At 39.8% G+C, this 144179-nt stretch overlaps 1 protein-coding gene across 3 annotated transcripts; it reads left to right on the top strand.

Moving 5' to 3' along the window:
* The first annotated feature begins 23496 nt into the window (after positions 1–23496).
* Positions 23497–125384, top strand: LOC128690521 (tRNA (guanine(37)-N1)-methyltransferase). Of its 3 annotated transcripts, XM_053779196.2 has the most exons (4): positions 23513–23605; positions 53464–53630; positions 58437–58477; positions 123543–125384. In XM_053779196.2, exons 3-4 carry the CDS (start codon positions 58470–58472, stop codon positions 125155–125157), a joined length of 1623 nt encoding a protein of 540 aa, XP_053635171.1. In that variant the 5' UTR covers positions 23513–23605; positions 53464–53630; positions 58437–58469; the 3' UTR covers positions 125158–125384. The 3 variants fall into 3 exon arrangements, with proteins under 3 accessions (XP_053635170.1, XP_053635171.1, XP_053635173.1); XM_053779195.2 differs by lacking the exon at positions 53464–53630 and having other exon boundaries at positions 23497–23605; XM_053779198.1 differs by lacking the exons at positions 53464–53630; positions 58437–58477 and having other exon boundaries at positions 23542–23605.
* Positions 125385–144179: the final 18795 nt, after the last annotated feature.

Here is a 144179-nt window from a genome sequence, read left to right as displayed (position 1 = left end):
ATCTTTGTTTTAGAGGAAGATATTATGAGGCCTAGTCGATTACAAATTGCTTGAACTTCATTAAGAATGGTATTCATCTTCTTATGCCCTGTTGTATGGATCATAATATCATCAGCATAGCTTATAGCTATATGTTTAGGTGAGGCAGGTAGAGCATTTAGGAGAGCATTAATCAGAATATTAAATAGCATGGGACTAAGAACTCCTCCCTGCGGTGTACCTAAAGACATTTCTTTAGAATCACTTCTGAAGCCTTGGTAAAGGACAGAGGATACTCTATTTGACAGGTATCCTATTATCCAGCAGAGTAAGCTACCACCAATATTCATTTTGGCTAGTTCAAGTAGTATAACGGTTCTGTTCGCAATATCAAATGCAGATTTTAGATCAAGAAAAGTGGTAAAACTAGTAGAGGTGTGTGCAGTGAGAAAGGTGGAAATACAGTTCTGCACACTTTTACCTTTCATGAACCCATAGAGGTAGGGGGAAAGTTGGTGTCTGATTCTGTAGTACAGTCTGTTAAGCATCATTCTTTCAAAAGTTTTACAAAGACAACTAGTTAAGGAGATCGGCCTAAATGTATCAGGCTGTTGGGGCTTAGGGATAGGCACAATGAGACTATTGGTCCAGGAAGTAGGAAGAACGCCCTCAATGTAACTGAGATTATACAGTGCCAACAAAGGGTTATCAGGCACGTGCCTTAGAGTTCTGAGAATATCATAGGTTATACCATCCTCTCCAGGAGCAGTTGATCGACCTTTGGTTAATGCATTATCTAATTCATACTCGGTAAAGAGGCAATCACTCTCATCAATATTTTGGCTCATAAAATTAATCAGTTTCAACATTTCTTCAGAAGTACTCTCTAAATTTTTTCTAATATGAGATGGAAGGCTTTCATGCCTGGATGTTTTGGACCAGTCATTTATGAGGTCATTTGCTTTCTTAAGAGGAAAGGGATGAGCAACATTGCCAGTCTTTTTCCTGGTTATTTTATTTATACCTTTCCAAACCAAACTCAAAGGGGTGGACCTATTTAATCCACTAACAAACTGTTCCCATTCCTGTTGCCTAAGTTCTTCCTTTCTATTCCTTGCATTTGTTAGTGTAGCTTGGAACGTTCTGAGCAGGTCTGGGGTTCTACATTCACGGTATGCTTTCCCAATCCTCCTAGCTGCATGTGTTAGATTGCGTAGCTGTGGATCATTATAGTATTTACATTGGTTTTTATTGTTATTTATAGTGGAGGGTCTTTGTTTCCTATTTCTGCCCACTTGATCTGTGAGAACACTCTCAATAGTGGTAATTAAATCATCATTAAATTTTTGTGTGCCAATGGGCTCGTAATTCTTATACCATTGATCCAAGTGGTTAATAAAGTTGTCTCTGTGTTCTGGTTTGAGAATAAGTTTCCTCCTTCTGTATTTAGCTCCTTGATTGCTGGAGATGTGATCAAGATTGACAGTTGTTAGTCTTGGGAAGTGATCAGATAGAAGATCATCAACTATGACAGAGTCATGCATCGTATATGATGTATTAAATCCAAGACATAGATCTAGTATTTATTTATTTATTTATTTAGAAATTTTACCATACAAACAGAGGTACAAAAAAATACAGGTAAGAGCAGCATGCCAAAGCCACTTATATGCACAGCATTACGGGCTGGCTTAACATTAACTTAAGATTAACTAAGCAATGATGAAATCAGTGATAAGACATTATTGTAAACAGATAACTATAAAATACAAATGAGTATTACAAAGACAGGTCCTATGGTTGCATGCATTGCTGTTCATTCAGTAGAATGGAGTATTCTGTTATGTAGTGTATTTAAAAAAAATAACAAAGTTAGGTTTAACATTTGTGTGATATAATTGTGAGTAACATTTAGGATATACAATTTATATGGTTCAGTTATTCAGTATTTATTTGGTTTTGAGTGAGTAAGTGAACTTTGAGAAGAGACTTGAATTTATAAACAGGTTTACCTGGAGTTTACCTGGAGAGAGTTCCGGGGGTCAACGCCCCCGCGGCCCGGTCTGAGACCAGGCCTCCTGGTGGATCAGAGCCTGATCAACCAGGCTGTTGCTGCTGGCTGCACGCAAACCAACATACGAGCCACAGCCCGGCTGATCCGGAACTGACTTTAGGTGCTTGTCCAGTGCCAGCTTGAAGACTGCCAGGGGTCTGTTGGTAATCCCCCTTATGTGTGCTGGGAGGCAGTTGAACAGTCTCGGGCCCCTGACACTTATTGTATGGTCTCTTAACGTGCTAGTGACACCCCTGCTTTTCATTGGGGGGATGGTGCATCGTCTGCCAAGTCTTTTGCTTTCGTAGTGGGTGATTTTCGTGTGCAAGTTCGGTACTAGTCCCTCTAGGATTTTCCAGGTGTATATAATCATGTATCTCTCCCTCCTGCGTTCCAGGGAATACAGGTTTAGGAACCTCAAGCGCTCCCAATAATTGAGGTGTTTTATCTCCGTTATGCGCGCCGTGAAAGTTCTCTGTACATTTTCTAGGTCGGCAATTTCACCTGCCTTGAAAGGTGCTGTTAGTGTGCAGCAATATTCCAGCCTAGATAGAACAAGTGACCTGAAGAGTGTCATCATGGGCTTGGCCTCCCTAGTTTTGAAGGTTCTCATTATCCATCCTGTCATTTTTCTAGCAGATGCGATTGATACAATGTTATGGTCCTTGAAGGTGAGATCCTCCGACATGATCACTCCCAGGTCTTTGACGTTGGTGTTTCGCTCTATTTTGTGGCCAGAATTTGTTTTGTACTCTGATGAAGATTTAATTTCCTCATGTTTACCATATCTGAGTAATTGAAATTTCTCATCGTTGAACTTCATATTGTTTTCTGCAGCCCACTGAAAGATTTGGTTGATGTCTGCCTGGAGCTTTGCAGTGTCTGCAATGGAAGACACTGTCATGCAGATTCGGGTGTCATCTGCAAAGGAAGACACGGTGCTGTGGCTGACATCCTTGTCTATGTCGGATATAAGGATGAGGAACAAGATGGGAGCGAGTACTGTGCCTTGTGGAACAGAGCTTTTCTTTTATATTTAAAGGTAATGAATTCCAGATTTTAGGGCCTTTTATGTGCATTGAGTTTCTGCATAGCGTGAGATGGACACGAGGAACATCAAAGAGTGATCTGTGCCTTGTATTATGGCCATGTGTTCTGTTGAGGTTGGCAAGGAGATGTTTGAGGGGAGGGTTAATATCAGACTTAAGTGTTCTATGTATGTAATAAGTGCAATAATAAGTATGGATGTTTTGTATGGTGAGTAGGTTGAGTGTTTTGAATATTGGTGGAGTGTGCTGCCTGTAGTGAGAATTTGTTATCATTCTAACTGCAGCCTTTTGTTGGGTAATTAGTGGCCTGAGATGGTTAGTTGTTGTTGAGCCCCATGCACAAATTCCATAGGTGAGATAGGGGTAAATAAGAGAGTGATAAAGGGCCAGGAGGGCTGACTGTGGAACATAGTACCGTATCTTCGATAGTATGCCTACAGTCTTGGAAATTTTCTTAGAAATTTGTTGTATATGTGTATGAAATTTGAGTCTATTATCGAGGTGGATTCCTAAGAATTTTCCCTCTGTTAGCTTTGTGATAGATGATCCGTTTATCGTTATGTTAAGAGGTACATCTGTAGCTCTGCTACCAAACTGAATGAAGTAGGTTTTGTCAATGTTTAGTGTAGGTTTGTTAGTCCTCATCCAGGTAGATATTTTCTGTAATTCGGTGTTTACAGTATTGGCTAGCGTGACTGGGCTCGGGTGAGAGAAGACGTATGTGGTGTCATCTGCAAAAAGTGTGGGTTTGAGTAATTGCGAAGCATTTGGTAGGTCATTTATGTATAGGAGAAAGAGAAGAGGGCCAAGGACACTTCCCTGTGGGACACCAACTGTAATTGGTTGTGCGGAAGAGCTTGCCCCATTTGCGTACACATATTGGCTTCTGTTGCTAAGGTAAGACTTGAGGTAGTTGAGGGAGTGCCCTCTAATACCATAGTGTGACAATTTTACGTGGAGCAAGTCATGGTCAACTGTATCAAAAGCTTTACGTAAGTCAATGAAGATCCCCAGTGGGACTTCTTTTTTCTCTATTGCAGTGTATATATGTTCTAGCATGTGTATAATAGCATCATTAGTATTTTTATTAGGCCTGAATCCAAATTGGCAGGGGTTGAGAATGTTTTGGGAGATGAGGTAGGAGTAGATTCGTTTATGAATTAATTTTTCGAAGATTTTTGAGAGAGGGTGTAAATTGGATACCTGGAGTTACCTGGAGAGAGTTTCGGGGGTCAACGCCCCCGCGGCCCGGTCTGTGACCAGGCCTCCTGGTGGATCAGCGCCTGATCAACCAGGCTGTTGCTGCTGGCTGCACGCAAACCAACGTACGAGCCACAGCCCGGCTGATCAGGAACTGACTTTAGGTGCTTGTCCAGTGCCAGCTTGAAGACTGCCAGGGGTCTGTTGGTAATCCCCCTTATGTGTGCTGGGAGGCAGTTGAACAGTCTCGGGCCCCTGACACTTATTGTATGGTCTCTTAACGTGCTAGTGACACCCCTGCTTTTCATTGGGGGGATGGTGCATCGTCTGCCAAGTCTTTTGCTTTCGTAGTGAGTGATTTTCGTGTGCAAGTTCGGTACTAGTCCCTCTAGGATTTTCCAGGTGTATATAATCATGTATCTCTCCCTCCTGCGTTCCAGGGAATACAGGTTTAGAAACCTCAAGCGCTCCCAGTAATTGAGGTGTTTTATCTCCGTTATGCGCACCATGAAAGTTCTCTGTACATTTTCTAGGTCGGCAATTTCACCTGCCTTGAAAGGTGCTGTTAGAGTGCAGCAATATTCCAGCCTAGATAGAACAAGTGACCTGAAGAGTGTCATCATGGGCTTGGCCTCCCTAGTTTTGAAGGTTCTCATTATCCATCCTGTCATTTTTCTAGCAGATGCGATTGATACAATGTTATGGTCCTTGAAGGTGAGATCCTCCGACATAATCACTCCCAGGTCTTTGACGTTGGTGTTTCGCTCTATTTTGTGGCCAGAATTTGTTTTGTACTCTGATGAAGATTTAATTTCCTCATGTTTACCATATCTGAGTAATTGAAATTTCTCATCGTTGAACTTCATATTGTTTTCTGCAGCCCACTGAAAGATTTGGTTGATGTCCGCCTGGAGCCTTGCAGTGTCTGCAATGGAAGACACTGTCATGCAGATTCGGGTGTCATCTGCAAAGGAAGACACGGTGCTGTGGCTGACATCCTTGTCTATGTCGGATATGAGGATGAGGAACAAGATGGGAGCTAGTACTGTGCCTTGTGGAACAGAGCTTTTCACCGTAGCTGCCTCGGACTTTACTCTGTTGACGACTACTCTCTGTGTTCTGTTAGTGAGGAAATTATAGATCCATCGACCGACTTTTCCTGTTATTCCTTTAGCGCGCATTTTGTGCGCTATTACGCCATGGTCACACTTGTCGAAGGCTTTTGCAAAGTCTGTATATATTACATCTGCATTCTTTTTGTCTTCTAGTGCATTTAGGACCTTGTCGTAGTGATCCAGTAGTTGAGACAGACAGGAGCGACCTGTTCTAAACCCATGTTGCCCTGGGTTGTGTAACTGATGGGTTTCTAGATGGGTGGTGATCTTGCTTCTTAGGACCCTTTCAAATATTTTTATGATATGGGATGTTAGTGCTATTGGTCTGTAGTTCTTTGCTGTTGCTTTACTGCCCCCTTTGTGGAGTGGGGCTATTGGCCTATAGTTATTCAACTCTGTTTGGCCTCCTCCTTTATGGATCGGGGTGACCCTTGCTATTTTGAGAACTGTAGGGAAGGTGGAGGATTCAATGGATTTGTTAAAGAGTGTTGCAATGATTGGTGATGGTACTTGTGACGCTTTATTGTATATAAAGGGTGGTAAGGTATTTAAATCTCCTGCCTTGTTTTTCAGTGCGTTGATAATAAGGGAGACTTCGTATGGGTTAGTCGGAGCTAGGAACAGTGTGTTCGGGTAGTTTCCAGTGAGGTAGTCATTTGGTGGGGTATCTGAGCTTGGGATATTATTGGCAAGGTTTTGACCTATAGTGGAGAAGAAATCATTGAGTCTGTTTGCTGTTTCTGTTGGTGGGAGTTGGGGTTCATCTGATTTTGCTAATTTTATTTCGCTATGTCGTGATATCTTTTTTGTTCCCAGAATTTCTGATAGGGTCTTCCAGGTCTTTTTTATGCCACCATATATGTGAGTAGGCTCAGTAGTGCCCACAATTCGAACATTATCATGCTCATTTAGCAATCTCACTAGTTTAGTTCCATTGGTGTTTGTTATAGACCCACCAATATTCTTATGTCTGGCATTAAAATCTCCAAGAATGATGGTAGGTTCACTATTGATGCGATCTGGTAAAGCATCAGGTCGAAGCTGGTTCGCTGGGGCATAGAGATTAAAAATGTTTATGGAAAAATCGCCTGCATATACTTTGACACCATGATACTGCATGTTAACTCGACTCTGCAAGGAAAGGAGTGAATGTGGCAAGTTCTTTCTGACATACATCACACAATAGTTGGTTGACCTTAGGTTATAAGCTGCATATCCGGGCAAGTTTGGTGGAGGTGCTCCATCTTTCAATCTACATTCCTGCAAACAGATGACATCAATATTCTTGGTTGCACTAATATGATGTAAGTCAGGCAACCGCTTCCTGATGGAAGCAATGTTCCATGAAAAGATTTGTAATGTATCCATTGTAGTGAGTTATTACAATCTCTTGCTCATAAGATGGTAAAACTATTATGCTTTGGCTACAGTGTGCAGACACTTAAGAGCAAATAGCATAGTTTGTACGTCTTTATCTTCAGGACCTTTATTTTTAAGCATTTTTCGGCATCTTGGCAGCCAGTTAAAAGGCAAGTCTTGAAGGCAAGAGTCATGGGCTTCTTTCTCACAAATTGCTGGAAGCTGAACGGAGATTGCTGCACTTTTGACATCATCACCATGCTCAAGAGCATCATCCTGATTACACATATTTATTAAACTTGTCAGGATCTGTTCAAGATGCTCAATTTTTTTCTGGAAATTTGTTATAATATGAGGAAGGTCAGGCGAATCCAATGCCTCTCCGGAGGATGGCACTTCTGGGTTAGTGCTTTCTTTAACACCTATCACCTTAACAGGTACCATGGTTACATTAGTGTTCTCTGTTTCATCATTCATTGCAGGTAGGTCCTGTGCATCTGACTCATCTCCAATTTCCAGGGGGGTTACCTGTGTGGTGTCCGTCTGACTGTTGTAGTTGTGTGTATTGGGAGAAATGACAAACTCATCCTCATATTCAGGTGTAGCCATAGGTATCTGTAGTGGCAGACCAGTAGTTCCATATGTGCTAGCAGGGATGGCTAGCTCCTCCACAGCTGGTGTGTGTGATGGCATTCTGGTATCACCAGAATCATTTGCAGTGAGGTGGGGTTCTTGCACACTTTGCAGAGGTTCAGTCTCAGATCTGGCTGTGGTAGACTGGATGGCCTCATCCTCAGTTACCATTAAAGGGTTGTTATCAGGTTTACATCGAAGGTTGTTTGGGTTCTGACTGCAGTCCTTGTGGGAAACTGTAACCCCAACTTCTTTACAGTTAATACACTTAAATTTTTGGCAGTCAGGGCCTACTGTGCATTCTCTAGTGGAATGTTTCCCAGCACACTTACCACACCAAGAATGTAGTATTCCACAGTCTACTGCAACATGGCCATAGTGCTGGCATTTGTAACACCTACGTTTAGGGGGTAGGTACACTTCGATGTTTAGGAAACGTAAACCATGCACCCAGATATTCCGGGGGAGGGGCACAGGACCCACCCAACTGGCAATAATTTGGGATTTTCCTTTAAGTCTTTTAGGCTTGATGATATGCTCACTGAGAGTCAAATGGGATGGGTCCATGCAGTGAGGGTATCCAAAGATTATGATACTGACCCATTTTTTAAAGTGGTGAGTGTCTGATGGAGGTCGGAGCAGCTTAATATCCCCATAAGGTGTACTAAGTAGATCATTGATCAGTTCTGCATTCTGTTCCACAAACACAAAGTTGTGTGTGTTTTTCCTAAATTGGATCCTTGAGTTAGGATGCTTGTTTACAGCTTCCATTAGCCATGCACACTTAGCAGGCAGCGGGGTGTTGTCAGGGAAGTTCAGCTTAACACATTCTTCCTTTGAAGAAAGACTTCTTGCAGCCTCTGTGCACCAAGGACGTTTAGTGTCACATTGTGTACGAGTCAAGTGAGTCTGACTACATCGACGCTCTAACCCTTTCTCACTTTTTCTCTTTTGTTTACTTTTAAAGGTCTGGAAGCTATCATCATTTCCATCACCTGCAGAAATAGGTTCCTCTATAACAGTTGCCATGTTTGCCAGTGATGATATCTGGTGTAAGACTCACAACACAAGAATTCCTCGCTTATCTTTCCCTTATAGCTTATGCAAGAGCAAATATTCACTACAAAGTCAGAAGTCCAAAATAGATCACAAGACACAAGTGCTCAAGTTCAATGAACACCTCCAACCATACTCAACCCAGACCACCACCACTCAATACGACACACACCCCACCAAAAACACACTCAGAGACCTCTTGTATGTGTGTTAATAATATGGTACATATAATGATATAATGGATGGTACAGGCGAGGTCTTACACCTTATCACAAATTACAAAGATGAAAAGAGAGAGAGAGAGAGACAAAGTAGGTAATATTGAGCATAAAATTAGAATTCTGACATACATCACATTAAACAAGAGGTTCAAATTCAATGATAACTTCCACTTGAGTTAGTTCAGGCTACTGCCACCTAATGTACCTCACTGAAATAATAATATAGCAGACATCACAATGAATGCTGAAGACAACCTCTTACCCCAACCATAGATTGTAAACAGTATTACTAAAAAAAAAAAAAAACTAGGTAATGTTACAATGACAATGAGATAAATCACTCTGGTTGACTTCCTTGGTCCATCCTGGGTAACTCACACGTTACTATGTTATACATGTATGCAAGCATAAGTGTGCAGCTGTAGATAGATTCAAATTCAAATTCAAATTCAAATTCAAAGTTTATTCTCTATAAGGATTACAATGCTGAGTTTACAGAAATTTGGTTATTGTGTGGTTTACATGTAGTAAAATTGTGATTACAGATTGTACCACTAGAACGCTTAGCATGGCTAGGCATTTCGGGCAGACTTAGTTTTACTCTTAATTGTAAAATATTACAAATTATGAGGTAAGTTGGTATTATGGCTAAGTGACTAAATACTAGTTTGTGAGTTTAGCAATGTGAATGCTTTTGTTTTGGCACAGTACATAGTTTCAGTATTGGAGTATCACAGGATTCATTATTTTAAGATTGAGATTAATATTTTTGTTTATGGTCAAATGAGTGAGTGAGTGTAAGTGTGAACCACCAGGTGGTATTCGTGTAGTTAGTTGACGGGGTGTATCAGGGAGATAAGATGTTTTCTAATGGTAGTTTTGAAGGTGATGAATGTGTCTGCAGTTCTAGAGTTCTCAGGTAGGGTATTCCAGATTTTAGGGCCTTTGACATACATTGAATTTTTGTAAAGGTTTAGTCGGACACGGGGAATGTCGTAGAGATGTTTGTGTCTGGTGTTATGCCTGTGGGTTCTGTCACAACTATCAAGAAAGCGTTTTAGGTCAAGGTTGATATTAGAGTTTAAGGCCCTGTAGATGTAGATTGCACAGTAGTAAGTGTGGATGTACTGAACTGGGAGTAAGTTTAGGTCTATGAAGAGTGGGGGGGTGTGTTGCCAGGGATGGGATTTAGTGATTATTCTTACTGCAGCTTTTTGTTGGGTTATTATTGGCTTTAGGTGTGTTGCTGCAGTTGATCCCCAAGCACAAATAGCATAGGTGAGGTATGGATAAATAAGTGAGTGGTATAGTGTGAGAAGGGCATTTTGCGGCACGTAGTATCGTATCTTGGAGAGGATCCCAACAGTTTTGGATACTTTTTTGGTTATATGCTTGATATGGGTGCTGAAATTCAGGTTGTTGTCAAGGTATAAGCCTAGGAATTTTCCCCCATTATTTCTGGTAATTAGAGTGTTGTCAATCTTAATGTTAATTTGTGCATCTCCTGCTCTGCTACCAAACATAATATAGTAGGTTTTGTCAGTGTTAAGCGTAAGTTTATTGGCTGTCATACAAGTCGATATTTTAATCAGCTCCTCATTCACAATGGTGTTGAGGGTGGCAAGATTAGGGTGAGAGATGACATAAGTCGTGTCATCAGCAAAGAGAATGGGTTTCAGGTGTTGGGATACGTTTGGAAGGTCATTGATGTATATGAGGGAGAGCAGGGGACCAAGGACACTTCCCTACGGAACTCCTGTATCAAGTGGCCGTGTTGCTGATGCTGTGTCTTTAATGGTGACGTACTGATACCTATTAGTAATGTAAGATTTGAAATAAGCAAGCGCATGGCCTCTTATACCGTAATGATCAAGTTTGTGGAGTAGGATGTCGTGGTCTACTGTGTCAAAAGCTTTTCTTAGGTCAATAAAAATTCCTAGTGGATATTCCTTATTTTCCAATGCTGTGTAAAGCAGATCTAGCATTTTTATGATTGCATCATTAGTGCTTTTATTTTTCCTGAATCCAAATTGGCAGGGGTTGAGTATGTTTTGAGCCATTATAAATGAATACAGTCTCCTGTGCACGAGTTTCTCAAAGATTTTGGATAGCAATGGTAAGTTAGATATTGACCTATAGTTGTTTAAGTCTGTAGGGTCACCACCTTTATGTATTGGTGTAACCCTTGCCTTCTTGAGTAGTTTCGGGAAGGTGCTAGTCTCTAGTGACTTGTTAAAAAGTAATGAAATAGCATGCGAAAGGACATGGGCCGCTCGCTTGTACAGTAATGGTGGGACGTGAGACAGATTCCCCGAGTTATTTTTAAGTGACTTTATAATCTCAGTGACTTCCGTGGGCTCAGTTGGTGCAAGATAGAAGGAATTAGGGAAAGTCCCATCTAGGTAGTCCCCGGCATGGGCATTGGTATGTGGGATTTTACTGGCGAGATTAGATCCTATGGTTGAGAAGAAGTCGTTTATCTTGTTAGCTGTGTCAGTGGGATGTAGTGGTGTTTCATTAGGTTTAGTTAGGACAATATTCTTGGTTTTTCTCAGTTTGTGGGTCCCTAGAATCTGAGAGAGTGTTTTCCAGGTCTTTTTTATATCTCCTCTAGTGTCTGTGAATCTACTGGAGTAGTATAGTTGTTTGGCTTTCTTTATTACTTTGGTAAGAGCTGATGAATAGTGTTTAAGAATATCTTTGTGTATTAAGCCCTGTCTATATTGCTTTTCATATTGGTGTTTCTTGTCAATGGATTTCAGAATGGTGCTGGTTAGCCATGGGCAACCAAGCCGTTTGTTTGTGATCTGTTTTGTTTTTATAGGACAATGTTTGTTGTATAGTCTAAGTAATTTGTTAAGAAAAATGTCTGTCCAGTCATCAATACCATTGGCCTTGGAGAATTCTGTAGGCCAATCAACAGTCTCTAGGTCAGCTGTGAACTTCCTTACTGAGGCCTCGTCATGGAGTCTAAATGAGACTTTGTTGTATTCAAGTGGTGGTTTACCAATGTTTGTCAGGAGGAAGGTAGGGTAGTGGTCTGTAGTGCTATCTGTGATTATCCCTGATTTAAGGGGGGCTAGTATATTGGTCCATATGTGGTCTATTATGGTTGTACTTGTCTCAGTGAGCCTGGTTGGTTTAGTTATTGTTGATATTAGAAGTGTGTTGTTCATATTGTTGATGAAATCAGTTACAGGCTGAACATCTAGTAAGCCGAGGTTGATGTTGAAGTCTCCAGCTAAGAGAAGGTGGTGCTTATTCATTTGTCTGTTTGTTATTAGTGACTTTAATTTCTCACTGAAATTTGGGATGTTTGTGTGAGGTATCCGGTAAATGGCATCGATTGTTATAGGCGTCTTAAGGTTTTTTACAGTAAAATTAGCAAAAATGTATTCCCCATATTCATCACTAAAGCAAGTGGTGCTAAGACAAGATAATTGGTTAGAGTAATAGATTGCAATACCACCCCCAACTTGGTTTGGTCTGCAGTTGTGAATTGCTGTGTATCCTGGTAGAGGGTAGATATCTATTGTGTCCTGCTTAAGCCAGGTCTCAGTAAGAATAATGCAGGAGAAGGGTGTCTTTAGTGATTCAAGGAGTGCTAGGAGGTCATCATAGTGTTTGCTTAAGGACCTGATGTTGTAGTTAAGTACTGATAGACTTTTAGCATTGTTTAGGATAGTGGTGGCTTGTGATGCTGTGTAATAAAGGCAGTTGCTTTCCAATAGGTTTTGATTGGGTGTCAGATTATGGAGGTTTAGATCAGGGTCAATGTGATCAATCATCTTCTAGGTTTAAATTATGGTTATTTATATCCTGAGTTGTGTGTTGAGTTCTAGTACTGATATCTGTAGTGGTTGGAAGTTTGGACAAGTATATAGCTAGAGTATTTTGGTCATGTAGGATATAGTCACTACTACACATAATGAAGTTGATGTTGTATATGTGTTGTGCTGGAATGAACTAAAGTACAACTAGGTATAAACTAGTAATATAAAAATACAAATTAAAAATAGAACAAGACTCTCACTTGTAATTGCACTAAGGTCTAATAATGACTTTTGTGAAGTCTATGTTTTGAGCTAGAATGAGCTATAGTACAATAGGTTTAATCTAATAATATAAAAATACAAATTAAAAATAGCACTGGTCTCTCACTAGTAATTGCACTTTGGTCTAATATAGTGAATTTGGTATTGACTATGTATTGAGTTAGAATGAGCTATGGTACAACTGAATTTAATCTAATAATATAAAAATACAAATTAAAAATAGCACCAGTCTCTCACTAGTAATTGCACTATGGTCTAATATAGTGAATTTGGTATTGACTATGTATTGAGCTAGAAAGAGCTATAGTACAACTAGGTTTAGTCTAATAATATAAAAATACAAATTACAAATAGCACCAGTCTCTCACTAGTAATTGCACTATGGTCTAGTATAGTGAATTTGGTATTGACTATGTATTGAGCTAGAATGAGCTAGAGTAAAACTGTGATTAATCTAATAATATAATAAAGGAACAAGACTCTCAATTGTAATTGCACTAAGGTCTTATATAAGTTGTTTACAAGAATTAGAGTATAATTAGATTTTAAATTGACAGGATAAAAATAAAAATGGCAATGACTTGGTTATAATATGCTAGTAAGATGGTAGACAGGATAATATAAAAGTTGTAGTTGAAAATACTAGTTTAAAAAAGTATGGAATAAAAATGGTCAATAAAAGAAGTTTACAATAAGTTTGATCAGTATAGTTTAAAGTAAAATTGGGCAATAATAGGGATTTAGAATAAAATTGGGCAATTGAGTATTTTTTAAAGTGAGGTAGAATTATTGATGACAAGTTATGGTTAGTTTATAATAAAATAAGATGGAACAGTGATGTGGTAAGTTATAAAAAAGGAGATAGATTCTGTAGATATTAAATACAATTAAGACTATGAGGTAGAATGGTCGTTGAATACAACAATGACAATCAAAAGTAGTTGGGGTATTAGAATTTTAGGGGGGCACAAATATATGACAATATAACACTAACGGTGGACTATGGGTATTATCTGCACTTTACTCTGATTCTGTTAGTCCAGCCTCACTTAGGAATGTTTTAAGGTCATGTTCTGTGGAGATGAAGTATCTCTTCCCAGTGGGCTGTTTCCTAACTGCTATTTTTCCATCCCTCACAAAGCACTGGTGGATTTTTTGGGCATAGCACAATTTTCTTAGCCGATAAAGAAGGTTTTGTCTTGTTTTGGTAAGGCACTCATTGACGTAAACATCAGTTTTCATAGAAATAGATGTTTTTAGTAGGTTGTTTCTTTGTAGGCTAGTTTGGAATTTTAACAGCACTGTTTTTTTACCTGCTTGGTAGCCCATCAGTTTGCAATCCTTTAGGTCATCACTACGTATGTTAAGGCGAAGGTGGTCCTTGATAAGCTGTAGGGTGGTCTCCATGCAGGTCTCTTGGGTGACTGTGGCTGGGAGATGTTTGCTGTTAACTACAACAGCATCAGATAGCTGCTGTTGGTCATTATGGTCTTGGAAGTTGGTTATGACATTGGCAAGTTGTTGGTCCACTCTTGATCTTTCCTCTGTAATGTTGGTAGTAAGTAGGGTGACTTGGTCTTTTAGTGTGTTGATGGTGTCTAGGGACCGGGTGTGGGTGTTGCTTTGTTGTTCTAGAGTGTCTAGTTTATGTTCTAGAGCAGTGATCTTGTTGAGGTAATCTGCATTGCTAGCCTTTAGTTCCTGCATTTCTTGAGTTAGTTTGCTGATCGTTTGGTTCTGAATCATAAGGAGTTTAGCTATTTCTGGGTGGTTGATCTTCTTGACATCAAATACTGGGAAGGAGTTATCTTGGACTGTAGCGGCAGCCATGTTTGTTGTTGTCTGTCGTGTGTTGTGGTGATGCCGGTGGGTGATGAGGGTTGTGTCCTGGCTGGCAGTACCACAAGTTTTCCTCGTGTTATTACTGCTCTCACCTTTGATGTTAGGAGTCCTTAGCTGGTTACTGGATCTTCTTTTATTGTTCTGACCCTTGTCCATTGGCTGTGGCTTCGGGTGAATAGTAGGCGATGGGTGATGGGTGAATGTTGTGGAGTATCACTTCAGTGGCAGCGGGGTAGGAGTTGCTAGTACGAGTCCTATTAGTTGGTAAATTTGTGAACTTTTGGGTGATTTCTGCAGTTGCTTTATATCATTCTGGGTATCCACACATGTTAGTGTTAGATGAACCAGTACCTAAACAATCTCACTTACACACGCGTTACTATGTATGACAAGTGTTACCAAGTACACCAAGTGTACACTTTATCACTTAGAATACACTTGTGTTGATGTAAATATAGGTGAGAGTGGTACACCACTGGCCGTAATAAACACACTCAATTCTCAAGGTCACACACTAGGCCCAGCTTCTGGAGAGGTACCAGCGTTTTAATGTGTTTATTATGTGTCAGTGCGTGTCTGCAGTCATTAAATTGGTGTATCAGAAGTTAAACACTACAATCCAGTTGATCAAATAGTCTAAAACAATTTACACAATGTATAACTAGAAGTATAATGATTGCAAATTGTTACTATTACAATTTTAACTAGGCGCTAGACCCACTGGATGAGATGGCAAGGAACATAGATGTTAACAGGCTGACTCTTGCTTAACACAGTTGAAAGGTAACCGAATTACTCAAGAGAGAAAGTATTCATGAAACTGAACATTATGCAGCAGTAAGCTTGTTCACAGTAAAAATACAAAGCATAAGTTACACACTCACACCACAGATGAACACTGCAATTTGAAATATTACTGGGAATTTAGCAGTAAAGTTTCAGTCTGAACGAGAAAATGTATTAGAAAACACAGCAATGACACTAGGACAAGCAATTTAAATATGTAACCGTATTTAATAGTTCAGTTACACTGAGCAGAGCATGTATTACACTGATTTATCAAATGTAAGGAGTGGCTACACTGAAGCACTCTCTGAGCCTTTTAAAGTCTTAATACAGGCTTACAAATGACAATTAACTGTTGGGGAAAGCAGCACTTAACACTTCTAGCACAAGTATGACAGATGAATGTTCACTGTGTACAAGCCAATCACCACAAACTTACTATGTTTATAAGTGAACCTCTGGCATGTCCCACTCAAAATGTCAGCACTGCAATGCTCGTCAAATTGTTCTCAAGCCACTACAGGAAACACTGGTATGCCAGCAGCACTGCAGAACGTATACACAGACATGCTGGGCCCTAGGACAGCTATAACTGCAGGCTGCCTTAGCTTGTTCTGGCTAGCTTTTAGTGCTGCCCTCAAGCTTGCTTGACTGTGCTCGCCAAGCCTGCGCCAACCACCCGGACACCTGCTTGCAGCAGGCAGGCAGGCACACAGGAGACACTCGCAAGATGAGCGGAGTGCGGCACAGAGGACACGGGCACTCAAGCACCCATGTGGTCTGGCAAAAAACCGCCTCTAGACCACAAGCAAATAGAGGCGAACGGCTGAGTTCCAAATCGAGGGAGGAGAAGGGACAAGGAAGGGATATTCACCTCGCTAGACACAGGCAATATGGGTGTAGTGGCCTGCAGGTCGCAGTGCAATTTTCAAGGTCATTCACTGGGCCCACAGTCGTCTCGAGAGTTACCAACCCTGTACTACTTGTTAATTACTCCAAACCCGCAGCACTTAACACATCTAGCACACGTGTCTTGGAATGACAGACAAATTTTCACTACATAAGAACTAGTTCTCACAACACCGAAGGTGCGGCCGGAACACTGTAGAACGTTCACAAAGGCATTCTGGGCATCAAAGGAACAGAAGTAGATGGTCTTATTGATAGTGGCAGCTCAGAGAGTTTCGTCAACCTTGACTTAGTTAAACGCCACTCCTTGACTGTACATCACTCATCAGGTACCGTTTCCATGGCATCAACATCTCTCTCTATTCAGACCTTAGGGTTTTGTAAGGTAAATCTCAGAGTTAATGGAAAGGATTATCAAGATGTACATTTAGCTATTCTGCTACAACTGTGCTCTGATGTTATCCTTGGTCAGGACTTTCAGAAGCTGCATGATAGTGTCACCTTAACATATGGAGGTGAACTACCTCATCTTGTTGTCTGTGGACTTAGCACTTTAAGGGTAGACCCACCAAAGCTCTTTGCAAATCTTACTGCAGATTGCCATCCTATATCAGCTAAGTCACGCCGCTATTCTTATGAGGATCGGATGTTCATTGAGAAGGAAACTCAGAGGCTGCTGAAGGAGGGTATTATAGAACCGAGTAATTCCCCTTGGCGTGCACAGGTTGTTGTTGTTAAGGATGATTATAGGAAATGGAGACTGGCTATCGATTACTCTGAGACAATCAACAAATTTACGCTTCTTGATGGGTACCCTCTACCTCGGATTGATGTTACAGTGAACAAAATTGCTCAGTACTATGTGTTTAGCACAATTGATCTACAGAGTGCCTATCATCAAGTCCCTATAAGGAATGAAGATAAACCATACACAGCGTTTCAGGCTAGTGATGGCCTGTATCAGTTTACCAGAGTCCCTTTTGGAGTCACCAATGGGGTAGCCTGCTTCCAACGAATTATGGATTCACTCATTCAGGAAGAGCAACTCGTGGGAACTTATGCGTATTTAGATAATGTTACCATTTGTGGCAAGACCCAGGAGGAACATGATGCAAACCTTTTTAAGTTTTTGGAAGCCGCCAAGAAGAAAAATATCAGTTACAATGAGGAAAAGTGCACTTTTTCAACTAAAAGGCTTAGCATCCTTGGTTATGTAGTGGAAGGAGGTTCAATATTCCCTGACCCTGAACGACTACGACCTCTACGGGAACTTCCAATGCCTCAAGACAAAAAGTCACTCCGAAGAACTCTTGGTCTCTTTGCTTATTACTCACAATGGATCTACAACTATTCAAGTAAAGTCCGCCCATTGAGTGCTACCACATTTCCTGTGACAAAGGAAGTAGAAGCCGCTTTCCATACTCTTAAACAGGACATTGAAAACTCAGTAGTTCAAGCCATTGATGAGTCCCTACCATTCGAAGTGGAAACGGATGCATCTGACATTGCCATTGCTGCAGTCTTATCTCAGGCAGGACGACCAGTAGCCTTCTTTTCGAGAACTTTTCAAGGATCAGAGAAGTGTTATGCTGCTGTAGAAAAGGAAGCTCAGGCCATAATAGAAGCAGTTCGCCACTGGAGGCATTATTTAACTGGTAGACATTTCACCATAAGGACTGACCAACGGTCCGTGATGTATATGTTCGACAAGAAGCACAAAAGTAGGATAAAGAATGACAAGATATTACGCTGGAGGATGGAACTATCGTGTTATGACTTTGATATTCTGTACCGACCGGGTCAAGAGAACATCTCACCTGATGCATTCTCTAGGTCCCACTGTGGAGCAGCATGTCATGATTTGCAATCACTCTCAGCGCTCCACAAGGCTTTGTGTCACCCAGGAGTTACACGCCTGTACCATTTTGTCAAATCAAAGAACATGCCCTACTCAGTGGAAGATGTGCGACAAGTGATCAGAGCATGCAGAGTATGTGCAGAGTGCAAGCCAAACTTTCATCAGCCAGAGAAGACTCATCTCATAAAATCCACCCAGCCTTTCGAGAGACTGAATATAGATTTCAAAGGACCTCTACCAAGCACAAATCAGAATAGATATTTCCTTACCATAGTAGATGAATATTCAAGGTTTCCCTTTGTGTTCCCCTGTGCAAATATGACTGCTTCAACTGTTATTAGTTGTCTTTCACAGTTGTTCTCTATTTTTGGTATGCCAGCTTATATCCATTCAGACAGGGGATCTTCGTTCATGAGTAACGAACTTCAGGAGTTTTTGGCTAGCAAGGGTATTGCCTGCAGCAGAACAACAAGCTACAACCCTCAAGGCAATGGTCAAGTGGAGCAGTTCAATGGTACTATATGGAAGGCAGTTACAATGACATTGAAGTCGCGCAATCTACCTGTTGAACACTGGCAAACTGTCCTACCTGATGCTCTTCACTCTATTAGATCATTGCTGTGCACAGCTAAATGCAACTCCTCATGAAAGACTCCTCAACTATTCACGTCGTTCCTCTACGGGAGCCTCCGTGCCCACTTGGTTATGTCATCCTGGACCCGTTCTCCTGAAGAGTCACCGTAGGATGAACAAGACGGATCCTTTAGTGGAAGAGGTAGAGCTCCTGCAAGCTAATCCACATTACGCCCATATTCGCTACCAAAATGGTGAAGAGACTACAGTATCTATAAGACATTTAGCCCCAGTTGAAATCCCCATTAGTGTGGAATCTCAAGATACACCAATAGATGTGAAAGATGCTTCGTTTTCTCCTGGAAAGCCCCCTGAGACTACCCCTACAGAAATAGAGGATTCTGCTCCAGCAGTTAGTCAAACCCCGCTGGAAAATATTGAACCTGGTGAAGAGGCTCAAGGGCTACGAAGGTTGGGACGTGTACGTCGCCCACCTAACAGTTTGGGACATTACTGTCTCTGATATTTTAGAAGGGGGAGATTGTAGTGATACTGCTCCTGTGGCGAGCAGCAACAGGATAATACTGCACCACCTCTCGGGGCCCTTAACAACAACAACAGTTTGGTGTGTGTCATGGGCGCCAACACATGGTGTGTGATTCTCTTCTTTTACATCAATATATTAGTGATGCAGATTACATGGTGAGTTTAAATATGTGGCCTGTAGTTATAACTTTTCTCTTGACATATGCAAGACATCACCATCCCTGTAGAAGCAGTTATTAGATGTACTAGTCATTATATTTTGTTGTTGCAGAAGTACTATGAAGATTCTATGTTCAATAAAGCCTAGAGATAAGGCCTGTGTTTCTATCACAACAATACTCCTGATCTATAATCCGGGCAGGTCGGTTACACAAAGTGAATTTACATATTACTTTGGACAACTCCATGGTTCTACGCTGGTGATAGGAGACTTTAATGCAAGGCACCAGTTCTGGGAGCCATCCATTTCTTTGGGATCGGTGAATCCCACAGGTAGGGCCCTGTTCAAGACCCTCCTCGCATCTCACCTTTCGTTGCTCACACCACCAGGTTTGGAGACTAGAGTGGATCCTTATACCAGGCGAGTTTCTACCCTAGACCTCGTTCTTGGGTGTGGATATTTTACTACAGCTACTGTTACTGTAGGCCCCTTCATGGGGAATGACCATCTTCCAGTCCTTACTTCTACAAATGAAGCCTTAGCAGTGCCAGTGACGGCAGTTCGTTCACTGTGGAAAATCACCCAGGCTGGTTGGACAAACTACAATCGGGCCCTTGCTGATTACAGCCTGCCTCAGGACTCCTTGCTGGACGAGGCTGTCGCATCTCTGCAAGGGGCCATGCTTGAGGTGGGCTCACATTCATTCTGTCTCTCCGGGAGCTTCTCCCGTTCATGCCCCCGGGTTCCATTGTGGAATGATGAGTGCCTCTGAGCAGTGAAGGCACATCGGACAGTGTGGGCATGGTGGCGGCGCCAACTCTCTTGGACTCAGAAGTTGGCTTACCGAAGGGCAGACGCTCTTTGTCGGCGAACCCTCCTCCAAGCGAAACGTGCATCCTGGGGTTTATTCTGTTCTTCTCTTTCTTTTCACACCTCTGCCAGTCAGGCATGGGGTTTCTTCCACTCCATGTTGGGATCACGTTCTGTAAGTACTTTTTCCCTGCTGGGGGAAGGAGCGACTCCACTCTTACCCCAGGACAAGGCTGAGACATTTGCAAATTTCTTTGGTCCTATGTTTTCTCCTCCTCCTCCTCTACCCTCTAAGATGATCAAATGGGGCCCTTTGCCACCTGCCGTACCCGAGGTTCACTGCCAGGTGCTGGCATCTCCCTTTAGCTCCCATGAACTGCAGCGGGCACTTTCCCAACTTTCTTCCCGCTCTTCTCCAGGGGAGGACAACTTACCCTATTCATTTATACTACATCTACCTCCCTCCTGTACAAAAGCTATGCTGGAGGTTTTCAATACCAGCTGGTATACAGGTGTCTTCCCTGATATGTGGAAACACTCTCTTCTGATTCCGATTCTAAAGCCGGGCAAGGATGATACCCAACTGAGCTCTTACCGGCCCATTGCTCTACTGCCCTGCTTGGGTAAGGTGCTGGAACAACTGGTGGCTACTCGTTTCTCTTGGTGGACTGAGGAACATGGCCTCCTTCCTGATAACCAGAGTGGCTTCCGAGAAGGTCGATCCACCCTCGACCCTTTGCTTCAATTTACACAGCTTGTGCACACTTCATTTGAATGCCGGGAGTTCCTTTTGGCTGCATTTTTGGACCTATGCAGAGCATTTGACTCTGTATCACACACAGCAATTGTTTTCAAGCTGGCCCGCATGGGGCTGACAGGAGCTCCCCTCTGCTGGATGTGCAACTTTTTGCAAGGGAGGACCTTTCATGTAGCAGTGGGTGGCGCTTTGTCCTCACCCTGTCCTGTATACCGGGGAGTGCCCCAGGGATCTGTTCTTAGCCCACACCTTTTCTCTTATTGTCGGATCTTCCTTCCATCCAGGGAGTGCATACCCTGGTATATGCGGATGATGTGGCCCTTATGTGCAGTGCCCCAGCTTTACTGACAGCACAGGAAACACTTCAGGGTGCCCTGCAATGCATAACATCATGGGCCACCACCTGGGGTTTGGAGGTTAGTGTCACTAACGCCAACTCCCCACTCTTCCATCAGTCTCATTGAACTAGACGCCAATCCCTTTGGTCTCTTCTCATCGTTGGTTGGGAGTCACCTTAGATGCGCCATTCTTGACATGGAAGAAACACATAGCGGCCCTCCACCTCTCCTGTGCACGTCGCATTGCACTTATGCGCTGGATCTCTGGCACCAAGTGGGGGGGATTGAGACCTTCTCTATAAGTTCTATATAGCTATGGTTTGCAGCAAGCTCACTTATGCAAGTGAGGTGTATGGCTCGGCTTCTTCCTCCTCTCTTCATCGCTTAGAGTAGACATTCTCCAGAATTCAGCCATCCGTAATATGCTGGGGGCATTCCCCTCCACCCCTATCGCAGCCTTGGAGGCAGAGTCGAGGTTAGTCCCTCTCTCGTCTGTGCGGAAAGCGAGGAACTGTTTATGACTCCATCATATGGCCTCTCTGCCTTGTACTCGCCCCTGTCGACTCTCTTCACAGATGTGGGAGACAGCCTCTGTCCCCCCACGTTTGGCTCAGCCTTCCTTTGTAGCCAGGGCACAGCGTTCCCTGTCCTGCCTTACTCTTCCTGCACTTGTGATGACTCCCTCCCCTCTTCACTCTCCGGCACCCCCCTGGCTGGACCTGACACGGTACATTCACCTGGATTAGCTCTACAGGAACAGGGAACCCCCTCAGTTAGTTGCATTTCTATTTGAAGAGTTTCACTCTGTTACATATGGCTCTTCATTCTCTGTCTACACGGATGGCTCGGCACGGTCCTCACCCCCCTTCTACATCATCAGCGGCCTTCTTCGCTAATCTCTCCCTGTGCCAAACGTGGTGGTTGGACCCTGCTCATTCTGTTCTGGCAGGGGAGCTCTTCGCCATTCACCAGGCTCTGGCTTTTGTCCTCGATCACATTCCCCCACAACCATTGGTCCTCTTCTCTGATTCCCAATTTTCCCTGGCACTTTCGTGCTCTGCCCGTCCACGATCACTGTGCGTCCTCGTTCGTCGGACACAATCTCTCCTCCTGCACTTCTTGCAGAGCCCAAGTTGGAGCATCTCCCTTCAGTGGGTTCCCGCCCATGTTGGAATCTGGGGCAATGAAGTGGCAGATCGGGCGGCCTCCCTCGTGCACACACTTCCTACTGTTACCCCTCTTGCCCTGGGCCACAGTGATTTCACAAGGGCTGTTTGGAAGGGAATCCGTCATCAGTGGCAAGAGGGCCTTGCACACTCCCTCTCTTCTTCGGCGTTGGGCTCTGTCCGAACTTTTAATGGCCCTTGCCCTTGGGCTCACCATCCCAACCACTCGGTTGACATTGCACTGATCCACCTTTGAGTCGGGCACTTGCGACTAGCGGCTCATCTGTATCGCCTTTGGATGACGGACTCTCCGTACTGCCCATGGTGTCCCTCACAGCCTGAGAGGGTGGAACACTTCCTGCTGTGGTGCCCACGTTATCACCCTGCACGGACTACTCTCTGTGCCACCTTGCGCACACTTGGGGTGCACACTTTCACTCTACCTGTCCTCCTCAACTGGGAGGGGTTTCGCCCTCTGGACCATCAGGAGATATTGGTCTGTACCTGCTCCTTCCTGCTGGCTTCAGGGCGTATCAGAGATATATGATACACAGTTATTAGTCAAGACATTCTTCCACTTTGGTCGATATTCCCTCTCCTAGCACTGGACGGCCGGGCTCGATACGGCGTGTGCTGTCAGTGGCCCTGAAGCCCAACAGAAGAAGAAGAAGACTGTCTAACTTATTTCCATTTGGGTCCTCAATCTTTTCCCCCAGGATGCGACCCACACCAGTCTACTAACACCCAGGTACCTATTTGCTGCTAGGTGTAAGGAAACGTGTCGAAATGTTTCCAGCCGCCGGAAATTGAACCCGGGCCCTCCGTGTGTGAAGCGAGAGCTTTTGCCACCAGGCCACAGGGTATACAGGCACCTTTTGGCTCTCCTCGTGAACTATGTACTATAATCTATGTAACTATATTTATGTGCACCTGTACTTGAATAAAAACTTAATTAACTTCCTTCCACTTTGGTCTAGTTAGTTTAATATCTATTATGCACTCCATACCCATCCCGTGGGCGGTAGTCTTGGTTGAGGTTCTTGTCCTGAGCGCTGGGAGACAGAGCTCGGTACGGCGTACGCTCTCAGTGGCCCTATAAACCACAACAACAACAACAACAATAACACGCTGCACATATCGGTAAGATACAAAAGCAACTATATCTTGAAGTTATTCAGGCCTTTGTAAAAAATAATAAGTCACAATACCGTGGCGATTTTCTTGCATGAGGGTCAGTAGCTCAGTTTTGATAAAATTCTACATAGGTTTGTAAAAGATTGAAAATGAGGTCATGAGGCCTCGGTAAGTAATTTCACAGCAGAGCTAGAGACAGTTGACTGACTTACAGAATTCTCCAAGGTCAGTGATATTGACGATTGGACAGATATATTTCTGAATAAATTACTTAGACTATACAACAAACATTGTCCTATAAAAACGAAACAGATCACGAATAAACGGCTCAGTTACCCATGGCTAACCAGCAGCATTCTGAAATCCATTGATAAGAAACACCAATATGAAAAGCAATATAGACAGGGCTTAATACACAAAGATATTCTTAACCACTATTCATCAGTTCTCACCAAACTAATAAAAAAGCCAAACAATTGTACTACAGCAGATTCACTGAAACAAGAGGAGATATAAAAAAGACCTGGAGAAAACTCTCAGATTCTGGGAACCCACAAACTAAAAAAAACCAAGGATATTGTCCTAACTAAACTGAACGAAACACCACTACAGCCTATTGATACAGTTAACAAGATAAACGACTTCTTCTCAACCACAGGATCTAATCTTGCCAGTAAAATCGCAGGTACCAACACCCGTGCAAATGCTTACTTAGATGGGAATTTTCCAAACTCTTTCTATCTTGCACCTACTGAGCCCACTTAAGTCACCACGATTATTAAGTCACTTAAAAATAATTCAGGGAAACTGTCTCACGTCCCACCATTTTTGTGCAAGCGAGCGGCCCATGTCCTTTCCCATGCTATTTCATTACTTTTTAACAAGTCACTAGAAACTAGCACTTCCCTAACACTACTCAAGACAGCAAGGGTAACACCAGTATATAAAGGTGGTGACCCCTCAGATGTAAGCAACTACAAGTCAGTATCAAGCTTACCATTGCTATCCAAAATCTTTGAGAAACTTGTGCACAAGAGATTATATTCGTTTATAACAGCACAAATCATACTCAACCCCTGCCAATTTGGCTTCAGGAAAAATAAAAACACTAATGATGCAATTGTAAAAATACTAGACCTGCTTTACACAGCAATGGAAAATAAGGAATATCCATTAAGACTTTTTATTGACCTAAGAAAAGCTTTTGACACAGTAGACCACGGCATCCTACTCCACAAACTTAACCATTATGGTATAAGAGGCCATGCACTTGCATATTTTAAATCCTACCTTACTAATAGGTATCAGTATGTCACCATTAAAGACACAACCTCATCAACATGGCCAATTGATACTGGAGTACCATAGGGAAGTATCCTTGGTCCCCTGCTCTTCCTCTTATACATAAATGATCTTCCCAACGTATCGCAACACCTGAAACCCATTCTCTTTGCTGACGACACGACTTATGTCATCTCCCACCCAAATCTTGCCTCCCTCAACACCATTGTTAACAATGAGTCACTCAAAATATCTACTTGGATGACAGCCAATAAACTTACACTTAACACTGACAAAACATTCTATATTATGTTTGGTAACAGAGCAGGTGTTGCACAACTTAACATTAAGATGGACAACACTCTTATTTCCAGACATAATGAGGGCAAATTCCTAGGCCTGCACCTCGACAGCAACCTGAATTTCAGCGCCCATATCCAACACATAAAAAAAAGTATCCAAAGCGATTGGGATCCTCTCCTAGATACATTACTGTGTGCCACAATCTGCTCTTCTCACTCTATACCATTCACTCATTTATCCCTATCTCACCTATACTCTTTGTGCTTGGGGATCAACTGCAGCAATACACCTAAAGCGAATAATAACCCAACAAAAAGCCGCAGTAAGAATAATCACGCAATCCAATCCCGGGTAACACCCCCCCCCCACTGCTGTGCAACCTACATTTACAGAACCTTAAATTCCATCATTAACCCTGACCAAAAACACTTTCTTGATAGTTGTGACAGGACCTACAGGCATAACACCAGACACAAACAGTTCCAACTGGTAGGTGTATCGTATGACTTCGTGTTAAAAGAACTAAGTTAAACACAATGAGAGGAACTGGTTCAGACAACATCCCAGCTAAATTCCTAAAAGATGGTACGTACCTCTGAATTGCCAGTCTTCATTACACACACACAGTAAATTTGTCCATCACCACCAGTACTGTTCCAGAGGGGTTCAAGGAAGCCAAAGTTACTCCAGTCGTCAAGAAAAATAGTAGGTCTGATGTCAGCAACTATAGGCCTGTTAGTATACTCAGTGTGATGTCCAAAATTCTAGAGAAGGCGGTGTAATGTCAAGTAGTTAAGTATCTTAATGACAAAAACATTCTCCATAGATTCCAGTCAGGTTTTAGAAGATCTCATTCACCTCCCTCATTAATTTGATGGGCTGCCTGAGAACTGAAATGTCGCTAGGGAATTTCATAGGAATGGTAACCTTAGACATGCAAAAGGTATTCAGCACAATTAACCATAACATATTATGTAAGAAACAACAGTACAAGCTATCAGCATAGGTTCTGTAGACTGGTTTAAATCCTATCTGAGCAACAGGAAACAAATTGTCAAGATCAATAATACAGAATCAGAACCCCTGCCAATAACATGTTGGGTTCTACAAGGTAATATTCTGAGCTCTTTACTCTTTTTATGTTATGTGACTGACATGTTCATCAGTGTCGAAGTGTAATCTGTTGTATGCAGATGACAGTGCTCTGCTAGTCCCAGGTAAAGACCCACAAGATATAAGTAATGTATTATTACTAGAATTTGAATCTTGCAGCAAAGGGTTAGTAGACAACAAAGTATTGCTGCACCTCGGGAAAACAAGTCTTACTCTTTGGCACAAAAAAGTAAACTGAAAAGGGCAAATGCAGTTAATGTCCGGTGTAATGAGGAACCCATCACTTCAATGTCTTCAGTAAAATATCTGGGAATTCCCTTTGACCTAAGTATGTCAGAAGAATTGATAAGTAACAATGTAATATAAAAAAAGTGAATGCCATGCTAAAGTCCCTCTGTAGACAGGGACTCTGGTAATCTGCTTTAACAAGAAAAATGAAAGACAGGCTACAATCACCCAAAACAAAATGGTGAGATTCATCCTGGACCTGGTTCCAAGAGAGCATGTAGGCCAAGATGAATTACAACAACTGGATATGTTGAATGTTGAAGGCAGAGTAAAGCAACTCAAGTTAAATCTTGTTTATAAAATTGCTCACAAGCAGTACCTGATCAGCCAGGCTGTGGTTCATACATCAGTTTGGTTGCAGCCAGCAGTAACAGTCTGGTTGATCAGGCTCTGATCCACTGCGAACCCTGGTCACAACGTTGCGGGGGCATTAACTCCCAAAACCCTCTCCAGGCAAGCATTGTACAGAATATCTTGCTGCCAAGTTTGTCAAAATTAGGAACCAAAACCAGTAAGGTATTAGGAGAAGTGAACACAATTTTGTAGTGCCTACAGTCGGTGGTAAGGCCTCAAACACCTCTTATTATGCAGCAATAGAAGAATGGAATGGACTGCCTGCACATGTCAAAGCCCGTCCTAGCATGAGACAGTTCAGGAAGAAAACTATTTAATGTTCGTGTAAATACATAACCCAGTTCACTTTATTCCTGTTACACATCCTTTTATTGTAACTGATTTCCACACAGTTGAATTATTTAGCTGTTTTAATTTTTAAGGTTATTATCATGACTAGTGACTTATGTGTACTTGTACCTAAATAAACTTACACAGTGACAGAAGTAGTAGTAGTCATCACTGTTATCATATTTGTAACTAGCCTTATTTAATATACACCTGTTGCCCTCATTCAGAAAGAATACACAAATAACCTGACTGTAGGAGAGAGAAACTTGTGATGCTGTTTTGGTCTGACTTAGACCATTAACTAGTCTCACAAAGAAGTGAAGGTAGGGAGCCAGTTTATATGTGGGAGGGGACAGGGATTGGAGAAAGAGAAGAAGTAATAAAATGAAGGAAGTAGGTACCTGGTTGTTAGTCAACTGTTGTAGGTCACATCCTGGGAGAGACCAAAGGACCACAGTGAAAATATAATTCACTTGGCCTGGTAACCAACACCCTTGCCTCACACACTGTGTTTGATCCCCAGCTGGGTGGAAATATTAGGCGTGTTTCCTTACACCTGCTGTCCCCATTCACCTAGCAAGGAAATAGGTACCTGGGTGTTAGCCAACTGGTGTGGGTCACATCATAGGGGAAAAGATTGAAGGACCCCATTGAGAGCAAGACAGACAGTCCTTGCGGACACACTGACTTTCTTAGTTAATCTAACCTGGGTGGCTAACCCTCTGGGTTAAAAATCTAAACAAAATCTTATATCTTATCACACTGCTAGGCTGTCTTGGGTTATCCTGATTCAAAATGCATTTCATGTTAGTGGCTTTCTTTTGTGCCTAACAATATTTTATTACATATAAACTACATTACCTGTATACTGCAGAAAAGAAATAATGAATATGAATTTGAATGTTTGCTCTGATTCCAGGTCAGAGCCCCATCAATACAGGAAATACACATATCTGTTGTGAAAATTGCTATTTATCAAAATATAATCCATGATATAAAAATAATAACGATGCAGTGAACCAATGACCCAGTGTTGGGTGGTAGGTTCATTGGCACAGCCTAACCACCACTGCTGCCGCCACCACCACGCACTTGCCTTCTCTACATTTTTTGATGCAATATCACATGGGATATTTGCAACTTTGTCAGGCGGGTGTTCAGGAGATATTGGATGGTTGAAGGAATACGCACTTGGACGGTTGGTAACTTATATTGAGAGAGTCTTGTGAGGGAGCCCAGGAGCCTCTGCCTTGTCCTGCTTGGTGTACTTGGTGTGCTTGGTGTAGTAGTGGAGATGTACAGTTGATTTGCTTTGGAGAGGATTAGTCTGTTTTTGATGGTTTTTGACCCCAATATTTGGGAGGTAGCTTTCAAGGTTTTTAAATATGTCCTTTGGAGGCATTCAGTGTATTAGAATTGTAACCTTTTTTAATTTTTATATTTTTATGAGGTTTGCAGAATACTGCAGCAGTAATGTGAGTATCATTATTTCTTAGGTTTGGTTAGGTTGAGTTAGGTTAGGCTATATTGGGTTAGGTTAAATTGGCTAAGTTGTGTTACATTAGTTTTTTAACATTTTCACAAATAAACACTATACTGTATCAAATACGTACACATCCACATTAATTTTGAATGAGTTATCACACAGAATAATACTGAGGTCATACCTGAGTATAAGGTAAAGGCTGGATTACTAACTCTCTGAGGTTACTAATCTGAATAAAATAGTCTTTTATGGCCACTGCCACAATATCACAAGTCTTTTACCGTTAATTCTCAGAATTCGGAGAGAATGTGAACACACACAAAAATTTTTTGAATAAGTTTACATAGCAGACACACAGTGGAAATACTCTCTAGACTAGATTGTCTTTTTATAGAGGTTATTTACATTTAACTCCAACTCTGCTAGGGTGAGAGTTACATATCCAGAGTGGTCATCATCTCTAGGGGGGGTCAAATTCTGTTGCAATGGTTAACACATGCCATGATTGAGGCATGTATTGGTATTTACAACTGAAACTTTAGGATTCCTCATTACTTGTCATGTACGTAGGGAATAACGACTCTCAGGTTGTTCATCTGTGTGGTTGTTAGAGATAGAGGGTACTGAGTCAGGAGGAATGTCAGAGTCCGTCACATTTGTCTGGATGTTAAGAACCTCGTCATCATCACAAACTAACTTTGTATGATCTAAGTGCGATTCTTTATACTGACCAGTACTGATTTCTCTAACTTTGTACTTATTGCCACTGACATGTTTGACTACTCGATATGGACCAACAAACTTTTGATCAAGCTTAGGCATTGTGGATGTTTTATTATACGTAGTTAGCATAACTCTTGAACCTACTTAAATTTTGGTTGGCTTTGCTCGAGTATTAATGACTGTTGTAAATTCTGCTGTTGATTTATGAAGTGTTTCGGATTCTTCTAAAAACACCTTGATCTAAGCTGGTACGAGTTGCTATGAAATCATCAGGATTGTAATTTGGTTTTGGATTAGAATATAACAACTCATATGGTAAACGCTTATCTACACCATACAACAAATAATGTGAAGTGTCACCTATTGAAGCATTGTAAGCAGAATTTATGGCACTCTGAATATCAGGTATAACTTCATCCCAGGATGCACTATTGGTATTAACCCTTTGACTGTCGCAAGCCCCTTTCTGAAAGTATCATTCTATGTCGCAAAATTTTTGGGAAAAAAAAAATTTTTCTTGTGAAATGATAGAGAATATTTTCCCGATGGTAATGACACCAAAAGTACAAAATTTGGTCGAAAACTCACGGAATTACGTTCCCACAAAGTTAGCGGTCTCAGCGACATATACGCATCGGCGATTTCGCCTACTTTGAGCCCTGTTTTTGGCCAATTTCGTTGTTCCAGTTGACCAAACTCATAGCTATTTCTTTAGAACTCCATTTTTTTCTATCAGTTGAGTACAAGAAACTGCCCATTTACCAATTTGAACTGCCCAGTAAAGTGGTCAGAAATTGACAATTTGGCCAATTTCACACAAATTAAAAAGGATGCCAGTTTCAAAATAGGGTCCAGAATAAACAATGTAGACATTTTTGGCACTAAAATAACATATCCTCTGTTCATTAGTCACATCTCTAGGCCCCTCTTATATTACTATTGCTTTCTATTTTGATTTTTTATTCATACAAAAAATACAAAATTTACTGTTATGCAGACTACTGCATTATTGTAAAAATGGTATAAATAATATCAGTACACTAGTGAAAGAATATTAGACTCCCCAGTTCATGTGTATTGGGTGTGTGGTGTGATTTGCTTACTCCTGAATATGGGTAAAAATCGAACATTTTTGCTACTTTGAGCTCAATTTCAAGGTTGTTTTCATCGTGAAACTAATCAAAATCATCTCTATTTCTGTAATATGTTTTGCATTTTATCACGTGAGACCATGAAAATGAGAATACAACGATAAATACTATACGAAAATACACCTCAAAGTCGGCGTTTTAATTCAAAACAACGGTCAGTTTTTTTTCTCATGCATTGCGTGCTGCAGGATTTTTTTTATGTGGTGCACACTGACCACACAGACCCATTCTCTCACATGTGGGCCTACCAGCTTTCTCCTGCTTGATTTGAAGCCGCTAGAATTTATGCGTATTAATGCGTCCAAAACACTGGCTTGTAAGACGTATATATATGACCAAAACAGTCAAAGGGTTAATAGTGGCTCTCAACATATCGAGCATTTTCTTATTAGTTCTTTCTGTTAGACAATTACTGGCAGGATGGTGAGAAACAATGGTTGATTTAGAGATCTTGTACAAGATACACAACTTTTCAGGAATCTCATTACAGAATTCACCTCGATTATCTGTTACCAGGGACTCAGGAGTTGTATGCCTGCCGATTTTATGTTCCTTAAACGCTTTAGCTACTGTTTCGGCAGTCTTATCTGCAGTAGGAACTAACTCACAATATCTGGTGAAATGGTCTACCATATGAATGCAGTGCACTATCATGATAGTACCATTGGCCACGATTTTCACTGTACAGTACCTTAAAGTATTAGATAATGTATGTAATTGTTTTTATAATATATATGCCCATGCTTTCTAAACATTCTGACCAATGGAAAGAATAGTCATATAGTACTGTAATGCAGTTTGTTTATACCGTAGTCCACCCGTATCCTTGGGGAATACATTCCAAGACCTTCCATGGATACTCGAAACCGTAGATAGTAGCGAACCCTATATATAAGTCAGTTTTCATTTACATACATTCATACCTATGATAAAGTTTAACCCTTTCAAGGTCATGAGGCCCTCTCCTAAACTCGTTCTCAGGGTTGAATATTTTTCAGAAAAAAAAAATGATTTTTTCTTATGAAATGAAAGAGAATCTTTCCCCGATCATAATGACACCAAAAGTATGATATTTGATGGAAAACTTGCGGAATTATGTTCTCGCGAAGTTAGCGGTCTCGATGATGTTTATGCATTGGTGATTTTGCCCACTTTGAGCCCTATTTTCGGCCAATTCCAGTGTACTGGTCGACAAAAATCATATCTATATCGCTAGAACTCCATTTTTTCTATCGAATGAGTACAAGAAACCACCCATTTACCGATTTCGACTATCCAATAAAGTGGTCAGAAATTGGCAATTTTGCCAATTTCACACAAATTTCAGAAGATGCCAATTTCCAAATAGGGTCCAGAATAAACAAGACAGACATACCTGGCATTAAAATAACATATTCTCTGTTCATTAGTCACGTCCCCAGGCCCCTCTTACATCTCTTTTGCTTTCTACTTTGAATTTTTATTCTCACAAAAAAATAGAAGATTTACTGTTATGCAGACTACTGCATTAGTGTAGAAATGGTATAAATAATATCAGTGCACGTGAAAGAATATTAGACTCACCAGTTGACGTGTATTGGACGTTTGGCATGATTTGTTTACTTTTGAACTTTGGTAAAAATCAAACATTTCTGCTACTTTGAGCTCAATTTCAAGGTACTTTTCTTTGTGAAACCAATCAAAATCATCTCAATTTCTATAATATGTCTTTCATTCTATAAAATGAGACCAGGAAAACTAAAATACAACCATAAATACCATACGAAAATATGCTGCAAAGTCGCTGTTTTAAACCAAAAACACGGTCGGAGTTTTTTTTTCTCATTTTGCACTGTGTGCTGCAGAATTTTTTTTATACTGTGCACACTGACTGCATAGACCCATTCTTTCATATGTAGGCCTACCAGCTTTCTCTCACTAGATTTGAAGGCGCTAGAATTTAGGCGCACAAGTACGTCAATAACCTTGGTGCATAAGCCATACTAGTACGTCGGAAACCCTGAAAGGGTTAATTGATAAATTACAGACAGTAAGTGGAGAATTAGCACTTTTTCACTGATGGAAAGCACTTCATTGCTTTTCTTAGAAGAAAAGTAGTTACCATCACTACTTTTGTGCTTTGGTGACATTATTAAGCAAAATTAAGGGTTATTTTCAGGCCACAGTAAACCGTGGATAACTGAAACTGCGGAAACAAAATCTGCAGATACAGGGGTTTCTACTGCATTACCATAAAAGTGTAACAATAACTTTGGTTGCTTCCAATGCTCTTCTCACATTGCAGCATAGAAGAAATAATACTGACTACAAGAACAAACCAAATCTCTCTGGAAGGTCTTTGCCCCAGAACAAAGTGAAAATTACTCGGATCATCTGTTGCTGCCATTTTTAATTCAACTGTTATGTCCATGGATGAGCAGTGAGAAACTCAGTTCTGTAATAAGAAGAAAACTATTCTTAAGCTTATTACCCAGCATAATCAAAGAAAACTGTGGCTTATTTCTATTTTTGACTTTCTAATCCTCCACAACAATCACTAAGCACCTATTTATCAACATTTTCTGCCCCAGAATTTACATTCTGGGGCAGAAAACTTCCCCAGTGCCTTAAAACATCGGTATGCTTTGTTAATAAAAATTCAAAGACCTACAAACAAAGTGGCTAAAAATGCATGGCTTAAAAAAGGATTTCTCAGCTCATGATAAGAAACATTATAATGAAAAGATGTATACATAAACTAGATACACCTACCATCCGACTTACGACCTGCTCAACGTACGACCATTCGACTTAGGATCGTGTTTTCTATGCCAAATTTCTGAGAAATAAACAACTGTTTGTGTTGTACACAGTGTTTAACCTAAACTTTAAAGTATAAAATACAGTACTAACAGTATAAAAAGTAAAGTAAAAAATGAAATACCAAAATAAAACAATAAAATAAAGTTATTACAAAAATGTGATGTTGATATTCAGTAGTAAGGTTTGACTTACGTCCATTTCGACCTAGAAATGGTTTGTCGGAACCGAACTCAGTCGTAAGTCGGATGGTGCCTGTATTCTCTTCAGGGAAATAGAAAATTTAAATAAAGTTACTATTCTAATAGACTGAATAACTCCGAAAGAAATATTGAAAAACTTTGAAAACTATTTCCAAAATTCTAGGGTTAAAAAATCATCAAAAAGCATACTACAGTGAACCCCCGACTTACGAAGGCCTCATCTTATGATAAAATTGGCTTACGAAGCATTTGAGCATAAAAAAATTTCCCCAACCTACGAAGAAAAACTCGACTTACATTATTCGTCCCAAATGCGGTCCATCTGGCCAGAGTGCCTCAGCTCAGCTAGTGCCATTGTTTACAAGCCAGGGCAGACGGTTGCACGCATACATTCAATATACACTTACCATCCGACTTACGACCGAGTTCGGTTCCAAGAAACCAGTCGTAAATCAAAATGGTCGTAAGTCGAACTTTACTACAGTAGGGCCCCACTTATATGGCAGGTTAGGTTCCAGGCTACCGCCGTAAAGCGGAAACCGCCGTAAAGTGGAACACCCTTTTTTTCACTTATAAATGCATACAAACACTAGATAACAAGTTTACACTAAAATATATTAGTTAGCAATAGAACCAGGCATCAAAAAATAATAAAAAAGTACAATACACACATAGTGCACTCTTTACTTACCTTAAAATATTTATAGTCTTAATCTAGGTGAGACAAGTAGTATTTATTGTAAGAAATCAAGTGTGGTATGTATGGTAGTCAGCCAGGCTACCATACCAGGCCACATAATATTCTATTACATTTAAGCATCATAGAGCGATAAAATGCATATACAGTTTACTCATTACTTACTTTAAAATATTTGTAGTCTTAATCTAGGGTGAGATGAATAGTATTTATTGTAAGAAATCAAGTGTGGTATGTATGGTAGTCAGCCGGGCTACCGTACCAGGCCAACCCACCCACACCTACTATTCTATGATATTTAAGCATCCCAGAGCGATAAAATGTATATACAGTTCACTCGTTACTTACCTTTAAATATTTGTAGTCTTAATGTAGGGTCAGGAGTAAGTAAATGAGACAAAACGAATAAATGAGAGAGAGAAAGAATGAGTGCATGAAAGAGGACAGGCGCAGAGTTATGTAAACAAACCAGGCGAACATAAGTTTTGTAAACAAAGTGTACACGTCTGGTTTGTGTACAAGTTACATTGTGTAGAAGTTGTCTCTACATTGATACGATAGAATAAATAAAGAAGAACACTCCCATTCTCATGTAACATCATTTTGAGAAGAAATGATGCTCTGAGTGAAGGCAATGGAAATACGTCACTCTTGACTTTTTTGGGTTATCCTGGGTTTCTACACATATGTTGTTATGTATGATAATCTATGTAACTATTTGTGTATACCTGAATAAACTTACATACATACGAAAGGAATAATTTTCTACAGTTACCCTCAGTAACACATTTTCTCTAATGTTAGATTAGAGAAAATGTTATTTTTGCTGTCACTTGTACACGTTATCTGGCTACCACATCTTATATTTATGTTTATTTATTCTATTGTGGGGTGTATTTATCATCTTTTTATGTTATATATCGTGTTATATAATTTTGAAAAAAATATCATGGATAGATTAATGAAAATGTGTATATTAACGTAATATACGACATTTAATGAGACTCGGTGATTATTATTATTATTATTATTATTATCATTTCTAATATGGTGTCACTTGTGCAAGTCGTCTGCTACCACATCTCACATTTATGTTTATTTATTCTACTGTGGGGTGTATTTATCTTACTTATATGTTATGCATCGTGTTTATTATATAATTTTGAAAAAATATCATAGATTGATTAATGAAAATGTGTATATTAACGTAATATACGACATTTAAATGAGACTCGATGATTATTATTATTATTACTAATATGATGTCTGGAGACATAAGACACTCTTACTGATTTTAATGTGTACCTGCACACCAGCACAGTGTGTAAGCTTATTTAGGTACAGGTATACATAAGTATAATTATCAGAGTACAGTGGACCCCCGCATAACGATCACCTCCAAATGTGACCAATTATGTAAGTGTATTTATGTAAGTGCGTTTGTACGTGTATGTTTGGGGGTCTGAAATGGACTAATCTACTTCACAATATTCCTTAAGGAAACAAATTCGGTCAGTACTGGCACCTGAACATACTTCTGGAGTGAAAAAATATCGTTAACCGGGGGTCCACTGTATATATAAAATTTGAAATAACTTTTAAAAACACTTGAAATTTTGGAGTTTCCAGACAAAATGGAGAGACTTAATGCTTACAGATCTCACAGAGAATGTAAACAAACCGGGTGGGGCACGGTGACCGTATTAGAAAGTCAGGTGGGGAGAGCCGTATATCGAGTTTTGGTCATAATTTGAAATGACCGTATTAGTGGAATGCCGTAAAGTGAAACGCCGTAAAGCGGGGCCCTACTGTACTGAATATCAGCGAAACATTTTTGTAATGACTATTTTATTGTTTTATTTTGGTATTTCATGTTCTACTTTACTTTTTATGTTGTTAGTAATGTATTTTATACTGTAAGGTTTAGGATAAACACTGTGTACAACACAAATAGTTGTTTATTTCCCAGAAATTTGGCATAAAAAACACGGTCGTAAGTCGAGCAGGTCGTAAGTCGGATGGTAGGTGTATTTTGTATTATTCCATTATTTTTAGTGCTTTAACTGCTAAATAAGCCACCATGGGCCCAAAGAAAGCTTCTAGTGCCAACCCTGTGGTAAAAAGGGTGAGAAATATTATTGAAATATTATCGTACCACGGTCTGCCTACCCGCACTTGTGTGTCCCCAGCCAGCCAGCCAGCCAGCCAGCCAGCCAGCCAGCCAGCCAGCCAGCCAGCCAGCCAGCCAGCTGGCTGGCTAGCTGAGAATTCCAATAGAGGGTGAGAATTCCAATAGAGATGAAGAAAGAGATCATTGATAAGTATGAAAGTGGAGTGCGTATCGCCGACCTGGCCAGGTTGTACAAGAAACCCCAATCAACCATCGCTACTATTGTGGGCACCAGAAAGGCAATCAAGGAAGCTGTTCTTGCCAAAGGTTTAACTGTGTTTTCGAAACAAAGATCGCAAGTGATGGAAGATGTTGAGAGACTCTTATTGGTGTGGATAAATGAAAAACAGCTAGCAGGAGATAGCGTCTCTCAAGTGATCATAAGTGAAAAGGCTAGGAAGTTGCATGAGGATTTAATTAAAAAAATGCCTGCAACTAGTGATGATGTGAGTGAATTTAAGGCCAGCAAAGGTTGGTTTGAGAGATTTAAGAAGCGTAGTGGCATACATAGTGTGATAAGGCATGGTGAGGCTGCCAGTTCGGACCACAAAGCGGCTGAAAAATATGTGCATGAATTCAAGGAGTACATAGAGGCTGAAGGACTGAAACCTGAACAAGTGTTTAATTGTGATGAAACAGGCCTGTTTTGGAAGAAAATGCCAAGCAGGACCTACATTACTCAGGAGGAAAAGGCACTCCCAGGACATAAGCCTATGAAAGACAGGCTTACTTTGTTGATGTGTTCCAATGCTACTGGTGATTGCAAAGTTAAGCCTTTATTAGTGTATCACTCTGAAACTCCCAGACTGTTCAGGCAAAAGAATGTCCTCAAGGAGAATTTGTGTGTGCTGTGGAGGGCAAACAGTAAGGCATGGGTCACTAGGGACTTTTTCTATGACTGGTTACACCATGCATTTGCCCCCAATGTGAAAGATTACCTAACTGAAAAGAAATTAGAACTTAAGTGCCTCCTGGTGTTAGACAATGCCCCTGGTCATCCTACAGACGTGGCAGAGCGACTTTATGGGGACATGAAATTCATTAACATCAAGTTTTTGCCTCCTAATACCACTCCTCTCCTGCAGCCCATGGACCAGCAGGTTATTGCAAACTTCAAAAAACTGTACACAAAAGCTCTGTTTGAAAGGTGCTTTGTAGTGACCTCAGAAACTCAACTGACTCTAAGAGAGTTTTGGAGAGAGCACTTTAATATCCTCAATTGTGTAAACCTTATAGGTAAGGCTTGGGAGGGAGTGACTAAGAAGACCTTGAACTCTGCTTGGAAGAAACTGTGGCCAGAATGTGTAGACAAAAGGGATTTTGAAGGGTTTGAGGCTAACCCTGAGAGGATTATGCCAGTTGAGGAATCCATTGTGGCATTGGGAAAGTCCTTGGGGTTGGAGGTTAGTGGGGAGGATGTGGAAGAGTTGGTGGAGGAGGACAATGAAGAACTAACCACTGATGAGCTGATAGATCAACTTCAACAGCAAGAGGCCAGACCTGAGGAAACTGGTTCGAAGGAGGGGAGAGAGAAATTGAAGAAATTGCCTACTACAAAGATTAAGGAAATCTGTGAAAAGTGGCTTGAAGTGCAAACCTTCATGGATGAAAATCACCCTCACACAGCTATTGCAAGCCGTGCTGGTGACTATTACACTGACACTGTTGTGAAACACTTTAGGGAAGTCATAAAGGAATGAGAGGTACAGGCCACTATGGACAGATATGTTGTGCGAAAGAAGTCCAGTGACTCTGAAGCTGGTCCTAGTGGCATTAAAAGAAGAAGGGAAGTAACCCCAGAAAAGGACTCGACACTTCAAGTCTTAATGGAAGGGGATTCCCCTTCTAAACACTAACACTCTCTCTCCCCTCCTCCCATCCCATCAATCATCACCAGATCTTCAATAAAAGTGTCATGTAAGTGTGCATGCCTTTTTCAGTTTGTGTGTATTAAAATTAACATTTCATGTGGTAAAAAATTTTTTTTTTTCATACTTTTGGGTGTCTTGCACGGATTAATTTGATTTCCATTATTTCTTATGGGGAAAATTCATTCGCATACCGATTATTTCGCATACCAATGAGCCCTCTTGCACGGATTAAAATCGGTATGTGGGGGTCCACTGTACTCAAAGATGTTGAGAAACTGTTATTGGTGTGGATAAACGAAAAATAGATATCAAGAGATAGTATCTCTCAAGTGATCATATGTGAAAAGGCAAGGCAGTTCCATGATGATTTAACTAAAAAAATGTCTGCAGCTAGTGGTGAAGTGAGTGAATTTAAGGCCAGCAAAGGTTGGTTTGAGAGATTTAAGAATCGTAGTGGCATACACAGTGTTATAAGGCATGGTGAGGCTGCCAGTTTGAACAAAAAAGTGGCTGAAAAGTATGTGCAGGAATTCCAGGGGTACATAGAGGCTGAAGGATTGCAACCCCAACAGTGTTTAATTGTGACAAAAGAGGCCTGTTTTGGAAGAAAATGTCAAACAGGGCCTACATTACACAGGAGGAAAAAGCACTCCCAGGACACAAGCCTATGAAGGACAGTGGGGATTGCAGAGTGAAGCCTCTACTCGTGTATCACTCTGAAACTCCCAGAGTGTTCTGAAAAAACAATGTCGTCAAGGCTAATTTGTGTGTTATGTGGAGGGCAAACAGTAAGGCATGGGTCACTGGGAACATTTTCTATGACGGGTTTTATCATGTGTTTGGCCCCACTGTGAAAAATTACCTCCTGGAAAATAAATTGGACCTTAAGTGCCTCCTGGTATTAGACAATGCTCCTGCTTATCCTTCAGACTTGCCGGAGCAAATTTCGGGGGAGTTGAGCTTCATAAAAGTGAAGTTTTTGTCTCTTAATACCACTCCTCTCCTCCAGCCCATGGACCAGCAGGTCATTTCAAATTTCAAAAAACTACACCAAAGCAATGTTTCAAAAGTGCTTTGAAGTGACCTCAGACACTTGATTGACCCTAAGAGAGTTTTGGAAAGATCACTTTAGTATCCTCAATTGCATGAACGTTATAGGTAAGGCTTGGAGGGAGTGACTAGCAGGACCTTGAACTCTGCTTGGAGGAAATTGTGACGACAATGTGTACAAGAGAGGGATTTTGAAGGGTTTGGAGCTAATCCTGAGAAGCCTATGCCAGTTGTGGAATCTATTGTGGCATTAGGGAAGTCCATGGGGTTGGAGGTTAGTGGGGAGGATGTGGAAGAGTTGATGGAGGATGATGATGAAGAACTAACCACTGATAAGCTGCAAGAGCATCTGCAACAGCAAGAGGCCACAACTGAGGAAATTGCTTCAGAGGAGGGGAGAGAGAAATTGAGGAAGTTGCCTTCTTCAGCGATTAAGGAAATGTGTACAATGTGGACAAAAGTGCAAACAACCTTTATGGAGGAAAATCACGCTGACACAGCTATTGCAAGCCGTGCTGGTAACTTTTACAATGACAATGTTGTGAACTACTTTAGGAAAGTCTTAAAAGAAGGCAAGGTACAGAGCTCTATGGACAGATTTTTGGTGTATCAAAGGTCCAGTGACTCTCAAGTTGCTCCCAGTGGCATTAAAAAACAAAGAAGGGAAGTAACCCTGGAAAAGGACTTGCTACCTAAAGTCCTTATGGAAGGGGATTCCCCTCCCAAACAATTGTAAACTCCTCCATCATCTCCCCTCCTCTGTTCTCATCACTCATCACTACATCTTCAGTAAAGGTAAGTGTCATTTATCCTTCATTTAGTACAGTGCATTATTTGTTGTGCATGTATCCTTCTTTTTTCTGTGTAGGAAAATGTATATTTCATGTTAATTTTTTTTTTCATACTTTTGGGTGCTTGGAACCGATTAATTGGATTTCCATTATTTCTTATGGGGAAAATTAATTCGACTAACGATAAATTCGACTAACGACGAGCTCTCTGGAATGGATTAATATCATTGTTCGAGGGTCCACTGTACTAATAAATAATAATAATAATAATAATAGTATAATATATAATAGTAATAATAATATTAAACATATAATAATAATACAGTGGACCCCCGCATAATGATCACCTCCGAATGCGACCAATTATGTAAGTGTATTTATGTAAGTGCGTTTGTACGTGTATGTTTGGGGGTCTGAAATGGACTAATCTACTTCACAATATTCCTTATGGGAACAAATTCGGTCAGTACTGGCACCTGAACATACTTCTGGAGTGAAAAAATATCGTTAACCGGGGGTCCACTGTATATATAATAATAATGTACTATAATAATAATAATTATAATAATAGACGGCTTTGAAAGGCTGACATTAGATGGCAGTGAATACCACAACAATGCGAAAGTGGTTATGGCTGCCTCCACTTGCCACGTAATGACATATTTGATTCATTCTAGGGTATATATCAGGTTTCTATGTTATTTATATTGTTTATTATGTCATATTAGATGAATTATGATAGATAAATACAGTGGACCCCCGCATAGCGACTTTAATCCGTGCAAGAGGGCTCATTGTTATGCGAAATGATCGGTATGCGAATGAATTTTCCCCATAAGAAATAATGGAAATCAAATTAATCCGTGCAAGACACCCAAAAGTATGAAAAAAAAATTTTTACCACATGAAATATACATTTTCCTACACACAAAGAGAAGGATACATGCACAATAGTAGAGTAGTACATGCACAATATATATTGTGCATGTACTACTCTACTAAATGAATAAATGACACTTACCTTTATTGAAGATGCAGCAATGACTGATGAGACACTGTGTCCTGGGAGTGCCTTTTCCTCCTGAGTACTGTAGGTCCTGTTTGGCATTTTCTTCCAGAACAGGCCTTATCACGCTGTGTATGCCACTACGATTCTTAAATCTCTCAAACCAACCTTTGCTGGCTTTAAATTCACCAATATGAGCACTAGTTCCAGGCATTTTTCCCTGTTCACCTGGGTGTTAGTCGACTGGTGTGGGTTGCATCCTGGGAGACAAGATTAACCCTTTGACTATCGCAACCCCCAATCCTGAGGTGTCTCCTGGTGTCGCAAAATTTAAAAAAAAAAAAAAATTATTTTTTCTTATGAAATGATAGAGAATCTTTTCCCGATTGTAATGACACCAAAAAAAACGAAATTTGATGGAAAACTGACGGAATTATGCTCTCGCGAAGTTAGTGACCTCGGCGCTGTTTACAAATCGGCGATTTCGCCCACTTTGAGCCCTATTTTCGGCTAATTCCATTGTTCTAGTCGCCCAAACTCATAGCTATTTCTTTAGAACTTCATTTTTTCTATCGATTGAGTACAAGAAACTGCCCATTTACCGATTTCAACTACCTAATAATGTGGTCAGAAATTTGCAATTTGGCCAATTTCACGAAAACTAAAAAATATGACAATTTCAAAATAAGGTCCAGAATGAACAATGCAGACATTCCAGGCTCTAAAATAATGTTTTCTTTGTTCATCAGTCACGTCTCCAGGCCCCTCTGATATTACTCTTGCTTTCTATTTTGAATTTTTATTCAAACAAAAAATATTAGACTTACTATTATGCAGACTACTGCAATGCTGTAATAACTGTATAAATAACATCAACCCATTCATGACTGCATATTAGAATGGCTAGTTGGACATTTATTGGACAATGGCATCATTTGTTTACTTTTGAACATTGGCAAAAATCAAACATTTCCCCTACTTTGAGCTCCATTTCTAGGTTCTTTTTATAGTAAAATCAATCAAAAACATCTCTATTTCTGTAACATGTTTTCCACTCTATCAAATGAGACCAAGAAAACGAGAATACAACCATAAATACTATACGAAAATAGACCACAAAGTCGGCATTTTAATTAAGAAAAACGGTCGGAGTTTTTTTTTTCTCATTATGCACTGCTTGCTCCAGGATTTTTTTTATATGGTGCACACTGACCACACAGACCCATTCTCTCACATGTGGGCCTACCAGCTTTCTCCTGCTTGATTTGAAGCCTCTAGAATTTATGAGTATATATACGTCAAACACGGCACCTCGTAAAACGTATATATACGGCCGCGACAGTCAAAGGGTTAAGGACCCTAATGGAAATAAGTTAGACAGTCTTCGATGACACTGACTTTTTTGGGTTATCCTGGGTGGCAAATCCTCTGGGGTTAATTGTTTCTTGGTATTCTCAATAAGCCACACCAACAACGGTGCTACAGCAGCAGCAGCTGACAGTGCTACAGCAGCAGCAGCAGCTGACAGTGCTACAGCAGCAGCAGATGATGCTACAGCAGCAGCAGACGGTACTACAGCAGCAGCTGACGGTGGTACAGCAGCAGCAGCAGCTGACAGTGCAGCAGCAGCAGCAGCAGCTGACAGTGCTACAGCAGCAGCAGCAGCTGACAGTGCTACAGCAGCAGCAGACGATGCTACAGCAGTAGCAGACGGTACTACAGCAGCAGCTGACAGTGGTACAGCAGCAGCAGCAGCTGACAGTGCAGCAGCAGCAGCAGCAGCTGACGGTGGTAGAGCAGCAGCAGCAGCTGTACCACCAATAGTAGCGATGGTTGATTGGGGTTTATTATACAACCTGGCCAGCTCGGAGACACGCACTCCACTTTCATACTTATCAATGATCTTTTTCTTCATCTCTATAGTAATTCTCACCCTTATTACTGTAGGGTTGGCACTAGAAGCTTTCTTGGGGCCCATGGTCACTTATTTTGCAGATAAAATCAAAAACACTGTAATAATACGAAATGTTCCGATTGTATGCTTGGATGTTACCGCGGAGGCTGGCTGGTAAACAATGCCACTGGCGGCACATGTGAGGCTGGCTAAGGGTGCACATTGGACGCATCTCGGACGAAGAGCGGTGAGCGGGTTTTTGAGCGGTATGCGAGGCAAAATTTTTGCGATAAAAGCGAGCGGTATGCGGATTGAATGTTATGTGATGCGTACAGTATGCGGGGGTCCACTGTATGCCATAGAGTTGATATTAGTGAAATATTGAAGGAATATTTTGTCTTGTCTCCAAACAAACTCTTGTCTGCTGCCGGCACCACTCCATAGTCACATACGTAATAACATATTTTATTTCTAGAGTATCAGGTTTCTGTGTTATTTATATTGTTATTATGTCATATTAGATGAATTTTGATAGATAAGTAAGCCGTAGAGTTGGCATTAGCGAAATATTGAAGTGTTTTGTCGTGCCTCCTGAGAGCCGGAACGGTTTAATTGCATTTCAATTAATTTAACCCTTAAACTGTCCAAACGTAGATCTACGTTTTTTCAACATCTGAAAGTATGTAAAAAAAGTAGAACTTCTTTTTTTTTCTTACATTTGAAAGCGTGTAAAAAAAACTTTGATCTACTTTTTTTTTTTTTTTTTTTGTAATATTTCAAAATATGTAAAAAAATGTAGATCTACTTCTGGAGCACTACGCATGTGAATGTAGATCTATGTTTGGACAGTATAAGGGTTAAATTGGGAAAATTGACTCAACATACAAGGAAATCAGGATACAAGCAAGGTCACAGAACGGATTAAACTCATAAGTAGAGGTTCCACTGTACTGTAATTTTTTTTATATACTTTTCAACTATAAATTTAATTACTATAAACCACTAGCTGCCTCTGTTGCAATAATGAAAACACTGTACAGTGGAACCTCTACCTATGAGTTTAATCCGTTCCATGACCTTGCTCGCATCTGGATTTGCTCATTAGCAATCAGTTTTCTTCATTTAAATTAATTGAAATAGAATTAATTTGTTCCAGTGGAATTCCAGGCACGAGAAAATACAGTGGACCCCCGGTTAACAATATTTTTTCACTCCAGAAGTATGGTCAGGTGCCAGTACTGACCGAATTTGTTCCCATAAGAAATATTGTGAAGTAGATTAGTCCATTTCAGACCCCTAAACATACACGTACAAACGCACTTACATAAATACACTTACATAATTGGTCGCATTCGGAGGTAATCGTTATGCGGGGGTCCACTGTACTTCAATAATTTCCCTAAAATCAACTCTACGGCTTATTTATCTATCACAATTCATGTAATATGACATTATAAACAATTTTAATAATATAGAAACATGATATGTAAACTAGAATGAATAAAATACATGTCATTACGTATATGGCTAGTGGTGGTGACAGCGCCATTGTTGTAGTTCAATTCAAATTCAATTCAAAGTTTATTCTCTATAAGGATTACAATGCTGAGTTTACAGAATTTGGTTATTGTGTGGTTTACATGTAGTAAAATACTAATTACAGAGGGGTCCACTAGAACACCTAGCATGGCTAGGCATTTCGGGCAGACTTAGATTAATTCTTAACTTGGGGTTTATAGGGCCACCACAGCGGCCATTCCTGCTCCTGACTACATATGTAGAGAACCTAGGATAACCCCAAAAAAATCAGAGTGACTTATTAGTGCTACACTTAATTTCTGCACCCTAATGCTACACTTTGTCACTGCTGCTTCATGATGTCTGCCACTGCTGCTTCACGTCTGCCACTGCTGCTTCATGTTGTCTGCCACTGCTACCTTATGATGTCTGCCACTGCTGCTTCATGTTGTCTGCCACTGCTACCTCATGATGTCTGCTCCCACTTTTGCTAGCGTGTTGAAAAGCTGTCCAATATGTGAAGGTTGAGGGGCAGTACCAATCGGACAGGTAATGAGCGGTGACGTCATTTGTTTACTCTTGAACATCGCCAAAGAATCAAACATTTCTGCTAATTTGAGCTCAATTTCAAGGTACTTTTTGTCATGAAACCAATCAAAATCATATATCTATTTCTGTAGTATATCTTCCATTCTAACAAAGGAGACCAAAAAAATGAGAATACAACCATAAGAAACATACGAAAATATACCATTAAGGAGAGGCTAATGGCTGAAAAGTGAACTCCTTTATTTATGGTCCGATTTCTTTCATTTTTGGTGTACGCTAAGAAGCATCTTTCCATCATACATTGCCCAAGTTTCAATAAGATAGTCCAACAAACAGCTGAGCTCCAATTCCCTAGATCAAGGAACTTCCCTTGAGTCCCACTCGCATCTGGAAATTTCACTTGCGTCTGGAAGCAAAAAATCAACCAAGCGACTGCTCGTATCTGGAAAAACTCGCGGATGCACTCGTAAGTAGAGGTTCCACTGCATAATTAAAATTTACCACCCTTTATATGCCTGGTATTAAGTAGTCTGTAAGCATTAGGTTTAGTCTGCTCAGAATGCCCCAGCATGCTAGTGGCTTTCTCTGTACCCATCATTATGCTTTATATGCATTCACACATTGTAACCTATGCAAAGAAATAAATTTGATTTGATTTGATACATACCCTACCCTGTGCCTCACTATCCTCATAAAAACACTCTTTCACTACCCTACCACCTATTCCATATGCATGCAACATCTGCCACATTGCTCCCTATCATATGCCTTTTCCAAATCCATAAATGCAATGAAAACTTCTATACCCTTATCTAAATACTGTTCACTTGTATGCTTCATTGTAAACACTTCGTCTACACACCCTCTACCCTTTCTGAAACCTCCTTGTTTATCATACTCAACAGGCTTATTTTCCTATGATTCTTACACTTTCTTTTGTCCCCTTTGCCACTATTCAAAGAAACTATGCATTCTCTCTGCCAGTCCCTAGGTACCTTCTCTTCTTTCATACATTTATTGAATAAACATGCTAACCAGTCCAAAACTCTATCCCCACCTGTTTTTAACATTTCTGTCTTGATCCCTTGAATCCCAGCAGTTTTACTCTCTTTCATTTTACCCACTGCCTCACGCACCTGCCCCACACTTACATCTGCCCCTTTCTCACTCCAGAAAGATGTTATACCTCCCTGGCCAATGCATGAAATCAGAGCTTCCCTATCTTCATCAACATTTAACAATTCCTCAAAATATTCCCTCCATCTTCCCAATATCTCCAGCTCCCCATCTAATAACTCCCCTCTTCTGTTTTTACCCATCTAATTCATTCGTTCCATAGACTTTCTCAACTTATTAATCTCGCTCCAAACTTTTTCTAATTCTAAGTAAAATTTGTTGACATCTCCTCACCCACTCTCATTTGCTCTCCTTTTACATTCCCTTGCCGCTTCTTAACCACTCTTTTATTCTGCAAATGCTTCACCCTCTTTATATATCACTTCTGCTTTATAAAAAATCCTCTCATTTGATAACTTTTAATCTATTACCACTCTCCTTACCTCATCATTCCACTAACCGCTCCTCTTCCCTCCCACACTCATCCTCCTATAGCCACAAACTTCTGTTGCACACACTTTCACTGCATTCTCAAATCTAATCCATACCTCTTCAACCTCCTCATTACCTATACTGTACTTCTACTAGCCCATCTTTCTACTAACAGTTGCTTATATTTTATCCTAACTACCTCTCTTACTCTCTGATACCATTTTCTTTGTACCCTGTCTACTTTTTTACTCTCACTGTTGCTACAACTAAATAATGATCTGATATATCTATTGCCCTTCTAAAAACATGCATATACAAAAATCTACACATCAGCCTTGATGGAAATATTAAAATAAGCACAAATGACTGAAGGAGATCAAAATGTTCCGAGCCTAGCCGTGGATGCACAATCCTGTACTTTTATTTTATTTAACCCTTTCAGGGTCTAAGGTCAAAATCTGAAGTGGTGCTCCAGTGTCCAAGAAATTTTGAAAAAAAAAAATTGTTTTTCTTACAGAATTAAAGAGTATATTTTTGTGAAGGTAATAAGAGAAAAAAAAAATTCTGATCAGTACTTACTGAGATACAGTGCCGAGAAGTTTACCCAAAATGACCGGGTGGCGGCAACATCGACAATTTCCACATACGCGCATTACTTTATATAACGTTTTTTGTAGTTTTTTTTTTCTTTTCTAATTTTTTTCTTTTCCTACTAACAATTGGGGCCTGAGAGACCAATACTGTATATAATGTATATACAGTGGACCCCCGGTTAACGATATTTTTTCACTCCAGAAGTATGTTCAGGTGCCAGTACTGACCGAATTTGTTCCCATAAGGAATATTGTGAAGTAGATTAGTCCATTTCAGACCGCCAAACATACACGTACAAACGCACTTACATAAATACACTTACATAATTGGTCGCATTCGGAGGTGATCGTTATGCGGGGGTCCACTGTATATATAAACTCACTGTATTGAACACAATAACTGCACTAAAGTTATTATCATATTATTGTTTACCACTTTTGTTTATTACAATAAACATGCACAAATCTTGTTTAATACTAATGTTCTATCATATATTTAGATATTTACAATCACTGGACATGGCTTTAGAACTGCTGGAGCTTGTGGAAGTCCTTGAAACAAGGCACCATGTACAGAGGTACCTTACATTCGTCGCACATAAACCGAGTGTCTTTGCGTCTTTGTTGCCGTCGTTTTGTTAGTGCACAGACAATGAATCTCTTCTGAGCAAATTTCTTGTGAGTTGAAGGAAGCTGTATTATGAAATGATCACCTTCCCTCCTCAAACGCTTGGGTATATTCTGAGGAATTCGAGGACCTTGTTGTATAGCAAGTGTTGTTACCTGGTATTTCATTATGAGTTGTCTGACAACAGACAAACAAAATTCACCATACGGTGGTCTGTTGCCAGTCTTTATTTGGTACATATTATATGCATTGAGCATTGAAATGTCCATGAGATGGAAGAAAAGTTTCATGTACCACTTGTAACACTTACGAACACAATCAACAAAGCCAATCTGCATGTCACATTTGTCAACCAAGTGCATGTTTTGTGTATAATCAATCACTGTCACTGGTTTTCGAATATGTTCATTAGTCACTCGATCAACTTTGCCACTGTCTTGCATTTCATTACGGTGAATGGTTGTCAACAATGTGACATCTCGTTTGTCATGCCACCGTAATGCCATGATGTCATTGGCAGTAAACACCTGCACGTCATCACCATGAGCACCTGCATTGAACCTGGGCATATGTTTACGATTAGAATGCACTGTGCCACACATATCTGTCTTGTTCGCTCGCAAGAAATCACTGAGTAAAGGGCTTGTGTACCAGTTATCGGTATATAATGTATGCCCCTTACCAAGATAAGGTGCCATCATGCTTCTCACTATGTCACCTGAGATACCCAATAACATCCTGGTACATGTATCTTTCAATGTTTTACATCCAGTGTATACAACAATATCCAATACTAGGCCACTGTCACAGTCACAGAGTACAAACAGTTTTATACCAAAGCGTTTCCTCTTGCTCGGTATATACTGCTTGAATGACAGCCTACCTTTGAACAAAATCAAAGACTCATCAATTACACCTACCATCCGACTTACGACCAAGCATGGTTCCGACCAACCGGTCAAAAGTCAAAATGGACGTAAGTCGAACCTTTGAAACTTGCCGACATACTGGGTAGGCATAACATCAAACATTTCCTACCTAAACTACCTACATAGTACTGTAATGAAATGTACAATCATTATTTCATTCTTTTTACCATAATTTACTTCTATTGTTATATTTTAACCCTTTGACTGTCGCGGCCGTATATATACGTCTTACGAGGTACCGTGTTTGATGTACAGGAAGGCCCCACTTATACGGCGGGTTAGGTTCCAGGCTACCGCCGTAAAGCGGAAACCGCCGTAAAGTGGAACACCCTTTTTTTCCACTTACAAATGCATACAAACACTAGATAACAAGTTTACACTAACATATATTATGTTAGCAATAGAACCAGGCATCAAAAAACAATAAAAAAGTACAATACACACATAGTGCACTCATTACTTACCTTAAAATATTTATAGTCTTAATCTAGGGTGAGACAAGTAGTATTTATTGTAAGAAATCAAGTGTGGTATGTATTGTAATAGCCAGGCTACCTCACCAGGCCACCCCACCCACACATACTATTCTATGATATTTAAGCATCCCAGAGCGATAAAATGTATATACAGTTCACTCATTACTTACCTTAAAATATTTGTAGTCTTAATGTAGGGTCAGGAGTAAGTAAATGAGATAAAACGAATAAATGAGAGAGAGAAAGAATGAGTACATGAGAGGTAACAGGCGCAGAGTTATGTAAACAAACCAGGCTCCCACATCTTATATTTATGTTTATTTATTCTATTGTGGGGTGTATTTATCATCTTTTTATGTTATGTATCGTGTTTATTATATAATTTTGAAAAAAATATCATGGATGGATTAATGAAAATGTGTATATTACCGTAATATACGACATTTAATGAGACTCGGTGACTATTGTTATTATGGCGTCACTTGTGGAAGTCGTCTGCTCACATCTCACATTTATGTTTATTTATTCTACTGTGGGGTGTATTTATCTTATTTATATGTTATGCATCGTGTTTATTATATAATTTTGAAAAAAATATCATGGATGGATTAATGAAAATGTGTATATTACCGTAATATACGACATTTAATGAGACTCGGTGACTATTGTTATTATGGCGTCACTTGTGGAAGTCGTCTGCTCACATCTCACATTTATGTTTATTTATTCTACTGTGGGGTGTATTTATCTTATTTATATGTTATGCATCGTGTTTATTATATAATTTTGAAAAAAATATCATGGATGGATTAATGAAAATGTGTATATTAACGTAATATACGACATTTAATGAGACTCGGTGACTATTGTTATTATGGCGTCACTTGTGGAAGTCGTCTGCTCACATCTCACATTTATGTTTATTTATTCTACTGTGGGGTGTATTTATCTTATTTATATGTTATGCATCGTGTTTATTATATAATTTTGAAAAAAATATCATGGATGGATTAATGAAAATGTGTATATTAACGTAATATACGACATTTAAATGACTCGATGTATGTAAGTTTATTTAGGTACAGGTATACATAAGTATAATTATCAGAGTATATATAAAATATGAAATAACTTTTAAAAACATTTGAAATTTTGGAGTTTCCAGACAAAATGGAGAGACTTAGTGCTTACTGAGCTCATGGAGAATGTAAACAAACAGGGTGGGGCACGGTGACCGTATTAGAAAGTCAGGTGGGGGGAGCCGTATAGTGAGTTTTGGTCATAATTTGAAATGTCCGTATTAGCGGAACGCCGTAAAGTGAAACGCCGTAAAGCGGGGCCTTCTTGTATATATACTCAAAAATTCTAGTGGCTTCAAATCAAGCAGGAGAAAGCTGGTAGGCCCACATGTAAGAGAATGGGTCTGTGTGGTCAGTGTGCACTATATAAAAAAAAATCCTGGAGCACGCAGTGCATAATGAGAAAAAAAAACTCCAACAATTTTTTTTAATTAAAATGTCGACTTTGTGGTCTATTTTCGTATAGTATTTATGGTTGTATTCTCATTTTCTTGGTCTCATTTGATAGAATGGAAAACATATTATAGAAATAGAGGTGATTTTGATTGATTTTACTATAAAAAGAACTTGGAAATGGAGCTCAAAGTAGGGAAAATGTTTGACTTTTGTCTATGTTCAAAAGTAAACAAATGATGTCATTGTCCAATAAATGTCTAACTAGCCATTCTAATATGCAGTCATGAATGGGTTGATGTTATTTATACAATTATTACAGTATTGCAGTAGTCTGCATAATAGTAAGTCTTCTATTTTTTGTTTGAATAAAAATTCAAAATAGAAAGCAAGAGTAATATCAGAGGGTCCTTGAGACATGACTGATGAACAAAGAAAATGTTATTTTAGAGCCAGGAATGTCTGCATTGTTCATTCTGGACCTTATTTTGAAATTGTCATATTTTTTAATTTTCGTGAAATTGGGCAAATTGCAAATTTCTGACCATGTTATTGGGTAGTTGAAATCGGTAAATGGGCAGTTTCTTGTACTCAATCGATAGAAAAAATGGAGTTCTAAAGAAATAGCTATGAGTTTGGTCGACTGGAACAATGGAATTAGCCGAAAATAGGGCTCAAAACTGGGCGAAATCGCCGATTTGTAAATATCGCCGAGGTTGCTAACTTCGCGAGAGCATAACTCCATCAGTTTTCCATCAAATTTTGTTTTTTTGGTGTCATTACAATCGGGAAAAGATTTTCTATCATTTCATAAGAATTTTTTTTTTTTTTTTTTTTTTTAAATTTTGCGACACCAGGAGACACCTCAGGATTGGGGGTTGCGACAGTCAAAGGTTTAATTATTTATGTACTGTATATAATGTATACATGGTAGTGAACTGTATTGTAAATTTTACATTGCATACAGTATCATATGATACTGTTATCTTTATGTATTGTTGACACAGTGGAATGGGAGAATACCCCTGGTAGTGTCATCCTGCCAGAATGTAGTATAACCTATACCCTAAGTAAAGAGAAACAACTCTGGAACATGTGTAATATGTATCCGGCTGGCCGGGTGGGTGGCTGACTGAATGTGGCTCTCTCTCTCTCTCTGTATCTCTCTCTCTCTCTCTCACAGGTACACCTAAGTAAAGTTATCATACATAGTATAAATTACCTAGGATAACCCAAAAAATCCAGACAAAGTGCTATACAATGGATCTGTGCTCCAGTGCCCAAAATTAATAATAATATTAATAATCATTATTACAATAATACATATGTACTACTACTAATAATAATATTATTAAACTATAATATAATAATCGTGTACACTCATTACTTACCTTAAAATATCTCTAGTCTTAATGTAGAGTGAGAGATGAGTAAACAAGATTAAATGAATAAATGAGAGCGTAGAAGGTTGGCGAGTTATGTAAACAAATGTTGTTGTTGTTGTTACCAGCCTGGACATGAATGGTTTCTGTTCACTCTGTCAAGCCGACCAGAAAAACATCCCATATTTGTTAATTTATATGTTATGTAGCATGTTTATTATATAATTCTGAAAAAAATCATAGATGGATTAAGCAAAATGTCTAACGTTTTATAAACATTTAATGCACCTCGGTGATTATTATTGTTATTATCATTATTAATATGGCGTCTTCAAGACCAATTACACTCTTAATGAGTGGCTCTGAGACAGACAAGCAGACAGAAAGACAGACACACAGGTAGACAGAAAGAGACACACAGGTAGACAGACACACAGGTAGACAGAGACACATGTGGACAGAAAGACAGACACAGGTAGATAGAAAGACACACACAGGTAGACAGAAAGACACACACACAGGTAGACAGAAAGACACACACACAGGTAGACAGAAAGACACACACAGGTAGACATAAAGACAGACACACAAGTAGACAGAAAAACAGACACACAGGTAGACAGAAAGACACACAGGTAGACAGAAAGACAGACACACAGGTAGACAGAAAGACACACACAGGTAGACAAAGACAGACACACAGGTAGACAGGCACACAGGTAGACAGGCACACAGGTAGACAGGCACACAGGTAGATACACAAGTAGACAGAAAGACACACAGGTAAACAGACAAACAGAACCGACAAACAGACACACAGAGATACAGGCAGACAGATACAGACAGGTTTATGTGCAACACTGAAAACAAATAGAGAGTTCGAGAGTAAGAGCCTTTCTTGCCACAATCTCCAGTGCAAGATTCAGACTTCATCTTAGGGGCCATGGTGAAATTTACTGTCCAGTTAGTACAGTTAATACAGTATGATGCTGCTGATAGGACAGGGTTACTCAAACTGATGCTGCCTGCATGACACATTGCCCCCGCGAGTATTGTCAAATATTGTACAGTGGTGTGCATCAGCCGGCCCAGCCCAGCTGCCAGATGCACGGTCGTAAGTCAAGTGGACGTATGTCGCGCAGGTCGTAAGTCGGATGGTAGGTGTACAAGATTCTTGAATAGATAAAACTACATGTTGAACTTTTGTTTGAGATACATAAAAACATTTCTAATCTTGTATAACTTGTCACTTCTGTCAGGCCTGGTTTTGTCAGAGAAGTGCAACATACATAACAGTAAGATAAACCTGTTCACTGGGATGATTTCGCTGAAGACTGGGGTAGAAATTAGCCGATCTGTGGACCAGTATGCTTTTATATTACAGTGGACCCCCGCATAACGATCACCTCCGAATGCGACCAATTATGTAAGTGTATTTATGTAAGTGCGTTTGTACGTGTATGTTTGGGGGTCTGAAATGGACTAATCTACTTCACAATATTCCTTATGGGAACAAATTTGGTCAGTACTGGCACCTGAACATACTTCTGGAGTGAAAAAATATCGTTAACCAGGGGTCCACTGTATTCTTATAGACATGAGGCATAAGCATTAATGTTGCAAAAAGCAAATACATTTCTGCAACAGTTGTCTCTTTCCACCGGTGTAGTCTTGACTGTGGTGATATGATCATATTTGCCATGGTGTACTCAAAATACTTGTTACTTTCCCTGACAATAGTTTCCATCAAGGGCTGGTCAAAGAGTATTTAAAAAAATTCCAGTTCATTGGCCGTGGTTCCAAGGGGACAAGTAGGTAGAATTCCACTTTGAGAGTCATCAAAGTGGTGGGGCTTGGGAACAAAATAGGGATTTTGCTGCCAATTCCAGATACGGTTTGCTGGTGGATACTGGACATCATAGGCTGGTTGTGCGGGTAGTTGTGGTTGTGGTGGGCTGGTGGCTGACACTCCGCTTTGTCCTTGAACTGAGGAGTCAGCAGCGTGGGTCCCAGCCTGGGCTGGTGAGTCACGCATGGCCGTGGCACTACCATCACCACTACCACCATCTACTGATGCCTGTGGTCTATCCATGCCAAGTGTAGCCATATCATCATCACTTTCACTGTCTATTCCTGGTGTAGTGCCACGGGATGTACCCCGGGATGTACCCCGGGATGTATTCCGTCCCCTGGGCACTGCATAGGGTACACTACCTGAGCGCATGCGGCGGCATACATACCGACACTTCACTGGTGAATATGATTCCTCACTATCACTACTCGAATGATCGTCAAGAGCAATAAAAATCTCACTCCACGTCACTATCATCATCATTACTGAAGTCAGAGGCCTGGCCACGCGAAAATAATAGTTTTCTCTTGCGATGAGGTACAACTGACCGTGACTGAGGAGTGCCCACACCAGAGGTAGTAGGTTGAAGATTGTCAGGGTTTTCTGCGCTATTATCGATATCCTGGTCATTCCTTTCGGTCACTAACTGATCAAAGCCAAAGAATTCGTCTTCATTTCCACTTCAATCAGTGTCAGAACTATCAGATAGGAAGAGGAGAGTCCCAGTTTTCCTTGGAGTGAGAGCTGCCTTGCAACGAGGCATGATGAACAAAGGTAACTGAGCTGGCGTTCCCACAATGCTATGCGGGCGCCTAGAATTTTTGTTTATGGTGCATACCCACCATGCAGACTCATTCTCTCACATGTAGGCCTATGAGCGTTTTCGCGCTAAATTTGATGCCACTAGAATTTTGGCATAGATCTACGGTTTGGACACTGAACGTGAAGCCGTAGATCTACGGGACGGACCCTGAAAGGGTTAATGGCTTGAAGTCTGTCAGATGTATTATAACCTGCAAATTATACGTGTACTACTATTGTGATTAGTTGTGTATATATATATATATATATATATATATATATATATATATATATATATATATATATATATATATATATATATATATATATATATATATATATTAGGTAAAAGGACACAAGTGCAACTAACGTGATATTTTATTGTGGCAACATTTTGCTCTCCAGGAACTTTGTCAAACAGTTAACAGCTTGACAAAGCGCCTAGAGAGTAAAACTTTGCCATAATAAAATGTCACATTAGTTGCACTTGTATCCTTTAACCTAACATACTCTCGGTAATTCTACCAACATTAATACAATAGAGATACCAGCAGGCCCCATTTTACAGTGCTTCGCTGTATGGCATTTCACTAATGCAGTGGTATTCAATTTTACCCATTCTTTGTTCTGCTTTATGCAAAGCGAAACATTGTCCCAGTGAAGCTTGTTCTGCACCATGTGTGTCTGCTTCATCGTAGTTGGTAATACACCATTTTCAACTTGTGGAGTCCAGTTATCCACTAAATTTATTTAATATACTCTTCGGACTTCCTACAATAAATATATTCACCACAGCACTCAATAAAAAATTATCTTGTTACCCAAGCTTTTGTGTTGGCCCTCCACATTACAGCCAGTTTGTTTTGTATAACATTGTTAGTCTTAAAAACTTGTGAATTTTCATAATGATAAACAAGGGCTTCAATTTCAAGTCCCCACACAGCAACAGAATAAGCCTGTCTTTCATTGGCTTATGTCCTGGCATTGACTTTTCTTCAGTTATGTAGGTCCTCTTGGGCATTTTCTTCCAGAAGAGGCCTATCTCATCACAATTAAACACTTGTTGGGGGACAAATCCTCAGCCACTTTGTCAACACTGGCAGCCTCCCCATTCCTAGCCACACTATGAATGCCACTTCTTTTATTAAAATTATCAAACCAACCCCTACTAGCCTTGAAGGATTGAGTTTCAGGAATTGTCCCATTTTTTTTTTTTTTTCAGGAGGTCATCATGCAGCTGCCTCACTTTTTCACAAATAATGGCCTCTTAAACACTATCACCATTTAACTATTTTTCAGTTATACAAATCAAAGAGTTTTTCAACCTCCTCAGTAATTTTTGGCCTTTGCTTTGATATCACTTTCATGCCTTTTGCAAGGTCACTTGCTTTAATTTTTTTCCCTTTGGCCCAGTATCATGCCAATGGCAGACTTTGTTTTACCAAAAAGTTTTGCTGTATCAACCATGCAGAGCCTATCTTCTTCATACTTTCTAATGACTTCTTTTTTAAACTCAGCAGTGCTTTTTACAACTTTCTATTTTGCTTTCATCTATTTATCCTTCTTGGACCCATTGATGGCTTATCTCACAACAAAAAAAATATTGCACCAAAACCGCACAATAACAAAAAACGTTCACAAGATGCACGACAAAGGCTCAAGAGATGTTTACAGTGTGAGAGTTAGTGGCAATACTAACTCAGACCCACGCTGTCGACTCTTTGTCCAGTGTGCATTTTGTGAGCACGTGACCCGAGCCGTTCGTCTTGTTGGTCGACAACCAAGAGAATGTATGAAAATCAGGACATTTTTTCTCAAATTCCTAGTTTGAAAACTGATTTGTTCAGCAAGTAATGCAGTTGTCAACCAAGGTTCCACAGTACAAACATAACTTAATGAGTTATTTAGGTTAAATCTACATAACTTCTCATGATGGTGTGCCTGCAACATGCACATTCTTTTTGAACTGTTATGCAAATTTATGCTACTGTCAGAAACAATTTTTTTTTTTTGTATATTTTTTAATAAAACTTATCCAATAAGCTCAGAGTACATGCCATGGCACAAAATACATTGAAGCAAACATAGTAGACCAGTGAAGGTTACTGTCTGGCTTGTCAACATAAGGAGAAGTGTGCTGGAGTTGCTTATTAAGCCTTTTTCACACTAACTTTACAGCCTGTATTATTAATTTATTCAGTGGTTCCACTTAGCAAATGATTGCTACCGTTGTATATTTGTCTTATGTTATGCCAGTTTAACCAAGGATAACCCAACAAAGTCACAGTGAGATTTATTTCCATTGGGGTCCTCTAGATATTTAGGTAGAGGGCTTGAGGTTGAACACATAAGTTAGAAAGGTGAGAGTAAGTTAAGGTAAACCATTTATATTTTTCCTCTCTTTATATTGAATAAATGTTAATTTATTTCTATATAAACTGGTCATGTGTGGTGTATACCTGGAGAGAGTTTCAGGGGTCAACGCTCCCATGGCCTGGTCTGTGACCAGCCTTCATGGTGGACCAGGGCCTGATCAACCAGGCTGTTACTGCTAGCCGCACGCAGTCCAACGTATGACCCACAGTCCGGCTGGTCAGGTACTGTCTTTAGGTGCCTGTCCAGTGCCTGCTTGAAGATAGCCAGGGGTCTATTGGTAATCCCCCTTATGTATGCTGGGAGGCAATTGAACAATCTTGGGCCCCTGACACTTATTGTGTTGTCTCTTATCGTGCTTGTGGCACACCTACTTTTCATTGGGGGGATGTTGCATCATCTGCTGAGTCTTCTGCTTTCGTAGGGAGAAATTTTCGTGTGCAAGTTTGGTACTAATCCCTCTAGGATTTTCCAAATATATATAATCATGTATCTTTTCCTCCTGCCTGCATTCTAAGGAGTACAGGGTTAGGAACTTCAAGTGTTCCCAGTAATTGAGGTGCTTTATTGCAGTTATGCATGCCATAAAGGGTCTCTATACATTTTCTAGGTCAGCAATTTCACCTGCCTTGAAAGGTGCTGTTGGTATGCAGCAATATTTCAGCCTAGAGTGGATTTGTGTTGTTTGAGACAATTTTTTTTTTAGTTATTTGTAAGTTGGTAATAAGCCACTACAAGAGGGTCTTAATAGATGCAGGTTTTTAGCTAAGCAAAATTGTTTCCTGATGTATCATTACCCACTTATAAATAACAAAAAAGGCACAATACCGTGACTGGAACGATACACAAATAACCCGCACATAAAAGAGAGAAGCTTACGGCGACGTTTCGGTCCAACTTGGACCATTTACACTCTTGTACTACTACAACTACCACCTCTTCCTGCCTATATATAGCCGTCCTGCTCCACTTCTGGTTAGTGTGACTTTGTAAATGGTCCAGGTCGGACCGAAACGTCGTCGTAAGCTTCTCTCTTTTATGTGCGGGTTATTTGTGTATTACCCACTTAATGAAACTACGCCAAGCAATCTATCATTAATTTGAAATTATTGTGCTATGAGTCAAGAATTAGGCATTCAGTCATTTTGTATATATATTGTACTGTATTATTTCAATATCAGTATAATTTTTTTTGTTTTGTTTCAGGCAACACATACGAGATGACAGTTCTTGGCTAACATGCTTCAGTGAGTGTGTATTTTATTGTTATAAAAAGGATGTATGTAGTAGGTTGGTAGACAGCAACCACCCAGGGAAGTACTACCGTCCTGCCAGATGACTGTGAAACAGAAACCTGTAACTGTTTTGCATGATGGTAGGATTGCTGGTTTCTTTTTCTGTCTCATAAATACGCTAGATAACAGGGATATCTTGCTACTCCTACTTACACTTTGGTCACACTTCACAGACACGCACATGCATATATATATACATACATCTAGGTTTTTCTCCTTTTTCTAAATAGCTCTTGTTCTTTATTTCTTCTATTGTCCATGGGGAAGTGGAAAAGAATCTTTCCTCCGTAAGCCATGCGTGTCGTATGAGGCGACTAAAATGCTGGGAGCAATGGGCTAGTAACCACCTTCTCCTGTAGACATTTACTAAAAAAGATAAGAAGAAAAACTTTATAAAACTGGGATGCTTGAATGTGTGTTTATGTAGTGCGGATGACAAGAAACAGATGATTGCTGATGTTATGAATGAAAAGAAGTTGGATGTCCTGGTCCTAAGCGAAACAAAGCTGAAGGGGGTAGGGAAGTTTCGGTGGGGGGAAATAAATGGGATTAAATCTGGAGTATCTGAGAGTTAGAGCAAAGGAAGGGGTAGCAGTAATGTTGAAGGATCAATTATGGAAGGAGAAAAGAGAATATGAATGTGTAAATTCAAGAATTATGTGGATTAAAGTAAAGGTTGGATGCGAAAAGTGGGTCATAATAAGCGTGTATGCACCTGGAGAAGAGAGGAATGTAGAGGAGCGAGTGAGATTTTGGGAGATGTTAAGTGAATGTATAGGAGCCTTTGAACCAAGTGAGAGAGTAATTGTGGTAGGGGATCTGAATGCTAAAGTAGGAGAAACTTTTAGAGAGGGTGTGGTAGGTAAGTTTGGGGTACCAGATGTAAATGATAATGGGAGCCCTTTGATTGAACTTTGTATAGAAAGGGGTTTAGTTATAGGTAATACATATTTTAAGAAAAAGAGGATAAATAAGTACACAAGATATGATGTAGGGCGAAATGACAGTAGCTTGTTGGATTATGTATTGGTAGATAAAAGACTGTTGAGTAGACTTCAGGATGTACATGTTTATCGGGGGCCACAGATATATCAGATCACTTTCTAGTTGTAGCTACACTGAGAGTAAAAGGTAGATGGGATACAAGGAGAATAGAAGCATCAGGGAAGAGAGAGGTGAAGGTAAAAGAGGAGGCAGTTAGGGTAAGATATAAACAGCTATTGGAGGATAGATGGGCTAATGAGAGCATAGGAAATGGGGTCGAAGAGGTATGGGGTAGGTTTAACCCTTTGACTGTCGCGGCCGTATATATACGTCTTACGAGGTACCGTGTTTGACGTATATATACTCATAAATTCTAGCGGCTTCAAATCAAGCAGGAGAAAGCTGGTAGGCCTACATGTGAGAGAATGGGTCTGTGTGGTCAGTGTGCACCATATAAAAAAAATCCTGGAGCACGCAGTGCATAATGAGAAAAAAAAACTCCTACCGTTTTTTTTAATTAAAATGCCGACTTTGTGGTCTATTTTCGTATAGTATTTATGGATGTATTCTCGTTTTGTTGGTCTCATTTGATAGAATGGAAGGCATATTATAGAAATAGAGATGATTTTGATTGATTTTTCTATAAAAAGCACCTAGAAATGGAGCTCAAAGTAGGGGAAATGTTTGATTTTTGCCAATGTTCAAAAGTAAGCAAATGATGCCATTTTCCAGTAAATGTCCAACTAGCCATTCTAATATGCAGTCATGAATGGGTTGATGTTATTTATACAATTATTACAGTATTGCAGTAGTCTGCATAATAGTAAGTCTTCAATTTTTTGTTTGAATAAAAATTCAAAATAGAAAGCAAGAGTAATATCAGAGGGGCCTGGAAACACGACTGATGAGCAAAGAAAATGTTATTTTAGAGCCAGGAATGTCTGCATTGTTCATTCTGGACCTTATTTTGAAATTGTCATATTTTTTAGTTTTCGTGAAATTGGCCAAATTGCAAATTTCTGACCACATTATTAGGTAGTTGAAATCGGTAAATGGGCAGTTTCTTGTACTCAATCGATAGAAAAAATGGAGTTCTAAAGAAATAGCTATGAGTTTGGGCGACTGGAACAATGGAATTAGCCAAAAATAGGGCTCAAAGCGGGCGAAATCGCCGATTTGTAAACGGCGCCGAGGTCGCTAACTTCGCGAGAGCATAATTCCATCAGTTTTCCATCAAATTTCGTTTTTTTTGGTGTCATTACAATCGGGAAAAGATTCTCTATCATTTCATAAGAAAAAATATTATTTTTTTTTTTTGAAATTTTGCGACACCAGGACGTAAGACGTATATATATGGCCGTGACAGTCAAAGGGTTAAAAATGTAGTGTTAGAGTGTTCAGCAGAAGTTTGTGGTTACAGGAAAGTGGGTGCGGGAGGGAAGAGGAGTGATTGGTGGAATGATGATGTAAAGAGAGTAGTAAAGGAGAAAAAGTTAGCATATGAGAAGTTTTTACAAAGTAGAAGTGATGCAAGGAGGGAAGAGTATATGGAGAAAAAGAGAGAGGTTAAGAGAGTGGTGAAGCAATGTAAAAAGAGAGCAAATGAGAGAGTGGGTGAGATGTTATCAACAAATTTTTTTGAAAATAAGAAAAAGTTTTGGAGTGAGATTAACAAGATAAGGAAGCCTAGAGAACAAATGGATTTGTCAGTTAAAAATAGGAGAGGAGAGTTATTAAATGGAGAGTTAGAGGTATTGGGAAGATGGAGGGAATATTTTGAGGAATTGTTAAATGTTGATGAAGATAGGGAAGCTGTGATTTCGTGTATAGGGCAAGGAGGAATAACATCTTGTAGGAGTGAGAAAGAGCCAGTTGTGAGTGTGGGGGAAGTTCGTGAGGCAGTAGGTAAAATAAAAGGGGGTAAGGCAGCCGGGATTGATGGGATAAAGATAGAAATGTTAAAAGCAGGTGGGGATATAGTTTTGGAGTGGTTAGTGCAATTATTTAATAAATGTATGGAAGAGGGTAAGGTACCTAGGGATTGGCAGAGAGCATGCATAGTTCCTTTGTATAAAGGCAAAGGGGACAAAAGAGAGTGCAAAAATTATAGTGGGATAAGTCTGTTGAGTATACCTGGTAAAGTGTATGGTAGAGTTATTATTGAAAGAATTAAGAGTAAGACGGAGAATAGGATAGCAGATGAACAAGGAGGGATTAGGAAAGGTAGGGGGTGTGTGGACCAGGTGTTTACAGTGAAACATATAAGTGAACAGTATTTAGATAAGGCTAAAGAGGTCTTTGTGGCATTTATGGATTTGGAAAAGGCGTATGACAGGGTGGATGGAGGGGCAGTGTGGCAGATGTTGCAGGTGTATGGTGTAGGAGGTAGGTTACTGAAAGCAGTGAAGAGTTTTTACGAGGATAGTGAGGCTCAAGTTAGAGTATGTAGGAAAGAGGGAAATTATTTCCCAGTAAAAGTAGGCCTTAGACAAGGATGTGTGATGTCACCAATGCCCATGCCGGGGACTACCTAGATGGGAATTTCCCAAATTCCTTCTATCTTGCTCCAACTGAGCCCATGGAAGTCACCGAGATTATAAAGTCACTTAAAAATAACTCAGGGAATCTTTCTCATGTCCCACCATTATTGTACAAGAGAGCGGCCCATGTCCTCTCACATGCTATCTCATTACTTTTTAACAAGTCACTAGAAACTAGCACCTTCCCGAAACTACTCAAGACGGCACGGGTTACACCAATACATAAAGGTGGTGACCCTACAGATTTAAACAACTGTAGGCCAATATCAAACTTACCATTGCTATACAAAATCTTTGAGAAACTCGTGCACAGGAGACTATACGTATTCATTTATAACGGCACAAAACATACTCAACCCCTGCCAATTTGGTTTCAGGAAAAATAAAAGCACTAACGATGCAATCATAAAAATGCTAGATCTGCTTTACACAGCATTGGAAAATAAGGAATATCCACTAGGAATTTTTATTGACCTAAGAAAAGCTTTTGACACAGTAAACCACTGCATCCTACTCCACAAACTTGACCATTATGGTATAAGAGGCCATGCGCTTGCATATTTCAAATCTTACCTTACTAATAGGTATCAGTATGTCACCATTAAAGACACAGCATCAACAACACAGCCACTTGATACTGGAGTTCCGCAGGGAAGTGTCCTTGGTCCCCTGCTCTTCCTCATATACATCAATGATTATCCAAATGTATCTCAACACCTGAACCCCATTCTCTTTGCTGACGACACGACTTATGTCATATCTCACCCTAATCTTGCCACCCTCAACACCATTGTTAATGAGGAGCTGATCAAAATATCGACTTGGATGACAAGCAATAAACTTACGCTTAACACTGACAAAACCTACTACATTATGTTTGGTAGCAGAGCAGGAGATGCACAAATTAACATTAAGATCGACAACACACTAATTGCCAGGCATAATGAGGGCAAATTCCTAGGCCTATACCTCGACAACAACCTGAACTTCAGCACCCATATCCAACACATAACCAAAAAAGTATCCAAAACGGTTGGGATCCTCTCCAAGACACGATACTAAGTGCCGCAAACTGCCCTTCTCACACTATACCATTCACTTATATATCCATACCTCACCTATGCTATATGTGCTTGGGATTCAACTGCAGCAACACACCTACAGCCAATAATAACCCAACAAAAAGCCGCAGTAAGAATAATCACTAAATCCCATCCCTGGCAACACCCCCCCCCCCACTCTTCATAGATCTAAACTTACTCCCTGTTCAGTACATCCACACTTACTACTGTGCAGTCTACATCTACAGGACCTTAAATTCCAATATTAACCTTGACCTAAAACGCTTTCTTGATAGTTGCGACAGAACCCACAGGCACAATACCAGACACAAACATCTCTATGACATTCCCCGTGTCCGACTAAAGCTTTACAAAAATTCAATGTATGTCAAAGGCCCTAAAATCTGGAACACCCTACCTGAAAATTCTAAAACTGCAGACACATTCATCACCTTCAAAACTACCATCAGAAAACATCTTATCTCCCTGATACACCCTGTCAACTAATTACACGAATACCACCTGGTGGTTAACACTTACACTCACTCACCCATTTGAACATAAACAGAAATATCAATCTCAATCTCAAAATAATGAATCTTAACTAGTCATAAGTTGGCCTGTGATACTCCAATACTGAAACTATGTATAGTGCCAAAACAAAAGCATTCACATTGCTAAACTCACAAACTAGTATTTAGTCACTTACCCATAATACCAACTTACCTCATAATTTTGTAATATTTTAAACATAAGATTTAATTTAAGTCTGCCCGAAATGCCTAGCCATGCTAGGTGTTCTAGTGGTACACTCTGTAATTATTATTTTACTACATGTAAACCACACAATAACCAAATTCTGTAAACTCAGCATTGTAATCCTTATAGAGAATAAACTTTGAATTTGAATTTGAATTTGAATTCATAGATGGGGTTGTAAGAGAAGTAAATGTGAGGGTCTTGGCAAGAGGCGTGGAGTTAAAAGATAAAGAATCACACATAAAGTGGGAGTTGTCACAGTTGCTCTTTGCTGATGACACTGTGCTCTTGGGAGATTCTGAAGAGAAGTTTCAGAGATTGGTGGATGAATTTGGTAGGGTGTGCAAAAGAAGAAAATTAAAAGTGAACACAGGAAAGAGTAAGGTTATGAGGATAACAAAAAGATTAGGTGATGAAAGATTGGATATCAGATTGGAGGGAGAGAGTATGGAGGAGGTGAATGTATTCAGATATTTGGGAGTGGACGTGTCAGCGGATGGGTCTATGAAAGATGAGGTGAATCATAGAATTGATGAGGGGAAAAGGGTGAGTGGTGCACTTAGGAGTCTGTGGAGACAAAGAACTTTTCCTTGGAGGCAAAGAGGGGAATGTATGAGAGTATAGTTTTACCAACGCTCTTATATGGGTGTGAAGCATGGGTGATGAATGTTGCAGCGAGGAGAAGGCTGGAGGCAGTGGAGATGTCATGTCTGAGGGCAATGTGTGGTGTGAATATAATGCAGAGAATTCATAGTTTGGAAGTTAGGAGGAGGTGCGGGATTACCAAAACTGTTGTCCAGAGGGCTGAGGAAGGGTTGTTGAGGTGGTTCGGACATGTAGAGAGAATGGAGCGAAACAGAGTGACTTCAAGAGTGTATCAGTCTGTAGTGGAAGGAAGGCGGGGTAGGGGTCGGCCTAGGAAAGGTTGGAGGGAGGGGGTAAAGGAGGTTTTGTGTGCGAGGGGCTTGGACTTCCAGCAAGCATGCGTGAGCGTGTTTGATAGGAGTGAATGGAGACAAATGGTTTTTAACCCTTTCAGGGTCCGTCCCGTAGATCTACGGCTGGTCGGTGAGTGTCCAAACCGTAGATCTATGCCAAAATTCTAGCGCCGTCAAATTTAGCACGAAAGCGCTCATAGGCCTACATATGAGAGAATGGGTCTGTGCCGTGGGTGTGCGCCATAAACAAAAAATCTAGGCGCCTGCATAGCATTGTGGGAACGCCGGCTCAGTCACCCTTGTTCACCATGCCTCGTCGCAAGTCAGCTCTCACTCCCCGGAAAATTGGGACTCTCCTCTTCCTGTCTGATAGTTCTGACACTGATGGAAGTGGAAATGAAGACGAATTCTACGGCTTTGATAAGTTAGTGACCGAAAATAATGACCAGGATATCGATAATAGTGCAGAAAACCCCGACGATCCTCGACCTTCTACCTCTGGTGTGGGCACTCGTGACTCACCATCGGGTGTTCCTAAACGTAAGAGAAAACTAATATTTTCCCGTGGCCTGGCCTCTGACTTCAGTAATGACGATGATTCTGACGTGGATTGTGATTTTATTGCGCTCGACGATCATTCGAGTAGTGATAGTGAGGAAACATATTCACCAGTGAAGCGTCGGTATGTTCGCCGCCGCATGCGCTCGGGTAGTGTACCCTATGCTGTGCCCAGGGGACGGAGTACATCCCGGAGTACATCCCGTGGCCCTACACCCGTTTTAGGTAGTGATAGTGAGGATGATGTGGCTACACTTGGCATGGATGGGCCACAGACATCAGTGGATGGTGTTAGTGGGGCTGGTGGTGGTAGTGGCACCGCCATGCGTGACTCGCTGTGCCACACGGGAACCCACGCTGCTGACTCGTCAGTTCAAGGACAAAGCGGAGCGTCACCCACCAGCCCGCCACAACCACCCGTACAACCAGCCTATGATGTCCAGTATCCACCAGCAAACCGTATCTGGGATTGGCAGCAAAATCCCAATTTTGTTCCCAGCCCTCACCACTTTGATGACTCGCAAAGTGGAATTCTACCTACCTGTCCCCTTGGAACCACGGCCAATGAACTGGAATTCTTTGAATTATTCTTTGACCAGCCATTGATGGAAATTATTGTCAGGGAAAGTAATAAGTATTTTCAGTACACCATGGCAAATACGATCTTATCACCACAGTCAAGACTACACGGGTGGAAAGAGACGACTGTTGCAGAAATGTATTTGCTTTTTGCAACAATAATGCTTATGCCTCACGTCTATAAGCATAGTATAAAAGCATACTGGTCCACAGATCGGCTAATTTGTACCCCATCCTTCAGTGAAATAATACCAGTGAACAGGTTTATCTTACTGTTACGTATGTTGCACTTCTCTGACAAAACCAGGCCTGACAGAAGTGACAGGTTATACAAGAGTAGAAATGTTTTCATGTATCTCAAACAAAAGTTCAGGATATACTTTTGTCCATTCAAGAATCTTGTAATTGACGAGTCTTTGATTTTGTTCAAAGGTAGACTGTCATTCAAGCAGTATATACCGAGCAAGAGGAACCGCTTTGGTATAAAATTGTTTGTACTCTGTGATTGTGACAGTGGCCTGGTGTTGGATATTGTTGTATGCACGGGTAGTAAAACATTGAAAGATACCAAGATGTTATTGGGTATATCAGGTGACGTAGTGAGAAACATGATGGCACCTTATCTTGGTAAGGGCCATACATTATATACCGATAACTGGTACACAAGCCCATTACTCAGTGATTTCATGCGAGTGAACAAGACAGATGTGTGTGGCACAGTGCGTTCTAATCGTAAACATATGCCCAGGCTCAACGCAGGTGTTCGTGGTGATGACGTGCAGGTGTTTACTGCCAATGACATCATGGCATTACGGTGGCATGACAAACGAGATGTCACATTGTTGACAACCATTCACCGTAATGAAATGCAAGACAGTGGCAAAGTTGATCGAGTGACTAATGAACGTATTCGAAAACCAGTGACAGTGATTGATTATACACAAAACATGCGCTTGGTTGACAAGTGTGACATGCAGATTGGTTTTGTTGACTGTGTTCGTAAGAGTTACAAGTGGTACATGAAACTTTTCTTCCATCTCATGGACATTTCAATGCTGAATGCATATAATATGTACCAAATAAAGACTGGTAACAGACCACCGTATGGTGAATTTTGTTTGTCTGTTGTCAGACAACTCATAATGAAGTACCAGGTAACAACACCTGCAATACAACATGGTCCTCGAATTCATCACAATATACCCAAGCGTTTGAGAAGAGAAGGTGATCATTTCATAATACAGCTTCCTTCAACTCAAAAGAAATTTGCTCAGAAGAGATGCATTGTCTGTGCACAAACAAAACGATGGCAACAAAGACGCAAAGACACTCGGTTTATGTGTGAGGAATGTAAGGTGCCTCTGTGCATGGTGCCTTGTTTCGAGGAGTTCCACAAGCTCCAGCAGTTCTAAAACCATGTCCAGTGATTGTAAATATGTAAATATATGATAGAACATTAGTATTATACAATATTTGTGCATGTTTATTGTAATAAACAACAGTGGTAAACAATAATATGATAATAACTTTAGTGAGGTTATTGTGTTCAATACAGTGAGTATATATATATCAATTATATACAGTATTGGTCTCTCAGGCCCCAAATGTTAGTAGGAATAGAAAAAAATTGGAAAAGAAAAGAAAAAACAACTAAAACAACAAAATAATATAATACGCGTATGTGGAATTCGTCGATGTTGCCGCCACCACATCATTTTCTACAAACTTCTTGGCACTGTATCTCGGTAAGTACTGATCAGATTCTAATTTTTTTGTTTTATTACCTTCACAAAAATATGCTCTTTAATTCTGTAAGAAAAAATAATTTTTTTTTTTTTTCAAAATTTCTTGGACACTGGTGCGTGACTTCAGATTTTGGCCTTGGACCCTGAAAGGGTTAATACTTGACGTGCTGTTGGAGTGTGAGCAAAGTAACATTTATGAAGGGGTTCAGGGAAACCGGCAGGCCGGACTTGAGTCCTGGAGATGGGAAGTACAGTGCCTGCACTCTGAAGGAGGGGTGTTAATGTTGCAGTTTAAAAACTGTAGTGTAAAGCACCCTTCTGGCAAGACAGTGATGGAGTGAATGATGGTGAAAGTTTTTCTTTTTCGGGCCACCCTGCCTTGGTGGGAATCGGCCAGTGTGATAAAAATAATAATAATAAAAAAAAAGGATAAGGATATACGCAGTAAACCCTCTTATAACACTATCATATAGTGCAATTTTGTGTAAATGTAATTGAAAAAATGCATAAAAAATTCATGCTGCACTAAACAACCTTGATATTGTGTGTCATTAAGCATGAAAGAGAAGGTCTTCAATTAGAGGAAAATGTTTGTACAGTGGACTACCACGTATCATGCAGGTCACATTCTCAAAAAGTGTGCCATATGTGAGAATTTTATACATAGAGGGAAAATATAGAAAAAATTGGGTTGTACTATTGTTATCGTGAAGAAAAAAGTCAAGTAAGTTTTTTAGAGTTCTTAAATTGCCAAAAATAAAAAGTTTTTACAATGGCCTTGGATTTATCTAGGCTAACAAAATGAAATCAATGTGACTTATTTCTTATCTTAAATTCTTGTTGTTGGCACATGGTAATTTTGGCATCAGTGGAGAAGGTTGCTGTGCCTCTGCCAGTCCAAGGTGGATGATTGGGGTTCATGTGATGAGGTGGATGGCTGAGGTTCATGTCATGAAGTGGATGGTTGTATTTCATGGGTCGAAGTCAACAAAGAGGTGTTACTGAAACCCTTTCCCTATTTAGTTTTATGTTTTGCAGCCAGTTGAGTACAGTGGAGCCTCAATATTCGTCTGTCCCTATATTAGTACAACTCAATATTCACCCAACTTTTTCAAGAAAAATTTGACTTGGTATTCGGATGTTGCCCTGATATTTGACCGAAGCAAAACGGTCCATCTGGACTAAGTCCGACCAAAACAAAGCACCGAATGCTAAGTCTCTCATCAGCTTTCATAAGTTAACCCTTTCAGGGTCCCCAGGCCCTCTCCCAGACTTGTTCTCAGGGTCGCCCAAATTTCAAAAAAAAAAAAAAAATTATTTTTTTCTTATGAAAAGATAGAGAATCTTTTCCCGATCATAATGACACCAAAAGTATGAAATTTGATGGAAAACTTATGGAATTATGTTCTCGCTAAGTTAGTGGTCTCGACGATGTTTACACATCGGCGATTTTGCCCAATTTGAGCCCTATATTCGGCCGATTCCAGTGTACTAGTCAATAAAAATCATAACTATTTTGCTAGAACTCCATTTTTTCTATCGAATGAGTACAAGAAACCACCCATTTACCGATTTCAGCTATCCAATACAGTGGTCAGAATTTATCAATTTTGCCAATTTCACACAAATTTCAAAAGATGCCATTTTCAAAATAGGGTCCAGAATAAACAAGACAGACATTCCTGGCACTAAAATAACATTACCTCTGTTCATTAGTCACATCCCCATGCCCCTCTTACATTCTTTTGCTTTCCACTTTGAATTTTTATTCTCACAAAAAATAGAAGATTTACTGTTATGCAGACTACTGCATTAGTGTAGGAATGGTATAAATAATATCAGTGCACTCGTGAAAGAATATTAGACTCACCAGTTGACGTGTATTGGACGCTTAGCATGATTTGTTTACTTTTGAACTTTGGTAAAAATCGAACATTTCTGCTACTTTGAGCTCAGTTTCGAGGTACTTTTCATTGTAAAACCAGTCAAAATCATCTCAGTTTCTGTAATATGTCTTCCATTCTATAAAATGAGACCAGGAAAACTAGAATACAACAATAAATACCATAGAAAAATACAGTGCAAAGTCGCTGTTTTAATCCAAAAACACAGTCAAAGTTTTTTTTTTTCTCATTGCGCACTGTGTGCTGCAGGATTTTTTTTTATACTGCACACACTGACCACATAGCCCCATTCTTTCATATGTAGGCCTACCAGCTTTCTCTCACTAGATTTGGGGGCGCTAGAATTTAGGCATACTAATACGTCAAAAACCTTGGTGCATAAGGCCTACTAGTACGTCCGAAACCCTGAAAGGGTTAAGCATTGTTCGTGTAAGTTCCATGAAATTTTTTGTTATTTCATTGTTATTCTGTAGTGTTTTTTAAATATTTTCATTGAAAATAAGCTATCATGGCCCCAAAAAAGAGCAGCGAGCCAAACAAGCCTAAAAAGAAAGCAGTGAGAACAATTAAAGTGAAAAAAGAATTCATTGCACAGTGGGTAAGTGGAACACATGTTGGATCTGGCTACTCAATATGGTATGGTGAAATCCACTATATCATACATACTGAAAAATAAAAAGGCAATAAACCGGGCTGATGTGGTGAAAGGAGCGAAAATTCTTGCTGTGACAAGGTCGCAGATAATTGAAGAAATGGAAAAACTTTTGTTAGTGTGGATTAATGAAAAACAGTTGGCCGGTGATAGTGTTTCTGAAACAATAATTAGTGAAAAAGCAAAGCAGTTATATAGGTGAGACATCCCAGGAAATAGTGCTGAAAATGATGAATTTAACCATTAAACTGTCCAAACGTAGATCTGCATTCACTCGTGCAGCGCTCTGAATATTTTGAAAAAAAAAAATATTTAATCAACCCTTCCAAGGTCCGTGCCTTAGATCTACAGCTTTACGTTCAGGGTCCAAACCGTAGATCTACGCCATGAGCTCAGCTCACTCTGATAAGCTGTGAGCGGTAAATTTGGGCCTAGATATGAGAGAATACATCTGTGGGGTATGTGTGCACCACATAAAACAAATCCTGCAGCACAGTGTATGAGAGAAAAAAACTGAGACTGTGATTTTCGATTAAAACAGCGACTTTGCAGTGTTTTTTCGTATGTTTTTTATAGTTGTATTTGCGATTTCTTGGTCTCATTTGATAGAATGGAAGACATTACAGAATTTGACCCCGACCTATGTTGAAAAACGACTTGCATCATTCGTCCCAAACGTGGCCGTCTGGTCCGTCTGGCCTGAGGGCCTCAGGTGAGCTAGTGTGACATTGTTTACAAGCCGGGGCTGATGGTTGCACGTATACATTCGATAAATTTTGTATTATTCCAGTGTTTTTAGTGCTTGTCACTGGTAAATAAGCCACCATGGGCCCAAAGAAAACTTCTAGTGCCAACCCTGTGGTAAAAAGGGTGAGAAATACTATAGTACCATGGTTAGCTGCTGCTGTAGCATGTCAGCTGCTGCTGCACCACAGTCAGCTGCTGCTGCACCATGGTCAGCTGCTGCTGCAACACGGTCAGCTGCTGCAGCTGCTGTAGCACCATCAGCTGCTGCTGCTACTGTAACACCGTCAGCTGCTGCTGCACCACGGTCAGTTGCTGCTGCACCATGGTCAGCTGCTGCTTCTGCTGCTGTAGCACCGTCAGCTGCTGCTGCACCACAGTCAGCTGCTGCTGTACCACATTCAGCTGCTGCTGTACCACAGTCAGCTGCTGCTGCTGCTGTAGCACCGTCAGCTGCTGCTGCACCACGGTCAGCTGCTGCTGCACCATGGTCAGCTGCTTCTGCTGCTGTAGCATCGTCAGCTGCTTCTGCTGCTGTAGCATCGTCAGCTGCTTCTGCTGCTGTAGCATCGTCAGCTGCTGCTGCACCATGGTCAGCTGCTGTTGCACCACAGTCAGCTGCTGCTGCACCAGTCAGCTGCTGCTGCACTACAGTCAGCTGCTGCTGCTGTAGCACTGTCAGCTGCTGCTGCACTACAGTCAGCTGCTGCTGCACTACAGTCAGCTGCTGCTGCTGTAGCACCGTCAGCTGCTGCTGCACCATGGTCAGCTGCTGCTGCACGACGATCAGCTGCTGCTACACCACAGTCAGCTGTACTACTCAAAGATGTGGAGAGACTGTTATTGGTGTGGCTTATCGAGAATACCAAGAAAAAATTAACCCCAGAGGGTTAGCCACCCAGGATAACCCGAGAAAGTCAGTGTGTCATCGAGAACTGTCTAACTTATTTCCATTGGGGTCTTTAATCTTGTCCCCCAGGATGTGACTAACACCCAGGTGAACAGGAAAAAATGCCTGTAACTAGCACTCATATTGGTGAATTTAAGGCCAGCAAAGGTTGGTTTGAGAGATTTAAGAATCGTAGTGGCATACACAGTGTGATAAGGCCTGTTCTGGAAGAAAATGCCAAACAGGACCTACATTACTCAAGAGGAAAAGGCACTCCCAGGACACAGTGTCTCATCACTCATCACTAAATCTTCAATAAAGGTAAGTGTCATTTATTCTTCATTTAGTACACTAGTACATACACAATATATATTGTGCATGTATCCTTCTTTTTGTGTGTAGGAAAATGTATATTTCATGTGGTAAATTTTTTTTTTTCATACTTTTGAGTGTCTTGAACAGATTAATTTGATTTCCATTATTTCTTATGGGGAAAATTAATTCGACTTATGATAATTTCGTCTTATGATGTGCTCTCAGGAACGGATTAATATCGTAAGTCGGGGGTCCACTCTAATACTTAAATAGTCACAATCACATTGACAGGTGAACATCTTCACCTGCCTTGGTCATTTACTATTGTCTAGAAATATATACAAAGTATTTATAGGTCTTAGCAATGTTTTAGACATGCTAGAGTATATATGAACTTCTTGAAACATGGTGTTTATGACGTGTCACTAAACTGCTGACAGGGTAAGTAGTGGAGTGACACGATGATAATGCACTGCTGCAGGGAACCCTGGCTTTATTTGTTTTCACTGTTACACACAAACATATATGTCTGTCTGTCTATCTATTTGTCTGTCTATCGTTCTGTCTGTCTAGCTCTGCTTATCTGTCTTTCTGTGTGTGTGTGTCTGTCTTTCTGTCTGCCTGTGTGTGTGTGTGTTTCTTTCTGTCTGCCTGTGTGTGTGTGTGTGTGTGTGCGTGTGTGTGTGTGTGCGTGTGTGTGTGTGTGTGCGTGTGTGTGTGTACTCACCTAGTTGTACTCACCTAGTTGAGGTTGCGGGGGTCGAGTCCGAGCTCCTGTGTGTGTGTGTGTGTGTGTGTGTGTGTGTGTGTGTGTGTGTGTGTGTGTGTGTGTGTGTGTGTGTGTGTGTGTGTCTTTTTGTCTGCCTGTGTGTCTCGGTCTTTCTGTCTGCCTGTGTTTCTCGGTCTTTCTGTCTGCATGTGTGTCTCGGTCTTTCTGTCTGCCTGAGTATCTCGGTCTTTCTGTCTGCCTGTATGTGTGTCTTTCCATCTGCTTGTCTCTCAGTCTCAGAGAGTGGCTCGTAAACCATCAGGTATTACACACCCTGCAGTAGTCACGTCTGATTCCTGATGAAGTGAAAGTGCGTATTACTTGCCACTGAGTTGCCAGTCATGCTTATTATGTCTTATATCTACAAGCATTGTATAGTACTTTGCCTGGAATTTTTGGGTTATCCTAGGTAATTTACACTATGTATAATAACTGTATGTACTTATTTGCACATGTGAGAGAAAGAGATATAGATAGGCAGACATTGATATAGACAAATAGACAGTGATATAGACAGACAGATACAGCCAGCCAGCTGGCCAGCCAGCCAGCCAGCCAACCGGCCAGCCTGCCAAATACAGGCACCATCCGACATACGACCAAGCTTGGTTCCAACCAACCGGTCGTAAGTCAAAATAGACGTAAGTTGAACCTTACTACTGAATATCAACATCACACTTTTGTTATGATTTTATTTTATTGTTTTATTTTGATATTTCATTTTTTACTTTACTTTTTATGCTGTTAGTACTGTATTTTATACTGTAAGGTTTAGGATAAACACTGTACAACACAAACAGTTGTTTATTTCCCAGAAAACTGGCATAAAAACATGGTCGTAAGTCGAGTGGTCATATGTCGAGCAGGTCGTGAGTTGGATGGTAGATGTATGTATTACACATGTTCCAGAATCGTTTCTCTTTACTTAGGACATAGGTTATAGAACATTCTGGCAGGATGACACTACCAGTGGTATCAAAAATGAAAGGATGTTGCACAGATGTTACACATGGGTTATTATCGAAGTTTTTGATATTTCCTCAACCACTTGTGGCCACATCCATTACTTTTCTCTTAAAAGGGGAGTGTTAATATGACATGACATCGGTGAATCCCTGGTGTTTGCCATGTTATTTGCTCTAGCTGGTGCTCAGTTGAACTGGTGCTCCCACAAGGTACTAAATGGCCCCTGATTTTTTTAATACTGCACACACTGAGCGTTAAGACCCATTCTATACTGACCAGGCATTTCAGGCCAATCATGCCAAATTTAGAAACAGGAAAAATAAAATCTAGGTCTGTGTTTGACGTGCTAGCGGTACGAACATAAATCTACATTTGGACAGTTTAAGGGTTAAGGCAAGTAGGGGCTGGTTTGGTAGATTTAAAAAGAGAAGTGGGATTCATAGTTTAGTAAGGCATGGGGAGGCTGCTAGTGTTAACAGAGATGAGGCTGAAAAGTTTGTTAAGGAATTTAACCCTTTGACTGTTTGGCCGTATACGTATATACGTCTTACAAGCCAGTGTTTCAGAAGTATATATACTCAATAATTCTAGTGGCTTCAAATCAAGCAGGAGAAAGCTGGTAGGCCCACATGTGAGAGAATGAGTCTGTGTGGTTAGTGTGCACTGTATAAAAAAAAATCCTGCAGCACGCAGTGCATAATGAGAGAAAAAAAACTCCGACAGTGTTTTTGGATTAAAATGCCGACTTTGAGGTGTATTTTCCTATAATAGTTATGGTTGTATTCTTGTTTTCTTGGTCTCATTTGATAGAATAGAAAACATATTACAGAAATAAAGATGATTTTGATTAGTTTCACGAAGAAAACGAACTTGAAATTGAGCTTAAAATAGCGGAAATGTTCGATTTTTACCAATGTTCAAGAGTAAGCAAATCACACCACATGTCCAATACATGTCAACTGGGGAGTCTGATATTCTTTCACTAGTGCACTGATATTATTTACACCATTTTTACAATAACGCAGTAATCTGTATAACAGTAAGTCTTCTATTTTTTGTGTGAATAAAAAATCAAAATAGAAAGCAATAGTAATATAAGAGGGGCCTGGAGATGTGACTGATGAACAGAGGATATGTTATTTTAGTGCCAAGAATGTCTGCATTGTTTTTTCTGGACTCTATTTTGAAATCGGCATCTTTTTTAATTTACGTGAAATTGGCCAAATTGCCAATTTCTGACTACTTCATTGGGTAGTTGAAATTGGTAAATGGGTGGTTTCTTGTACTCAGTTGATAGAAAAAAATGGAGTTCTAAAGAAATAGCTATGAGTTTGGTCAACTGGAACAATGGAATTGGCTGAAAATAGGGCTCAAAGTCGGCGAAATCGCCGATGCGTATATATCGCCGAGATTGGTAACTTCCCGGGAGCGTAATTCTGTAAGTTTTCGATCAAATTTCATACTTTTGATGTCATTACCATCGGGAACAGATTCTCTATCATTTCATAAGAAAAAATACTTTTTTTTTTTCCAAAAATTTTTCGACACCAGGAGACACTTCAGGATTTGGGGTTGCAACAGTCAAAGGGTTAAAACCTATGTAGACATTGGGGAATTTATTCTTCAACAAGTTTTTAATTGTGATGAAACCAGCCTCCAGTGTTTAAGGATAATACACAAAGCCTGGGAGAAAGTTTCTTTCAGGACAGTGAACTCTGCCTGGAAGAAATTGTAGACAGACCGTGTGTCAGTCAGAGATTTTGAAGGCTTTGAGGCAGAGCCTGTAGTGAAGAATATTGTTTCTCTGGATAAGACCATGGGTTTGGAAATTGATGATGAGGATGTAGAGGAGTTGATGGAGGATCACAAGAATTATCCCACCACAGAAGAACTTCAAGACCTGCACAAGGAGCAGCAAGAAGTGGTTGAGGAAATTTCTTCAGAGGAGGGAAGCATTAACCCTTCGACTGTTGCAACCCCAAATCCTGAGGTGTCTCCTGGTGTCGAAAAATATTTGAAAAAAAAAAAAAAAATTTCTTAGGAAAATGTTAAGATTATTTTTCTGATTGTTTTAGGCCCCCAAAAATTTTCTTTGCGATCAGTACTTACCAAGATATAGAGGCGTAAAGTTGGCAGGAAATGAGTCACGTATGGCAACAGTGGCGACTGCCACTCACCCGGTAAACTTTGGTTTACTTGCATTCAAAGGTTTCTTGTTTTTTCACTATTTTATTTTTTCACATAATTTATGTGGCCTGTGAGACCAAAGTATGATGCAGTGTTCATATATACACTCATTGAATGTAACACAATTATAGCAAAAACACTAGTATCATCATATTGTTTACAAAACTTGTTTACACAAACAATATAAAAAAATATTTATTACTATTATTCTTTAATATACATATATGCATATATACAATCACTGGACACTTTCCTAGAACTGCTGCAGCTTGTGGAATTCTTTGAAATGTGGGTGTATGCACAATGGTGCTTTACACTCCTCACACATAAAATGAGTGTCTCTGGGTTTTTTTTTGCTTATACATATTATAAGCATTCAGCATGGGAATGTCAAGAAAATGGAAAAAGAGTTTTATGTACCACTTATTACACTTGCAAACACTATCAACAAACCCAATCTGCATATCACATTTGTCCACTAAGCACATGTTGAGATTGTAGTCCATCACAGCTGCAGGTTTTACAATGGGTTCATTGGTCTCTCTATTCTGCTTGCTAGTGTCTACCATTTCATGTTGGTGAACTGATGTCAACAATGTGACATCACATTTGTCATTCCACCGAAATACCATGATGTCATTGGCAGCAAACACCTGAGCTTCACCTTTACGAGTGCCTGCGTCGAACCTAGGCATATGTTTTATTTTATTTTATTTATTTTATTTATTTTATGCCTTTGCAAACAGTACATTAAGATTTTGTATTTACAATAGTGAGTTGCAATGCAAAGAGAGCCTCAATTATGCCTATGCATTATGGGCCAACTTAACATTATTGGCTTACTGACTACTTAATACTAAGAATTATATCATAGTTGTACAGTAGGATAGTAATTATTTCATAGTTGTACAGTAGATTATTAAGTATAAGTGAATCAAATTTGTATAAAACAAAAGATAGATTCATATATTCTAAAATGCTTTTTGTAAAAACACTGATTCAATTACAGTGGATCCCCAGCTTACGATATTATTTCATTCCAGAAGTATGTTCAGGTTTCATTACTGAACGAATTTGTTCCCATAAGGAATATTGTGAATTAGATTAGTCCATGTCAGACCCCCAAACATACATGTACAAACGCACTTACATAAATACACTTACATAATTGTTCACATTGGGAGCTGATCGTAAAGCGGGGGTCCACTGTATATTCCTGTCAACAATAGATAAAAGGTTGAAAGTGATTGTTGAAGTTATGATGTGGGAGTACATAAGTGAGTATGTGTGTACTGAGTATTTAGTGTTTAGTCTAGGGTGATTAAGTGGCTTTTGAGAAGAGTCTTAACCCTTTGACTGTCGAAGGGCCAAATCCTGAAGTTGCTTCTGGTGTCGCAAAATTTTCGAAAAAAAAAAAAATTATTTTTTCTTATGAAATGATAGAGAATCTTTTCCCGATTGTAAAGACACCAAAAAAACGAAATTTGATGGAAAACTGACGGAATTACGCTCTCGCGAAGTTAGCGACTTCGGCGATATTTAAAAATCGGCAATTTCGCCCACTTTGAGCCCTATTTTCGGCTAATTCCGTTATTCCAGTCAACCAAACTCATAACTATTTCTTCAGAACTCTATTTTTTCTATCGATTGAGTACAAGAAACTGCCCATTTACCGATTTCAACTACCCAATAACATGGTCAGAAATTTGCAATTTGGCCAATTTCACGAAAATTAAAAAATACGACAATTTCAAAATAAGGTCCAGAATGAACAATGCAGACATTCCTGGCTCTAAAATAACATTTTCTTTGTTCATCAGTCATGTCTCCAGGTCCCTGTGATATTACTCTTGCTTTTTATTTTGAAATTTTATTCAAACAAAAAATAGAAGATTTACTGTTATGCAGACTACTGCAATACTGTAATAATTGTAAAAATTACATCAACCCATTCATGACTGCGTATTAGAATGGCTATTTGGACATTTATTGGACAATGACATCATTTGTTTACTTTTGAACATCGGCAAAAATCAAACATTTCCTGTACTTTGTGCTCCATTTCCAGGTTCTTTTTATAGTAAAATTAATCAAAATCACCTCCATTTCTATAATATAGTTTCCATTCTATCAAATGAGACCAAGAAAACGAGAATACAACCACAAATACTATACGAAAATAGACCACAAAGTCGGCATTTTAATTAAAAAAAACGGTTGGAGTTTTTTTTTTCTCATTATGCACTGCGTGCTCCAGGATTTTTTTTATGTGGTGCACACTGACCACACAGACCCATTCTCTCACATGTGGGCCTACTAGCTTTCTCCTGCCTGATTTGAAGCCGCTAGAATTTATGAGTATATATACGTCAAACACGGTACCTCGCAAACGTATATATACGGCCGCGACAGTCAAAGGGTTAAATTGATTTTCAGACCGGGTTACTTTAATATCTTCTGGTAATGAATTCCATATTTTGGGGCCCTTTATGTGCATAGAGTTTTTACACAGTGTGATATGGACACGAGGTATATCAAAAAGAGATCTGTGTCTTGTGTTGTGGTCAAGTGTCCTGCTAAGGTTGGTGAGGAGAAGTTTGAGTGGAGGGTATGTAGTAGGCACATGAATAAGTATGGATGTTCTTAATGGTGAGCAGATTCAGACTTTTGAAAATTGGTGGAGTATGCTGGTGGGAGTGGGAATTCGTTATCATTCTTACTGCTGCCTTTTGCTGGGTTATTAGGGGCTTTAGGTGATTGGATGTTGTTGATCCCCATGCACAAATTCCATATGTAAGATAAGGGTATATGAGTGAATGGTACAGTGCCAGGAGAGCTGATTGTGGAATGTAGTACCTTATCTTTGACAGTATGCCTACAGTCCTGGAGATTTTCTTGGTGATTTGTTGTATGTGTGTCTGGAACGTAAGGCTACTGTCAAGGTGGATCCTTGGAATTTTCCCTCTATGAGTCTTGTGACTGATGATCCGCTTAGCGTTATGTTAATCAGATCATTTGCAGCTTTGTTTCCAAACTGAATGAAATAGGTTTTATCAGTATTCAGGGTAAGTTTATTAGTCATCATCCAGGCAGATATTTTCTGCAATTTGGCATTGACTCTGTTTGCTAGTATGACTGTGTTTGGGTGGGAAAATACATATGTAGTGTCATCTGCAAATAATATGGGTTTGAGCAGCTGTGATGCATTCGGTAGATCATTGATGTAGATGAGAAAGAGGAGTGGTCCAAGGACACTTCCTTGTGGGACTCCTACTGTGATTGGTTGGGTGGAAGAGTTTGCATCATTTGCATACACATATTGAGTTCTGTTACTAAGGTATGATTTTAGGTAGTTGAGGGAGTGGTCTCTGATACCATAGTGCGTTAATTTGGAGTACAGCAGTTCATGGTCGACTGTATCGAAAGCTTTATGTAAATCAATGAAAATGCCCAGTGGGACCTCTTTCTTTTCAAGTGCGGTACAGAAGGGCCGTACTTATATGGCAGGTTAGGTTCCAGGCTACCGCCATAAAGCAGAAATCGCCGTAAAGCGGAAATCGCCGTAAAGTGGAACACCCTTTTTTCCCTTTATAAATGCATACAAATACTAGATAACAAGTTTACACTAACATATATTAAGTTAGCAATAGAACTAGGCATCAAAAAACAATAAAAAAGTACAATACACACATAGTGCACTCATTACTTACCTTAAAATATTTATAGTCTTAATCTAGGGTGAGACAAGTAGTATTTATTGTAAGAAATCAAGTGTGGTATGTATGGTAGTCAGCCAGGCTACCATACCAGGCCACATAATATTCTATTACATTTAAGCATCCTAGAGCAATAAAATGCATATACAGTTTACTCATTACTTACCTTAAAATATTTGTAGTCTTAATCTAGGGTGAGATGAGTAGTATTTATTGTAAGAAATCAAGTGTGGTATGAATGGTAGTCAGCTGGGCTACCATACCAGGCCAACCCACCCACACATATATTCTATGATATTTAAGCATCCCAGAGTGATAAAATGCATATACAGTTCACTCATTACTTACCTTAAAATATTTGTAGTCTTAATATAGGATCAGGAGTGAGTAAACGAGATAAAATGAATAAATGAGAGAGAGAGAATGAGTACATGAGAGAGGACAGGCGCAGAGTTATGTAAACAAACCAGGCGAACATAAGTTTTGTAAACAAACAAAGTGTACACGTCTGGTTTGTGTACAAGTTACATTGTGTACAAGTTGTCTCTACATTGATATGGTAGAATAAATAAAGAAGAACACTCCCATTCTCATGTAACACCATTTTTAGAAGAAATGACGCTCTGAGTGAAGGCAGTGGAAATGAGTCACTCTGACTTTTTTGGGTTATCCCAATTTCTCTACACATATGCTGTTATGTATGATAATCTATGTAACTGTATTTGTGTATACCTGAATAAACTTACATACATACGAAAGGAATAATTTTCTACAGTTACCCTCAGTAACACATTTTCTCTTATGTTAGACTAGAGAAAAGGTTATTCTTGCCATCACTTGTACAAGTTATCTGGCTACGACATCTCATATTTATGTTTATTTATTCTATTGTGGGGTGTATTTATCATCTTTTTATGTTATGTATCATGTTTATTATATAATTTTGAAAAAATATCATGGATGGATTAATGAAAATGTGCATATTAACGTAATGTATGACATTTAATGAGACTCGGTGATTATTATTATTATTATCATTTCTAATATAGCGTCATTTGTGCAAGTCGTATGCTACCACATCTCATATTTATGTTTATTTATTCTACTGTGGGGGGTGTATTTATCATCTTTATATGTTATGCAGCATGTTTATTATATAATTTTGAAAAAATATAGTAGACGGATTAATGAAAATGTGTATATTAACGTAATACATGTATACAACATTTAAATGAGACTCGGTGATTATTATTATCATTACTAATATGACGTCTTGAGACATAAGACACTCTTACTGATTTTAATGTGTACCTGCATGCCAGCACAGTATGTAAGTTTATATAGGTACAGGTATACATAAGTATAATTATCAGTGTATATATAAAATATGAAATAACTTTTAAAAACACTTGAAATTTTGGAGTTTCCAGACATAATGGAGAGACTTAGTGCTTACAGATCTCACAGAGAATGTAAACATACCGGATGGGGCATGGTGACCGTATTAGAAAGTCAGGTGGGGGGAGCCATATAGCGAGTTTTGGTCATAATTTGAAATGACCCTATTAGCGGAACGGTGTAAAGCGAAATGCCGTAAAGCGGGGCCTTACTGTATATATTAGTTCTAGCATGTGTATGATAGCATCATTCGTGCTTTTATTATTCCTGAATCCAAACTGACAAGGGTTTAATATGTTGTGTGAGACGAAGTAGGAAGAGATACGTCTATGAATTAATTTTTCAAAGATTTTAGAGAGCAGTTGTAAGTTAGATATTGGTCTATGGTTATTCAAGTCAGCTTGGTCACCTCCTTTGTGGATCGGAGTGACCCTCGCTGTTTTGAGGATTGTTGGAAAGGTAGATGATTCAGTGGATTTGTTAAAGAGCGTTGCAACAATTGGTGACAATACTTGAGAAGCTTTTTTGTACATAAAAGCAGGCAAGTTGTTTATGTCTCCTGCCTTGTTTTTAAGGGTGTTTATGATGAGCGTAACTTCTATGGGGTTGGTTGGAGCTAGGAATAGCATATTTCAGTAGGTACCTATGAGGTAGTCTGATGGACAGGTGTTTACGTTTGGTATTTTGTTCACTAGATTTTTTCTTATGGTGAAGAAGAAAACATTGAGTCTGTTTGCTGTTTCAGTAGGTGTGAGTAGGGGTTCATCTGATTTTGTTAGTTTGATTGTTTTGTTTTTGGATAACTTTTTATTTCTAAGAATTTCAGATAGAGTTTCCCAGATTTTTTCATATCACCTTTGATGTTATGTAATCTATTTTCGTAATAAATTTTTTTAGACCTTATTATCAAGCTGGTAAGTGGTGACGAGTAATGTTTAGACTGCTCTCTAGTTATTTGACCCATTCTATACTGTTTTTCATATTTGTGCTTTGTGTTAATGGATTTGAGGATGCTTGGTGTTAGCCAGGGATTATTCAGTCTCTTTGCTGTGATCTGTTTAGTTTTTTGGGGCAATGTTTGTTATAGAGGCTTTGGGCTTTTTTTAGAAAATTATTTATACATTCATTCATATCTGTATATGTTTCGAGTTCATTTTGCCAATCGATGTTATTCATAGCTGCTATAAAGTTGTTAACTGCTGTCTCGTTATGTAGTCTGAAGGTTACTTTAGTAATGTCTTGTGGCAGTTTGCCCAGATTAGTTATGAGAAAGGTTGGGTAGTGGTCTGTAGTGTTGTCTGTGATTATGTCTGATTTTAAAGGAGATATAGTGTTTGTCCAGATGTGGTCTATTAACCCTTTGAGGGTCGACAGGCCCTCTCCGAAACTCGTTCTCAGGGTCGGCCAAATTTAAAAAAAAAAAATTATTTTCTCTTATGAAAAGATAGAGAATCTTTTCCCGATCATAAAGACACCAAAAGTTTGAAATTTGATAGAAAACTTACGGAATTATGCTCTCGCGAAGTTAGCAGTCTCGGCGATGTTAACGCATCGGCGATTTTGCCCACTTTGAGCCCCATTTTCGGCCAATTTCACTGTACTAGTCGACAAAAAACATGAATATTTCGCTAGAACTCCATTTTTTCTATCGAATGGGTGCAAGAAACCACCCATTTATAAATTCAACTATCCAGTACAGTGGTCAGAATTTAGCAATTTTGCCAATTTCACACAAATTTCAAAAGATGCCAATTTCCGAATAGGGTCCAGAATAAACAAGAAAGACATTCCTGGCACTAAAATGACATTTCCTCTAGTCATTAGTCACGTCTCAAGGGCCCTCTTATATTCTTTTGCTTTCCACTTTGAATTTTTATTCTCACAAAAAATATAAGATTTACTGTTATGCAGACTACTGCATTAGTGTAAAAAATGGTATAAATATTATTGGTGCACTTGTAAAAGAATATTAGACTCACCAGTTGACGTGTATTGCACGCTTGGCACGATTTGTTTACTTTTGAAGTTTGGTAAAAATCGAACATTTCTGCTACTTTGAGCTCAATTTCAAGGCACCTTTCATTGTAAAACCAGTCAAAATCATCTCAATTTCTGTAATATGTCTTCCATTCTATAAAATGAGACCAAGAAAACTAGAATACAACAATAAATACCATACGAAAATACACTGCAAAGTCGCTGATTTATTAAAAAAAAATGGTCAAAGTTTTTTTTTTCTCATTATGCACTGTGTGCTGCAGGATTTTTTTTAGACTGTGCACACTGACCACATAGACCCATTCTTTCATATGAAGGCCTACCAGCTTTCTCCCACTAGATTTGAGGCTGCTAGAATTTATGAGTACTAGTATGTCAAAAACCCCTACGCGTAAAACGTACTAGTACGACCAAAACCCTCAAAGGGTTAAGGAGATGCTTGTCTCGGTGATTCTTGTAGGTTTAGGTATTGCTGGTAGCAACAGGCAGTTACTCATTGTGTTTGTGAATTTGGTTACTTGTGGGTCCTGGTCATGTAGTATGTTTATGTTGAAATCTCCTGTTAGTAGTAGGTGGTCTTTATTCATGTGTGCATCAGTAATCATGTTTCCTAGTTTTTCACTAAAGTGATAAATGTTTGACTGTGGTACTCTGTAGATGTTTATAACTGTGAGGGGTTTTTGCAGGTCTTTTGATTTAAATTTGGCTATGATATATTCTTCATGTTTGTCCCTTGTGCAAGATTTATTGATACATTCAAGATGATTGGAGTAGTATATAGCTGTTCCTCCCCCTTGCTGGTCTGTTCTACAGTTGTGTATGGCCATGTAGCCAGGAATGGTATAGACATCTGTAATATCAAGCTTAAGCCAGGTTTCTGTGAGTGTGATGATTGATATTTTGGAATGAAGGGAATTGAGTAATACTGTGAGGTCATAATGTTTGCTCAAGGATCTGATATTGTAGTTAAAGATGATTATGTTATTGTTTGCACTGAGTAATGTCTTTACTTGGTCTGCTGTGTAGTAATTACAGTTACTGGTTGATTCGTGTATTTCATCTAGTAAAAAGTTTACATCAGGATCTATGCCTGTAATCATAGGATGAGAGTAATTTTGCAAGCTAGATTTTCTGAGTAAAATAATATAAGAGTTATACTGAATCTACAACCAGACTTATAAGACTCTGTAATTATTCTAAAGCTTGTAAAAATTTAAAAGAAAAAGGGATTATTACAGAACAGATAATTCAGTTATACACTTAAGCATCTAATAGCACCTTAATTATTTTAACAACTGTTTACCTGGAGTTTACCTGGAGAGAGTTCCGGGGGTCAACGCCCCCGTGGCCCGGTCTGTGACCAGGCCTCCTGATGGATTAGAGCCTGATCAACCAGGCTGTTACTGCTGGCTGCACGCAATCCAACGTACGAGCCACAGCCCGGCTGGTCAGTGTGAGTTTATGAACTACGGTAGATATTTACAGCTAGAATAAAGGAGCTAGTGAATATAATAAAAGAATGTATTAAAAACAAAATCAGTAACACCTGAGGTAGTCAATAGGTAGTCTTCGATTTCCACACACTGTGCCACACACATCTGTCATGTTCACTTGCAAGAAATCAGTGAGTAAAGGGCTTGTGTACCAGTTATCAGTATATAAAATACAGTGGGACCTCAAAAATCGAACTTTATTCCTTCCAGGAGCTAGTTCTAAATTCGAAAAGTCTGAAATTCGAAGCAATATTTCCCATAAGAAATAATGGAAATACAATTAATCCGTTCCAGAAACCCAAAAATATTCACACACAAAAAATACATTTTATAGAGATTAATTACAGTTTTACATACAACAAATACTATAGTTTTTAATTATGTATTGTAATACATATAAAATAACATTTTTACTTACCTTTATTGAAGATTGGTGATGGCATCTGGAAGATAGGGAGGAGGAGAGAGGGAGTTGGGGTTAGTGTTTGGAGGGAGAATCCCCCTGCATGAGGACTTCAGGTAAAGCCCTCTCTGGGGTTACTTCCCTTCTCTGTCTTTTAATGCCAGTAGGACCAGCTTGAGAGTCACTGGACCCCTGTCTCACAAAGTAACTGTCCACAGTCCTCTGTTTCTGGCGCCTCTTTAACATTTCCCTAAAATGGGACATGGTTCTGTAACTGAACTTGTTGCAAAGATGGCTTGTTTCAGCTTGCTCAGGGTGGTACTTCTGCACAAACATTTGGACATCACTTGACTTAAGAAATCGTAATGACACGATTGCAAACAAACCATACCCCCGGCCGGGATTGAACCCGCGGTCATAGAGTCTCAAAACTCCAGCCCGTCACGTTAGCCACTAGACCAGCTAGCCACAATAAGATTCATCCAACTAGGTATATTTCTACACCATAGGAAGGTTAGCACAGGCACCTCTGTGACCACAAATGCAAGTTTTTACAGACGAATCTCCAGCTAGCGTGGCCGTGACGAACTCTAGCTCAAGTCCCTTCACTGCCGTCAACATGACTTAAGAAATCGTAATGACACGATTGCAAACAAACCATACCCCCGGCCGGGATTGAACCCGCGGTCATAGCCTCAAAACTCCAGCCCATCGCGTTAGCCACTAGACCAGCACAAATCTCCTTAATCTTAGAAAACGGCGCCTCATCCACTCCCTATATTAACACCTTTCGCAACATCAGCTTCCTTGATTTGTTCTTTCTTTGACAGGATAGAACCGATGGTCGTCTTTTTTTTCCCATACATCCTGGCAAGCTCAACAAGTCTGACACCACTCTCATACTTCTGTATTATTTCCTTCTTCACATCTGTGGTGTTTCTCACTTTTTTTACCACAGGGGTACCACTAGCAAGTTTCTTTGGGCCCATGGCAGCTTATTTCACAGTCCCACAAGCACTAAACACAACGAAATAATCGTAAAATGCGTGAATGAGAACGCAGGTTCTGTTCACTCAAGCATAAACAAAGCTAGACTGCTCACGGTGCCTGCACGGGGATGTGGACAGAGCGGGCCGGCAAACAGGTCCCGTATCCGGCAGTCCGAAAATAGGGGCACGTTCAATAATAGGAACACAGTTTGTCCGAAAAAATGGTCCTATTTTCGAAATGTTCAATATGTGATACGTTTCTCACTTTCCTTACCACAGGGGTACCACTAGCAAGTTTCTTTGGGCCCATGGCAGCTTATTTCACAGTCCCACAAGCACTAAACACAACAAAATAATCGTAAAATGCGTGAATGAGAACGCAGGTTCTGTTCACTCAAGCATAAACAAAGCTAGACTGCTCACGGTGCCTGCGCGGGGATGTGGACAGAGCGGGCCAGCAAACAGGTCCCGTACCCAGCAGTCCGAAAATAGGGGCACGTTCAATAATAGGGACACAGTTTGTCCGAAAAAATGGTCCTATTTTCGAAATGTTCAATATGTGATACGTTCGATTTTTGAGGTTTCACTGTATGCCCCTTACCAAGATAAGGTTCCATCATTGTTCTAACCACATCACCAGAGATACCCAATAACTTACTGGTATCTTACAATGTGTTACTGACAATTTACACAATTATATCCAAAACCAGACCACTTTTGCAATCACACAGTACAAATAACTTTATACCAAAGTGTTTCTTCTTGCTTGGTATATACTGCTTGAATGACAGTCTACCTTTGAACAAAATCAAAGACTCATCAATAACAAGCTTCCTGAAGGAATAAAAATACATACAGCACTTTTGTTTCAGGTACATGAACATGTTCCTGATCTTATATAACCTGTTGCTTCTGTCAGGCCTTGTTTTGTCTGAAAAGTACACTTTTCAGACAAAACAACATAACAGTAGCACAAATCGATTCACTGGTATAATGTCATCAAAAGCTGGGGTTGAAATCAGGCGGTCTGTCGACCAGTATGTGTTAACACTGTGCTTATACAGATGTGGCATAAGCATTATTGTGGCAAAGAACAGATACATCTCTGCCACAGTTGTGTCCTTCCACTGGTGTAGCCATGACCTTGGTGAATGAATTGTGTTTGCCATGGTGTAAGTGAAGTATGTATTACTTTCCCTAACAATAATGTCCATCAGGGGTTCATTGAAGAATAACTGAAAGCATTCCAGCTCAGTGGCCTTGTTCCCAAGTGTACATGATGGCCATATTCCACTTTGTATTTCATCAAAGTGATGGGGATTGGAAACAAAATTGTCATCTTGCTGCCAATCCCAGATGCGGTCTGCTGGTGGGTACTGAATATTTATAGGTAGTTGTGGTTGTGAAGGTTTTGGTTGTGCAGGTTGTGGTTGTGGATGTTGTGGGAGAGTGGGGGTGGTTGTGGCTTTGCTGAGTTAGCAGCGTGGGCAGTAGCATGGCCCGCTGCTGGTGCCACATGACTCTTGTTGACACCGCCGCCACCGCCACCACCACCACCACCTGCTGCCCCACGCACATCATTCATCCCCATTGTAACAATATCATCATCTTCACTATCAGTTCGTGGTGTAGGGCCATGGGATGTACTCCGAGATTTACTCCATCCCCTTGGAACAGCATATGGCACACTGCCAGAACGCATGCTGCGTCGTATATACTGCCATTTCACTGGAGAATATTCACCCTCACTGTTGCAACTAGAACTACTTTCAATAGCTTGGAAATCACTATCACTATCACTGCTCACATCTGAGACTTGTACATGGCAAATAGTTTCCTCTTTCATCCTGTTACAGGTGAACGTGAATGAGATGGCCCAGCACCAGAGGTGGAAGGTTGTGGGTCATCTGGATTTTCATCACTAATTAATGCATCCTGGGCACTGCTTTCAGTCACACCCTCTCCAAAACCATGAAATTCACTTTCACTGGCACTTCCATCGCTGTTAGAGCTATCACTTGGGAACAAAAGACCTCCAGTCCGCCGAGGAGTGAGGTACTTCTTACCGTGAGGCATGGTGAAAATGAACTACCAAGATGGCATTCCCACAATGCTCCAATGAGTCCCCGATTTTTTTCACAGGGCGCACACCCACCACGCAGACCCATTCTCTTACATGTAGGCCTATCAGCTTTCTCCCGCTTGATTTGAAGCCGCTAGAATTTAAGCGTATTAATAAGTCAAACATGGTGGCTTGTAAGACATATATATGCAACCAAAACAGTCAAAGGGTTAACCCTTTCAGGGTTGACAGGCCCTGTCAGAGACTTGTTCTCAGGGTCGGCCAAATTTAAAAAAAAAAAATTATTTTTTCTTATGAAAAAAGTTTTTTTTTTTTCTAAACATTATAGGCTAAACAAAAATTTTTACCATCAATACTTACCAAGATATGGAGGCATGAAGTTGACAGAAAATGCGCATCATATGGTAACCGCCGACTGCCGTCACCTGGTATTCTGTTATTTAGTACAGTGGTCCCTCATTTTTCGTAGTTAATCCGTTCCTGGAGTTGCTACTATTATCGAAATCTACGATTTTCGAATCAATTTTCCCCATGAGAAATAATGTAAATACAATTAATCCGTTCCTGACTCCCAGAAGTATTAAAACAAAAAAATTTTTTACATGAAATATAGAGGTAGTACATAAACAATACAATGGGAAATGATGAATGAAACATTAACAGCATAACACTTACCTTTATTGGAGATTCTTCATAGTGTATGGGAGACTGGAGGAGGAGAGAGATTGGATTGTTTACAGTTTGGAAGGGGAATCCCCTTCCATCAACACCTCAGGTACCAATTGCTTTTCTGGGGTTGCTTCTCTTCTCTGTTTCTTAATGCCACTAGGACCACCTTGAGAGTCACTGGAGTCCTGTCTCGCAAAATAACTGTGGAGAGAGAGCTCTGTTTCTGGCATCTTTTTAACACTTCCCTAAAATGGCCCAAGACTTTGTCACTGAACATGTTGCCAACATGGCTTGCAACAACCTTGTCAGGGTGATGTTTCTCCATAAAGCTTGCCATCTTACCCCACATAGCAAAAATCTCTTTAATTTCTGAAGAAGGCACCTTCTTCCATCTCTCTTCCTCCTCCTCTGCAGCAAGATTCTGAGCTGCAATCTGTTGCTGTTCCTGCTGAAGCTCTTGCAGCTCCTCAGTGGTGAGCTCTTTTTTACCACAGGCTTGGCACTAGGAGCTTTCTTTGGAGCCATGGTAGCTTATTTAGTACTTGCAAGCACTAAAATGAGTGGAATATTATGAAATATTTCGTAGGAGCACATGAGGGGACCTTCGCTCACTGGTAAACAATGCCAGACTGACTGGGTAGGGAGGCCGCCCCCGGCTCACACCGTGCATACGTGTCCCGGACGAACTACTATTCGTGAGTCAACCTATGATTAGCGAGCCCATGTTTATACGAAAATATCCCTATGATTCCCGAGAACTACGAAAAACGAGGGACCACTGTATTTTATGTACTATTTTCTATTATTTTTTAATTTTTTTTTTCTAAGTAACTTTTATGGCCTGTGAGACCAATATGATCAGTATTTTGTAAGTTATTTCTTTTTCAATACTACACAATAATGGCATAAACACTGTTGTCATTGTTTTGTTTACAGAAAATATTTACACAAACAAACAATATGAAATGTTGTTTATTACTATTTTTCTATATTTTATATACACATATACAGTCACAGGGAATGTTTCTAGAAGTTGTGCAGCCTGTGGAAGTCTTTGAAACATGGTGTCATGCACAGTGGTGTTTTACACTCCTCACACATAAAAAGTGTCTCTGCGTTGTTGTGAGCGTTTTTTTGTATGTGCACAGACGTAACATCTCTTCTGAGCCTTTTTCTTGAAAGCAGTAGCAGGCAGTTTTACCAGGAAGTGATCACTATGCTTCAAACGAGAAGGAAGTTGTTGAAAATTTGGTGGGCGGTCCATTGCAGGTGTTAAACAAACCATACCACGGGCAGGATTTGAACCCGCGGTCAGAGAGTCTCAAAACTCCAGACCGTCGCATTAGCCACTGGGCCAGCTAGCTTCAATATTGAAGCTAGCTGGCCCAGTGGCTAACGCGACGGTCTGGAGTTTTGAGACTCTCTGACCGCAGGTTCAAATCCCGCCCGTGGTATGGTTTGTTTGCAATCGTGTCATTATGATTTTGTGAGTCATATTGCAAGTGTTGTTCTTTGGTACTTGAATACTATTTGTCTGATGACAGGCAAACAGAATTCGCTGTATGGTGGTTTGTTTCTGGTCCTCCTCATATGCATATTATAAGCATTCAGCATGGAAATGTCCAGAAGATGGAAAAAGAGTTTTATGTACCACTTATAACTCTTGTGAACACAATCAGCAAACCCAATCTGCATGTCACATTTGTCCACTGAACACATATTGAGGGTGTAGTCCATCATAGCTGCATGTTTTAGAATGGGTTCATTGCTTTCTCTATGCTGCCTGCCAGTGTCTGCCATTTCATTAGGGTGAACTGATGACAGCAGTGTAACATCTCGTTTGTCATGCCACCAAAATGCCATGATGTCATTGGCAGCAAACGCCTGCACCTCACCTCTACAAGTGCCAGCGTCAAACCTGGGCATATGTTTCCGATTTGCACGCACTGTGCCACACACATCTGTCATGTTCACTCGCCAAAAATCACTGAGTGTGGGGCTTGTGTACCAGTTATCTGTATATAATATATGCCCCTTACCAAGGTATGGTTCTATCATTGTTCTAACCACATCACCAGAGATGCCCAATAACTTCCTGGTATTTTGCAATGTATAACTTCCAGTGTACACAATAATATCCAATACCAGACCACTGTAACAATCACAAAGCACAAACAACTTTATACCAAAGTGTTTCCTCTTTCTTGATATGTACTGCTTGAAAAAGAGTCTTCCTTTGAACAGAATCAAAGACTCGTCAATTACAAGCTTCCTGAAGGGATAAAAATACATATTGATTTCTCTTTCAGATACACAAACACATGCCTAATCTTATACTATAACCTGTCGTTCCTGTCAGGCCTGGTTTTGTCTGAGAAGTGAAGCATACGTAACAGTAACACAAATCGATTCACTGTCATTATATCACTGAAACCTGGGGTTGCAATCAGGCGGTCTGTTGACCAGTATGATTTCACACTGTGCTTATACACATGTGGCATCAGCATTATTGTGGCAAAGAAAAGATAAATCTCAGCCACAGTTGTCTCCTTCCACTGGTGTAGATGTGATTTTGGTGAAAGTATTGTGTTTGTCATGGTGTACTCGTAGTATGTGTTGCTTTCCATGACAATAATTTCCATCAGGGGTTCGTCAAAGAATAACTGGAAACATTCCAGTTCAGTGGCATTGTTTCCCAGTGTACAACATGGCCATATTCCACTTTGGCTGTCATCAAACTGGTGGGGATTTGGAACAAAATTGACAGCTTCCTGCCAATCCCAGGTGCAGTCTGCTGGTGGGTATTGGACAATGACAGGTGGTTGTGGTTGTGGAGGTTGTGGTTGTGGAGGTTGTGGTTGTGGAGGCTGATGTGGTGGGTGGGTGGGGGATGGTGGCCTTTGTTGTAGATCAGCTGAGGCAGCGGCATGGGTGGCAGCATGGGCCACTGTTGGTGCCTCACTGCCGGCACCACCACTACCACCACCATGCACATTTTCCATCCAAATTGCAACAGTATAATCGTCATTTTCACTGTCAGTTCCTGTTGTATAGCCACGGGATGTACTCCGAGATGTACTCCTTCCCCTTGGAATAGCATATGGCACACTACCAGAGCGCATATAGCGTCGTATATACTGATGCTTCACTGGGGAATATTGCACTTCACTATCACTACTGGAACTAGTTTGAAGAGCTTGTAGTTCATAATCACTATCACTATCATCACAAATGCTCACATCTGAGTCTGGGATTTGGGAAAATAGGAGTTTCCTCTTTGATTCTGGTACAACTGAGCGTGAACAAGACAGCCCAGCAGCAGAGGTGGAAGGCAGAGGGTCATCTGGGTTTTCCTCACTATTACCGATATTATGGTCATTAGTTTCGGTCAAAACCTCACCAAAACCTTGAAACTCATCTTCACTGGCACTTCCGTCTGTATTAGAACTGTCACTGGGGAACAAAAGTGTCCCAATTCGCCGAGGAGTGAGGAGCTTCTTACCATGAGGCATGGTGGACAAGTTGTACTAAAATGGCGTTCCCACAATGCGCCACTGGGTCCCAGAGTTTTTTTCTACTGCGCACACCCACCACACAGACCCATTCTCTCACATGTAGGCCTACCAGCCTTTTCCCGTGAGATTTGAAGGCACTAGAATTTATGCGTACTAGTACATCAAAAACCCTGGCGCGTAAGCCGTACTAGTACGGCCGAAACCCTGAAAGGGTTAAGGGCAACATTTCCACTGTAGAAATTAAGGAACTGTGTTACCATTAATACTAAATTGATCATAGTTTGTTTAAATTGTACATCTTTTTTTTTATTTATAGTAGACAGTAATATTACTCTAATTACAATAGTTTTAATAATAAATATTGAAATTATGTTATGGGAATATAATATTGTGAGTTGTTGTGAGTAGTATACAGTATGAGAATGCTACAATTGGGTGTAAGGCAGTATTGTTTTGGGTAGGTATTTATACTACTATGTAGTAGTATTAATAATGTATGAACTTTGGGCATCTAGACTTGAAGTTTTAAGATTTAGGTATGGAGATTTTTGGTAAAGTTAAATATTGAGTATTTAGTTTAGGGTGAGTAGGTGGCTTTTGAGAAGAGCCATATTTTATTCATTCTAGAGTATATATCATGTTTCTATGTTATTAATATTGTTTATTATGTCATATTAGATGAATTGTGCTAGATAAATAAGCTGTAGAGCTGATATTAGTGTTATATTGAAGGACTATCTTGTCCTATCTCCCAACACAATTCCTAACATACGCCAGAAACAGACCTCTCTGGAACACTTTTTTGAGCGACAGGGGTCCAGTGCCTCTCAAGCTGGTTCTAGTGGCATTAGCCCTTAAACGGTCCAAACGTATATATATGTTTTTTCAACATTTGAAAGTATGTAAAAAAATGTACATCATCATTTTTTTTTACATTTGAAAATGTGTAAGAAAAACTTTTATCTACATTTTTTTTGTTATATTTGAAAATATATAAAAAAAACATAAATCTACTTTTGGAGCACTACGGATTTGAACATCGATCTATTTGGACAGTGTAAGGGTTAAAAAACAAAGGAGGGAAGTAACCCAGGATAAGGACTTGGTACCTGAAGTCTTTATGGAAAGGGATATCCCTTCCAAACAGTTGTAAACTCCTCCATCCTCTCCCCTCTTCCCGTCTTCCATACATCACCATTTTTTTATTATTTTTTTTTATTATCACACTGGCCGATTCCCACCAAGGCAGGGTGGCCCGAAAAAGAAAAACTTTCACCATCATTCACTCCATCACTGTCTTGCCAGAAGGGTGCTTTACACTACAGTTTTTAAACTGCAACATTAACACCCCTCCTTCAGAGTGCAGGCACTGTACTTCCCATCTCCAGGACTCAAGTCCGGCCTGCCGGTTTCCCTGAATCCCTTCATAAATGTTACTTTGCTCACACTCCAACAGCACGTCAAGTATTAAAAACCATTTGTCTCCATTCACTCCAATCAAACACGCTCACGCATGCCTGCTGGAAGTCCAAGCCCCTCGCACACAAAACCTCCTTTACCCCCTCTCTCCAACCTTTCCTAGGCCGACCCCTACCCCGCCTTCCTTCCACTACAGACTGATACACTCTTGAAGTCATTCTGTTTCGCTCCATTCTCTCTACATGTCCGAACCACCTCAACAACCCTTCCTCAGCCCTCTGGACAACAGTTTTGGTAATCCCGCACCTCCTCCTAACTTCCAAACTACGAATTCTCTGCGTTATATTCACACCACACATTGCCCTCAGACATGACATCTCCACTGCCTCCAGCCTTCTCCTCGCTGCAACATTCATCACCCATGCCTCACACCCATATAAGAGCGTTGGTAAAACTATACTCTCATACATTCCCCTCTTTGCCTCCAAGGACAAATTTCTTTGTCTCCACAGACTCCTAAGTGCACCACTCACTCTTTTCCCCTCATCAATTCTATGATTCACTCATCTTTCATAGACCCATCCGCTGACACGTCCACTCCCAAATATCTGAATACATTCACCTCCTCCATACTCTCTCCCTCCAATCTGATATTCAATCTTTCATCACCTAATCTTTTTGTTATCCTCATAACCTTACTCTTTCCTGTATTCACCTTTAATTTTCTTCTTTTCCACACCCTACCAAATTCATCCACCAATCTCTGCAACTTCTCTTCAGAATCTCCCAAGAGCACAGTGTCATCAGCAAAGAGCAGCTGTGACAACTCCCACTTTGTGTGTGATTCTTTATCTTTTAACTCCACGCCTCTTGCCAAGACCCTCGCATTTACTTCTCTTACAACCCCATCTATAAATATATTAAACAACCACGGTGACATCACACATCCTTGTCTAAGGCCTACTTTTACTGGGAAAAAATTTCCCTCTTTCCTACATACTCTAACTTGAGCCTCACTATCCTCGTAAAAACTCTTCACTGCTTTCAGTAACCTACCTCCTACACCATACACTTGCAACATCTGCCACATTGCCCCCCTATCCACCCTGTCATACGCCTTTTCCAAATCCATGAATGCCACAAAGACCTCTTTAGCTTTATCTAAATACTGTTCACTTATATGTTTCACTGTAAACACCTGGTCCACACACCCCCTACCTTTCCTAAAGCCTCCTTGTTCATCTTTAGAAAAGGTAGGGGGTGTGTGGACCCCTACAATAAAGGTAAGTGTCATGTTATTATTATTTTATTCTTCATGTATCATTGTTTTCTATGTAGGTAAATGTATATTTCATGTAGAAAACATTTTTTTAATATTTTTGGGTGTCTGAAACCGATTAATTGGATTTACATTATTTCTTATGGGGAAAATTAATTCGGAAATCGTCAGATTCGGGTTTAGTCACTCTCTCTGGAACGGATTAATTACGAAAACTGGGGGTCCACTGTATTTCTTGTGGGAAATATTACTTTGGTTTTCAGCCATTTCAGATTTAGGCCAATCTTCTGGAACAGATTAATTACAAAAACCGGGGGTCTACTGTACTGTACAACATAATTACCATACCATTGAAACTGAGAAAATTAAAAAAATGGAAAAACATTATATTTGCAACATGTCTGCAAGTGGCAGCGCTTCATGTTGCTGTCAGGTGAGTGAGAAGCACCTACTTTGTGGCTTGATATCTCCATAAGTACAGTGGACCCCCACATAACGATATTATTTCAATCCAGAAGTCTGTTTGGGTGCCGTTATAGACCGAATTTGTTCCCATAAGAAATATTGTGAATTAGATTAGTCCATTTCAGACCCCTAAAAATACACCCACAAAAGCACTTACAAAAATAAACTTACATAATTGGTCGAGTTGGGAGCTGATCGTTATCCGGGGGTCCACTGTACTGACTCTAATTTTCTTTTTTACATTATTTTATGTGAATGTTCTCTTTATTTAATTTTTTTTTTTTAATATATGGAGCACGGGGCGAGAGAACGTAGATCTACGTTTGGACAGTTAAGGGGTTAAGTGAATTGATCAAGCCTAATTCAACTGGCAAGTTATTTCACATTTCAGACAGACATGAGGAATATGAAAGATGTTTTGTATTTATTTCAAGTGTTATGCATTATCCTGGAAGTATTTTAAGTCAGAATCAGTATTACAGCAGTATTCGAAGATGTGTAGTAGACAGTAGTATGTATGTATGATGCTAATATTTAGTAGCTTTAAAGATTTAAATAAGAGCAAACTTTAGGTTGTGATGGTTCTGATAGCTGCCTTTCATTGTGTCAGCTTTATTGGGGTGGCTAGCTGAGGTAGAACCTTGCATATAAATTTTGTAGGTGAGGCATGGGTCTGTGTACGAAAACCCCACCATGTGAATTTTCCGGGATACGAACAGTCATTTGGTCGAATTTTCGCATCTGGATACGAACAAAATTTCAGGATGCAAAATTCCCCCTCATGGGAGGTTCCTTGGTGAGGGCTCTTGATCTAGACAATTGGATCTGTGCTCCAGGTCCCTAAATTAATAATAATATTAACAGTAATTATTATTAATATTACAATAATACGTATGTACTAATATTAATACAGTGGACCCTTAGGTAACTACATTAATCCGTTCCAGAGAGCTTGTCTTTAACCGATTTTTTCGTCATCCAAATTAATTTTCCCCATAAGAAATAATGGAAATCCAATTAATCTGTTCCAGACACCCAAAAGTATTAAACAAAATAATTTTTTACATGAAATATATATTTCCCTACACAGAAAACAATGAGACATGCAGAATAAATAATACTGAAATGACACTTACCTTTATTGAAGACTTATTGATAAGTGATAAGATGGGAGGAGGGCAGAGGATGGAGGAGTTTGCAATTGTTTGGAAGGGGAATCCCCTTCTATAAAGACTTCAGGTAACAAGTCCTTTTCTGGGGTTACTTCCCTTCTTTGTCTTTTAATGCCACTAGGACCAGCTTCAGAGTCACTGGACCCCTGTCGCACCAAAAATCTGTCCAGAGAGCTCTGTTTCTGGCGTCTCTTTAAGATTTCCCTAAAATGCAACACAACATTGTCATTGTAGATGTTACCAGCACGGCCTGCAACTGCTGTGTCAGGGTGATGTTCATCCAAAAATGTTTGCACGTAAGAAAGCAGGAATGCTGCAGCAGGCCTGTTGGCCCATACTAGGCAGGTCCTTTACAAACCATCCCACTAACAGAATCGTATTTGCCCAACCCAATTTAAAATGCTTCCCAAGCAATAAGCTTTGATAATTCTATTCACTCGTGTGCAAGTCCCAATCAAATCAAATCGTGTGTGTGGGGAAGTACCCTGTATGGTGTGTGGGGAAGTACCCTGGCTGGTATGTGGGGAAGTTCCCTGGCTGGTGTGTGGGAAGTACCCTGGCTGGTATGTGGGGAAGTACCCTGGCTGGTATGTGGGGAAGTACCCTGGCTGGTATGTGGGGAAGTTCCCTGGCTGGTGTGTGGGAAGTACCCTAGCTGTTATGTGGGGAAGTACCCTGGCTGGTATGTGGGGAAGTACCCTGGCTGGTATGTGGGGAAGTTTCCTGGCTGGTGTGTGGGAAGTACCCTGGCTGGTGTACATAAGAAAGCAGGAACACTGAAGCAGACCTGTTGGCCTATACTACAACCTCTACCACCATCACTACCACCCTCTACCACTCCCACTTTCGTATCTTTCTACAAACTTTTTCTTGAATTCTATAGTGTTTCTCACCCTCTTTACCACAGGGCTGGCACTAGAAGCTTTCTTTGGGCCCATGGTGGCTTATTTAGCAGTTACAAGCACTAAAACAATGGAATAATACAAAAATATATCACATGTACACGTGGAATCGTCCTCACTGGCTTGTAAGCAATGGCACACTGGCTGTACATGGAGTGTCCGGGCCACTCACGCCATGCTGACACGTTCGGGATGAATGTCCTTAACCAAGTTCTTTGTAAGTAACTGAGCCAATATTTTGATGCAAAGACGTGTCGCTATCCAATTTTTTCATTATACAATGACGTCGTTACCCGAGGATCCACTCTAATAATAATAATATTAACCCATAAACGGTCCAAATGTATATATACGTTCTCTCACTTAGTGCCCCAAATTTTTTGAGAAAAAAAATCGTTTTTTTTTAATAGGAAAAAAGAGCATATGGTACCCAGGCATCCCCAATTATTTTAATATGGCGCACAGTGAGTGCGCACACCCATTCTCTCATGTCTAGGCGACTCAGGCTTATCGTGGCAAAGTTGAATGTATGACAAATAAAACGTATACATACGTTTGGGGCACTAGCAGTAAAAACGTATACATACGTTTGGACTGTTTATGGGTTAAAATATAATACAATAATAATAGTGTTCACTTATTACTTGCCTTAAAATATCTGTAGTCTTAATGTAGAGTGAGAGGTGAGTAAACAAGATTAAATTAATAAACGAGAGAGAATGAGAGCGTAGAAGGTTCGCGAGTTTTGTAAACAAACCAGTTGTTGTTGTTGTTTTACCAGCCCAGACACGAATGATTTTTGTTCACTCCGTCAAGCCGACTGGAAAAACATCTCATATGTTAATTTATATGTTATGTAGCATGTTTATTATATAATTTTATAAAAAAATATTGTAGATTGATTAAGTAAAATGTCTATATTAACATTTTATACACATTTAATGCATCTCAGATTGATCAATATTGTGTTATTATCATTATTAATATGGTGTCTTCAAGACTAATAACACACTCTTAGTGATTTTGATGTGTACCTGCACACCAGCACAGGTGCAAGATGTGGAGTTTAAAGCAATTAAGTTCAGTGACAAAGCATAGCATGAAGAGAGCAGCATTAAGAGTGTAGCAATTAACCCTTAAACGGTCCAAACGTATATATACGTTTTTTCAACATTTGAAAGTATGTAAAAAAATGTACATCATCTTTTTTTTTTTACATTTGAAAATGTGTAAAAAACTTTTATCTACATTTTTTTTTTGTTATATTTGAAAATATATTTAAAAAACATAGATCTAATTTTGGAGTACTACGGATTTGAACGTCGATCTATTTGGACCGTTTAAGGGTTAAGTGATTAAGCGATAGACAAAAGGACGAAACGAAATAAACTCCTGACAGCATACGCCGCTCTGCCTATCTTCTGCAAGGTATGTAAATGGTGTACATATGCCAGTTCATTTCTGCATTATGGTTTTCTTATGTAAGAAGTGATCTAATGCAGATAGCCTCACAAACTCTGTTTTCTCTTATACTATCATGTCTGAAATGGAAAGAATGGGAAGACGTTTTCATAACTGGAGCGAGAATGTCCACGACATCCGTCCTCCCCCCCATCACATATTTTATTCATTCTAGAGTGTATATCAGGTTTTTATATTATTTATATTGTTTATTTTGTCATATTAGATAAATTTTAATAGATAAATAAGCCGTAGAGCTGATATTAGCATCATATTGAAGTACTATTTTGTCATGCCTCCTGACAGCAGGAATTCCCCTGGAACAAATTAATGGCATTTTAATTAATTTAAATGAGGAAAATTAACCCAGTATACGAACAAATCAAGATACGAACAAGGTCATGGAACAGATTAAATTCGTAAGCAGAGGTTCCACTGTGACATTAAATTTAACCCTTAAATGGTCCAAACGTACATATATGTTCACCTGTGCAGCGCCCCGAATATTTTGAGAAAAAAAAAAATTTATAGGAAAAAAGAGCATGTGGTACCCAGGTGTCCCCAATTTTTTTCATATGGCGCACACTGAGTGCACACACCCATTCTCTCATGTCTAGGCGACTCAGGCCTATCGTGCCAATGTTGAATGAATGACAAATGAAATTACAGTGGACCCCCGGTTAACGATATTTTTTCACTCCAGAAGTATGTTCAGGTGCCAGTACTGACCGAATTTGTTCCCATAAGGAATATTGTGAAGTAGATTAGTCCATTTCAGACCCCCAAACATACACGTACAAACGCACTTACATAAATACACTTACATAATTGGTCGCATTCGGAGGTGATCGTTATGCGGGGGTCCACTGTATATACATTTGGGGCCCTACACGAGAGAACATACATATACGTTTGGATCGTTTGAGAGTTAAATATATTATCCTCTGTTGGTGTTGGACAAGCAACAGTTTTAAAGTGTAGCATGATACAGAGTTATATGCACTTTCTGTAGTTATATTCACATTGCTTCTCTTCCCACTTCTTCCTTTGCTGTAGTCTCTCAAAGTGCATTACAAGTTACATAAAGTTTTGACTCATTGCTATTCATTGCCCTTTGCATTCGTTGCTGGTTGTATCGCCTCTTCAACAGTCATAAAGACATTTTCTCCTGGGTCCTTAGACATACTGGTGTTCAGGGCATTAAACTTGCAGACTTTAGTTCATATTATGTAGTTAAATACCTCTCAGTTTCTCAAAGGGATCTCCTATTTTTAGTTTAACAGCTTTATTATGCATCCATAACCATCTTGTGGGCAGGGATCAAAAGATTACAGAAGCACATAATGGGTCCAGGGACTGCGCTCCACTGTTATGGTGATGATTAATACACATGCACAACAATTGAGTATCTTTATTCTTGAAACATTTTGCCTGTACAGTAGGCTTCTTCAGTCAGATACAGAGCAACAGGTGTAGCAGCAAAGTAAAGATGATGTAATCAAGGACCTGCCTAGCATGGGTGAGTAGGCTTGCTGCAGTGCTCCTCAGTTCTTGCCTTTTTGCTTCTACTAGCAAGTCCCATCCCCTGCAACATCTTTCATGATTTTCGACCTCACCTTCGACAGTATTTAAGACTTAATTTTCATGTTTCAGTTTCATATTGTTCTAGACCATAGAGCTGAACTCTTCTCCAGGTTGATGGACTGATTACATCATATTTACTTCACCACTACACCTGCTTCCTCTATATTTGACTGTCAAAGTCTACTGTGTAGATGAAATGTTTGAACAACAAAGATGCCCAACTATTGCACATGTGTCTTATTTATCAGCTTGTCAGTAGTTTATACCATATTCAACATTGTTATGGTAGCTAAGCAAGTTAAAGTGGTTTACATGTGCTTCTCAATTATATATGCAAGATGTGGTTGAATTTAGTCAAGTTTGTGGTTATGAGTTAGTTACAATAGGCAAAGCCAGGGGTATCTTTCCAGAGTGGCTGGTAATATGCCTCTGTGGATAAAATACTTCAACATTTCTTGAAAATGTGTGAGTTTTCTCTGAATTCATTGTTTCACATTCCAGCACATAATGATGGAAAATGTGGCAATAGTCCATCTGGCAAAGTTTACATTTAGTTATGTCTGCATGAGCTAGTGGAGGAACCTCTCAGAGGTACTTGTAGCCCACCTGAAACTGGCCAGTAGTAACATCCAAGAGTCTGCTGATTTTGTTGGATGCATCATAGACATGTGGCTCCTCCTGCAAAATAGAATGAAGTTCTGTTGAAGTTCTTTTTATATGTAAGGTTTGTCAGGAAACAGGGCAAAGTGTTGTCTGATGCTTGACTTGGGTCTTAGTCATTTGATGACCCGCTTTTGGCCATCTGACCAAGGCTTTCAGCTTGCTTACTGGTCCACCCCTTTAAAAATTATGGTTATGATTATAACCATTTGATGCTGTTTTTGTGTGGTATTGTTCTCAATCTACTATTTAACAGCCCAGGGCTGTAATTTACTCCCTTCTTGAAAATTCATCAGCTCTATCATTAAGCATTAAGCCTGCCCATAATGCTCTGCATACAAGGGGCTTTGGCATGTTGCACTGTAATAACTGTATTCTTTGTACTTCACTGTATCATGTTCAAATTAATAAATAAATGGAGAATCATTTACAGGTAAGGTGTCAACCTTATTACATGGACCCTTGGCAGTGCAAGGACTATAACAAAGAGTTTGGCTTGAAGGATAGAAACCCAATTGTTAACCCTTTCAGGGTCCGTCCCGTAGATCTATGGCTGGTCGGTGAGTGTCCAAACCGTAGATCTACGCCAAAATTCTAGCGCCGTCAAATTTAGCGCAAAAGCGCTCATAGGCCTACATATGAGAGAAGGGGTCTGCGCCGTGGGTGTGCGCCATAAACAAAAAATCTAGGCGCCTGCATAGCATTGTGGGAACGCCGGCTCAGTCACCCTTGTTCACCATGCCTCGTTGCAAGTCAGCTCTCACTCCCCGGAAAATTGGGACTCTCCTCTTCCTGTCTGATAGTTCTGACACTGATGGAAGTGGAAATGAAGACGAATTCTACGGCTTTGATAAGTTAGTGACCGAAAATAATGACCAGGATATCGATAATAGTGCAGAAAACCCCGACGATCCTCGACCTTCTACCTCTGGTGTGGGCACTCGTGACTCACGGTCGGGTGTTCCTAAACGTAAGAGAAAACTAATATTTTCCCGTGGCCTGGCCTCTGACTTCAGTAATGACGATGATTCTGACGTGGATTGTGATTTTATTGCGCTCGACGATCATTCGAGTAGTGATAGTGAGGAAACATATTCACCAGTGAAGCGTCGGTATGTTCGCCACCGCATGCGCTCGGGTAGTGTACCCTATGCTGTGCCCAGGGGACGGAGTACATCCCGGAGTACATCCCGGAGTACATCCCGGAGTACATCCCGTGGCCCTACACCCATTTTAGGTAGTGATAGTGAGGATGATGTGGCTACACTTGGCATGGATGGGCCACAGGCATCAGTGGATGGTGTTAGTGGGGCTGGTGGTGGTAGTGGCACCGCCATGCGTGACTCGCTGTGCCACGCGGGGACCCACGCTGCTGACTCGTCAGTTCAAGGACAAAGCGGAGCGTCACCCACCAGCCCGCCACAACCACCCGTACAACCAGCCTATGATGTCCAGTATCCACCAGCAAACCGTATCTGGGATTGGCAGCAAAATCCCAATTTTGTTCCCAGCCCTCACCACTTCGATGACTCTCAAAGTGGAATTCTACCTACCTGTCCCCTTGGAACCACGGCCAATGAACTGGAATTCTTTGAATTATTCTTTGACCAGTCATTGATGGAAATTATTGTCAGGGAAAGTAATAAGTATTTTCAGTACACCATGGCAAATACGATCTTATCACCACAGTCAAGACTACACAGGTGGAAAGAGACGACTGTTGCAGAAATGTATTTGCTTTTTGCAACAATAATGCTTATGCCTCACGTCTATAAGCATAATATAAAAGCATACTGGTCCACAGATCAGCTAATTTGTACCCCATCCTTCAGTGAAATAATACCAGTGAACAGGTTTATCTTACTGTTACGTATGTTGCACTTCTCTGACAAAACCAGGCCTGACAGAAGTGACAGGTTATACAAGATTAGAAATGTTTTCATGTAACTCAAACAAAAGTTCAGGATATACTTTTATCCATTCAAGAATCTTGTAATTGACGAGTCTTTGATTTTGTTCAAAGGTAGACTGTCATTCAAGCAGTATATACCAAGCAAGAGGAACCGCTTTGGTATAAAATTGTTTGTACTCTGTGATTGTGACAGTGGCCTGGTGTTGGATATTGTTGTATACACGGGTAGTAAAACATTGAAAGATACCAAGATGTTATTGGGTATATCAGGTGATGTAGTGAGAAACATGATGGCACCTTATCTTGGTAAGGGCCATACATTATATACCGATAACTGGTACACAAGCCCATTACTCAGTGATTTCATGCGAGTGAACAAGACAGATGTGTGTGGCACAGTGCGTTCTAATCGTAAACATGCCCAGGCTCAACGCAGGTGTTCGTGGTGATGACGTGCAGGTGTTTACTGCCAATGACATCATGGCATTACGGTGGCATGACAAACGAGATGTCACATTGTTGACAACCATTCACTGTAATGAAATGCAAGACAGTGGCAAAGTTGATCGAGTGACTAATGAACATATTCGAAAACCAGTGACAGTGATTGATTATACACAAAACATGCGCTTGGTTGACAAGTGTGACATGCAGATTGGTTTTGTTGACTGTGTTCGTAAGAGTTACAAGTGGTACATGAAACTTTTCTTCCATCTCATGGACATTTCAATGCTGAATGCATATAATATGTACCAAATAAAGACTGGTAACAGACCACCGTATGGTGAATTTTGTTTGTCTGTTGTCAGACAACTCATAATGAAGTACCAGGTAACAACACCTGCAATACAACATGGTCCTCGAATTCATCACAATATACCCAAGCGTTTGAGGAGAGAAGGTGATCATTTCGTAATACAGCTTCCTTCAACTCAAAAGAAATTTGCTCAGAAGAGATGCATTGTCTGTACACAAACAAAACGACGGCAACAAAGACACAAAGACACTCGGTTTATGTGTGAGGAATGTAAGGTGCCTCTGTGCATGGTGCCTTGTTTCAAGGAGTTCCACAAGCTCCAGCAGTTCTAAAACCATGTCCAGTGATTGTAAATATGTAAATATATGATAGAACATTAGTATTATACAATATTTGTGCATGTTTATTGTAATAAACAACAGTGGTAAACAATAATATGATAATAACTTTAGTGAGGTTATTGTGTTCAATACAGTGAGTATATATATATCAATTATATACAGTATTGGTCTCTCAGGCCCCAAATGTTAGTAGGAATAGAAAAAAATTGGAAAAGAAAAGAAAAAACAACTAAAACAACAAAATAATATAATACGCGTATGTGGAATTCGTCGATGTTGCCGCCACCACATCATTTTCTACAAACTTCTTGGCACTGTATCTCGGTAAGTACTGATCAGATTCTAATTTTTTTTGTTTTATTACCTTCACAAAAATATGCTCTTTAATTCTGTAAGAAAAAATAATTTTTTTTTTTTTTTCAAAATTTCTTGGACACTGGTGCGTGACTTCAGATTTTGGCCTTGGACCCTGAAAGGGTTAATGTGGCCTCCAATTTCTAGGACTATAACAAAGAGTTTGGCTTGAAGGATAGAAACCCAATTGTTAATGTGGCCTCCAATTTCTATGTAGAAGCCATAACTCACTTTATTTTCAAACATAGCCTTGGTGCATTTCTGATCAATGGCAGTGTTATTGGTCTGGGTTAAAGAACAACAAGCTGTTATTAATCAACCATAGTTGAGTTCTTGGTTGACTTTTTTCATCACTAAAGAATAAAGATGTTATTTCTTTGTAAAGGTTACAATGTGTAATTACAATTTTGGTTGGTTAAGTACAAACAAAGTCACTATCATGCCAGGGCATTTCGGGCAGACTGATCCTAGTACATAATAACTACTTAACCCTTAAACTATCCAAACGTAGATCTACGTTTTTTCAACATTTGAAAGTATGTAAACAAAGTAGATCTTTTTTGTTTTACATTTGAAAGCATGTAACAAAAAAACTTTCATCTACTTTTTTTTTTTTGTTTTATTTGAAAATATGTAAAAAAAATTAAATCTACTTTTGGAGCAATACGCATGTGAACAAAGATCTATGTTGGACAGTTTAAGGGTTAAATCTAGACAAGATATAAGTGGTGAACTTTTATTAAAATCTTTATTTAGTCCTAATACTAATGTGAGGTAGTCAAGGTGGAGGTTTATAAGAATAATAATCTTGAAGTTGCACATTCTTAAAACAATATTAAAATTAATGGTTCAAGCACGAATATTTCATGGATTTGCAGATGTTTAATTGACTAGAGGTCTTATAATATAATTACTGATTAGAAGTTCTTTTGGTTGGTTTGGTTACATGAGAACATAAGAACATAAGAAAGGAGGAACACTGCAGCAGGCCTGTTGGCTCATACTAGGCAAGTCCTTCATGGATCCATCCCACTAATAGAATATTTGCCCTCATAAGAACATAAGATCATAAGAAATAAGGAACACTGCAAAAGGTCTACTAGTCTATGCGAGGCAGCTCCAATTCTCTCCACCGGCTTAAGCCAGTGCCTTGACCTAGTGAGGTAAGACATGTCACTTAAGGGATTAGCACTGCATCAGACCTAGTAGCTAGTCAGGTCCATTTCACACCCACCCACACCCACTCATAAGAACATAAGAACACAAGAAAGAAGGAACACCGCAGCAGGCCCACAAACCCACACAAAGCAGGTCCATGTCCCCCCCCCCCTAGATTAGCCCAATGACCCACCTAGTCAGGTCACTTCCACTTACGGAAGGAGCATAGCATCAGACCTAGTACAGGTCCTCCATCACAAATCCGCATCATTGGGACCTGTAGTGTGCCGGATTACTGAGTTTGCCGAATTACAGAGTGGTTAGGTTAGAATACACTTAATAAAATTAACCAACTTGACTTGCACAGTTCATTGAACATCGGCAAAAATCGAACATTTCCGCTACTTTGAGCTCAATTTCAAGGTACTTTTCGTCATGAAAGCAATCAAAATCATGTCTATTTCTGTAATATATCTTCCATTCTATCAAATGAGTCCAAAACATGAGAATACAACCATAAAAACCACATGAAAATATACTGCAAAGAGGCGGCTAATGGCTGAGAAGTGAACTCCCTTATTTATCGTCCGTCTTTATTTTTGTTGTACATGAAGAAGTATCTTTCCATTATACATTGCCCAAGTTTGAATAAGATAACCCAACAAACAACTGAGAAAATAATAATAATAATAATAATAATAATAATAATATAATACAGTGGACCCCCGCATAACAATATTAATCCGTTCTTGAGAGCTCATTGTTATGCAAAATTATCGATATGCGAATGAATTTTCCCCATAAGAAATACAGGAAGGCCCCGCTTTACGGCGTTTCACTTTACGGTGTTCCGCTAATACGGACATTTCAAATTATGACCAAAACTCGCTATACGGCTCCCCCCACCTGACTTTCTAATATGGTCACCGTGCCCTACCCTGTTTGTTTACATTCTCCATGAGCTCAGTAAGCACTAAGTCTCTCCATTTTGTCTGGAAACTCCAAAATTTCAAATGTTTTTAAAAGTTATTTCATATTTTATATATACTCTGATAACTATACTTATGTATACCTGTACCTAAATAAACTTACATACTGTGCTGGCATGCAGGTACACATTAAAATTGGTAAGTGTCTTATGTCTCCAGACGTCATATTAGTAATAATAATAATCATCGAGTCATTTAAATGTCGTATATTACGTTAATATACACATTTTCATTAATCCATCCATGATATTTTTTTCAAAATTATATAATAAACACGATGCATAACATATAAATAAGATAAATGCACCCCACAGTAGAATAAATAAACATAAATGTGAGATGTGGTAGCAGACGACTTGCACAAGTGACGCCATATTAGAAATGATAATAATAACAATACTCACCGAGTCTCATTAAATGTCGTATATTACGGTAATATACACATTTTCATTAATCCATCCATGATATTTTTTTCAAAATTATATAATAAACACGATGCATAACATATAAATAAGATAAATACACCCCACAGTAGAATAAATAAACATAAATGTGAGATGTGGTAGCAGACGACTTGCACAAGTGACGCCATATTAGAAATGATAATAACAATACTCACCGAGTCTCATTAAATGTTGTATATTACATTAATATACACATTTTCATTAATCCATCCATGATATTTTTTTTTAAATTATATAATAAACACGATACATAACATAAAAAGATGATAAATACACCCCACAATAGAATAAATAAACATAAATATAAGATGTGGGAGCCACATAACTTGTGCAAGTGATGGCAAGAATAACATTTTCTCTAATCTAACATAAGAGAAAATGTGTTACTGGGGGTAACTGTAGAAAATTATTCCTTTCGTATGTATGTAAGTAAGTTTATTCAGGTATACACAAATACAGTTACATAGATTATCATACATAACAACATACGTGTAGAGAACCTAGGATAACCCAAAAAAGTCAGTGTGACTTATTTCCATTGCCTTCACTCAGAGCATCATTTCTTCTCAAAATGATGTTACATGAGAATGGGAGTGTTCTTCTTTATTAATTCTACCGTATCAATGTAGAGACAACCTGTACACAATGTAACTTGTACACAAACCAGATGTGTACACTTCGTTTGTTTACAAAACTTACCTTCGCCTGGTTTGTTTACATAACTCTGCGCCTGCCCCCTCTCATGTACTCATTCTTTATCTCTCTCATTTATTCGTTTTATCTCATTTACTTACTCCTGACCCTACATTAAGACTACAAATATTTTAAGGTAAGTAATGAGTGAACTGTATATACATTTTATCGCTCTGGGATGCTTAAATATCATAGAATAGTATGTGTGGGTGGGGTGGCCTGGTAAGGTAGCCTGGCTATTACCATACGTACCACACTTGATTTCTTACAATAAATACTACTTGTCTCACCCTAGATTAAGACTATAAATATTTTAAGGTAAGTAATGAGTGCACTATGTGTGTATTGTACTTTTTTATTGTTTTTTGATGCCTGGTTCTATTGCTAACTTAATATATGTTAGTGTAAACTTGTTATCTAGTGTTTGTATGCATTTATAAGTGGAAAAAAAGGGTGTTCCACTTTACGGCGATTTCCGCTTTACGGCGGTAGCCTGGAACCTAACCTGCCGTATAAGTGGGGCCCTCCTGTAATGGAAATCAAATTAATCTGTGCAAGACACCCCAAAGTATGAAAAAAAAAATTTTACCACATGAAATATTAATTTTAATACACACAAACTGAAAAAGGCATGCACAGTTACATGACACTTACCTTTATTGAAGATCTGGTGATGATTGATGGGATGGGAGGAGGAGAGAGTCTTAGTGTTTAGAAGGGGAATCCCCTTCCATTAATACTTGAGGTGTCAAGTCCTTTTCTGGGATTACTTCCCTTCTTCTTTTAATGCCACTAGGACCAGCTTCAGAGTCACTGGACTTCTGTTGCACAACATATCTGTCCATAGTGGCCTGTACCTCTCATTCCTTTATGGCTTCCCTAAAGTGTTTCACAACATTGTCAGTGTAATAGTCACCAGCACGGCTTGCAATAGCTGTGTTAGGGTGATTGTCATCAAAAAAGGTTTGCACTTTAAGCCACATTCCACACATTTCCTTAATCTTTGAAGTAGGCAACTTCTTCAATTTCTCTCTCCCCTCCTCTGAAGTAGGCAACTTCTTCAATTTCTCTCTCCCCTCCTCTGAACCAGTTTCCTCAGGTCTGGCCTCTTGCTGTTGAAGTTGATCTAGCAACTCATCAGTGGTTAGTTCTTCATTGTCCTCCTCCACCAACTCTTCCACATCCTCCCCACTAACCTCCAACCCCAAGGACTTTCCCAATGCCACAATGGATTCCTCAACTGGCATACTCCTCTCAGGGTTAGCCTGAAACCCTTCAAAATCCCTTCGGTCTACACATTCTGGCCACAGTTTCTTCCAAGCAGAGTTCAAGGTCCTCTTAGTCACTCCCTCCCAAGCCTTACCTATAAGGTTTACACAATTGAGGATATTAAAGTGCTCTCTCCAAAACTCTCTTAGAGTCAATTGAGTTTCTGAGGTCACTACAAAGCACCTTTCAAACAGAGCTTTTGTGTACAGTTTTTTGAAGTTTGCAATAACCTGCTGGTCCATGGGCTGCAGGAGAGGAGTGGTATTAGGAGGCAAAAACTTCACCTTAATGAAGCTCATGTCCCCATAAAGTCGCTCTGCCACGTCTGTAGGATCACCAGGGGCATTGTCTAACACCAGGAGGCACTTAAGGTCTAATTTCTTTTCAGTTAGGTAATCTTTCACATTGGGGGCAAATGCATGGTGTAACCAGTCATAGAAAAAGTCCCTAGTGACCCATGCCTTACTGTTTGCCCTCCACAGCTCACACAAATTAGCCTTGAGGATATTCTTTTGCCTGAACGCTCTGGGAGTTTCTGAGTGATACACTAATAAAGGCTTCACTTTGCAATCACCACTAGCATTGGAACACATCAACAGAGTAAGCCTGTCTTTCATAGGCTTATGTCCTGGGAGTGCCTTTTCCTCCTGAGTAATGTAGGTCCTGCTTGGCATTTTCTTCCAAAACAGGCCTGTTTCATCACAATTAAGCACTTGTTCAGGTTTCAGTCCTTCACTGTCTATGTACTCCTTGAATTCCTGCACATATTTTTTCAGCTGCTTTGTGGTCCGAACTGGCAGCCTCACCATGCCTTATCACACTATGTATGCCACTACGCTTCTTAAATCTCTCAAACCAACCTTTGCTGGCCTTAAATTCACTCACATCATCACTAGTTGCAGGCATTTTTTTAATTAAATCCTCATGCAACTTCCTAGCCTTTTCACTTATGATCACTTGAGAGATGTTATCTCCTGCTATCTGTTTTTCATTTATCCATACCAATAAGAGTCTCTCAACATCTTCCATCACTTGCGATCTCTGTTTCGAAAACACAGTTGAACCTTTGGCAAGAACAGCTTCCTTGATTGCCGTTTTGTTGCCTACAATAGTAGCGACGGTTGATTGGGGTTTATTATACAACCTGGCCAGCTCGGAGACACGCACTCCATTTTCATACTTAGCAATGATCTCTTTCTTCATCTCTATAGTAATTCTCACCCTTATTGCTGTAGGGTTGGCACTAGAAGCTTTCTTGGGGCCCATGGTCACTTATTTTGCAGATAAAATCACCAAAAACACTGTAATAATACGAAATGTTCCGATTGTATGCTTGGATGTTACCGCGGAGGCTGGCTGGTAAACAATGCCACCGGCGGAACATGTGAGGCTGGCTCAGGCCGCACATTAGACGCGTCTCGGACGAACAGCGTTGAGCGGGTTTTTTAGCGGTATGCGAGGCAAAATCTTAGCGATAAAATGTATCGGTATGCAGATTTAACGTTATGTAATGCCAACGGTATGCGGGGGTCCACTGTAATAATAATAATAATAATATCTTTATTAACTACACGTACATGTACAAGGTATACAGGCCTAGCTGACATCAGTGACATACTACTGTATAGAAAGCCGCTTGTTATGCAGAGTATTTCAAGAAAATTAGGTCAGTGTCCCAGGATAACACCCACACTAGTCGGCTAACACCCAGGTACCCATTTACTGATGGGTAAACATAGACAACAGGTGTAAAGAAACATGCCTAATGTTTCTACACTGGCTGGGAATCGAATATTTACCAAAAATCATATAGGGCTAACCCAAGCCAGGTACTAAAAATAAGCCACGTTGATTTTTTTGGGTTATCTTAGGTTCTCTACACATATGCTGCTATGTGTGATAATCTATAGAGAGAAAATAACTTTTTTGTTTCATGTTTATGGTGGAGTACGAGTGTATATCACAGTTAGCCCTGTGTTACACTCCGTTTTCTCTAATATAGGCCACCAAGACAGGGATAGGAGAAAGGTACAGTGGACCCCCGCATAACGATATTATTTTAATCCAGAAGTCTGTTTGGGTGCCGTTATAGACCGATTTTGTTCCCATAAGAAATATTGTGAATTAGATTAGTCCGTTTCAAACCCCTAAAAATACACCTACAAAAGCATTTACAAAAACACGCTTACATAATTGGTCGAGTTGGGAGCTGATCGTTATGCAGGGGTCCACTGTACGTATTTGTTTACCATATCCTCTTCATAACTCTGTCGAACTGCTCAGTGTTATGACAAATATTATTCATTCTGGAGTATTTAACATGTTTTATGTTATTTATATTGTTTCTTATGTCATATTAGATCAATTGTGATAGGCAAATAAGCTGTAGTGTTGATATTAGCGTAATAATAAAGCATATTCTCCTGCTTCATGAGACTGAGCTCATGACAACCGACAGTGGCTTTAAAGCCACCATATATTTAATGGATAATGTACTGTGTAGGTGCTTTACATAATGAGAAGCATTTCTTTTATTCATTGGAACCATGGCTAGTGCTAAAAGTAAGCAGGTTAAAACAATAAATGGAGAAAAAGAAATTGGAATGACTTATGCAGCAAGTAGCGCCACCGAACAGTACCAGCAGGTTGGTGTGGTGACCCTGGAAATTTGAAATTATGCTAGCCAAAATTAGTGCCGAATAACTGAAGGAACCGAATAACTGATTGCTGGATTTGTGATGGCAGACCTGTAGTATAAGCTAGTCAGGTCAAACTCAAACCCACCCACACCCACTCATGTATTTATCTAACCTATTTTTAAAACTACACAACGTTTTAGCCTCTATATCTGTACTCGGGAGTTTGTTCCACTCATCCACAACTCTATTACCAAACCAGTGCTTTCCTATATCCTTCCTGAATCTCAATTTTTCCAACTTGAAACCATTGCTGCTAGTCCTGTCTTGGCCAGAAATTTTCAGCACGCTATTTACATCCCCTTTATTTATTCCTGTTTTCCATTTATTCACCTTGATCATATCATCCCCTAATTCTACGCCTTTCAAGAGAGTGCAGATTTAGGGCCCTCGGTCTATCCTCATAGGGAAGATTTCTGACACATGGGATCAACTTTGTCATCCTCCTCTGTACATTTTCAAGTGCATTTATATCCATTCTGTAATACAATGATCAGAACTGTGCAGCATAATCTAAATGAGGCCTAACCAAGGATATATAGAGTTGAAGAACAACCTGAAGACTTCTATTATTTATACTTCTAGATATGAAACCAAGGATTCTGTTAGCTTTATTGCAAACACTAATGCACTGTTGTCTTGGTTTTAGATTTCTGCTTACTAGAACTCCTAAATCCTTTTTGCAGTCAGTAGTATTAAGATCTACACTATTTAGTTTATATGTGGCATGGTTATTTTCCTGTCCAACATTTAGAACTTTGCATTTGTCCATATTAAACTGCATCTGCCACTTCTCTGACCATTGCATCAGTCTATTCAAATCATCCTGGAGTGCTGTAGTGTCCTCATTAGAATGAATTGGACGGCCTATTTTGGTGTCATCAGCAAATTTGCTTATGTCGCTATTTATTCCCTCATCTATGTCATTTATGTAAATTGTGAACAAGGGGCCCAACACTGACCCCTGCGGAACACCGCTTGTGACATGCCCCCATTCTGATTTCTCCCCATTTACACAAACTCTCTGCTGCCTATTTGTCAACCATGCCTCTACCCAGGAAAAAATTTCTCCTCCTATTCCGTGTGCCATGAGTTTCCTCAATAGCCTCTGATGTGGCACTCTATTGAAAGTCTTACTGAAGTCCATATACACAATATCATATTCATTACCATGATCTACCTCCTCAAACACCTTAGTGAAAAAAGTTAGTAAATTCGTAAGACAGGAACGCCCCTTTGTAAAACCTGTTGAGATTCATTAATCAATTTATGCCTATCAAGATGGCTACGAATTGCTTCAGCAGTTATTGATTCCATAAATTTTCCCACTATGGAGGTAAGGCTTATTGGTCTATAGTTCGAAGCTAAGGACCTATCACTTGCCTTGTAAATAGGTATTACATTTGCCATTTTCCGCTTATCAGGCACTATGTCAGTTTGTAGTGATATGTTGAAAAGATTAGCCAAAGGTATGCTAAGTTCCTCTTTACATTCCTTTAACACCCTTGCAAACAGTTCATCAGGGCCTGGGAATTTGTTAGGTTTTAGTTTCTCAGTTTGTCTGAGGACCATGTCGCTAGTTACCACAATTGTGCATAGTTTATTGTCGTCCTGTTCTACATAATCTATTATTTCAGGAATTTCACTAGTATTTTCCTGGGTAAAAACCTGAGAGGAAATAGGTATTGAAAATTTCACAGATATCCTTATCACTGTCAGTGATCTGACCAGAGTTACTCGTAAGTGGGCCTATCTTGTCCCTAGTCTTACTTCTGTATACCTGAAAGAACCCTTTTGGGTTAGTCTTCGAATCCTTTGCGACCTTAGCCTCTTAATCCCTTTTTGCTTTTCTTAATCCTTTTTTTATTTCTCTCATTAATTGAATATATTGATTTCTTAACTGCCCATCCCCTCTTTTGATATGCCTGTATATGCCTCTCTTTTGACCAATGAGATGTTTTAATCTATTGTTCATCCATTTGGGATCATTTTTGTTAGATCTAATTTCCCTACTTGGAACAAAAGTTGTCTGGGCAGCTTGAACTATGCTCTGAAAAACTTCATATTGGCAACCAACATCACATACCTGACCCATAGTCAGGTTATCCCAATTTAGCCCACCCAGGTAATTTTTCAGTCCCATGAAATCGGTCAAGCGAAAGTCTGGGCCAGAGATTTGATTGCAGTTATCTGGGTAATTCCATGATATACTGAAACTAAGTGATTTGTGATCATTTTCCCCAAGCTCATCATTAACCTCAAGATTATTAATTAGTGATTCTTTGTTGGCAAAAACCAAGTCAAGCAGATTGTTTCCTCTAGTTGGTTCTGTCACAAACTGTTCTAAAAAGCAATCCTGAACTGCATCAAGAAAGTCACTAGACTCAAGATTTCCTGTGATATTGTTCCAATCAATTTGTCTAAAGTTAAAATCTCCCATTAACACAGCATTTTCATATCTAGATGCCTTACGAATTTTGTCCCATAACAGCTTACTGCACTCCCTATCAAGCTTTGGGGGCCTATATATCACACCCAAAATTAATTTGTCACGACCCTCGAGAAACTGTAGCCAAACAGATTCTGTGTTCGATGTTTCTAATCTTATATCATGTCTAAAACAACAATTTAAATTATCTCTGACATACATCGCCACTCCACCACCCTTCCTGTTGACCCTATCAGTGTGGAATAGTTTATAACCCTGTATGTTGCATTCAGAAGGCATTTCTCTATCTTTCAGGTTGAACCAGGTCTCTGTTATACCAATAATATCTATATTACTTGCACTTGCAAATAATCTTAGCTCATCCATCTTATTTCTTAGATTCCTACTATTTGTATTGTAAACGTTAAGGGAGCTAGTCGCTCGTTGCCCTCTACTATCTCTCTTTGTTTGTTGATCAATTGATTTGCCTTTACTAGCAACTTTATTTTGAATATTGTCTTTTAAACATATCCCTGAGGTATCCTGGTAATATCTGCTGTTTTCAACCGTAATACTGCAGCCTGATTGTTTCCCACAAACACCCATTCCTCTACAATCTGTCAGTTTAAATTCCTTGACAAGTCATCAATTACCCCCTCAATCGAATTGGCTAATGCAACCACTCCAGCCCCAGAGAGATGAACCCCATCCCTTGCATACATATCACATTTGCCATAGAATATGTCCCAGTTATCAATGAATGGGATTGCAAGTTCCTTGCAGTATCTGTCTAGCCAGCAATTTATACCAATTGCCCTAGACATCCATTCATTGCCCACTCCCTTTCTAGGCAAGATGCTACTTATGACTGGGATCTCTCCCTTAGACCTGACTACTTCTATGGCTGACATGTTATCATCCAGCAGCTCCTGTCTCCTACCCTTCCCAGTGTCATTACCCCCAGCACTAAGACAGATAATGGGCTTGTTCCCATTACCTGACATAATATTATCTAACTTGCTGACTATGTCACCAACACCAGCTCCTGGAAGGCACACCCTCTGTCTGACCCCTCTATCTCTGTTACAAAAAGCATGGTCCATATATCTTACCTGAGAATCACCTACAATTAAAACATTCTTACCTTGATTAGCAGGGGAATCAGTGGTACGTTAAACCTCACTAACCACTGAAGTGCATTTGTCCTGGAGAACAGAGAATCGATTTCCTACCTTCACAGCATCTCTGTTAACCCTCCTTATCTTCCTTCTTCCTGAACTGTGAACCACTTGCCACTTAAAGTGGCTGCCACTCTCATTGCTGGTGACCAGTTCCTCCTTACCATCTAAATCCTTCTCACACTCCCAAACTCATCTAGGCGAAGCTTCAGCCTCCTATTTTCCTCCTGAAGAAGTAGGACCTCCTTCTTCAACACCTGAATCTGAGATTCTTAAACACTACAACAAGCCATGGTGCTTGATAACACCCCACGCTAACTCCCAGAGAGCTTAGGACAGGTATGACCACACGTGACCACTGACCTTAGTGTAGTATTGAGAGATGAGATGATTTTTAACCCTTTGGGGGTTTTTGACGTACTAGTACACCTACATTCAAGCGCCCTCAAATCTAGTGGGAGAAAGCTGATAGGCCTACATATGAAAGAATGGGTCTATGTGGTCAGTGTGCACAGTATAAAAAAAAAATGCTGCAGCACACAGTGCATAATGAGAAAAAAAAAACTCTGACCATTTTTTTGGGGAATAAAACAGCGAATTTGCACTGTATTTTCGTATGGTATTTATTGTTGTATTCTAGTTTTCTTGGTATCATTTTATAGAATGGAAGACATATTACAGAAATTGAGATGATTTTGACTGGTTTTACAATGAAAAGTACCTTGAAATTGAGCTCAAAGTAGCAGAAATGTTCGATTTTTACCAAAGTTCAAAAGTAAACAAATCATGCCAAGCGTCCAATACACGTCATCTGGTGAGTCTAATATTCTTTCGCAAGTGCGCCAATATTATTTATACCATTTTTTACACTAATGCAGTAGTCTGCATAACAGTAAATCTTCTATTTTTTGTGAGAATAAAAATTCAAAGTGGAAAGCAAAAGAATGTAAGAGGGGCCTTGAGACGTGACTAATGAACAGAGGAAATGCCATTTTAGTGCCAGGAATGTCTTTCTTGTTTATTCTGGACCCTATTCGGAAATTGGCATCTTTTGAAATTTGTGTGAAATTGGCAAAATTGCTAAATTCTGACCACTGTACTGGATAGTTGAAATTGGTAAATGGGTGGTTTCTTGCACTCATTCGATAGAAAAAATGGAGTTCTAGCAAAATATTCATGTGTTTTGTCGACTAGTACAGTAGAATTGGCCGAAAATGGGGCTCAAAGTGGGCAAAATCGCTGATGCGTAAACATTGCCGAGACTGCTAACTTCGCGAGAGCATAATTCCGTAAGTTTTCCATCAAATTTCATACTTTTGGTGTCATTATGATCGGGAAAAGATTCTCTATCGTTTCATAAGAAAAAAATAATTTTTTTTTTAAATTTGGCTGACCCTGAGAACGAGTCTCGGAGAGGGCCTGTCGACCCTCAGAGGGTTAAGCAAAGTCCTATATTTATAAGTAGTCAGGGGATCCTTTACCTGTTCAGGTAGTGAATTCCAGATCTTTGGGCCCTTTATGTGCATTTCATTTTTTCATAGTGTGAGACTGACATGAGGGATGTCAAAGAGTGCCTTATGCCCTGTATTGTGACTGTGCATTCTGTTGTAGCTATCAAGGAGAAGTTTAAGTGGAGGGTTTACATTGGAGTTTAATGTTCTGTATATGTAGTAGGCACAATAATGTGAGTGTTATTTTTTATTTTTTTATTTTTTTATTAACACATCAGCCATTTCCCACCAAGGCAGGTTGGCCTGAAAAAGAAAAGCTTTCATCATCATTCACTCCAACACTGTCTTGCCAGAGGTATGCTTACACTACAGTTATAAAACTGCAACACTAACACCCCTCCATCAGAGTGCTGGCACTGTATTTCCCATCACCAGGAATCAAGTCCAGCCTGCTGGTTTCCCTGAATCCCTTAATAAATGTTACCTTGCTCACACTCCAACAGCATGTCAAGTCCTAAAAACCATTTGTCTCCATTTGCTCCTATCTAACACACTCATGCATGCTTGCTGGAAGTCCAAGCCCCTTGCACATAAAACTTCCTTTACCCCCTGCCTTCGACCTTTTCTAGGCCGACCTCTACTTCGCCTTCCCTCCTCTACAGATTTATACACTCTCAAAGTCATTCTATTTTGTTTCATCCTCTCTGCATGCCCAAACCATCTCAGTAACCCCTCCTGAGCCCTCTAGATAATAGTTTTGGTAATCCTGCACCTCCTCCTAATCTCCAGACTACGGATTCTCTGCATTATATTCACACCACACATTACCCTCAGATATGATGTCTCCACTGCCTCCAGCCTTCTTCTTGTAACATTCACCACCCATGCCTCACACCCATACAAGAGCGTTGGTATAACTATACTCTCATACATTCCCTTTTATCCTTTCATGGACAAAGTTCTTTGTCTCCACAGATTCTTCAGTGCACCACTCACCTTTTTCCCCTCATTGATTCTTTAATTCACCTAATCTTTCATAGACCCATCTGCTGACACGTCCATTCCCAAATATCTGAATACATTCACCTCCTCCATACTCTCTCCCTCCAATCTGATATCCAATCTTCCGTTACCTAAATTTTTGGTTATCCTCATCACCTTACTCTTTCCTACGTTCACTTTTAATTTCCTTCTTTTACATACCCTACCAAACTCATCAACCAACCTCTGCAACTTCTCTTCAAAATCTCCCAAAAGCACAGTGTCATCAGCAAAGAGCAACTGTGACAGCTCCCACTTTGTGTTAGATTCTTTATCTTTTAACTCCACACCTCTTGCCAATACCTGAGCATTCACTTCTCCTACAACTCCATTTCGACATCACACATCCCTGTCTTAGGCCTACTTTTACTGGGAAATGTTCTCCCTCTTGCCTACATACTCTAACCTGAGCCTCACTATCCTCATAAAGATTCTTCACTGCTTTCAGTAACCTACCTCTTCTTCCATACATTTGCAACATCTGCCACATTGCTCACCAATCTGCCCTATCATACGCCTTTTCCAAATCCATAAATGCCGCAAAAACCTCTTTACCCTTATCTGATTACTGTTCACCTATATGTTTCACTGCAAACACTTGGTCTACACACCCCCTACCCTTCCTAAAGCCTCCTTGTTCATCTGCTATCCTGCACTCCTTCTTACTCTTAATTCTTTCAGTAATAACTCTACCATACACTTTACCAGGTATACTCAAGAGACTTATTCCCCTATAATTTTTACACTCTCTTTTGTCCCCTTTGCCTTTATACAAGGGAACTATGCATGCTCTCTGCCAATCCCTAGGTATCTTACCCTCTTCCATACGTTTATTAAATAAAAGCACTAACCACTCCACCTGCTCTCAACATTTCTATCTTTATCTCATCAATCCCAGCTGCTTTACCCCCTTTCATTCTACCCACTGCCCCACACACTTCCCCCACACTTACAACTGGTTCTTCCTCACTCCTATAAGATGTTATTCCTTCTTGCACTATACACAAAATCACAGCTTCCCTATCTTCATCAACATTTAACACAATTCCTCAGAATATTCCCTCCATCTTCCAGATACCTCTAACTCTCCATTTAATAACTCTCCTTTCCTATTTTTAACTAACAAATCCATTTGTTCCCTAGGCTTTCTCAACTTACTAATCTCACTCCAAAACCTTTTCTTATTTTCAATAAAATTTGTTGATAACATCTCACCCACTCTTTTGCTCTCTTTTTACATTACTTCACCACTCTCATAGCCTCTCTTACTACTCTCTTTACATCATCATTCCACCAATCGGTCTTCTTCCCTCCTGCATCCACTTTCCTGTAACCACAAACTTCTGCTGAACACACTAACACTATAATCTTAAACTTACCCCATACATCTTCTACTCCAATGCCTATACTCACACTAGCTCATTTGCCCTCCAACAGTTGTTTATATTTTACCCTAAACTAAAGGAGGAGCCTCCTCCTTTAGTTTATAAACCTTCACCTCTCTCTTGCTGCTTCCATTTTCCTTGTATCCCATCCACCTTTTACTCTCACTGTAGCTACAACTAAAATGTGATTTGATACATCTGTGGCCCCTCTATAAACATGTACATCCTGAACTCTACCCAACAGTCCAACAAACTGTCATTATGCCCTATATCATATCTTGTATACTTATTTGTCCTCTTTTTCTTAAAATATGTGTTACCTATAACCAAACCCCTTTCTATGCAAAGTTCAATCAAATGTTTCCCATTATTATTTACACCTGGCACCCGAAACATACCACACCCTCTCTAAATGTTTATCCTTCTTTAGCATTTAGGTCCCCTACCACAATCTCTCTAAATGTTTATCCTTCTTTAGCATTTAGGTCCCCTACCACAATTACTCTCTCACTTGGTTCAAAAGTTCCTGCACACTCACTTAACATCTCCCAAAATCTCTCTCTCTCCTCTATACTCTTCTCCAAGTGCATGCACATTTATTATGGCCCACTTTCCACATCTGACCCTTATTTTAATCCACATAATCCTCTTTTCTCTCCATAACTGATCCTACCTTTTCGTCGATCTCCATTGTCGCCAATTTCCATTTTCGCTGAGTTTTTTTGTCAAAATATTGGTTCTGTTTTCATTGATTTCCTCCATTTTCATCAATGGTACAGAACCTGTCCAGTGCCCAGCGCATGCACAAAGCTGCCTTCCACACATTCTGAGGCAGTGTTGCGTTGTTTCTCGGTGAGTGAACACGTCCTGCGAGGTCATACAAAACATTTTGAAATAATCCATTGTTTTGACACTTGTTTATTGTGTGTGACTACTAAATAAGCCACCATGGGCCCAAAGAAAGCTCCTAGTGCCAGTCCTTTGGTAAAGAAAGTGAAGAACACCATAGAAATGAAAAAAGAAATCGTTCAAAAATATGATAGTGGCATACATATTGCCAACCTCGGCAGGATGTACAGGAAGGCGCCATCAACCATCAGTTCCATTGTGGCAAAGAGCGAAGAAATTATGGAAGCTGATGTTGTGAAAGGGGTGAATTCGATAACAAAACAGAGATCCCAAACAATTGAAGATGTGGAGAAATTATTGTTCATGTGGATCAGAGAGAAACAGTGGGAGATAGTGTTGTGCAGTCGATAATTTATGAAAAGGCAAGGTAGTTGCATAATGATCCCATAAAGAAACTGCCTGGAACGAGTGCTGATGTTGGTGAATTTAAGGCCAGCAAAGGCTGGTTCGAAAAATTCAAGAAGCAAAGTGACATACACAGTGTTGTAAGGCATGGTGAGGCTGCAAGTTCAGACAAATACGCATCTGAAAAGTTTGTGTGGGAATTCAAACTATGTAGAGGCTGAAAAATTCCAACCCCAACAAATGTTCAGTTGTGATGAAACAGGCCTGTTTTGGAAGAAAATGCCAAAGAGGATCTACATCACGCAGGAGGAAAAGGCACTCCCAGGACACAAGCTCATGAAAGACAGGCTAACTCTCTTGTTGTGAGGTAATGCTAGTGGGGATTTCAAAGTGAAGTCTTTACTGGTGTATCACTCTGAAAATCCCATTGTGTTCGAGAAAAACACTTTCGTCAAGAGTAAATTGTGTGTGATGTGGAAGGCTAACAGGAGAGGTATTGAAGGGTGGGTGGCGGGGAGGGCTTAAAAAAAAAAGTGACTGCGACCATTACAGAAAACATTATGCCCTATGTGCCTGAAGGGTAACTATAGATCACACTTATTCTATGCAAAGACTGATAAAAGTGAGATTTTTCTCAAAAAAAAAAAAAAAATCCCAAGTAATCAGCTGTGCGTGTCTTTCCTGGAATATCTTGGGAGTAAGTTGACCTATTTCACGTTGTATTACTGTTAATAATGAGAGGATTGCAAGGATTTTCACAGCAAACTTTAAACTGAAGTTTGAATTTCAGGTGGTGACATTTTTTGAAGTACAGCAGGGCCCCGCTTTACGGCGTTTCGCTTTACGGCGTTCCGCTAATACGGACATTTCAAATTATGACCAAAACTCGCTATACGGCTCCCCCACCTGTCTTTCTAATATGGTCACAGCGGCCCACCGAATTTGTTTACATTCTCCCTGAGCACATCTCCTTATTATGTCTGGAAACTTTCCAAAATTTCAAGTGTTTTAAAGTTATTGTATATTTTATATGTATTGTACTTGATAATTAAACTTGTGTACACCTGTACCTAAATAAACTTACACACTGTGCTGGCATGTAGGTACACATTAAAATCACTAAGAGTCTCTCTACTCTTGATGCAGTAATAATAATAATAATAATAATAATAATAATAATAATCTCTTGGGCGCATTAATGTCGCATATTACGTTAATATAGACATTTCCCTTAATCTATCTATGATATTTTTTTCAAAATTATATAAGAAACACATTATGTAACACACAAACATGATACATGCACCCACAGTATAAAAATTTATACAAATATATATGAGATGTTTACCAAACGGTTTGTAGAAGTGTCGGAAGAATTACATTTTCTCTAGCCCGTCACCTGTTACTAGGGATAACTGTAGAAAAATATTCCTTTCGTATGCCTTCACTTTATAGCTATAATTCTGTACTAACTTGTACACAGTGTAAGAGTATTTGTTTCGTGATTTAATTATTATAATAATAATAAAAATATTATAAGGTAAAAGTTTCACAAACTCTTACAAATGTACATGAATGAACTAAAACTGGACACGTATTAATACCGTCTATTTCGCCTGACCGAGTGATCGTCCACAACCTGTTCAGTTTGTTTGTTTACGCTGTCTGAGCTCAGTGTATCATTAAATGTCGTATATTACGTTAATATACACATTTTCATTAATCCATCCGTGATATTTTTTTTCAAAATTATATAATAAACACGATACATAACATAAATACATAACAACATATATGTAGAGAACCTAGGATAACCCAAAAAAGTCAGAGTGACTTACTTCCATTGCCTTCACTCAGAGCATCATTTCTTCTCAAAATGATGTTACATGAGAATGGGAGTGTTCTTCTTTATTTATTCTACCGTATCAATGTAGAGACAACCTGTACACAATGTAACTTGTACACAAACCAGACGTGTACACTGTTTACAAAACTTACCTTCGCCTGGTTTGTTTACATAACTCTGCGCCTGTCCTGTCCACTTGATTTTTTACAATAAATACTACTCATCTCACCCTATATTTTAAGGTAAGTAATGAGTGAACTGTATATACATTTTATCGCTCTGGGATGCTTAAATATCATAGAATAGTATGTGTGGGTGGGGTGGCCTGGTATGGTAGCCTGGCTGACTACCATACATACCACACTTGATTTCTTACAATAAATACTACTTGTCTCACCCTAGATTAAGACTATAAATATTTTAAGGTAAGTAATGAGTGCACTATGTGTGTATTGTACTTTTTTATTGTTTTTTGATGCCTGGTTCTATTGCTAACATAATATATGTTAGTGTAAACTTGTTATCCAGTGTTTGTATGCATTTGTAAGTGGAAAAAAAAGGTGTTCCACTTTACGGCGGTTTCCGCTTTACGGCGGTAGCCTGGAACCTAACCCGCCATATAAGTGGGGCCCTCCTGTAGAGTGGACCCCTGCTTTATGATCGGCTCCCAATGCGACCAATTATGTAAGTGCGTTTGTACGTGTATGTTTGGGGGTCTGAAATGGACTAATCTAATTCACAATATTCCTTATGGGAACAAATTCGTTCAGTAATGAAACCTAAACATACTTCTGGAATGAAATAATATCATAAACCGGGGGTCCACTGTATTGGTAAGGGGTGGTTCCTTGATTAGTGACAAATTCATTTACAGACAAGGTCTTAGGAATGGAACTCCATCAGTAAGTGAGGAGAGGATGTTCTCCATAGAAGTAAAGTTAGTTTAGGTAGAGTATATTAAATTTCAATATGAAGAGAATTAAAATAAAGTTGGTTTTATTTCAGAGTTCTCCAGAAGGCTTGCTGCACCTCAAACTCCTACAAGTATGGCAGATGGTACATTGGTTTAAGATCATTTAACATTAAATCGCTTGCATCACAGCCAGTCAAAAAGTATAGACCCATAAAGTGTATTCATGTGTGTGCGCATTTGATTTGTTCTGAAAATATCAGTAAGGTTGTTAACCTTAAACAATATTTAAAATACATGACTTCTCTACATAAGATTAAGCAAACAATGGATATAAGTCTTTTCTCCCCCCCAGCATGTGTGAGAGGAATGACTGAACTCAATAGAGACTCATTCAAAAAGAACATAATTGTTCCTCATGTCACTGTTAAAAGTAGTGAAATAAATGGTGCACTCAAATGCCTTAAAAAGTATTTATTAAAGTTGCATAAATTCAAGTGTGTTCAGAATGATGAAAATGATGCAGACAAGAAGGTATTAGTACTTAACCCTTTACTGGTAACAGAATTTGCCGATATTGAAGGAGACTTAATGAAATTTTGTGATGATGCCATTTTCATTTCCAAAGAAATTGCACTAAGTTATGAAAATTGGAAAGCTGAAGACATTTTGAAGGCTGTACTTCCAGAAAACCAAGAAGGAGTCCAAAGTTACTCATTAATAGGACACATCCTTCATCTCAATCTTCGTGAACATGTGCTCCCATATAAATTCTTGACTGGACAAGTTTTTCTGGATAAGATCCCAGGTATTTCTTTAGTTGTTAACAAAACAAATAATATTGATTCCACTTACAGGAACTTTGAGATGGAAGTTTTGGCAGGTAGCGGGGACACACTTGTGACTGTCAGAGAAAATGGTAGCGTATATTCAATGGATTTTGCAAAAGTATACTGGAATCCCCGACTCTCGACTGAACATGACCGTGTAATAAAGAAATTTAAGCATGGGGACATCCTGTACGATGTCATGGCAGGTATAGGGCCATTTGCTATTCCAGTAGGACGAAAGAAGTGTTATGTTTTAGCCAATGATCTTAATCCACATTCGTATGATGCTCTAGTGAAGAACTGTGAAAAAAACAATGTGAATGACAGAGTCAGATGCTATAATCTAGATGGTGGTGAATTCATCAAGACAGTGTTGAAAGCTGACCTTTTGGAAAAGTGGCAAGATAAGAGTTTTTGTGGTACTGTGCACATCACCATGAATCTTCCTGCTATGGCAGTTGAATTTCTGCCAGCATTTGTGGGCCTTTATAAAAATATAGATTTGCCTCAGAATCTATCATTACCAATTCTTCATGTGTACATGTTTACAAATGATGTGACAGATGATGATGCCATAAGTAAGGTAGCTGAAAAGCTTGGTTATGCTACTCATTCACATGTTTCACATAAGGAAAATGAAATATTAGCTGAAAGTACAACCACTGAAATGTGTCTTGAAGAAAACCTAAAGTGTTCCACCAAAACCAGATTGCTAAATAACTTAGATCTACGAAAGTATGTTCTTGAAGTAGTAAACATACGAAAGGTAGCCCCAAATAAGATAATGATGCGTGTAAGTTTACAACTGCCAATAGAAGTTTTGTTGAAGGATTCAGATACTCTTGATGGACCTCCATGTAAGAAATCAAAGGAACTGTGATACTTTTGAGTAGTAAAACTAAGGATCTATTACTTATTTTTTATATGGTAATACAATGTGCAGTACATTCTCTATACAGTAAATGGATGTTGTTAGTTTCAAGTTATACAACATTTGTTTAATAGGAAGCACAATTTTTATCTAACTCTGTTTAGGACACCTATTTTAAAGCGATCTTTGTTTTATGTAATTACCAAAAAAAGTACCATTAAAATTTTCATTTTGCACAGTATGGTATCTTTATTGCATCAAGTTTTTCTTAAAACTTCTTGATTTTGATCAACCCACAATACTCTTAATTTATTAAATAATTTGACAAAATTATATGCTGTTAATTACTTTAAAATATTGATTTGAAAAATAATTTTAAGAGATCTGCAGTGAAATTCTGAAAGTTAGTCAACTGAATTATTATTATTTTCATGAGAGAGCACTAAACCCATTGGAATTATACAGCACCTGTGGGGGGGGGGGGAGTGGAAGGCATTCATGCTCAATTCAGGGAACTGGAATACAGATCCAATTCCCTAGATCAAAAGCCCCTCACCAGCATCAAGGAACCTCCTTTGAGGGGGTAGAGAGGAGAGGAGCAGTAGGTGAGCCTAGAGGAGTTTCATGGGTCTGAGTGTTCCCTCCTGTCTTCTCTTTTGCTTTCTTACTCCCTTGGCTATTCCCATTCCTTCACCTCTTCATCTGCCATTACATAGTAATATTGGTAATACTACATGTCTTGCAATCTTGCTCTCTGTCTTAGGATCCTGTTCCTGGCTATATTTGACCAGAAGGTTAGCTTGACTGGATGTTGTTTGTAACGTTACAGGAGCACCTCCTGATCCTCTGACAATTTTTCATCTGCTCAGTCTATTCTCCTGTGCACCCAATTATAGATACAAGTTATTTTTCATCCTCCCATCTCCTACTTCATGACTTACTCTCCCCTTCAGGCTCCTGGAGTCCATAGATCTGTGGGGAATCAAGCAAGAATTTCATTGATTCCATGTTATTCCTAAGTCTTGGGGAAGGGGGGGCGAGAGACATTAGAGTTGGAAGAAAAGGAGATCTGTAACATGATATGTGAGCTTACATCCAGCATTGTCACATTTCCACTACCAACTCTTAATTATAAGGCTAACTGAATGAAGAAGCCTCAGTAGACTAATATGAACATCTTAAATAAGTTAAGTAGCCCAGTATTATGATAATTTCACTGTAAGCCTATATGTCTTTGACACACTACCACCCCCTTGAAGTGTGCACAACCTGCCAGTTCACAGCTTTCTTAGTCATGCATGTGTTCACGTGGAGTCAAGGCACACATCCCCTCACTCTAACTAACCCAGGTGTTAAATAACAAAAAAAGGCACAATACCGTGACTGGAACGATACACAAATAACCCGCACATAAAAGAGAGAAGCTTATGACGACGTTTTGGTCCGACTAGGACCATTTACAAAGTCACTTTGTAAATGTGACTTTGTAAGTGGTCCTAGTCGGACCGAAACGTCGTCCTAAGCTTCTCTCTTTTATGTGCGGGTTATTTTTGTATCGTTCCAGGTGTTAAACTGTGACTCAACACATGGTATTTTGCAATGTTCCTACACTCATCCATGCACCAAGGTGGTAAGTTACTGTTAACTGTACAAGTTGAATGCATTCAAATCATTACATTAATGAGCTGGTGCCCACATGGAAAGTCCAGCCACTGAACCTTGAGGATACCAGAAATACATCTACACCTGGGTATGCAAACTGCCCTTGTCTAGATCAAGGTAAGAAATCCTATGTTATCCAGGGATGGAAAGCAGATTCTTGGATTGACTTCAACTAATGACCTGATTGTATGATTAACTAATCAGTCAACATACACATCCCTATTCTAGACAAGATCATCAGCATCCTCACTCTCTCTCTCTGTCTTCCTTCCATTGCCTTTTCTTCTAGACTGCCTTGTCTGTCTTCACTGTTTTCTTTATCAACTTTGCCTCCCCCATCTTCTGAGAGCATCTCCACTTGATTTTCCTTCTTTATCTACTCCAGATCTCTTTGCTCCTCCTTCATTGCTACTGCCCCATCTGTCCACTCTTTTATTTTTTCCATGGCTTTTTTTCAGTTTTTCACTTCCTCTTCCAGTTTTAGAGCTCTTTATTCAATCATAATATTCCTTTTTATCTACTTCAGAACCTCCTCACTGACCTTATTGTACATTCCCTCAGTTTCCTTCTGAAGGGAAATGAATTTTCTTTCCTATTCCTTATCTAATTTGTTCTTTAGACTATTTATTATCTCTGGGTAGTGCAGCACACCTCCTGGACTTCCCTCAACCCCTTAGGTTTAGCCTTTTTTTTAAATTTACCATATTCTTGCACTCTTAAGCAGGACTACCTTTATACAAGATCCAGTAGACTATGTTGCTTGTGTATGTATTTTTTTGTGTGCATGTGCTTGCATGTGTGTGCATATGCATGTATGCTTATTTATATATTCACCGGTATGTGGTTACAGGGGTCAGATCACAGCTCTTCTCTATTTGCTACCACTCTTCCAGCTCCAAGAGCCTTATCATACCTCTTCTTAAAGCTATGTATGGAACCAGCCTCCACTACTTCACTCTCCAGATTGTTCCACTTCCTGACAATCCTAATGCTGAAGAAATGCTTCCTAACATCCCTGTGACTCATCTGAGTTTTCAACTTCTAGTTGTATCCTCTTGTTTGTGTATCCCATTTCTAAAACTTTCTTTTCCTGTTCACCTTGTTAATTCTCAGTATATTGTCATTATTATAATCATAAGCAAGTACTAAAGCCATAAGGGTCATACAGTCAGTATTTTGTATGTTATTATCATATTCCCCTCCCTCCCTCTCTCTCTTCCCTGTCTTCCATTGTCATCAGGGATGTGCTTGTTAGTTACCATTTTGTCCTAGGCACATGTCAATTAGACACTATGCCTGTTGTATATGCATGTATGTGTATGTGTGTGTGTGTGTTATTACAGTGCTAGTGATGGCATTACGCCGCCCCTCCCCCACACATGTACCAAAATACAAACACATACCATGAAAGATTATAATTTATATATTTGCACAGTTACTGGGGTTTTAATACTTGATGCTGCATCTTTTACACTTAATCATGTCCTGTAGCCCCACACTTGTCAAATGCCATAGGTAAATTGTCACACAATAACTCCAGGTAATTATACTGGTTCATATGCTGGTTTTTGGGGAGCCCAATAAGTTCACCAACACTCTGAGCACTGCAACACCCCCAAACCATGAGCGAGTCTGGGTGTTTTGTGGTCCCACAGGTGTAGCGTGGGTCTAGTGGGTCACTACCTCTGGGCTGGTACACATGTCCCCCACAGTTACAGGTGACAGTGAAAGTTGCTTCTTCACTCCAAATTACTTCAGCCCACTGTTGAGGATTCCGGTGAAGATATTTCTTTGCATAATCCAGCCTACGTTTCTTCTGTGGCTTGGAGAGGATCGGTTTCTTAACCTGGTGGTGACTACTGTAGCCCAGTTCTGATGCATGTCTATTAGCAGTTCTTACAGACACCTCTGAGAGAAGATGTGGGTTCTTATCTTTCAATTCTCTAGCTAGCAGTTATCTTAGGTGTACTCTCTAACTGCTTCTTTAACACAGTTAAGATACAGATGTCTTCTTCGAGGGGCCAGGCTGAGGTTTGGCAGACAGTAACTCAACACCACCACCAGCCTTGAAACACTGCACCCAGTTCCTCACTAAACGCTCACACACACCAACATTCTCCACTACAGTGGAACTCCAGTTTTCATACTTAATCCGTTCCAGAAGGTTGGTCTAAATCCAAAATGTACGAAAATCAAATTAATACTGTATTCCCATAAGAAATAATGTAAATCCAATTAATCCGTTTCAGAATAACTATAGTGTTACAGAAAACAATGAGAAATAAATATAAAGGACTAATGAAATGGATAAATGAACATATAAATCACTTTTACCTTTATTGAAGAGTCTTGGCGTATGGAAGAGGGAGGAGAGTTTGTTGTTTGGAGACAGGACAAAATGTATGTACTTGAATATGATGCTAATATCAGCTCTACAGCTTATTTATCTATCACAATTCAAATAATATGACATAATAAATAATATTAATAACATAGAAACATAATATATACTCTAGAATGAATAAAATATGTTATTACGTATGTGATTAGTAGTGGTTGTGGCAGCTGCTATTCTCTCTCCTGCTGTGACTACATATCTTCCCATTATTATAAGAGAAAATGGGGTATTTGTGAGGCTAACTGCACTACATCACAGTTTCATAAGGTAAACGTTGAAACATTATACGTACAGTGGACCCTTGGTTATCATCTGTAATCAGTTCCAGAAGCTCGGCCTAAAACCGAAATGGCCGAAAACCGAACTAATATTTCCCATAAGAATTAATGTAAATACAATTAATCTGTTCCAGACAAAAATATTCACAAAAAAAAAATTAGCAATTAAAACAGTATTACATACCTTTATTGAAGACTAATGCTGGCTTCTGGAATGCCTGCTAAACTTCTTGCATGTCTGCTACACTTCCTGCATATCTACTACACTCCCTGCATGCCTGTTACACTCCTTGCATGCCTACTACACTTCCTGCATGCCTGCTCTACTTCCTGCATGTCTGCTACACTACCTGCATGCCTGCTACACTACCTGCATGCCTGCTATACTACCTGCATGCCTGTTACACTCCTTGCATGCCTGCTACACTTCCTACATACCTGATACACTCCCTGCATGCCTGCTACACTTCCTGCATGCCAGCTACACTTTCTGTATGCCTGCTACACTTCCTGCATGTCTGCTTTACTCCCTGCATGCCTGCTACACTCCCTGCATGCCTGTTACACTCCCTGCATGCCTGCTACACTTCCTGTATGCCTGCTGCACCTCCTGCATGCCTGCTACACTCTCTGCTTAAAATCCATGGTGTTTCTCACTTTCTTTACCACAGGAACTTTCGTTGGAGCCATGGTTACTTATTTCGCAGTTGCACTGCAAAAAATCCACAAAAAAACAATGGAAAACAAGCTAAATGTTTGGATGTATGAGCAGAAGCTTCCTCACGCACAGAGAGACACAGCCAAACTGACGTGCAAGCTGCCCCAGTCGGCGGACGGATGCGTCCGAAACAGCCGATCACTGGGAGCCAAAAAACTGGCTGATCACCGAGTTGGCCGATAACAGGAACTCCCAATAACCAAGGGTCTACTGTAATGCAAAATGAAGCTCTCAGGACTATTCTTGGCTGTCCCAGATCTACAAAAGTTCTTAACATGAGGAAGGAGCTTGGTATTTCTAGTATCAATGATAGGATTGTTGAAATTAACACTGTACTCGGTATTAGAATGTTGAGAAACGAACCAGACACTGTCACAGTGAATCTTACCAAGTGTCTAGAGGTAAATACACACAGATCTAAATGGATTGTGAAAACGTGCAATTGCATTAAGTTTTATAACCTGCATGAACTGTATCACTGTAGGCAACAAGAGCATTTCACCCCTCCATGGAAGATGTGTTCATTTAATATCACATACCTACAAGTCCCTCCCAAGAAGCTCATTGCTAGTAATCCCTTCCTTAAATCTCTTGTTAGAGCAACTGCTCAAGAAGAAATTTTTTGCCTAGCTGGTAGTAATAAGTTATCACAAGTTATATACACTGATGGATCTAAACAGGAGTCTTCTGGCAGGGCTGCATCTGCTCTTGTTGCCACCTCCCTAGTTAAGAACGATAATAAATTTGTTGAGTTAGGCATAAGAATTAACAACTGGGCGTCTACACTGCAAACTGAATTGTTTGCAATCCTAATGGCGCTAAAGCTAACCTATGACACTGAGCTTGACTCTATCATCATTACTGATTCTCTGTCATCATTGAAGGCTCTTGGCTCATATAATGACTCCAACAACATGCTCATTGGGGAAGCCAGGTATAGATACTCAAAAATTAGGGACAAAGGAATTAATGTACAATTGCTATGGATCCCATCACACATTGGATTACTCCTTCATGATAAAGTTGATATGTTAGCCAAGAAGAGTATCCAGAAGGAGAACGTAGAATATAACTTTGGTATAACTGTGTCTAGCATTAGGAATAATATTAGGAGAGAAGTAAATAATGAAGATGATTGTTATAGGAATGCAGTTAGAAGCCTGAGTAGATCTATAACCCACTATGATAACATGAACGTAGATAAGTATGTTTATGGAGCAACTTGCAATGTGAACAGACTGACTGATGTTGTAGTGGCCAGGCTTAGGCTTGGTTATAAGTACTTCTGGCAGTTTGGGAGACACACAGATGATGATCAAACTAAATGTAAATTATGTGATCAGGCATATGGTCACTCTCTTGAACACTATGTGCTTAATTGTCCACTTATTGAGGAATACAGAGACAGACAGTATAATAACCTATTTGACATGTCAAGATATCTTATTAATGTAAATAAGATACCAGATATACTAAGCAAATTTCCTAAATTTGCTTGTAACAGATAAGTGAACTATAGATATGTAGATATAAATCCATATGTATTCCTGTTAACCCTTTGGGGCCTAGTTCCTAGGCCTTTTGTGTATCCACATGCTCTCGCGCTACCGTCCACAGGATGGATATGGGGTGCACAATAAACTAGCCACTTCGGTGGCAAAATCTAATCTATAGTACACACTTACCATGGAGGAAATGCTGGCAGAGGTTGAGGGTGGTGGAAAATAGCACAAGATGGCATATGTTGTCAGTGGCCCTTAAACCCCCAACAACATTGGAGGAGTTAGTTTCGTGTCGTCATTTTCTATTGCTTAATCATTTAACTTACTTGCTACACTCTTAATGCTACACTTTATTGCTGGCTGATGCTATAGCCATTGTAGACTCCTGCTGCTTTAGTATCATACACATCATAGAATCACTGAATAACCGAAGAATTCTATAGTGTTTCTCACCTTCTTTACCAAAGGGCTGGCACTAGGAACTTTCTTTGGGCCCATGGTGGCTTATTTCGCAGTGACAATCAATAAACAAGCACAAAAATTGCGAAATGCTTCAGATGAATGCTCACTCAACCAGTGACAAAGCCAGACTGATGGCGTTCCAGGCAGGCGGACACATATGATATGTACGATTTCTGGATTGTGGTATGAAATCTGGACCAAAATTTTTCCCAAAAAAAGGGTTCTAAATCCGAATTGTACAATATGCAGACCGTACGACAACTGGAGTTCCACTGTACAGTGGACCCTCAACCAGCGATATTAATCCGTTCCTGAGAGCTCATCGTTAGTCAAAATAATCGTTAGTCAAGTTAATTTTCCCCATAAGAAATAATGGAAATCAAATTAATCCGTGCAAGACACCCAAAAGTATTGAAAAAAAAAAATTTTACCACATGAAATATTAATTTTAATACACACAAACTGAAGATTACATGCACAGTTACATGACATTTACCTTTATTGAAGATCTGGTGATGATTGATGGGATGGGAGGAGGGGAGAGCATTATCTTCTTACTGTTTAGAAGGGGAATCCCCTTCCATTAGCACTTGAGGCAGCAAGTCTTTTTCTGGGGTTACTTCCCTTGTTCTTTTAATGCCACTAGGACCAGCTTGAGAGTCACTGGACTTCTGTCGCACAACATATCTGTCCATAGAGGCCTGTACCTCTCGTTCCTTTATGACTTTCCTAAAGTGTTTCACAACATTGTCAGTGTACAGGTTGCCAACACGGCTTGCAGTAGCTGTGTCAGGGTGATTATCATCCATAAAACTTTGCACTTTAAGCCACATTACACAGATTTCCTTAATATTAGAAGTAGGCAACTTCTTCAATTTCTCTCTCCCCTCCTCCGAAGCAGTTTCCTCAGGTCTGCCCTCTTGCTGTTCAAGATGATCTAGCAGCTCATCAGTGGTTAGTTCTTCACTGTCCTCCACCACCAACCCTTCCACATCCTCCCCTCTGAACACTCTGGGGGTTTCAGAGTGATACACCAATAAAGGCTTCACTTTGCAATCACCACTAGCATTGGCACACATCAACAAAGTAAGCCTGTCTTTCATAGGCTTATGTCCTAGGAGTGCCTTTTCCTCCTGAGTAATGTACATCCTGCTTGGCATTTTCTTCCAAAACAGGCCTGTTTCATCACAATTAAGCACTTGTTCAGGTTTCAGTCCTTCACTGTCTATGTACTCCTTGAAGTCCTGCACATATTTTTCAGCCGCTTTGTGGTCCGAACTGGCAGCCTCACCATGCCTTATCACACTATGAATGCCACTACACTTCTTAAATCTCTCAAACCAACCTTTGCTGGCCTTAAATTCACTCACATCACTAGTTGCTGGCATTTTTTTAATTAAATCGTCATGCAACTTCCTAGCCTTTTCACATATGATCGCTTGAGATATGCTGTCTCCTGCTATCTGTTTCTCGTTTATCCACACCAATAACAGTCTCTCAACATCTTCGAGTACTTGCGATCTCAGTTTCGAAAACATAGTTGCACCTTTGGCAAGAACAGCTTCCTTGATTGCCGTTTTCTTGCCCACAATAGTAGCGATGGTTGATTGGGGTTTATTATACAACCTGACCAGCTCAGAGATACGCACTCCACTTTCATATTTATCAATGATCTCTTTCTTCATCTCCATAGTAATTCTCACCCTTTTTGCTGTAGGGTTGGCACTAGAAGCTTTCTTGGGGCCCATGGTGACTTATTTTGCAGGTGCAATCACTAAAAAGGCTGTGGTAATATGAAATGTTCCAGTTGTATGTTTGGAAGTGACCGTGGTGGCTGGCTGGCTTGTAAACACTGGCACCAAAGGGACAAGTGAGGCGCGCTCAGGCCAAAGTGGACGCGTATGGTACGGAACGAAAAGCGCTGGTCGGGTTTTTAAGCGCTAGTGGCGGCAAAATTTTTGCATTTAAATGAATCGCTAGTCAGATTTATCGTTAATCGATGCAATCGCTGGTTGAGGGTCCACTGTATTTCTTTCGTCTGGTGGCCAGCTTTGTGAAGCCCTATGATTTGAGCTATAGTTTCAGGTGTTAAAGACTCCTTTTACCCATAATCAAATATGTATAGCCCCAAAACCAAAGGGAACACCAGACAAAAGATGAGGTGGATGAGAGACAAAAGTGCAATACAGTGGTCCCTCGCTTTTCGTAGTTCTCGGCAATCGTAAATTTCACCAATCATAGGGGTATTTTCGTATAAACATGGACTCGCTTTTCATAGGTTGACTCACGAATAGTAGTTCGTCCGGGACGCATATGCACGGTGTGAGCCGGGGCGGCCTCCCTACCCAGCCAGTCTGGCATTGTTTACCAGTGAGTGAAGGTCCCCTCAAGTGCTCATACGAAATATTTCATAATATTCCACTCATTTTAGTGCTTGCAAGTACTAAATAAGCTACCACGGCTCCTAAGAAAGCTCCTAGTGCCAAGCCTGTGGTAAAGAAGGTGAGAAATATGTACAGTGACAAAGTCTTGGGCCATTTTAGGGAAGTGTTAAAGAGACACCAGAAACAGAGCTCTCTCCACAGTTACTTTGTGAGACAGGACTAGAGTGACTCTCAAGGTGGTCCAAGTGGCATTAAGAAACAGAGAAGAGAAGCAACCCCAGAGAAGCAATTGGTACCTGAGGTGTTGCTGGAAGGGGATTCCCCTTCCAAACTGTAAACAATCCACTCTCTCTCCTCCTCCAGTCTCCCATACACTAAGAAGAATCTCCAATAAAGGTAAGTGTTATGCTGTTAATGTTTCATTCATCATTTCCCATTGTATTGTTTATCTACTACATGTATATTTCATGTAAAAAATTTTTTTGTTTTAATACTTCTGGGTCAGGAACGGATTAATTGTATTTATATTATTTCTTATGGGGAAAATTGATTCGCAAATCGTAAATTTCGTTTATAGTAACGGATTAATTAATTTATTTATTTATTTATTTATTTATTTATAATTTGAGCACACATACAGAGGTACAAAAAAATACAGATAAGAGCAGCATGCCAAAGCCACTTATACCATGCATAGCATTACGGGCTGGCTTAAAATTAACTTAAGATTAACTAAGCAATGATGAAATCAGTGAAAAACATTAATGTAAACAGATTACTATAAAGCACAAGTGAGTATTACAAAGACAGGTCATATGGTTGCATGCATTGTTGTAAATTCAGTAGAATGGAGTATTCTGTTAGGTAGTGTATTTAAAAAATAATAAAGTTAGATTGGGTTTTAGGTTTAACATTTATGTGATATAATTGTGAGAAACATTTAAGATATACAATTTATAAGGTTCAGTTATTCAGTATTTATTTGGTTTTGGGTGAGTAAGTGATCTTTGAGAAGAGACTTGAATTTATAAACAGGTAGTGTTTCTTTTATATTTACAGGTAATGAATTCCAGATTTTAGGGCCTTTTATGTGCATTGAGTTTTTGCATGGCGTGAGATGGACACGAGGAATATCAAAGAGTGATCTGTGCCTTGTGTTATGGTCATGTGTTCTGTTGAGGTTGGCAAGGAGATGTTTGAGGGGAGGGTTAATATCAGAGTTGAGTGTTCTATGTATGTAATAGGTGCAGTAATAAGTATGGATGTTTTGTATGGTGAGTAGGTTGAGTGTATTGAATATTGGTGGAGTGTGCTGCCTGTAGTGAGAATTTGTTATCATTCTAACTGCAGCCTTTTGTTGGGTAATTAGTGGTCTGAGATGGTTACTTGTTGTTGAGCCCCATGCACAAATTCCATAGGTGAGATAGGGGTAAATAAGAGAGTGATATAGGGCCAGGAGGGCTGACTGTGGAGCATAGTACCGTATCTTCGATAGTATGCCTACAGTCTTGGAAATTTTCTTAGAAATTTGTTGTATATGTGTATGAAATTTGAGTCTATTATCAAGGTGGATTCCTAAGAATTTTCCCTCTGTTAGCTTTGTGATAGGTGATCCGTTTATCATTATGTTAAGAGGGACATCTGTAGCTCTGTTACCAAACTGAATGAAGTAGGTTTTGTCAATGTTTAATGTAAGTTTGTTAGTACTCACCCAGGTAGATATTTTCTGTAATTCGGTATTTACAGTATTGGCTAGCGTGACTGGGCTCGGGTGGGAGAAGACGTATGTTGTGTCATCAGCAAATAGTGTGGGTTTGAGTAATTGCGAAGCATTTGGTAGGTCATTTATGTATAGGAGAAAGAGAAGAGGGCCAAGGACACTTCCCTGTGGGACACCAACTGTAATTGGTTGTGCAGAAGAGTTTGCCCCATTTGCGTACACATACTGGCTTCTGTTGCTGAGGTATGACTTGAGGTAGTTGAGGGAGTGCCCTCTTATACCATAGTGTGACAATTTTACGTGGAGCAAGTCATGGTCAACTGTATCAAAAGCTTTACGTAAGTCAATGAAGATCCCCAGTGGGACTTCTTTTTTCTCTATTGCAGTGTATATATGTTCTAGCATGTGTATAATAGCATCATTAGTATTTTTATTAGGCTTGAATCCAAATTGGCAGGGGTTGAGTATGTTTTGGGAGATAAGGTAGGAGTAGATTCGTTTATGAATTAATTTTTCGAAGATTTTTGAGAGAGGGTGTAAGTTGGATATTGGCCTATAGTTATTCAACTCTGTTTGGTCTCCTCCTTTGTGGATCGGGGTGACCCTTGCTATTTTGAGTACTGTAGGGAAGGTGGAGGATTCAATGGATTTGTTAAAGAGTGTTGCAATGATTGGTGATAGCACTTGTGACACTTTTTTGTATATAAAGGGTGGTAAGGTATTTAAATCTCCTGCCTTGTTTTTTAGTGCGTTGATAATAAGGGAGACTTCGTATGGGTTAGTCGGAGCTAGGAACAGTGTGTTCGGGTAGTTACCGGTGAGGTAGTCATTTGGTGGGGTATCTGAGCTTGGGATTTTATTGGCAAGGTTTTGTCCTATAGTGGAGAAGAAATCATTGAGTCTGTTTGCTGTTTCTGTTGGTGGGAGTTGGGGTTCATCTGATTTTGCTAATTTTATTTCGCTATTTCGTGATATCTTTTTTGTTCCCAGAATTTCTGATAGGGTTTTCCAGGTCTTTTTTATATCACCTCGTAAGTTGGATAATCTGTTCTCATAATACAATTTTTTTGCCCTTCTTATCAGGCTGGTTAGGATTGACGAGTAACGTTTTGTTTGGTCTCTGGTTATGTGACCCATTCTGTACTGTTTTTCATATTGGTGTTTTGTATTTATGGATTTGAGAATGCTGGGTGTTAGCCAGGGACTGTTCAGTCTCTTAGCTGTCATCTGCTTAGTTTTTTTAGGGCAGTGCTTGTTATAGAGGTATTGGGTCTTTTTTAGAAAATTATTAATACATTCGTCAATATCTGTATTGATTTCTAGCTCAGTGTGCCAGTCAATGTTTGCTACTGCTGTTGTGAAGTTATTAATGGCTGCCTCATTGTGAAGTCTGAAGGTGACTTTAGTAGTGTCTTGGGGTAATTTACCAAGAGTTGTTATGAGGAAAGTAGGGTAGTGGTCTGTGGTATTATCTGTAATTATGCCTGATTTTAAAGGGGATATGGTGTTGGTCCAGATGTGGTCAAGTAGGGAAACACTAGTCTCTGTAACTCTTGTAGGTTTTGTTACTGTTGGTAGCAACATACAGTTACTCATTGTGTTTGTGAATTCAGTAACGTGTGGGTCCTGGTCTTGCAGGAGATTTATATTGAAGTCACCTGAGAGTAGTAAGTGATCTTTGTTCATGCGTGCATCAGTTATCATACTTCCTAGGTTTTGACTAAATTGGCTAATGTTTGACTGTGGAACTCTGTAGATGTTTATCAATGTGAGAGGTTTTTGTAGGTATTTGGATTTGAATTTGGCTATTATATATTCCCCATGTTCGTCTCTTGTGCAAGTATTAGTGATACATTCTAGTTGGTCTGAGTAGTATATGGCTGTGCCACCCCCTTGTTGGTCTGGCCTACAGTTGTGTATGGCTGTGTAACCAGGAATGGCATAGACATCTGTACTATCAGGCTTTAGCCAGGTTTCAGTTAGTGTAATGATGGACATATTGGCATGTAAGTAATTTAGTAATGCTATGAGGTCATTGTAATGCTTGCTTAAAGATCTGATATTGTAGTTAAAGATAGTTATGTTGTTGTTGGCACTGAGAAGTGCCTTTGATTGTTCTGCAGTGTAGTAATTACAGTAACTGTTTGATTCATTTAAGTCATTAAATAAGAGGTTGGTATCAGGATCAATGCTTGTAATCATAAGATTTGTAGTGAATCTATAGGTAGAATTAAGTATAAAACAGAGTAAATAGTCTTAAGCTAAAAAAAAATAGCACCTGAATTATTTAACAAATGTAAAATAATGAGCTAAGGTAGTTTTTTTTTTTTTTAAGCTAAAATAAAGGAGACAATATAAAAGGGACTAGTACAAATAAAGTGATGATCAAATAATGGAGCTTGGGAATATGATAGTAGGTAGTACTATAAAATAAATGAGTTTTGGAATATAATGGCAAAATTGTGAACTTGTTCTACTTTAGCACCTGAGAATAGCACCTTGATTATTTTAACAATTGTGAATGTATAAACTAGGGTAGTTATATAAAGCTAAAATAAAGGAGAAAATATATAAGGGACTAAAATTAAGTAATGGTAAACAAAGTTAAATGGACAGATGGTCACTATGAAATAATATTGGTTTAGGAGTAAGATCTGATTTGTAATATTAGATAAATTGAGCAGTTTATTGCACAATAAAAGTAAAAAAAATGAGGTAGTTGGTACTAGCTAGTAAGATAGTTTTGGTACTTGCAAAAACGTAATTGGAATATACACTAATTGCATACACAATGAAAAGTGACTAAAAAACAAGTAGTGATAAACAAAATTAAATGGACAGGTAAGAAAAATGAATATTATTAATTTGGAGTAAGATTTGACTTGTAATTTAAAATTATGAGCAATTAATAGCAGTAAGAAAGAAGTATAGAGTATTGGAGGTAGTTGGCATTAGCTAGTGATGAAAAATAATAAAAATAATAATGTACAATATAATAGTAACGTACACTATATGCACCACACGTATATATGTATTAAGGGCACTTATCTAATCTGTTACAGAAATGTCAGCTTTTCTAAGGAAGGTAGAGAAATCATGTTCGTTTGAGATGGTATATTGTTGTCCTGTTGATGTTTTCCTTACTAGTATTTTCCCATCTCGCGTGAAACACTGATGTATTTTGTTTTCCTGTTTAAGTTTTCTCAGCCTGAACAGAAGGTTTTGACGTTTTTTTGTTAGACACTCATTTATGTACACTCCATTTTTCATTGTAATTGCTGATTTAATTAGGTCCTTTCTTTTATCGTATGAATGAAGTCTGATCATTATACTGTGTTTACTTCCTGGTTTTCCTAGCAAACGTGTTTCTTTGATTTCATTGTTTTGCACGATGACTTGTACGTGGTTCTGTATTATCCTGACAGCAGTTTCTTTGCACTGTGCTTGTGTTATGTCACTAGGAATGTGTGGACTGTTTATTATAACTGCATCAGACAACTTATCTTGTTCAGTTTTGTCGTCTTGGAAATCAAGGTATTCATTTAGTCGAGTGTGCATGTTCTGATTCCAGTCCTTGATTGCTTCTTCAACCTTCATATTTATTGTTGTTATTTGCTCAGTGTGACTGGCTATAGCTGCTTTTAGAGTATTTTCTGTGTCAACACTTTCCGATGTAATCTTCTCTTCAAGGTTTTGGATCTTATTCTCGAGGTTGGTTATCTTGGAATCTCGTCGCTCGAGTGCTGCTTTGATATCTTTGATTTCATTTTCTAGAGCAACGATGTAGTCCTTGATATTGTCAGGAATAATCATACCTGAGTTATCATGGATGAATCCTTTGAAGGGAGTGGAGTTGGAGGGGGAGTCAGCCATGTTTGTTGTTGTTGTTGTTGTTCCCTGGGTGGCGGCGGTGAGGGGGGTTGATGATACACTGGCGTCCTGCTGGGTAGACAAGTTGAGTTCTAGGGTCCTTGCTGTTATTCTTTTATTACTGGTGTTGTTTCTTCTGCGATATCCTTTCATAGTATCACTGAAATTACGAAAATCGAGGGACCACTGTACTTCCTTTCACCACAGTAGCCACGTGACCACTGAGGAGTCACTGTGAAGTGTGGTGGCAGGCTGTGATGTCGTGCTAACGGCTGCTACCTGAAAAAAGATCCCCCCTGTATGGTAGGCCTTTGATTTTCATCACGGCATTATGCTGGGGCGCTCACCCGGCATAATGCCATGACTAGCATTGTATATATCACTATTCTTATGCTTCAAGACCTAAGGGCAAGACTTCCATCTAAGTGGACCTAGAAACACAGTCTTGTCACTCTACTATCGTTCTCTTGTGACACAAGCTTACAGGCACATCACAACAGTTTAAAAAGTTGCAAACCTTTGCATCCAGATTAATCTCAGAACTGGGAGGTTCGTACACTGTGAGAGAAGGAAATGAACCTGACAATCCAGGAAGAGAGAGAGAGAAAGAGAGAGAGAGAGAGAGGGAGGGAGAGAGGAGGGGGGAGGGAGGAGGGGGAGGGAGGAAGGAGTGGTGGGTGGAGGGAGGGAGGAAGGAGTGGAGGGAGGGAGGGAGGACAGACACTCTCCAAACTTAAAGACCTCACCTAAGTTAGACTTATCTGGAGTTTACCTAGAGAGGGTTTCGGGGGTCAACACCCCCGCACCCTGATCTGAGACCAGGCCTCATGGTGGTTAAGGGTCTGGTCAGCCAGGCTGTTACTGCTGGCCGCATGCAAACTGACGTACAAACCACAGCCCAGTTGGTCAGGTACTGAATTTAGGTGCCTGTCCAATGCCTTCTCGAAGACAGCCAGGGGTCTATTGGTAATCCCCCTTATGTATGCTAGGAGGCAATTGAACAGTCTTGGGCCCCAGACACTTATTGTGTTGTCTCTCAGTGTACTCGTGGCACCCCTGCTCTTCATCAGGGGAATATTGCATCTCCTGCTGAGTCTTTTGCTTTCATAGGGAGTGATTTTCGTGTGCAGGTTTGGTGTCAATCCTTCCAGGACCTTCCAAGTGCATATTATCATGTATCTCTCTCGCATGTGTTTGAGGGAATACAGATCAAGGACCTTCAACCGTTCCCAGTAGTTTAGGTGCCTTATCATACTTATGTGTGCTGTGAAAGTTCTTTGTACACTCTCCAGGTCTGCAACATCGCCAGCTTTGAAGGAGGCTGTTAGTGTACAGCAGTATTCCAGCCTAGAGAGCACAAACGATTTGAAGAGAATCGTCATGGGCTTTGCGTCCCTAGTTTCAAAGGTTCTCATTATCCATCATATTATTTTCCTAACGGATGAGGCAGATACATTGTTATGGTCATTGAAGGTGAGATCCTCTGACATTATCACTCCCAGGTCCTTCACATTACCTTTCCGCTGTCTGAGTAGTTGAAATATCTCCTCGTTGAACTTCACATTGTTTTGAGTGGCCCATTCGAAGATTTGTTTGATGTCCGCTTGGAGTATAGCAGTGTCTTCAATGGAGGTCACTGCCATGGTAATCCAGGTGTCATCCGCAAAAGGCATGGAGCTATGGCTTACGGAGATAAAACTCCTCAGTTACTGGGAGAGCTTGAAGTTCCTGAACCTGTATTCCCTGGAATGCAGGCAGGAGAGATACATGACTATACACCTGGAAAAGCCTAGAGGGACTAGTACCGAACTTGCACACAAAAATCACTCACTACAAAAGCAAAAGACTCGGCAGACAATGCAACATCCCCCAAATGAAAAGCAAGGGTGTCACCAGCACGTTAAGAGACAACACAATAAGTGTCAGGGACCCCAGACTCTTCAACTGCCTCCCAGCATACATAAGGGGGATTACCAATAGACCCATGGCTGTCTTCAAGCAGGCACTGGACAAGCGCCTAAAGTCGGTACCTGACCAGCCGAGCTGTGGCTCGTACGTTGGATTGTGTGCAGCCAGCAGTAACAGCTTGGTTGATCAGGCTCTGATCCACCATGAGGCCTGGTCACAGACCGGGCCATGGGGGTGTTGACCCCCAGAACTCTCTCCAGGTAAACATCTCTGTCTATGTCAGAAATGAGGATGAGGAATAGAATGGGAGCGAGTATTGTGCCGTGTGGAACAGAGCTTTTTACCATGGCTGCCTGGGACTTTACTCTGTTTACTATTACTCATTGTATTCTGTTTGTCAGGAAGTTGAGGATCCATCTACCAACTTTTCCTGTTATTCCTTTATCACATATTTTGTGTGCTATTATACCATGTTCACACTTGTCGAAAGCTTTTGCAGAGTCTGTGTATACTACATCTGTATTTTGTTCATCCTCTACAGCATCCAGGACCTTGTCCTAGTGGTCCAGTAGCTGGGACAGGCAGGAGCAACCTGCTCTAAACCCGTGTTGCATTGGGTTGTGTAATTGATGGGTATCTAGGTGGTTGGCGATCTTGCTTCTTAGAACCCTCTCAAAGATTTTTATCATTTGGGATGTTAGTGCTATCTGTCTGTAGTTCTTTGCAACTGCTTTACTGCCACCTTTGTGGAGTGAGGCTGTCTGTTGTTTTTAGTGTGTGTGGGATGGCCTGTGTCCATGCTCCCATGCTCCCTCTCCATAAAATGCTTAGGACACACGATAGGGGCTTCTTGCAGTTCTTGATGAACACAGAGTTCCATGAGTCTGGGCCTGGGGCAGAGTGCATGGGTATTTCATTAATTGCCTCTTCAAAGTCTTGTGGAGTTAGGATAATATCCAAGATTTTTGGGATGTCCAAATTTTGGATTTCGTTCATAAAGAATTCATTTGGATTGTCGACCCTTAGTCTGGGCAGTGGCTCGCTGAACACTGAGTCATATTGAGACTTTAGTATCTCACTCATTTCTTGGCTGTCATCTGTGTATGTCCCATCTCGCCTAAGCAGTGGCCCAATACTGGATGTTGTTTTTCCCTTAGATTTTGCATAAGAGAAGAAGTATTTTTTTTTTTTTCAATTTCCTTTATGGCTTTTAGTTCTTTGATTCTTGTCTCTTGTAAGATTCCTTCAGCTTAAGTTCGATATTTGCAATTTCATTGACTTTTGCCTCCCTTCGTATTTCAGATATATTGGCAGCTCTGTGACTCTTCACCTTCGTTTGTATAAGAATCATCTCTCTCTTTCTAGTTTACATCTCTTTTTCTTAATGTAATGTGTCTTGAGCAGATCTCAAGAACCACAGAATTCATTTTTTCACTTGTGTTTGTTTATTTGTTACCTGATGTCAAACACACTTGTTGAGATATTGGCCTGTTGCATGTGCATGTGTGCGTATCTACCACATCTGCTAGGAATATGATAGGATGAATAAGGAGAACCAAAACTAGAGATGCCAAGCTGTATGCCCAGTTGGGTTTATATTTTGCATCAGACCATCCTTTCTATTTCACATCACCAGTGCTGACATCTAGCAGGGCAATAGGCCTACCAAGCTCAGCTTGCACCAAGCTTACTCTGCATCCCTCATGCACTTGACAGCCTAGAGACAAGTCACTCCTCTCTCCCTCACAGCTGGGGCCTGACTGGCCCGAGGGCACTTAAACACACTGCCCATGTACAAGAACCAGTAAAGTCGTTGCCTACCGAAGCCATATCATTCATTCCCACTCTGAGACCTATACCCAAGAAATGGTAATATTGGTGGTTTGCGGTGGTCTCAGCGGCTGTGTTTGCCCAGTGAGAGGAAGGAAGGAAGCATGAAGATGTTGTCATTCCTTCATTGCCTTGTACAAGCAGCATCCATCTCTGCAAGTTATCCTGATGTTGTGTCTGCAAATCTCATCATTCAGACACAGGTACAAGCAGGATCCAGGCCAAAATTTGCCAAATTTCTTAGAGAAATCTTAGTGGTGTCCCCAGCAACAACACTACTGCATCTCACACCGTTTTCA

Source organism: Cherax quadricarinatus, chromosome 29 (assembly GCF_038502225.1).
Source record: "Cherax quadricarinatus isolate ZL_2023a chromosome 29, ASM3850222v1, whole genome shotgun sequence".
NCBI classification, from domain to species: domain Eukaryota; kingdom Metazoa; phylum Arthropoda; class Malacostraca; order Decapoda; family Parastacidae; genus Cherax; species Cherax quadricarinatus.
Note: the sequence above shows the minus strand (reverse complement) of the source record. Positions and strands in the feature narration are given on the sequence as shown.